The 142,518-nt window shown below is 49.7% G+C and overlaps 3 protein-coding genes and 1 long non-coding RNA gene across 16 annotated transcripts in view; 1 reads left to right on the top strand and 3 right to left on the bottom strand.

Moving 5' to 3' along the window:
* Nucleotides 1-5,507, bottom strand: part of Synpo (synaptopodin) — a 54,746-nt gene extending 49,239 nt beyond the window's left edge. The window contains exon 1 of one of the 3 annotated variants that reach the window (XM_050157815.1): nt 5,426-5,507. The gene's annotated coding sequence lies outside the window, so the exon portion shown is untranslated. Of the gene's footprint in view, nt 1-4,662; nt 4,780-5,335 lie in introns of those variants that run through there. The other 2 variants (XM_050157813.1, XM_050157814.1) reach the window with 2 other exon arrangements.
* A 36,055-nt stretch (nt 5,508-41,562) lies between these two features.
* Ndst1 (N-deacetylase and N-sulfotransferase 1) lies at nt 41,563-101,181 on the bottom strand. Of its 9 annotated transcripts, none has more exons than XM_050157817.1 (15): nt 101,012-101,181; nt 69,145-70,047; nt 63,915-64,409; nt 60,478-60,565; nt 59,091-59,245; nt 57,935-58,120; nt 56,961-57,089; nt 56,184-56,366; nt 54,853-54,949; nt 53,517-53,640; nt 51,569-51,743; nt 48,802-48,972; nt 48,227-48,336; nt 47,046-47,148; nt 41,563-46,435 (listed from the first exon to the last, which is right to left on the bottom strand). In XM_050157817.1, the coding sequence occupies exons 2-15, from the start codon at nt 69,655-69,657 to the stop codon at nt 46,316-46,318; spliced, it is 2,649 nt and encodes an 882-aa protein (XP_050013774.1). In that variant the 5' UTR covers nt 69,658-70,047; nt 101,012-101,181; the 3' UTR covers nt 41,563-46,315. The 9 variants fall into 9 exon arrangements, with proteins under 9 accessions (XP_050013774.1, XP_050013778.1, XP_050013776.1 ...); XM_050157821.1 differs by lacking the exon at nt 101,012-101,181 and adding an exon at nt 100,822-100,981; XM_050157819.1 differs by lacking the exon at nt 101,012-101,181 and adding an exon at nt 82,884-82,992.
* Nucleotides 99,703-131,321, top strand: Rps14 (ribosomal protein S14). Of its 3 annotated transcripts, none has more exons than XM_050157840.1 (5): nt 99,703-99,725; nt 128,602-128,752; nt 128,944-129,105; nt 130,535-130,611; nt 131,204-131,321. In XM_050157840.1, the coding sequence occupies exons 2-5, from the start codon at nt 128,604-128,606 to the stop codon at nt 131,269-131,271; spliced, it is 456 nt and encodes a 151-aa protein (XP_050013797.1). In that variant the 5' UTR covers nt 99,703-99,725; nt 128,602-128,603; the 3' UTR covers nt 131,272-131,321. The 3 variants fall into 3 exon arrangements, with proteins under 3 accessions (XP_050013797.1, XP_050013795.1, XP_050013796.1); XM_050157838.1 differs by lacking the exon at nt 99,703-99,725 and adding an exon at nt 126,470-126,616; XM_050157839.1 differs by lacking the exon at nt 99,703-99,725 and adding an exon at nt 126,620-126,710.
* On the bottom strand, nt 125,540-126,384 carry LOC126511020 (uncharacterized). Its single transcript, XR_007594581.1, has 2 exons — nt 126,262-126,384; nt 125,540-125,715 (listed from the first exon to the last, which is right to left on the bottom strand). It is a non-coding gene; the product is annotated as an uncharacterized lncRNA (long non-coding RNA).
* Nucleotides 131,322-142,518: the final 11,197 nt, after the last annotated feature.

Here is a 142,518-nt window from a genome sequence, read left to right as displayed (position 1 = left end):
GCTGGTCCAGTCTGTCACTGCTTCTGCTCTTCATCAAAGCCTGAGCTAGACACACGCAGAGACCCAGCCTGCTTCTTCCAGTCTGACATGAGCGAGGTTCTCCTTGCCTAGGCCTGAAAAGGGGCCAACTCCTATCGCTGCTGCCCTGGGCCTGACCGTGGTGGAGGTGCAGAGATGAGCCCCCATGTCCGGGTCATGGTAGGACCTTAGTGACTCAGACACACCAGCTAAAGCTCTGCACTCTGGTGGTCTGCTTTGGAATAGCTACTAAACCAACTACAACCTCCAGGGAGCTGCTTGCCTCTCTGGGACTGGATTTCTCCATGTGCAAATCCGGGCTAAGGAGAGTGCCTGTCTCACAGGGTGCTGTGAGGACTGGGCGAGGTCATACGAGGGTTTAGAGCCTGGCTCCATACATGGCAAGAGTTGATAACATTGCAGAGTGAGGCTGAAGAGAGGCAGCAGGTTGAGCCCAGCACCTCCCTCCGGCTTGGAGCTTCACTGCTGTGTGTGTCTGTGTGTCTGTATGCTGATATGTGGCTGTAGGCTTGTTTCCGTGTGTGAGGTGCATGCCCATTGATGTTTGAACCTCAGTATGTTCATTTGCTCGTGCAGCCTGCAGACCCTGGGAGTGATCCAGGAGGCTGCTCGGCCAGACTAAACAACCCCATCTTAGCACTCCAGGCTTCCTCCTGAATATGCATCCCTCTGTGTTCTGGTTCTCTTAACCCTTTTCTGTTTTTAAGGGGAGCTCAAGGGCAGTTTGGTCTAGGTCCCCCCCCCCCGTTCTTTCTTTTTTCCTGTCCTTTCCCTCTCAAGGTCTCCGTTCCCCCAAGTGTGTCCTACTTAATATTCTTCAGGTGTGAAGCCACCCCACTGTCTTTGCCCCACCGCTGGCCGCACCCATCCTATGATCCTGGAGTGAGCCCTTCCAAGACCTAGTCTGGCATTGTTCATGGCAAAGTCTAAGATGAGCCCTGGGGCAAGGCACCTGAAGCTGCTGGCTAGTGAGCCAACTGACTATGTGGACCGTAACCTGAAGCAGCAGGAAAGGACTGTGGGAGGGGCTTCATCTGAGATACAAGCCAGGCCTCCATCATCTGAGTACTTACTGTGTGCCAGGAACTTGAGCTGATGGAGTCCAATAGACACCATGAAGGCTCCTGCATCTGCTTCATATGAGGGAATGAGACCCAGCAGAGTTCAATGGCCTGCTATAAGTCACAGAGACACAGGTCAGGACTAGAGCCCAGTCTGGGGTCTGCTGGTCCTAGACCTCAGGGCCCCTTGTCTTGTCTTCTCTGTCACAGGATGGTGACACCCCTCCCTTAGGTCAGCAGAGTTATGGAACTATTATGGCCTTCATGTCCGCTGAGTGTGTACGTATCAGTCTGTCCTGGTTACTGTGTCAGTTTCTGGTGACCCATCTTACAGATCAGGAAAGTAGAGCCCGGATGCTCACAAGGATCTAGCGACCCCAGCAGGAGCTACAGAAATGACCCACACAGCTGCCTGGCTTGATCCTTTTCTTAGCCCAGTTGTAGCCCTCAGTTTCCCCTTGCCTGAAGTGGACATTGTCACTAACAGCTTAAGTGAAACACGACAGATAAACTGCTTCTAACAATCCCAGAAAAAGGATTCAAGGAAACCGGAGGAGGTGGCGAGCCCAGGCATGGCTGTGACGAGGAGCTCAGTGGAGCGCTAATCCTACGCCTCTGTCACTGATCGCCGTAACAGAAGCAGGTCTGTTCTCTAAATGAGGACATTTCTTTGGAGAAAAGCTGGTCTTGCAGCTCACATCCTGCCCGCTGAGCAGAGCCTCGGTCAAGCTGATCCCCATGACTCTCAGGAGCGGCCCAGGGCAGGTCTGCGTGGCCTTGGCTGTGGATTGCCTGTGACGACTCAGCAGGCTTCACAAGGCCACCGCAGGCCTGTCAGATGTGCTGAGTTCCACAGGCAGAAACTATGCCCCTGCACCTAGCCAGTTGCTTCCTCAGAAGCTACCACCAGCACCAAAGAAACCTGGACAATCAGAAGATGGATGGCTCCAGTCGGCCAACCTGCCTGAGGGAGCCATCCACATTCTGCAGGGGAAGCATCCTTCTAGAGGAACAAGAACATTCCAGGAGTGCTCAGTCCAACCAAAGACAAGGATTCCTTGGGTTAGAGAGGAGAAAGAGAACATAAGGGGCGAGTTCGTGGTCACGCAACATATTAGTGGTAAATGTATAAGGAACCCAGCCTTAAGCTCCTTCCTCCACCTGTCATGTTCGCAAGAAGAGGTCATGAATTCCTCCCTAACCAAGGATGCTCTCCGCCACTGCTAAAGTCCGGTGCCCTCTGCTTGGTATGGGCTGAGACAAGAAAGAATGGTCAGAGAAGATGCTGTACCACAACAACAGAATAAGTCTTTCCCAAGAGCTGATGATAAGTAAGTGCCCAGTGAAGCTCTGTGTATGAGCACTGACCAAGCTACAACAGCAACCACAGTGAACTCATGCAAGAGGGGCATGTCCTCACGGGTGCCATCTTAGACCAGCTCAGCCTGAAGAAGTAACTAAGATGCTGCTAAGGCCCCCCCAAACCCCTGCAAGTCCCCCCAGCACTCCCTACCTGGGATAAGTCCTGGCCCAGCATCTAAATCACAGCCAAGTAGCTGGGAGCTAGTAGTGAATGGCAGGAAAGGCGTGAGCCACAGTGGCCTTAGGACAGCCTCCACCCGGCTCTCTCAGCAATTCAAAGGAGGCTGTGACCAAAGGAAGCACTTGAAATGCCACTCAGGGGACATTCTTTTTCGCAAGACCCTGCCTTTGACCTTGGACACCAAATCCACATTAAGAATAAGCTGATCTTTCCCCTCAGCCCATGCTGGCCCTTGCTTTCTCAAACAGCACCCATCACACACACACACACACACACACACACACACACACACGAGGTAGCAACTGGGCTTTCTCCTCTGAACTCACGGAACTGTAGTACCACTAATTTGCAGGACCAAAGGATGGTCTCCACAGCAGATCACATCTGGCTCTCAACAGCTAGAATTAGATTCTCTTTGTGTGTGTAAGACAGGGTCTCATGTATCCCATACTGGCCTCAAATGCTATATATTGGAGGATGACCTCCACCTCCCGGCCACTGGGATTACAGGCACACACCACCAATCCTGGTTTCTGCGGTAATGAGGCTCAAACCCAGGGTTTTATACACGTAGGCAAGCACTCTATTAACCGAGTTACATACCCAGCCCAAGAAACAACACTCCTGAGAGCAATTTCAATGCTATGAGCGTAAAAGGAGGCACTGCCCAAAAGGACAGGACTTAAAGGATTTTCTACCTAGTCCTAGTTTCTATTCATTGTAGAAGAGCAAATCTCCTCACAGTTTTGAGATGCTGCTTGTTTATTCTTCCCAGTATAAGTAAGACAAACACACACTTCTTGTTAAGATGAAAACCGGCAGTGCACAGGGCACTGTGACATGAGCTGCCAGTGGTAGGCATGCTGGGCTTTGGAAGCACCGCCCTGACCCAACCATGTCAATGTAGGCAAGAATATGAGGCCAGGTGATGGGCAGGACCCTGTGCAGCAAGGCCTGGCAGGGCCACCGCCAGAATAGAAAGCTAGTTCCCTGCAAGGCTCATTCTTCAGGGAGAAATGGCCTTGGCCTCGGGTTACCTGGCCCTCAGAAACGATCCCACTGGCCAAAGAATGGAGAAGGGAGGACCTTTCCTGGAGCCTAAGTCCTCACCCCTGCCAACCAATGCTGCCTGCCTGAGTCTGCGCAGCCAATACCCCAGTCCTCCCAGTGGCCAGGGACAAGCTGCCCCCTGACTCAAGCGTAGTGTCCTTACTTTCCAGGGCTATGGTGACAATGCCAAGCTCCCAAAGGTGAGGGAACACTATGAAGAACAGGAAACAGATGGGAAAGGGGGCTGCTATTTTCCTCCCTGTCTTCTGCTGTTTCCTCTGGGGAATGAGACGAGGTTCCACAAGTAAGAGAAGATGAAATGTAGCTGCAGGAAAGGCATAAAAGACAGCAGTGGGCAGGATGGAGCCTGGTTGAGTCCAGAGTCCACTGGGCCAGGAGGGAGGCTGTGTGGGCCCTGTGAGTCGACACACTTCAGCTTGGAGAAGGGCACGCACCCATTCATGCATGCACATCACACACACACACACACATACACACTCACACACACACACATACACACACACACACACAACCTTACATCTCTAGCACTCTGATAGCCCCAACACACATACATATACACCCATGCGCACACACGCGCGCGCACACATACACACACACACATGCGCACGCACACACACATACGTGCACGTGCACACACACGCACACACACCTTCCTGCCTAGCCCTTCACCTACCCTGGAGCACACTGCAGACCAGCCTACATCTTTTCTCTCCCAGTCCCAAGCCTCAGGCCAGGCAGTGTCCTTGTCCCGCTGCATGGGAGGCACATGTGGTTTCAGTTAGCTGCAGAGCGGGCATTTCCGTCCCAGACAGTGGGACCCTGCCAGGGCCCCAGCTCCATAAGAGCCCACGAGAAGGGCCATCTCAGCTCCCACTCCCCACTGGACATCCCAGGGCCCTTTCTCCTCTGGAAAACTCCACGGTCCCTTGCCCACTATCACCCCCTCACCTGGAGCTGGACTTTGCACACACTGGAGAGGAAGCCGGCTGTGCCCGGCCTCCGTCCACAGCAGCTCGCTGCCCACCGCCTGCCCGCCTGCCTCCCTCTCTGCTGTCTCTAGCAGGCTGAACGGGATGGGAGGAGGGCAGGGTGTCAGGGGGCGGGCGGGAGGGAGGGGAGGGGGCGTGTGGAAATGAAACTTTAATAACAGAGCCCCTTTTGTTTCCGAGCATATGGGATATTTCATACATACTGAAGACATTAGCCGTCTATATTTTTAAGGGCTGAGGCGAAAGGATGAATAAATACAGCCCATGTTCTACTCAACAAACACACATGCAGAGTGCTGACTTCTGGGGCATTTCAAACCCCAAAGAAACAGCCCTGTGACACCAGACACTTCAGAATAAACATGTTTCCAAGCCTTGGGGCTTGCCTGGCCCCCTCTTGGAGCCACCTGAAGCCTTGGGGCACCTTTTCCCCTGCACCATCTACCCTGTGCCTCCATACCTCCTATTCTATAGGGGGAGGCGAGTCTCTGGAATCCAGCCCCATCCTACCTCCTTTCCCAGGACCCCCAGCCCCCAACCAGATCTCAAGTGTCAGAGTTCCAAAAGAACTTGGAAATCTCTGCCTTCCTCACTGTACAAACCGGGACCAAGGCCCAGAAATGGGCAGGGACTTGCCTGGGGCCACACAGCAAAGACATCAGGATCCTGGGCCAAGGGGCAGTGTTGCTTCCTTCAACAGGCGAGATGCCCTATTTCCTTACCTCAGGGATAAAGGTGGGGAGACCCCAGGACCCGGAGGCAGGGCCAGCAGCGTGTGTACTGGGAGTGTGCCCGCCTCTTTTTCCCACTGGAACGCCGCTCTGAGCACTCTGGGCACCCATCCAAGGGCACCGTCAGCAACGCTAGGAACAGGGCCCGCCCCAGGAAATCCCCTTCAGGCCAGCAGATCCCAACAGGCCTGGAGGCTTCAGGTGCGAGAAAGTTTCCCTCCGTGGAAGCTCAGCTCTTACTCCTCACAGACCTTCTTTCTGTCCTCCAGAAAGAGAAACAGGCCCAGAGAGGGGCAGGCCTTGAAGGAGGCAAAACAAGATGGTGGCCAGGAAACAGAAGCTTGACTTCTGGAGCCTGTGTTTGCTGCACAACCGTGTGATTGAATAGGCCTTCAGCCTCCTTCTGGCAAACCCTTGCACGGTGCCACAGGGAGCCCCCAGTGTCAGTTGCCTCTCTCCCTGTTGGAGCCCATTCTCTTCTTGCCGGCCATCTACTCAGTTAGCAGAAGGCACCACACTAAGAGCCCGTAATAAACACACACCACTATGAGGTTGCCTGAATCCTTCAGTGGGCTCCAACCCACTCTGCAGCAGTCATACACACTCAGTACGAGAGGGGTCTCAGCCTCCATTTGCTCAGAGACCCTCCAAGACAAGTTTTGCAGTAGACTCCACTATCCATCTCTGTTGGTATTCAGGCTCAGGGATTGGGCTCCTTCCCTGGGTCACATGGGTGGTCAGTGCAAGCCCGGGTCTTGAACCAGAGTCTCTAGACTCCAGGCGTGACTTCTGTGACCCTGTCACTCGCTCATCACTTATCCCCAGCTCTAGTCCTGGGACTGCAGAACCATCACCACACTAACGAGAACCTCTTTATTTAATAAAGTCTGTTGCGGGCCTGCCTGCCTAACCTGTCGTTAGGGAGCACTCTAAGGTGTCTGTGGAAAAATGGCACTGGAAGAAGACAGGACCTCTTAGCCTCATCCTGCCATCCGTGCCCTGCAAGGGTCCCTCTGAGGACATGTTCCTTTTCTCATGTGCAAAGTAGACGGAGCCACCTCACTGAGTGACAAAGATGATATGACAGAGGGTGAGAAGGACTCTCGCCTACATGGTGGTTTCCCTCTCTGGAATTTCATGCTGAGCCTGGATCCTGGCATTAAGTTCTGTCTGGATTCCAACAGGCCCTAACTGGTCTCTCTGCACCTGGGAGGTCCTACTGTAACCTTCAGCCATCCCAGAGGCAGTCTACTGAAGGAGCAGGTCCACCTCTGCACCCCAGCAGTGAGCAGACAGCAGCTCCCATCACCCAGATGGACGGATGCACAGGGGGAGGCGCACTGAGACTCCACGCGGTTTTCTCCTTCTTTCCCATGCTGACTGCGCCTTTGGTCTCCAGGATGCTAACCGCCCCACTATCCCTTCCACTTCCGTTGACAGCGTTCTGGTGAGAGGCGTACACAACCTCCGGACACAGGCACAGAACTCTGTTGGAGTTCAGGGCCATTTTGAAGGAGGTTTCTTGTGTGTCCTTTGCTGTATTCTGCATTAGGATCTTTGCTAGGTGAGGAGCAGTTGTCTTGATTATAGTCATTTCACCCCATAATAATAATCCTGCCAAGAGCGGAGCACCGACTGCTGCCACTGTGGGAAGCGTTTTGTAAGACTGTCCCTTTCCTGGCAATTGTTTGAAGCAAGCCTCGTGGTCCCCAGCTTGTCCCTTTCAGGGCAAGTGTACAAGCACGGCCACCAGCTTCGGCTCTCTTCACTGTTACACCACTGACTTGAGGGTCAGCTTCCTCTGGCTCCTCTGCCGTGCAAACCCCTGGGGAGGGAGGTGTGGCCTCAGACTTGTCTCTCCCTAGGCAGCAGACACGAGCACAGGACTCTGATCCGAACTGGCATCGTGGGCACATGCCTAGCTCTCCACTCCACTTATGTTGAGTAGCTCCTCAGGGGCAACGCAAAGTTCAGTGAGTGTGGCCCATGTGGAGCTTATGCTTGGGGCCTTGCTCACCCAGAGGGCTGTGACCTTCACAGGCATGATACCGCTACTGATGAGCATGCGTGAGCTTACCTGCTGCTTCTGTCTTTTCAAAAACTTAAAAAAAAAAGAAAGATTTATTTTATGTTTATGAGTACCCTATCTGCATGTACATGTACAACTTTATGTCAGAAGAGGGCATCTGATCCCAACAAAGATGGTTGTTGAGCCACCACGTGGTTGCTGGGAATAGAACTCAGGACCTCTGAAAGAGTAGCCAGTGCTCCTTAACCACTAAGCCATCTCTCCAGACCCACCTGCTGTTTCTTATCCAAGCCTGTTCATCTTTCCTTAGGTCACCTGGTGATCCCTCACTAGGAGGTTACAGGCATGATGACAAACTCAATAGAGCACCCAATTTGCATGGCACACTGTGCCCAGAACTCCTGAGCGCAGATCTTGTTGGATGTGTTGGTAGAAATGGAGAAGGGGGGGGGGCAGGATGGCCAGGAAAGTAGCCTTGAGCCATAGGCTCCTAACAAGGGTCCTCAGCAGAGATTCTGAGCAACAGGAAGCTCCAGAGACCACTGACCCCACTAAACTTGGCAAAAAAAAAAAAAAAGCCACCAGAAGACGGCAGGACTTATCTTGATTTCTCAAAGAAGACATAGTCTAACATCCTTAAATCCTAACTGTCAAAGCTTTGCAAACACCATCTTAACCATCAAGGTCCCCTAGTTAAGAGTAGGGGTCAGGGTGTGAATAGAGACAGGAGAATCCCCTTTGCACTGGTGTGTGGGCATGATCCACGAGCCAATTTCCATTTCCCTCCAGCTTCTACACGCTTACCCGGCTTGGGGATGGGGTAGACCTTACCAGGTCTTTGTTCTTCGCCCAGTGGACACAGCTCTGCACATCTCGTCTCCCCAGAAACCTCCAGAAAGCACGAGAGCCGTGAGAGCAGCCAGGCACCCTCAGCCCCACAGAACAGCCTGCTCCGGGGCCCCTCTGACACACGAGCTGTCCCGATCCCATCACAGCAATGGAGTTGCTTTGGGGGTAAATTCCATCCAGATGTTTGGAGGGTGGGGTGACTTCCTGAGCAGAGTGGGGTGGCGTGTGCTGATATGTGGGGGGCTACACAGCCAGCTCGCCAGTACCCAGGAAGCCCAAGGGAGCGCGCTGCTTTCTGCAAAAGCCAAAGGAGGGATTTCAAGGCCAGGTTCTCTGTGTCTAACCTTGGTGGGCAGAGGAAACTGGGGCCCAGAGAGGCGAGGGACTGATCCAGGTGACTGGTGGATTTGGTGGGTCAGGACCCCAGATCTCTCTGGCAGGAACTCTTATGTCTGGGGAATTTTAGATGGAAGCTGGCTGAGGAGCCTCCTCCTCCTCCCTGCAAAGTCCCCGAGGAGCCTTGGATTAGGAGGGCAGGAGTGGGGGGCAGGAAGTGGAGACTCTGTGGTTAGGGGAGCTCTAATGACCTCCAGCTTGAACCTCCAAACCAGAGAATGCTCTGCATTCCATTTGCAGGGGTTATGAGGATAGCACGAAGGAGCAGGCTGCAGGGGTAAGTAAGGCTGCAAGCGCCATGTCCTCTCTCTTTATCCCCCACCTTGGCTAGTTAAGGGGAGCCTGTGGCCTAGGCCTCTTTCTTCAGGGAGGACTCTCTACGTGTCTCTCCTTGGACTTCCGCTGGGCCACATACCTTCCTGACTCCTTTGGGCTGACTTACTGGAAGACAGGAAGAAGCCAGTCAGCTTGGGGGGGAGCATGAGAACTTGGAGAGAATGAAAGGAAACAAGGGGGAGTGGGTAAGGGGGAATCAAGAAGGGAATTTTTTGCCTCCTGCCTCATGTTTTGGCTGCCTTAGTGTGAACATGTCTAGGTGCCTTATCGTGAAGGCCTGCACAGCCTGCACAAGAAAGAAAATACTGTCTGCAGCGGGGGGAAAAAATACATCTTGATTAAACATCCCGTTGGAATGGCACTGGGGGTCTCTTATCAGCAGGCAGCTGGGCCCCACATACCTCTGTCTGCCTGCCTGTCCCAAGGCTCCCACCCTCACTCTGCCCCACCCCCGGCCCCTACATCATGTCTCCCCAGCAAGCCGCCTGTGTAGAGATTGTCAGCAGAGCCGAGACTCACCTTCTCGTCCTGCCACTGTCCTTGACGCTATATGACCCAGGCCAAATTCTTTCCTCTGTCTGGGTCTCAGTTTTTCTTCATTAAAAGTCAGGAAGGGAGGGCTGGAGCAGCTGGTGTCTAGAGACCTTTCCAGCATTAACACTTTGCAGCTCTGACATTTTTGTAGTTTGTCATTCTGTGTGTTTCTGAAGTTTTCCAGCCTCCACCCTAATCCTGATGGACTAAATGTCTACCACCTAACACTCTCAAGTCCTATCTTTCCCAGGAGACCCTTGTAGCACTTTTTTAAAGCTCCGGTCAAGCCCTGAGCTGGTGAGACTCACCAGAGGGTCCTTCTGGGCTCCTTTGAGAATTCCTGCGGCAGCAAAAGGCCAGCAACACTTTTTAAGCACAAGTATGTTTTTCTCAAGATTATATTTCCCATGAAAATCCATATAGAAAGTAAGCAACTGAAACACAGTGCCTGCTCTGCCTAGCCCCTCCTCAGTACATTCTGTCTTCTGGGCCCCTGTCTCTTCTCTATAGCCTCCAGGGACCCACCGATGTCTCTTGAAGTCTTCGGGCGCAGTGGACAGAGACGAGGCCAGAAGGCATCTACAAACAGGATGGTACCTTTTTCTCTGAGCCATGATGCTGTCACCCGAGGGCTGAGCTTGCCAGGCTCCCCCCGCCCCAAGTTGCTGAGGAATCAGTAGGAAAATCTCCAGGGACATCCTTCGAGGGTAGGGCTGCAATAGCCATGAACTTCAAACTCCACGTAGCTGGAAGGGAGGCTTGGGAAGGTGCCTAATACAACGCAATGATAAACGTTTGAGACATGGATAAGCTAATTACCCTGTCTGATCCTATCCACCCACTGAAATGTTGTCCTTTACCTTATAAATACGTGTAATTATTATGTCAATTAAAGGGGGAAAATAACAAAGTACTCCGCAATCTTACGAGCGCCATGGTGGTGTTTACGGAGAGCTTGGAGACTGTAAACAGGAGACCAGGGAGGGTCTCTACTGGCCATCTGTCAAATTCTTCCTCACACAACTAGGAAAACTCGGGCTGGAGGTGAGGGTGGAGTGCTTGGCCAAGGTCAAAGGCGAAGCAGAGTCAGGGCACGAGCCCTGTCTGTCAGAAAAGCCTATCCACAGATGGAGGAGGGGCTGGCTAACATTTAGGAATTCTACACACACAATTTGGAGGTTCAATACGACCCTCTTGAGATATTTAGAGTCTTGGCTCTCCCTGCCCAGGTTAGGCTCCTAGCCCTGAGACACAGGAATGAGGAGAAAGCCCCCTTTATGTGGCAGCTAGGCCCTGCCCTGAGCCATGATAAACACCTTTCTGTCCTCGTTCCCCCAGCCCTGCCAGCCAACCGTCTGCTACAGGCCACAAGTCTCAGCCTGTGCACAGGACTCCACAGAGCGCCTCTGTCTTCCAGCTATCTGAGTGGCACACGTGTGACAGTGTGCAGGATGGTGGAAGGCCGGGCCAGAAGCAGCAGAGGCAGATTCCGCCTCGCCTCTGACTTGAGAAACAACTCCCCATCCTGCCAACGCTGGAGCTCCCTGCCCTCCTCTCCTGCCACCTATGTAGCCCCAAGTCACCGTTCCCTAGTCACCCTGCCTGCTTTCTCTCTGAACTCAGACACTGCCTAGGACGTTTTCCGATCCCTAAATTCCAAGCAGCACTAACTAGTTAGAAGTGACCCGTTCAGAGAGATCAGCCAGGACACTCGGAGAACAGTAAAAAGATGCAGCAAAGAGAAACCAGGGACTGAACAACAACAGAGCCCAGGATGCCACGGCTCTGCCTGCAAATGCCACAGCCTGAGCATCACAAGAAAGGTGGCTCCCTCCCTGGCAATGGCCTCCTCTAGAAGCACACCCACCTCTTCCTGCTCCCCACATTGCTCACTGTGGTGCTGCTCCAGGCAATGCCCTGACCCCCATCCCAAGACCAAACTATAAGGACAGCTCAAAGAACTGAGTCTCTTCAGACCCCAGCAGGCCTCCAGGCCAGATGGCAGCTAAGGACGGTTGGTACTGGGGTTGAAGGCATACAGTGCTCTACTGTAGACTGACGAGTCTACAGTAAGTGATTTTACATAGTCCAAGAAGACCTTTCAAACAGTAAAGGCACCCCATGCGAACAGAAGCCTCGGGAGATGGTGAGCTCCATTGCTAGAGATAGACCCCAACCCCAAGGGGTACACAGGGGAGGGTGGAGATGTTCAAGGAGACAATCTCAAAGGTCTTTTCTGTCTTGGGAGGCTGTGTGGGGGACAAATGTTTAACACGCATGCTTTCAAACTGGACACTCAGACATAAGCCCTCTGTCCTTCGAAAGCTGGGTCAAGCCATCTTCCCCGAGGCTGTCCTCTGTCCACAGGCCAGCTGACCTCCGGAGCCAGCCCCAGTGTCGCCTTGTCCCCCACATGCCTTTCAGAAATTCCCCAGCTAAAATGCTCTTTCCTGCATTTCCTCACCAGCTGCACACAGTGGGCCAACGCAACCTTGACTCAGAACGAGCTTCCTCAAAATTCTTTTCGATAGCACAGAAACAGCACAAGGAAACATCTAACTTCTCAGCCGTGGGAAAGCTGCTCCTTTGAACGCTATATTAAATCGGGGCTGGAGAGATGGTTCAGTGCTTTAGAGCATGCGCTGCTCTTCCAGAGCACGCTGGTTTGATTCCCACATGGTGGTCCATAACCATCTCTAACTCCAGTTCCAGGAGATCCAACACCCTCTGCTGACTTCTGCAGGCAACAGGCACACACATGGTGCACATACACATATGCAGGCAGAACGCTCATACACGTAAAACAAATAAATCTGAAAAAAAAATAATTTTTAAAAACTGTATTGCGTTCACTGAGGGTAGGGTCGCCAGATTTAGTAAGTAAAAAGGCAGCTGCCCCCCTAACTCTGCACTGAGACAAATCAGTGTATGTATGATTATGCATTATCTGAAATGTACTTATACAATAATTATTTGTTATTGGGCTTGGAGTATTATAGCTCAGTGGTAGAATGACTTGCCTAGAAGGTAAGAGGCCTGGGTGAAGTTTGATCTCCAGCGCCACCAACAATGAAAGTTAATCAGTATCTATTAAGGATGGGGTCTTGTCTCCAGCAATGGTGCTCACCATCTCTGGGGGTTTCTCCTTGCATAGTTAATAAAAAATAATCATGTTCTACTACCTACGTTTAACTACCTATCTTACATTATACCTGCCAGCTGGAATGGAAAGGATTCTTGTTCTTTAACAGTCCTCCTATGTGTTGATCTCCCTGTTTTAAATCGGAGGAATGTCGGCAACTAAAAGTCACAATTAACAACACTGTTCCGTTTTTATTATAACTTACCTATATTGTTGCTAGGTACTGGGAGCCTAGAGCCTTCCATTGACAGCAGCAATGTAACTTTCCTTTTGACATAAGTGTATTCAAGGTGTTTTAAATAACTCAATCTAAAGGGAGATGTTACATAAGGAACCTCACAGGCTAAACAAGGATAAAGCAAAGCAGAACAATGTAGCCCAAGAGACCAAGGCATGGGCTCCTATGTAAAGGTGCTTCTATTGTTTGCTCCTCGGGGAGGCAGAAGCCCTGGTCCTCTGGCTCCAGTGAACACTCAGCCTTCAGGTCTGGGAGGCCTGCAGGAAGTACCAGAGCCTGCACTCTGTGATTGCAGGGGCGAGGTCGCAGCCTACTCTCCATCACCAAGTCCCCGGCGCCCCTGTACACAAAACAGCCCTCCCCTGGCCAGCTTGACTTCAGAGACTGTTTGAGGGGGGAGGCAGCCACCAGGCCCTTCACACACTGTTTCCAAGTCAAATCCAAACCTTTTCAGTTTTGCCAGGAAACCACCCCACCCCACCCCCTTTCTACTCTGGCTGCCTCCAAAAGTCGGGGCTGCAGGCTTCCAGATGCTGCCCCCACCTACCAGGCCCCTTCCGGCCCAGACATAGCCTCCCCCACCCACCCCTGCCTGGCACCTTCTCCTTATCCTCCCCGACCCCCTCTAAGCCTGGGACTCTGAGCAGAGAGCTGTGGAATTAGAGGCAGGAGGTAGGGGTAGGGCCAGAGTAGGGGTTAATTTTCCTTTGCACCAAAGGCCCCTGTGAGTCCTCAGGCCAAGCCAGTGAGGAAGCCCTTAGACGGCTTTTTCTCAGAAACCCCTTCGCCACACCTTGGTCATCCTCCTCAGTCGCCAGCTGTTCTTTTGTGAGTCTCTTACACACCAGACACTTGTGCAGTATACCTCACCATCTCCCTATTTCTCCATGACAGAAATGCTCAAGGTGGCAATTACCATTTTTAAAAAAAAGTTTGGGGCTGATTTACTGTGCTAATTATTTTCCCTATACCATCTAGCTATATACAAGGGACAGAACTGAGGGTTTGGACCTAGGTAGGGTGACCGTCGAGGTCTACAAAGGACCATCACCCTCAGCTACAGGGTATTCATGCTCGGAGTCTCACGAAGTGATAGAAGGGAACTGAGAGGTTGACGGTAACAAAAGCTGCCCGACTCCTATGATACTGGCAGTTTTGTGCTCTTCCCATTCAAACTGGGGCGCGGAACAGCTCCTTGCCATTCCCGGACTCCACTTCCCATTCTAGGCTTTCCAACTCAGCCACAGACCCACAGTTGTAGCTGGGGTGGCTCCTGGAGAAGACATTGGGGGAAAGGCCTGGGGACCATCTCGATCTGCAAACCCCTCTAGATCCTCGGCAAGATGTGTCTCCCCCGGGCGGAGGCAGGCTCGGCCCAGACATCAAAGGGCCTGCGCGGCTGGCTCTTTGAAGGGAGCCTTGAAGAGTAATAGGAAACATGAGGATGACACTGTGACCCAGCCCAAAGCGCAAGACTTGGAAAAATGAAACGAAGGAACTTCTGGCAGCCCTCCGTGTGGGCTTTGGCTGAACTCAGCCCCTCGCAGCTGCTGGCAGTCTGTCCTCTCTCCCTGGTTGTGGGTCCTTGCATAGCCCAGGGGCAGGGACTTCGCCACACAGGAGAGGATCTCTAGCGCCGGACTCCTCTTTTGTTGCTGCGGCAGGCATTACAGAACTCAGGACTTGGAAACGGGTTAATGGGGACGCAGAATAAACCCACCTGAAGATCCTTGAGCCTGTTGAAACTCTATGGCTCATAACTTGCGCTCCCTGCCAAAGGTATCAGGCAGCAATGAACTAGCCCATGCAAGCGACAATCTGCTGATGTCTACTGAAGCCGATGCATGGGGCCCCCTGGTCTGCAATAGCAGTTCGAGGAAGTTATCTGGCACATGGCCTGAACCATATGCTCGGAGATGGTTGCACCAGCAGGTTTCCATTGCAGGACCATTTGTGGAAGGAAAAAGACCAAAAATATTATCCGTTCACTTTCCTTGCTTATGCTAAGGCAAGCACCCTACCACTGAGCTCCGCCCCTTGATTTGACTAGCAGTAGCGCATATTATACACACCACTTTGTCTAATGAGGGCTCTTAGCGATTATTTCCACCCGGCACCTGCAGTCGGTGCCAGCGGGGTTGCCTTCATGCACTCGGTTGGGCCGTTTGGGTTTATTTTCCTCTGACAGCGGTTATGCAATATGAATTTGTTAATGTCAGAAGCACATGAAAGCTTTTTATAGAAACATCATTCTCTCCTTTATAGAGGAGAAAGTCCAGAGGTCAGCCTGGCTTTATAGCCTTGCAAGCACCACCCTACCTCTCCTTCTTTCCCTGCCTGCACCCCAGGTCAGCATAGCTGTCATGTGGCTCCCCAGCATGGTCAGCAGAAAATCCCCTCCTTCGATCCAGACTCTACAGTCCTCTGTTTGTGGGGTTAGAAACATCTTTTTTTTCCCCCCTTTTGGTTTTTCAAGACAGAATTTCTCTGTGTCACAGCCCTAGCTGTCCTGGAACTAGCTCTTGTAGACCAGGCTGGCCTCAAACTCACAGAGATCCTCCTGCCTCTGCCTCCCAAGTGCTGCAATTAAAGACATATGCCACCACAATCCACTTAGAAACATCTTAAGGCCTACTTGTGTTCCACAGCCATGACAGAGATCCCTTCCTTCCTTACACTCAAGCCTTTCCCCCACCCCGACCCAGGAGAGGCATCCCCCAGCCTCAGGAGCTGGAGGGCTGCAGGAGTCGTCTAGGACTCTGAGCATGTCATAAACCTGGCATGAGGAGTCAAAAATCCACTAAGGGGCTTTTCACAGCACAGCATCTATGGTGTCCTAAGATAGTGATAATGGGAGGTAGCCAGGCTGGCTCCAGAGAGAGACTGAGGCTCGTCCTCCTACCCTAAACTTCACCCCAGGGTTTGGAGTCACCTTGTTAGCTCTGGGGGTCTTTGTGGACAGAGTGGGAAAGGGTAGCTGAAACAGGTCTAACACCCCCAACAAGGTAGAACTTCTCAAGAGTCAAAGGAGATGCTAGATTTGGGTCCCGGTGGAGCTCCAACCTTTTCTTTCAAAGGTTGAAAAGCATAATTCCAATATCTTGTCCCAGGTCACCCAGATGCTCAGAAGAGACCCGCTGTCACTAGAACTTTGACCTTGTTGCAGGCGGTGAGGAGACATCAGCATCACGTCATTTGCTGTGTGATCCTGGGCTAATCTACTTCATTTCTCAGAGCATGTGGGAGCTTAGGTCTACAAACATCCTTCCTGATAACGGTGCTGACCCATGCTGTATTTCAGCAAGGCAGGAAAAAAAATCTGATTTTCAAAGTTTAGAACTACATGCTTAGTCTAATGTCCTCGAGGTTCCTCTCTCATAACTGTCTGTTACCTTCCCAGCATCCACTGCATATGTCCATCTCTTTACTTAACCAGCCACCATCTTCCTGCTTACTCAGCTTCCCCGTGTTTGTTCACCCATCTGCCCACATCCATCTATGCCTGAACGGGCCCTTTGCTCACCGAGTATTGCTTGGGTTCTTATCACTCTCCAAGGCCCGAGGATACTCTGGGGAACACAACAGGCACATCTGCCTCCTCAGAACTTTTAACCACAAGGGACATAAATCAATCTAAGCATACCCCAGCTCGGAGTATAGTCTAGTTGAGGCATAGGAAGCCCAACTGTGGAAGGGCTGTTGAGGAGAGGGCCTGTGTCTCTGCAGAAGGAGAATGCATGGCAGAAGGCTGGTCAAAGCAGGCTGTCATGGATTGGACACTTTAAGGTAGAGGTTCAGGATTCTTCTGCCGTAATCATCTACTGGTTCCTGGGGTCGGCCTCTGTGCTTTGGGGGTTTAAGTGAGCACATCACAGTACTGAACTCTCAGGCTCCACCCCACAAAGAAGACACCTGGTAATGATGGGGTTTCCCGCCTCCCATATCATTTTCCAGCCCACAATCCCCTCAGCCCACCATTTCCAAGGGCAGTCTTGCCTAAACTCACCTCAGCAGACCTGCAGCACTGGCCAGCAGCCATCGTACATGCCAGGGGTGGTGATGCTGATGCGCGCAGGGGACCTCTAGGGTGGCATAGCCACTGTGGCGCTCATGGCTCCTCCTTCCACGTGGGCTGGTTTATGATGCCAAAGAGACCTTTGCCCGGCTTAGAGCCTCTGGGGCCACTGACAGAGTCTAATGAGCTCCCAGACCTTGGGACATGGAACCAGAATGACTTGCTGGAACCTCTTTGGAGAAGGAAGGGCTGTGGGGATGCCCTGTCCCTTAGTTGGTACCAGAATTCGCCAGGCATTTTTTTTTGGCCTCGCTACACAAAGACACACACACAGACATGTAGAGAGATAAAGAGAGACAGAAAGAGGCAGACACACAGAGAAACAGAGACAGAGAGACAGAGTGAGAGAGACAAAGAAACCAAAGAACAAAGTTATCACACACGGCTGGGGATATAGCACATCAATAACGTGCCTAGCAGTTTTGAAGACTTAGGTTCAACTTCCAGGAAACCCAACTAAAAGCAAAACTCAGGACTGCGGATGTGGCTTCGTAGATAGAGTGATTGTCTAGAATGTTCAGAATACTCAGCGCTACATAAACCAGATGTAATGCCTCACTTCCGTAACCCCAGCATTTGAGAGACAGAAAAATCAGGTGTTCAAGGTCATCCCTGGCTACCTAGTAAGTGCAAGGTCAACTGAGCTCTAGGAGACTCTTTCTCAAAATAAATCAAATAAACAAACCAACAACCACAAAACCAAAACAGCAATGAAATGACCGTATGGCATCATTTACTGCCAGCAGGCCAGTACAAATTCTTATATTCAGGTTTACACGTGTAAAAAGTTAGGTGTGCGTAAAAAATGGGTTCATCGTTGCTGCCTATCCTTGTAAACTTCCTGCCTACTCCAGAGTATGCTGTGAACGTCTGCTGGTGTAAGAGATGCCAATCTACACCAGCTCAGGGCTTTCCGTGTGTGTGTGTGTGTGTGTGTGTGTGTGTGTGTGTGTGCCTGTGCCTTCAAGCCGTGCCGATCTAGATAGACAACACCATCCCTGAGCATGCGTCTTTGAACATACCTGCATTGCTCCCTTAGGATAGATCCCCTGAAACAAAACTGCCCAACCCAGCCAGCCGAGCTCATGGGTGCAGCCCTCCCTCCTCAGCTCTGTTGCTTCTCATCTCAGTGCCCACCATGTCCCAGCCCCACCTCTGGAGGAAGGTGGCTGGTGGCTGAGGCGGCAAAAACCTACCTGGAGGCCCAGAAATGCATACCTCCCATTGTGTGAAGACACTATGAGTCATTTTGGTTTATACTTTCTTTTTGGGGACCTGGGGAGCCGATGTCGCTGTACCCTTCTGTTCACACAGCCTGAATGACAGGGGTTCCTTGACAAACTGGCCTGATCTTCAGGGACATTTAAGGACTGTGGCGGGCACAAGGCAAAAATGTTCATATCACAAACACTCACCCTAGGCACAGGCTTATGCAGGGACAGGCCAGCTTTCTGCCATAGAGCCAGGAAGATTGGCCAAGGTGAGAGCAACCCAGCTTAGCCTAGGTTAAAGGGACCAAGGAAGACGGGATGTCCCTCTTTGGGGAGATGGATGTAGACAAAACAGCATGAGTTGTGCCACTGAGAGGAAGTTGGAGGTGGGACTTGGACTGGGAGATGATGGTTCGAAACTCTTTGGAACTCAAGAATCCTAAGAGCTGTGCAGAGCCAGTGCCTCCGTGATGGCATTTGCCCGCACACTCTCTCCTTTATCTGCACACAAATCAACCATTGTCAGCAGCTTCTCTGCCCTACGTATGCGCACACGCGCGCGCACACGCATTTCCATTGCCTCACCGCACACGTCACTGCACTCAGACAGCACAATGGGAATAACACTTTGAGTGGCACATTCCTTGATTTATCGTGCACTTGCTGAGTGCCGACCTTTCCTGGGCTTTGTTTACTCCTCCCATTGTTGGCTCCTTCACGCAAAGGGGGTGAACTCACTTGGCTAAGGTCACAGAGGTATGGAACAAGGGCGCCCCACCCTATATACACACAAGGCCTCTCGCCCACTCAGACACACCCAACCCCCTTGGTCTCCTCACTTGGCCCCTTCCTATCCCGTTCAGGCTGAGTACTTACCACACACTGCCCCTCATGCCTCACCCGGCCCTTGGTACACAACTGAACAGACCTGACTTGTCCACATGCAGGCAGTTAGAGACCCAGTAAATCCAGGCTATAAACCTCCTTAGTTTCTTGTGTAGACACAGTTTGTTTGTTTGCTTGTTTGTTTATTATTTTATTTCCCAGCTCGGAACTTAACTGGAATGAGGCAGAGGCCACCACCACAGGCTGCTGAATCCTTTCTCTTCCCGACTCTCTCCCCTGTCCTCCTTTGTCCTCTCAGACAACCTCGAAGACTTGTCTTCTGTGTGCCTGGCACTAGGCTTGGCACTAGGCTGTGGAAAGGATGGGAACCCAGTCTCCTGGTCCCAGGAACTCAATCCAATCGTAGGAGGTGCAGGAGAAAGGGGTTTGCTCAAGCTCATACAAAGACCAAGTGACAGAGCCAGATAAAACAGTGAAAGCACCCTCTGCCCAGGTCAGTGCTGTATCTGGGAGCTCCGCAGGAGAAATAGTGACCCAAGGTGGCATCTGCTGCCCTCTATATCCAGGCAGAGACACGGGAGGCTGCGTTCAAAGCAGCCCTGACATTGGTCAAGGTTCTGAAGCCTCCAGCACTTCCTATGCATCCTCTCACTTATTGCTCCAATAGCCCAACAAGCTGCTGCCATACTATGATTCTCTTCTGCTACTTTGTAGCTACAAAAGGTTCACCGTCAGCCACTGAGACTTGATTGAGTGTGTGCTACCAAACCCAAACTCTTCCTCTAGGCTGTGCTGCCTTGTTTGAGGTGGATTTTGGCAAGTGGCTGGAAGTGAGTAGGACGTGGATAGGATGGGAGGAGAGGGGAACATTCTGGATAGTGGTCACTGTTTGGGGCAGTCAGATTCCCTCTGGTACTGAGAGCTTTTTCCTAGGAAGTGTGCCTTGACCAGGACAGGGCAAGTAAGGACTGCCAGCCCCAGGGTGGCACAGCAACAGACCAACACCAGCCACAGAACCAAAGCTCCCTCAGTCCAGTTGCAGAAAACACAGAGAAGCCCAACATCTGGGCAGCTGCCCTTTGCCTCACTGTTAGCCTGCCCTGCCCCCACCTTAGTTCTCCAAAGGCTGGGAACATCTGGCTGCTGGCCTTACTCCAGGAGGGGTGAGCAAGGGGCTTCCTTCCACCAGGCCCGGAGGCTGCCGTGGTGTAAGGCACATCTATCAAAGGCTGCAGAGCTAGCTGGTGCTGGAAGAGAAGCCGGCTCCTTTCCCACCCCCTCCCTAGACATTCCGATGTAATGGACTCTCCTTTCCTGTTCATTTATTACCAGCCCACAGAGCTCCGTCAAACCCAGTCTGCAGACTCCAGCTCTATCAAGCCTGCCTTCCCCAGGGAGACCAGGAAGAGCATCGGACCCTAGTGTTCACTCACACGTACTGACCATGCTCCCCTGCCCTACCCACAGACCTGCCCCAGGGGCCAGCTCTGTTAAACAGTTTACATAGGCATCTTGCATGTCCCCGCTCATGAACTGAATGTCCTCTTACTGCCTGTGACTACTAACAGATGAGAAACTCCGCTCACAGACACCAGGTCACTGGTCTGGGAAGTACTGTCATTTCAACAACTGGGTAATGTGTCTTCCAGTCCATGGAAAGATGGTATTTTCCACCTAAATATAGATATTTCTTTCCAAAGCTTTATAGCTTTATAAGTATTGTGCCTTTTCTGTTAAGTTATATCTATGTATTTTGTTCTTTCATTTCAATGTGACTATAATTGTTTTCTTAATCTTGGATTGTTCTTTGTGACAATGCAGAAAATGCAACTCATATTCTCTGTTTATCTTGTACCGTATTAAACATATTCTTTTTGTTTGTTTGTTTTTGGCTTCTCAAGTCAGGGTTTTTCTGTGTAGCCCTGGTTGTCCTGGAACTAGCTCTGTAGACCACGCTGGTCTTGAACTTGGAGATTCTCTGCCTCTGCCTGCCAAATGCTGGGACTAAAGGTGTGCCCCTCTACTGTTTATCTTAAACTAATTCCTTTACAGGTTTATTTGTTTATGAGAGGGACAGACAACAGACAGACTATGGGTGCCATATTATGTGTGCAGAGATCAGGGGACAACTTTTGAGGGGTAGGTTCTCGCCTTCCACCTCGTTTATGAGGTGCAGTTTTTTGAAAGCTTCCAGCATTGTACGGTGCATGTGCACTTTGGTCAATTGTCCTGTATCTGTCTCCCGTCCCGCCATAGGAGGGCTGTGGTTCCTATCCCACCATAGAAGGGTCTTGGCTCCCATCCCCCATAGGAGGGTCATGGCTCCCATCCCCCATAGGAAGGCCGTGGCTCCCATCCCACCATAGGAGGGCTGTGATTTTAGACTTAAACCTCAGCATCCTAGTTTTTGTTTGTTTGTTTGTTTTGTTTATTGAGACAGGGTTTCTCTATATAACATCTCTGGCTGTCCTAGAATTTTCTTTGTAGACCAGGCTGGCCTCAAATTTACAGAGCTCCACCTGCTTCTACCTCCTGAGTGCTGGGATTAAAGGCACGTGCCACCATGCCCAGCAAGCATCCAGCTTTTTAATGTATGTTCCAGGGATCCAGCTCAGGTCGTCGGGTTTGCTTGCTCATCACCGCACCTGTGGAGCCACCTTACCACGCTTGTTGAACTTAATAACTGTAGCCATTGTTTAGTGCCTGCCGTAGGACTTTCTATCTATAAGGTCGTGTCAGATATAGGGATGCAGCTCAGTGGCTGAGCACTTGCTTAGCATGTACAAAAATCTTAGCTTCAGCTAGGCAGTGGTGGCACACGCCTTTAATCCCAGCACTTGGGAGGCAGAGGCAGGCAGATCTCTGTGAGTTCGAGGCCAGCATGGTCTACAAGAGCTAGTTCCAGGACAGGATCCAAAGCTACAGAGAAACCCTGTCTTGAAAAACCAAAAACAAACAAAAAAACAAAAATGAAAAACAAAATCTTGGGTTCAATCCTCAACACTCCATGGAAAGGATAAGGCACATACTTTTGTACAAAGGTAGAGGCCCTCCATCTCAATGCTTTTCCCCCTCCTTGCTTAATCACCCTGAGGAGAATGACCTCTAGAACATGATGAGTAGAAGGGTTGAGCATGCACATCTTGGTCTCTGCCCTTCTCTTCCTGCCCTACATCTTCCCCCTCACTTCCTTAAGCTTCGGGTCTTTCTTCCCTGATCCTGCCCACCAGGACGGGTGTGGGAAGTGTTAGAAGAGAGGAGTGTGATCACACAGTGGGTGATAAAGAAAAGAAGAAACACTGAATGATGATGCATGCCTATAATCCAAACACAACAGACAGAGGCAGGAGGACTCCAACAAGCTTCTAGCTAGCCAGATCTCCATAGGAAATTCCAAGCCAACTAGGGCTACATAGAAAGACTTTCAAACAAGCAAACAAGCAAGCAAACAAACAAACAGGACTAGTGAGGTGGTCTGGTCAGTGTTGCCCTTGCAACTATGAAGCCCTGAGTTTGATCCCCAGAACCTATGGAAATGTCAGGTGTAGTGGTACCTGCTTGTAGTCCCAGCAATGGCAATATGGGAGATGGAGACAGAAAGGTCCTCAGAGTCCACCGGTCAGATACTTGCACTGGTTGCTCTTGGAGAGGACCTGCTTCTGTTCCCAGCACCCACGTGGTAGCTCATAACTGTAATTCCAGTTCCCGGTGCCCTCCTCTGCCCCCTGGGAGGACCAAGCATGCATATACTACATGTCTATACATGCAGGCAAACACTTATACATACAAAACAAAAAGGTATTTTTTTTTAAATTAAGAATTAGTTTTAAGACACTCATAAGATAGAAAGCGGAAGCCTAAGAAGAGCATGATGACTGATATCTGCCACTCACCTACTCCCATGTGCTCCCATGAGAACACAAAGATGAACCAGATATAAAGAGTCAAAGCTGTGGGCCGGAGAGATGGCTCGGCGGTTAAAAGTACATGCTGCTCCTGCACAGGACCCAGGTTCAGTTCGGTTCAGTTCCCAGGGCCCACATCAGGTGGCTCACAGCTGTCGGTGACTCCATCTCATTGTTCCTGGTCTTCTTGGCTGTTCACACTAATGTGCGTGTGTCCAAACATAGACAGATCCACATACATACTTACTTACTTACTTAATAAAAATCAAAATCAAATCCCTTAAAAAGAGTCAAAGCTGGAATTCAAACGGAGATCAAAGCTCAGGTAGACCCACAATCTTTCCTTTTTTATTCCCACTATCAGGCTTGAACCTAGGATCCTGCACACGCTGGTTAAGTGTAAGTGCTCTACCACTGAGTTACATCCTTCAGTGGCCCATATTTCATCTTGTAAAGAGGCAAAATCTATACTGAGCCCATCATTGCCATTCAAAATTCTCCAGAGTCTACCAGCAACAGACCCAGAGTTGTGCAACCTGGTTCAGATGGAGTCTGCGGTACTCCAGTTCCTAGTTATGGGCTTAACATTGTCCCTGTAACTTTGTCCTTCCATGAAATGAAGAAACATGGTAGCAACCTCAGAAGGGGAAAATATTGTGAAGACCAAGTTAGCTCATTGGTAAAATACTTAGTAGAAGGCTTGCATGCAATGGAGCTATGTGAGTGCTTTCTCTTCTGCACATGTGGTACCCAGAGAAGCCCACCTGCCTGTAGTGAGTCTGGTTGTGTAGCATCTTGGAGGGGGATGGCTGCTTGGACCCCATGGAGTTGTGGAAAACTTGTCATGACTTACATTCCTTATAAGACAGATCCCTTTGGTGTCCGCCAATGGTGAGCTGTGGCAGACCCAGGGCTGGAAATTCACAAAGATAACAATCTAACTAATGGTTATTCTTGCTGTGGCTTACTATGTGTAGGTCAGAGCTCAGCCAGAGAAACCCAACCAGGAAGAGACATCTTCTAGGATACTTAATGCTAGGACTTGGCCTTCACGGTTGTAGAGATGAGCTGGGTATCTTCCTGTCTCTATTGCTGTGATAAAACGCCATGACCAAAAGCAACTCAGGGAGGAAAGGATTTATTTTGCTTACACTCCCAAATCACAGCTCATCGCCTTAGGAGGTCAGGATGGGAACATGGCGGCCATGGAGGAACGCTATTTCCTAGCTTGCTCAGCATGCTTTCCTATACCACCCAGGACCACCCGCCCAGGGATGGCACCCTCCACAGTGGGTAGGGCTCATCTACATCAGTCATTAGTCAAGAAAATGCCTTCCAAACTTACCTAAGCCAGTTTACAGAGGCACTTTCCCAATTATGATTTCCTCTTCCCAGGTATGTCTAGGTTTATGACAAAACCATCACACTAGGCAAGTCTGATATCCACAAGTGTGATGGTTACTGTCGCAACTGTCAAAAGAATGACGCATGGTGAACAGTGCCTCAGGGAACTGTGAGAGAGGCTCCAGGAAAAAAGGCAGAGGCCTTTTACCTCCGGGCATTCTGTTCCCTGGGTTGCTCCTGAATATGATTTTGTACCTCTGTGTTAAACATTTACACGCCACGTATAAGACGTTTATTCTTGTTGGTTGTCAGAACACGGCTATAGAACCTCATCTGGTCAGTGTACCCTGAACCTGGGCATGGCCTTCTGCCTTGCTTTCAGGCTTTCCCAGATATATATGTGCCAGGCAATTGTGTATTTGGTTTTATTATTATTATTATTTTAACAGAATGGTTTTTTAATTTTATTTATTTATTTATTATGCATACCATATTCTGTCTGTATGCCTGCAGGCCAGAAGAGGGCACCAGACCCCATTACAGATGGTTGTGAGCCACCATGTGGTTGCTGGGAATTGAACTCAGGACCTTTGGAAGAGCAGGCAATGTTCTTAACCTCTGAGCCATCTCTCCAGCCCCCTTTCTATTATTTCTTTTAAAGATTTATTTATTATGTATACGATGGTCTGCCTGCATGTGTCCCTGCAGACCGAAGTTGGCACCAAATCTTATTATCGGTGCTTGTGCACCACCATATGGTTGCTGGGAATTGAACTCAGGACCTCTGGAAGAGCAGTCAATGCTCTTAACCACTGAGCCATCGCTCCAGCCCCCAACTGTGCTTTTAAATTGGTCTGATCTGAGAAAGGGCTGCTCCATTGGTATTTAGTATGTGTTTTTTAATGTTTATTTTTCTGATCATGTTTTTCGGAACTCAAGCAACCTTCCTTTGGTCATTGCTTTCTTTGTTACATTTGTGTATGAAAGTATATTGAGAAAAAAGTAAGGCTGCCTAACAGCATTAGACTGTAGCCTGCCCCGTTCTTTCGGCTCCTCAGATCCCAGGTCTAGCAATCCAGATCTGCACAGATCGGCTGAAAACTGTACAGCTAATTTATGGGTCAACTTGAGTGGGCTAAGGAGTGCCCAGATACTTTGCTAAGCAGTCCTCTTCTACATGAGGATGGGATTTGCATTTGAACCAATGGGATGGCTAAGGCACACGGCCTCACCATTGCGGGGGTGGGAGGCACGGACTCTTCGTCCAACCAGCCAGATAGATACAAAAAGAGGAAAAAGACTCCCTCCCAGGAGTAAGGGAAAGTTTTTTTCTGTCCAACTGCCTTGGAACTAAACTACGTTTTCTGCTTTTTTCATACCTTCAGGTTTGAGCCATAACATTGTCTAGGTTTCCAGCTTGCTGATCTGGGGGAATGTTTAGCCTCCATAAGCACGTGAACCAGGCCCTTGTAACAAATCCTTTCCTATATAAACAAATACACAAGCACACACGGACACACTCACACGTCGGCAGAAACGCTCCTACAAAGCCTGCTGGTTCCGCCTCTGGAGAAGCCTAACAGAGGGACGGGCCTTGAGGAAGGGCAAGCTGGGTACAACGCAGGCCGAAGCTGGCACACACAAGCAAACGTTCTTCTTGAAGGAACCCTCAGCTTTGCACATAGATGAAGACAGGCCTGTGCCTATATATCATCTGGACCCATCTCCCTCACCTCACGCAAACACCTTCCAGATTTGGATTTGAGTCACATCCACGGTGTACCCCGAAAGCATCATCTGCATCACCGTCTGGCCCAACACCTGGGTCTACCACCTAGTCAGACGTGTGTGAGCATGGTGCCAAGCCCATAGCAACCGCTCTGTTTTCCCAACAACCTCACAAGGAAGGCTTATCCGGCTCTTTGTTCTAGAAGAATCTGACTTGTCCATGGTCACACTGCTATTGTGGAAAAGAGCTAAATAAGAACCCGGGTCCTTCGGGGGCACCTATGAAATCACAGCTGGCCCTGGGCCACTGACTCATCATACCACCCTCGGTGCCGGGATGCTTTCGCTGGCTTTATAGAGGGTAGGTGGCCACACCGGTTACTCAGCAGGGAGAAAGAGTCCCGTCCACCCCTCTTCCTGCCTCCCCAGAGCCATCTGCCCTCTACCTCACCTCAGCAGCTCATCACACAGGAAGACACCACCCAAGGTCTCTCTCCCTCGGATGACACAGCACAACCTTCCTCCCAGCCTCAGCCTTGCCCTGTGGAAGGAAGGGCACTCTTTGCTGGCTTTCACACTGAAGGGCCTGGCTTGAGGACACAGGGTAGCATGCAGGATCCCTTGTCCCAGGGATCTCCTAGGGTGGGCTAGTCCCACCACAGGAGGTGCTGATACTTGTTGGTCAGGATCCAAAGTCACTTTGTGAGCCTAGTGTCAGGCTACCAGGCTGTGGGTCCACATAGTAGGATCTGCCTTCCTGGGAAACCAGGGCAGCTTCTGAGGCTAAGCACTCAGCTGGAAGGGTCTCAGTGCAGCCAGGCCTGTCGTCAGGGCAGGCTGTGATCTGACTTAACCACCCACCCCTTCCGGTGGGGGGCCTCAGCACCAGGAGAGGCAGCCCCGTGAACAATGTCTCACTGTGTTCTTGACTAAGTCAGCTACACCTTAGACCACTCCTGACTCACCCCCACAAAGCACAGCTTCTGCCCCCAAACAACCTCCGAGTTCCCTGACACAATGCAGAGGTCAGGACAGGGGTCCGGGATCTGGAGATGAGGGCGGGCATGTCAGCAGAGCTGGCTGCAAGCATCCATCCAACTCATCCATCCATCCATCCATCCATCCATCCATCCATCCATCCTTCCTTCCCCTCAACCCGGATAGGTCCTCCTTTGTCCAGCCACTTTGAACAGGGCCCAGTCATTGTGGTGAACGATGAGAGAGAGCTCTGAGGAGATGAGCAGCTTGCCTCTTGTCAAACAACCTGGGAGCAACCCAAGCAGAAACAAGGCCAGATGCGCATGCACCCAGAGCTCCCGGTGTTAACCGCTGCATCCAAATGCCCCTTGAAAGTTCTGAAGAAATCTTAAGGTCAAGGGCTCCAGGGGTGCTCTGTGGCAATCTCAACAAACACATACACACCCATCCCTGGGAACCAAAGCCTGCCCACAGTCTGCCTTTTCCAGACAGCTTTGGAGAGGCCCCTGCAAGGTCCTGAGGTATTCTAAGCCCGGGTCTCCACCTTCACCTGGAGAGAACCGCTGTCTCCCACAACTCAGCCTGACCCCAAGAGCCCAGTTCAGGGTACCATTGGTATGTGTTAGGGGGTAGGAGTTCCAGTCCCGTCCCCGTTCACTCTCAGCCTGATAGACCTGTGGGTCACCAGCCCCTTCCCTCAGCCCTTATAGCCACAGGCCCCAGGCCAGGCCTGGTTTCCGGAACCGCCGCCAGCAGGGCCAGCCACACCACACATGGTTTTAATCAGTAGCCTGCCTGAATGAATAGTGCCTTGTGCACACGCCACAGGGCTCACCTCCATGGCAGGGCAGGCCAGGTAGGCAGCCTCAAAGAGGGTGGAGTGCAAGGAGACCTCAGCTGAGGAAGGGGGTGGCATTTGAGGCAATGTCACGGTAACAAGAGTTACGAGCCAGGGCCTGTGTTCAGACAGAGGGGTGAAGTTCTGGCCCTGCCACCCACAGTCTGTGTCTAGGCTGCTCAGGAAACCTCTGAACGTCAGCCCCACCCTGGCACACAGGACTGAAGAGAGCTCCTGGCAGAGCCGTGAGAACGCAAGAAATGACACTTGGCACATAGCAAGCACTTTGTGCCCAGAGTCCAGCCCAACCTGCTGGGGAACAGGGCAGGGGACCCACCAACTTGCTTCACTATGGGGAGTGGAGCTTAGAGGTAGAACAGCATCTGTGAGCAGAGGGGCTCCAGTTACTTCTATGGTTCCGTTGGCCCCCACCCCTGAAGCTCCCTGCTCACTTCAGAAGCCTGCCGAGAAGAGACCTCAGTCAGTGACAGGCCAGCTACCTTCCTCCTCTGCTGCAGCCAGTTTAGATGACCGGATCTAATATTTGCGAATACCTTCACCCACGATGCTCTGGTTAAGCCTTTAGTCAGCTTGACACAGCTGGAGTTATCTGAGAAGAGAAGCTTTGATTAAGAAAGCACTTCAGGGCTGGAGAGATGGCTCAGGGGTTAAGAGCACTGGCCAATCTTCTAGAAGTCCTGAGTTCAATTCCCAGCAAACACATGGTGGCTCACAATCATCTGTAATGAGATCTGGCGCCCTCTTCTGGCCTGGAGGCATGCATGCAGGCAGAATATATGCATAATAAATAAATAAATAGAGAGAGAGAGAGAGAGAGAGAGAGAGAGAGAGAGAGAGAGAACGCTTCAATCAGATTGGGTTGTAGGCAGGCCTGTGGGGCATTTTCTTGATTACTGATTGATGTGGAAGGGCCCAGCCCACCGTGGGCAGTGCCACCTCTAGGCAGGTGGTCCTAGGTTATATAAGAAAGCAAACTGAGCAAACCATGGGGATCAAGCCAGTGAGTAATCTTTCCTTTATCTTCCTATGAGGCTTCTGCTTCAGTTCCTGCTTCCAGGTCCCTGCCCTGAGTTCCTGCCTCTTGGCATCCTTCAGTGGCCTGTGACCTGGGATATCTACATATCTACATGAAATGAACCCTTTCTTCCCCGTGTCGCATTTGGGTTGTGACATTTTATCACACTAGAAAGCTAACAAAGACCTGTGCTTTACCCTTGACTCGGATCGTCTTATATCTTTGACCACTGATTCTTCTTTCCTATGACAAAGCAGAAACAGGTAAGCAACTGGAAGATAGCTCCTTAGCACCACCCACCTGCCAGGGAGCATCAAGTCTGCACCCCTCCCCTCACGGGGGAGTGTTCTTGAGAGAGCTGAGGAGGCCTTTTCTATGGCCCTCCAGGGGCAGGCTGTTTACTCACAGAGACCCCTGCCCAACCGTCTTTCTGTGCACAGACTTCTCATGGCCAGGCCAAAGGCCACGAACTTGTACCTTTATTCCCACCTCACCAGAGCACCCCACAGCCTGGTAGAGAAGGGAGTCCTGGGGATGTGAAGGGGGAGTAGGAGAGTGAGGAGGGAAAGTACAGGCTCCATGGTTCTGATACCCCACAGGCTGCACAAGTCCCCAGTTCCTCATTTCCCTCTCTGCCTTCCCATCGTGACCACTGTGCTGCCTAAGCTGTGAGGCCTAGCTCACACCTCCAGCTTGGCTCAGTGAGCCCCACTAACTCCCCCTCCCCCCTGGCTAACTGTCCTTTGAGGCCCAGCCAGGCACCTCATACAATGTGATACCTGACGGTCATTGTTGTGGAATATTAGTTGAAGATGTGTTACATTTGTTTATGCTGTGGAACATTTGTTTTAAGGATGCAAAGATGTGTTGCATTCTTGTATGTTGTGTTTGTTTAACTCTGTGAAGCTGTGTTGCTTTGCCTGTCTAAAACACCCGATTGGTCTAATAAAGAGCTGAATGGCCAATAGCAAGGCAGGAGGAAGGGTAAGTGGGGTTGGCCGGCAAAGAGAGTAAATAGAAGGAGAAAAAGGGGGATGGAGGAACAAGAGCGAGAGAAGGAGAGAGGACATCAGGGCCCAGCTACCCAGCTACACAGGCCAGAGTAAGAAGGAAAAAAAAAAAGATATACATACATAGGTAAAGGCACAGAGGCAAAAGGCAGATGGGATAATTTAAGTTAGGAAAAGCTACCTAGAAACAAGCCAAGCTAAGGCCAGGCATTCATAAGTAAGAATAAGCCTCCATGTGTTATTTGAGAGCTGAGTAGTGCATCCCCTCCCCAAGAGTAAAGAACAAAGAATAGGGCTGGAGAGATGGCTCAGGGGTTAAGAGCCTGGTTGCTCTTCCAGAGGTCCTGAGTTCAATTCCCAGCAGCCACATGGTGGCTCACAGCCATCTGTAATGAGTTCTGGTGTCCTCTTCTGGCCTGCAGGCATACATGCAGGCAGAACACTGTATACATAATAAATAAATGAATAAATAAATATTTAAAAAAAGAACAAAGAGTAAAATAACCAACTACAATGGTCTGACTGGGTGAAGTCCCTCTGTGTTCCAGAGGTTTCTCTTTCTGTTAGCAGAGCCTGAGGATCCTAGGAGTTCCCCAAATCCAGAATTCATTTCTGCAGAAGCAGGAACTATCCTTCTATCCAGCAGTGAGAAGCCGTCTTTATGGACTGGTATCTCCTATCTATTCTATTCTAACCCAGCAGCAGCCAAGCTGTGGGTGACAAGCATCTCCCCTGGGTGTCAACTAGGTCTTAGGCTCTCAGGGGGCTCCAAGCTCAATGAGAAACCATTTAAAGAATAAACTGTACCCAGGCAGTGGTGGTGCCCATGCCTTTAATCAATCCCAGCACTCAGGAGGCAGAGGCAGGCAGATCTCTGTGAATTCGAGGCCAGCCTGGTCTACCGAGTTAGTTCTAGGACTGGTTCTATAGCTACTGAGAAACCCTGTTTCGAAAAACCAAAAAAAAAAAAAAAAATGTATAAAACATGTTAGTCATGTTTATATGGCTTGGATATCCCTCTAGTTGTGGTGTCCCTGTAATAATGGGGCACATACGGATCTTCAGTGGCCCCAGAGTCACCCCCAACTTGCCTGGCTCTTGATGCAATGGGTCAGTGAAAGCCAGGAAAGAAAACATCTCTGGAAATAACTGTGAACACACTCAAGGGCTTGACCACAAGAATGTTCAGCATGCCTTTGTTTACAATCCAGAAAACTCTAAAGTAACCCACACGGTCCAATGGTTAAAGTCTGGTGCCTTCACAAAACCTAATCCCACAAAGTGGGTGTTACATGACACCCAGAGATGGTCCCAATGCATCTCCAAGTGAGGGGGGTAGAACGCAAGAAAGTTCATGGGAAAGCTAACTCCAGGCAATTCTGTAAAGGAAGCAAAGGATGAAGAGAGGGGTTTGGGGGAGTTGGCTGGGGGTACACTACCTCTTGGCCAGGGACTCTGGGAGATCTACTAGACACAGAAGTTAAGGGACCATCTGCAAATGGGAAGGGTACAAATGCCTGTTGGTGCGGGCACACCAGCCACAAGGAGCAGTATGGGAGGCAGGAACGAACTCAATTTGCACACCAATGTGAGCAGCTCTGGTCCCACGTGGTGGGTCCTTTTAATCTCCTTATGTGGGTGTGTGCTTGTACTTCCAGAATTATCTGCAATGAATGCGTATGGCTTCATGTGCACGTGTGTGCCTGCATGGGAACATGTATGTGCAAACTGCAGGTTGACAACAGGTGTCCTCCTCAATCGCTCGCCACTTTTTGCTTTTGTTTGTGGTAATTTTTTGGAAGCCAGTCTCTCACAGGTTCTGGGATTCACCAGTTCAGCTACCCTGGCAGGCCAGCAAGCCCCAGGAATCCCTTGGTCTTCACTGGGATTCCAGGTGCAAACAGTCAGGCCTAGCTTTTCCTTGGGTGCTGGGGATCTGAACAGGCCTTCATGCTGTGTAGCAAGCACTTTACCCACTGAGACATCTCTCCAGCCCTCTGAGGCTTTAGATTTAGAATCGACATCGTTCTTTTACGAGCTTGGAGTACAATGAATTGATGAGGTAGAAAATGTTTAATACTCCGTAAAGATATTGAGACGTATTCTGATTGAAAAGAAGCTTGCAGAACACAGTAGCTGGGGCCAGGGAGAAGGCTCGGCAGGTAAATAAAAGGACTTGCTGCCATGCCTGACAATCCAAGTTCCGTGCCAGGAACCCACGCGACAGAAGGCAGGACCAGTTCTTGCAAGCTGCCCGATAGCCTCCACTTGCACGCTACAGCACACTCATTCACACACGCAACACAAAGAAAGGAACAAATGTGCCATCTTAAAAAGCTTTATTTAGAGGCTGGAGGGATGGCTCAGTGGTTAAGAGCACACACTGCTCTTGCAGAGGACCCAAGTGTGGTTCCCAGCACCCATGTCAGGTGGCTCACAACCACCCGTAACTCCAGCTCCAGGGGATCCAATGCCCTTTTCTGGCCTCCTCGGGCACCAGCACACATGTGAGTACGTGCACACACATAGCAATAAATAATGATAAACAATGTTTTTAAAAAGCTTTATTTAAAAAAAATAGTGTATGTTCTCTTACAGAAACTACTCTGTGCCCATGAACAAGGCAGAGAGTAAGTGGTCACCTCAGGACAGTGGAATCTGGACATTAACGTTGTCTTATTTCTCTGTGTGTTCTACATTTTCTCTTACAGAATCCACTCTGTGCCCATGAACAAAAGGCAGAGAGTAAGTGGTCACCTCAGGGCAGTGGGATCTGGACATTAACGCTGTCTTATTTGTCTGTGTTCTTCATTTTCCACAATGGATATTTATAACTTAGGGGATTAACATGTACATATGCAAGCATGTATATTCTTAAAGGAAAGAGTTGGCTCAAGTTCTCGCCCGTGCTAAAAGTGCCTCAGCTACGGCAGACTGCGTCTCCAGGCTTCTCCTTGCCTCCACGTTCTCCCTCACATACATTCACACCTGCTTCCAATTTGCACCATCTTGCTGTCCTTCCCGAGTCCTTATAAAAGATCTGAAGTCCGTGTTGAAACCAGACAACCAGGGCTTGGGCCCACTCCACCGTTCCTATCCAGTGGGCGCCCACCACCCCCACATGGCCTCCTGGGATACTGTTCCAATTACTGGAGACTCAAAGCAGATCCAAAGACAGAACTATAAACACCACAGGCAGAGGCCCGTAAACATCTGGGTAAGTGACTCCAGCTGTGCAGATGGGCCCTGGCCTTCATTCACACTGGGACCAGAGAGGACTGGCTGGTCATGAGGAATGCCCTCTGCCTCCTCCTTGGACCATGAGCTACCAAGTGTCATACAGACTTGCAGGGAGGGCTAACCTAGGTGAAATCACATCCAAGAGAGAGGAGGTATGGGGGCCAGAGTTTCTCAGTCATTTGAGCCACATTGCCTATGTACTGGGGTCACAATTTATCTGTCTATAAAATGGGGAAGCAAGACGCAATAGACTAGACAGCCGTGAGCTCTAGTATATTGCGAATAATTCATTAAGTCAACGCCCTAGGCAGAAATCTGCTCACAATTCCTTTGTCTGCACTATACTAGGTATATATGAGAATTTGATAGCATAAACATAAGCTATAATAAATTGAAAAAAATTTTGAGACACCATCTCTACCTCCCAAGTGCTGAAATTATAGGCACGCAGCATCGCACCCTGACTTACTCTTATTATTTTTTTTTCTTCTCCAGGTATGTGATAGGAAGGTATATAGAGACAAGTCAGGGGGAGTTCCTGTAAGAACGGAGATATAAGACCTATGAGTCAGAAGCAGATGAAACCTCCAAAAGCTCCTCGTGTCGAGTAACAGAGAGAGCTGAGGGCTAGAGGTTTCCTAGCACTGTTGGTGGGAGGTTCCTCAAGCACCTGGAATTAAAATGACCAAGCTTCACCAGCCCTGCCTGGGAGCTCCTGATGCTGCCTACACCACAGAACCCTTGGGGAGCGAGATCAAACCCAGCTCACTGCATGCAACCTGGAACGCTCGCGCCCAGGCCACCTCGGAGTTTCTGACTGTGGAACGATTGCCTGGTGGCCTCTGAGAAGAGATTTCTGGCACAGTGGGCATTTTAACCTCTGATCTGTGGGTGGCTTGTTGGAATAGAGGGTTACCCATGATTCACGCCCGTGTCAGATTCTCCGCTGGGCACCACCCCATGTTTGCAGCCTGATGTTAGCTGGGAGCCCTCGTGACACTCATTAGGTAGTCAGGGTTCCAGAACAGCCCTACCCCCCCTGCCTTCTGAGTTCAGTGGTGGAGGCTGGAAGCTCCTCAGCAGCGCAGCCCAAGGGTGGGTTCATGGGTGCTCAGAGCAGCGCAGCTAGGGGCCCAGGTAGAGCTCAAAGAGGCAGTGTCTGCCCAGAAGCAGAAAGTCCCGCATTCCCTCCTCAGCAGTAAAATCAACAGCAACAAAAACTCACCCAGGAGGCTTTGCTGAGAAGGTGGTGAACAGGCCAGGAATCGTCCAAGTGGAACCTTTCTCTGGCCCTATGTGTGTCAGGAGCCCTCCCTGCTGCCCACATCACAGACAGCAGCAGAGTCCAGGCCTAAACCTCCCCTGACATGCCTGTGGACATCCCCCTCTCTTGTGACCATGTGACTTCCCAGTTCCATTTGAATCCTACCGGGCAGGTACAGGCAGGAGTGAGTGGCACATTCCAATCTTGCCTCCAAGATCAAAGCCTCCTTTTCCAGGTGGGCCTGAGGCCATGCCATTCTTGACCCGGGTCACACCTCGCCAAGCTAACTCACTTCCAACTGCTATTTCTACGCGTGCTCTTTGTTATGCTCCATGAGATTATCAGAACAGCAAAGCCGGACACTTGCAGCCAAACCCAACAATCTGAGTTCAATCCCAGAGACCCAAAGGGTGGAAGAACTGACGACTCCCAGGAGTTTTCTCTGATCTCACAAGGGCTATGGCATCCTTGAATGAGTACACACATGCACACAAGAATGGAATTTTGAGCACTGATTAGTGGGGAAATGCAAATCCGAACTGCAATGCGAGTCCATTTCATGCCCACTAGGATGGCTGTAGCTCACAAAGGAAAATAATTTTGATAAGATTGCAGCAGAGAGGGAATCCTTACGCTTATGCATGGCACGTGTGGGTTGATACGGAAGGCCTGCAGCAGTTCCTCAGAGCGTAAACACAGAATCACCTATCTCAGCGATCCCTCCAAAGCTGACACTGGACGGGCTTTCAGTTGCAGGCTTGCGCTCAGATCTCCGCAGCACTGTATGCCGCAGCCAACTAGAAAAACAACACAAGCTGGGCAGTGGTGGTGCGTGCTTTTGATCCCAGCACTCGACAGGCAGAGGCAGGTGGATCTCTATGAGTTTGAGGCTAGCCTGGTCTACAAAGAGAGTAGCCAGGACAACCAGGGCTGGTACACAGAAAAATCCTGTCTCAAAAAAACAAACAAAAAAAAAGGGGGGGGGTAAAGAAGACATCTCCCCACTTACTTCCAAGTGCTGGGAATAAAGACATGTGCTACCATGCCTGGCAAAACAAAACAAACATAAAAACAACTTTATTTTAAAAAACTATATTAAGGGGCTGGAGAGATGGCTCAGAGGTTAAGCGCTCTGACCGCTCTTCCAGAGGATCCTGAGTTCAATTCCCAGCACCCACATGATGGCTCATAACTATCTATGATGAGATATAGTGCCCTCTTCTGACATGTAGGTGTACACGCAGGCAGATACTGTATACATAATAAATAAATAAACCTTAAAGATGAAGTTTTGGTAGATGCTACAAAATAAATGAACTTTAAAAACACCATGGGTGTTTAAAAGTCATGCAAGCCTGAAGATTTGAGTCCAATCTCTAGAACCTAAGGAAGGAGAGAACCAACATCACAAAGCTGTGTTGTGATAACCACATACATGTATGTGGTGGCAAGCACGTGCCTGTATCTCAACATACATGTGGTGGTACACATGTGCCTGTATCTCAACATACATGTGGTGGTACACATGTGCCTGTATCTCAACATATATGTGGTGGTACACATGTGCCTGTATCTCCAACATATATGTGGTGGCAAGCACGTGCCTATATTTCAACATACATGATGCATACAGTCACAAAGTTTAAAAAACTAAAAATTACAAAAAAAATGATGCTAAGTGAAGGAAACCAGGCACAAAGGCTACAACATACAGAATTAACATGTGAAATATCCAGCGTCAGCAGCCCACACACGCAGAAAGCGCTAGCCGTGGTGGTGTGCTTCTGTCTCAATTCTCCTGAGACTCAGGCAGAAGAATCCCAAGTTCAAAGTGCACCTGAGTTACACAGACAGACCCCATCTCCAGAAGAAAGATGAAAAGAAAGGAAAGAAGGGGGAGGGAGGGTGGGCGGGAGGAATAGTTTAATGTTGGGAGAACAGAAATGGGATTAAAGATGATGGGGCCCGGCTCTTAGCACATGCGGTACAAGCATCTAATAACCGAGCTCCATCCCAGCCCCACCAGTCTTTGTCTGGCCTTACTACTAAACGGTACTGACCTCAGAGCGCAAGTCCGTGAGTGTTCCTCTCTTCCATCTTTTCCTAAGAGTCTGACAGGGATTGGTGCTGATGCTTCCTTGCGTGTTGGGGAGAACTGGAGGTGGCATGTCACCTTAGCACTCAGCTTCTCTTTACTGGGAGGTTTTAAAATGTTTTGATTCGCTGCGTTTGGTGGTAACTGGGGATGGAACTCAGTTGGTGGTGTGCTCTCCAGCATGAAGCCCTGGGTTCAACCCTCAACATTGCCAAATCCAAGTGTGACGGGGCACACTGCAATCCGGGAATCTGAGAGGAGGGGGGCAGGAAGGCCAGAGGAACACGGTCGTCCTAAGATACACAACTCAAGGACAGCAGGGTTCGTGCGAGTCTGTCTAAAACAATAATGAAACAATTACTTCTCTGCCTTGGCTAAGGCCAAGGAGGGTTTGTCTGATTGGTCCGTCGGTTGGCCAGCTGGTTGGTTGACAGATTAGGGGGGAGGGGAAGAAGGTCTTGCTACCTAGCCCAACAGGGCCTCAAACTCATGGTAATTTTCCTGCCTCTTTCTAGGGTGTATGCCAGCATGCCTGGTTCTGGCTGGGAGTGTTCTGATCTCTGGTTCTCTTCCCTGGCTCCGTCTACTGGATGTGACCATTGCTTCTGGGCATCTCTAGGAATGTGTCCCCTTCACCTAAGCTCTCCAGTGTGGTGGTGCGCAGCGGTCATGTCCCTGCAGTCTTCCAAGCTCTGTCTGTTTCTGTGCTGGTCAGCAGCTGCATCTGTAGTTTAAGGATCCTTCTCAGAGCCCCAGATCACCAAAACCCTTCCACTCCAAGGGTCCTGGGGAAAGCAGCCAAGTGTGGCTCTTCTGTGCAGGGGGGGGGGGGGGCTCTCAGGACAAAAGTGGCAATGTGGCTTCAGGCTCAGTGATGGGGCTGTGTGGACTGGACACCACGGACTAAGACTCCCTGGTGTGCTTCCAACACAACAGGCCTCTACAGTGAGTTCTTCGTGCTCAGATGCCTCAGACCCTTCCAGAAGGCTATTTCAGCTCCTCTTAGCCACGCCACAGTTTACAGATGGGAGCCAAGCCACCTGCCCTAAGCCACACGGCCAACATCTGCCCAGATATGAGATCAGATCAACCCTCCTGGAATGTGCTGATGGCTATGCTAACAGTTATCCCTTCATATGATAAGAGAGAGCATCCCCGAAACGGGGCAGAGGCTGGGGAGGGCACGTGTCAGCTTCTCTGTGCTCCCAAAGGTGGACAGAGCAGGGCCTGCCTGTGTACCGACAGAGCAGGAGCCCCTCCGCCTGCCTCCATGCACGGCTGCAGACTCCTGCGGTGGTGCCCACGGGCTCTGTGAAAAAGAACGGGAAAAGAATACGAAGAGCACACACCAGTGGGAGATGTCTGTTTACTTGGCTGTTCACACATGTAAAACAATTCTGGGAAGATCCACAAAGCCAGGAGTGGTGGCCTGCACTGAAGCAGTGGTCGGGGATGAGTATTAGTACACCCTGCTATGCTTTTGTTAGCTTTACTTGGGCTCCGGAACGTATATATCTTTAAGGCCAGCCTTGGGAGGAACAGAGTCAGCACAGGGAACTGCTCCACTCTGTCCCGAGGACACTGCACATTTCTTCTCTGCAGGCCAGGGCTATTTCCCAGCCTCAGCCCCAGGAGGCACGATCACAGAGGGGACTTGGGGCTGGGGCATCTCAGGGACCAAGGACCGTAGTCATCTAACCTCAGACTTTGGATCTGCAGTAGAACGGTGAGAACATCCACCTCAAGGCCCTGTTACAAGTACTGAGAGGACCATTCCCAGGAGCAGAGTGCCTGACCAGCACGCGGGAAGGACCTTTTAGTATTTTCCTACGAGTTTAATGTCCTGTGGGCCTTAGTGTAATCTGCCTCACATTAACAAGCCCCAGCTGGTGAGGCGGCGAGAAACTTAGCTAAGAGTGCCCCCTGCTGGATACATCCTATACTGCACCCTACACATACCAAAATTCAGCTTGCTTTCTTCCTGTTCCTAAATACTCCTAAATTATTTCGGTGAGTACTTACTATGTAGCCCAGGCTGGCCACGTACTCACAGTAATCCTCTTGCCTCAGCTCCCAGGTGCAGGTGTGAGAGACATGAGTCACCATGCCCAGTTTCAATGTGTACTCTTAGCAAGGACCAACTCCTAAAGACCAGTATCATAGCCAAAATTTGAGCTTAGCTTTGAGAGAACACTATTCCCTAGAATGCATGGTCCAGATTCGAAAACTGTCCTTCACAGCTAATTATTTAATGGCTCTGGTTCGTTTCTAGGGTCGTCTGCGGCATGTGAATACCAGGCCAGTCAGCAGCCTTCAGTCCCAAGCCGTTACTCAGCCTCGCTATTATTTGAATTTCAGATAGTTATTTGGCAAAATGTCTTGCTGAGGACCTATCTCTGGTTTCCTCTTGGAATCTAGAATTTCACAAGTGGAAACCCAGGTCCCCAGGAACTACATAACACCAGTCTTTTCAGTGTTGGTGACTGCAACTCTAATGCCCCAGACAGAGTGGGGCCAACGCCAAGCGGAGCTGGTTTGCCTGGGGGCTGGGTGCTGGGCAGCACTGGTCCCTAACACACCACCCCAGGTCAAGCTGTCCTTGGGCACACTTTCCTGCTTCCGCTGGAGTTTTGATTCTGCAAGTGATGTCTCAGCAGAAGTTAAAGTCCCCATAAAAAACGCTCCTCTCCCTCCTCCGGAAGCAGCCACTGTGGTTGTCTTGGTGGGAGACATATTTCTATTCCCAGGAAAAACACTCTTGATACTCTTGTTACATAAATGGTCACAAAGGAACTTCCCAAGACTTGGAGGCTGAGGTAATTAGTAGACATGTGTGCAAATGTGTATCCAGATGTGTGTGCAAATGTGTATCCAGATGCGTGTGCAAATGTGTATCCAGATGCGTGTGCATGGTGGTCAAAACAACATCCGGTATTGTTCTTCGGCTACTGGCACCCTGTCTTCAGCAGAGTCTCTCCTTAGCCTGATGGCTGCTCTGCAAACACCCTGGGCCCACCTGTCTGCTTCCCCGCCACTGGAACTGCAAGCAAATGCCACCATGACCAGGTCTTTCCGTTGTTTTGTTTGTTTGTTTGAAATCATGGGTTCTGAGAACCAAGCTCAGGTGCCAGTGCTTGACAGTCACATCCTACCGATCCTCCACCAACGACTGTTTCTGGACTCTGCTCTTATGAAACACACGACCTGTGCTGCTAGTTCTTTGTCAGTTTGACACAAGCTAGAGTCATCTGAGGAGAAAGAGAGAGGCTTTGAGTATTTTAAAGAGACTGAACTTTTGAAGACTCTGGGACTTTTAAACGTGGAAATGTTTTTTATATTGTGATATTAACATTAACACGCCATCATAGGGACGAGGAAAGAAAGGTTATAACTCATGAATGATGGGTCTGTGGGCCAAGTTTGCAAGGGCTCGGCTGTATTGGTGAGATAGTTCTCTTGTCAACTTGCCACAAGCTAGGGTTAGCTGAGAAAACCCATCAGACTGGCCTACAGTCAAGCCTGTGGCACGCTTTCTTGACTGACGTTGATGTGGAAGGGCCTAGTCTGCTGTCGGTACTGCCGCTAGGCCAGTGGTCCTGGGCATATCCGTAGACTGAGCAAGCAATGGACTATAAGGTGGGTGCTGACATAAACCCTCCGCCCCGAGTTGCTTTTGGTCATGGTGTTTATCAAAGTGTAAGAGACTAAACTAGAAGACGACCCTCAGACTTCGGCAGGAAGCTGTGTCCTCCGGGAGCTTGGGCCACTTGGTTAACTGGCTTCCTGAGTGGATGCCTCAGTCAAGAGTAGAGGGCCTGATGGACCTGCATCACTGAGCTTTTGGTGTTGTACAACTACAAACATCCAGGCAAGGTTTTTTAGTTTTGGTTATTTTGTTTTTCCTATTTCATGGAATCTTAGAATTCCAGAAGCATCAGGTGAGGCTGAGCAGAGCTGCTCAGCACAGCTGTCCTAGCCCCTTCCTGTTCAGTGACTCGGGTCTGTGTCTTCTGGGCACAGGAGTCGCATCGGCACCGTACCGCCTGGGTCTGCTCCCAGCAGCTAGGACATGGTTCTGGACAGCGGTGTCTCACGATCCATGCTACACTTGCTGCTAACCAACCCGTGAGGTTCCTACAGGATGGAGTTTGGTGCGCCCACCTGGAGCCTGGGCTCCCTTCTCCTCCCAGACAGAACACCTGGCCTCTGTCAAGGTGAGGAGGAGGAGGAGGGTGTTCTCTGGCATACACCTGGGAGCTTGACTCTGCCCCATTCTGAGCAGCAGGGAGTTCTCTGAATACACGCTGCTTGATCCTACTCCCAGTTCTAGGTGAGTGGGTTTGGACAAAGCACCTGGAATGCCCACTTCCCAAGAGGATTCTGGGATTGGGCCTAGCCTCCTGCCTTGCAGATATCAGGACAGAACTTCTGTGCTGGGAAGACTCTGGTCCTCACTAGGATATTTTCAAGGCTGGCAAGGGTGGGGTGGGGTACTTGACAATCATTCATTTTACCTAAGGGTTTTTTTTTTTTTTTTCGATAATGAGGAACCTATGGAACCTTCTGTCTGAGCCTGGGTCCCTAGAAGAGTTTGCTCCGAATGCCTTGTCCATACCTGCTGGAGGTCAGTCTCTGGAGCCAGGGCCTGGGTATCTGCATCCCAGGCCCATTTTCTAGGTGAGGCCACTAAGTCCAACTCATTTCACATCCTAAAAGACAAGGGGACTACCAATCAAAAAGTAAAAGTGGCAAGTCCCCAGTCAGGAAAGAAATGAATGACAGAAACATCTCTAGCCTCTAAGGGTCCTTTGGGGACAGTGGCCACACCTAGCACTCTGGTAACCCTGTGCCCAAAGGCTCTTGGTCATCTGAGACATTTGAGGCATTTGAAAAGGCATTGATTTAGAACGAGGGGACATGGTCTGTCTTAACCAAATCAGGAAGCAAACTGAGCAAATACGGGCCATGATGAAAACCTCCCAGCTCCACGTTCCCCTGCAGGCAAAGGTCAGACACAAAAACAGGACCAATACGTACAAACAGAATCCCATTTTATTAGCAGTTAGTTCAAGATTGGACATTAATGGAGGAAAGTTCCCACATTTAACACAACCCAAAACGGCTGGTTCAAGAGCCCTCTTCAGGTGAGCTGGGTAGCATGCCCTCTGCAACCCCTTCCCACCCCTGCAGGGAAGGAACCCTCTGCCTGCTTCCCAAACATGCCCCCCACCCCACTCAGTTGGCCCTCTTCTCTCCCCAGGAAATAACATGAATTTCATGCATGAATTACAAAAAGAGCCCTCTTGCCCGTAAGAAAAGCTAGCTCAGTCATAGAAAACCCTTTCCTCTGATAGCCTCCTCCGGGCCAGGGAGAGAAGAGGGAGAAATGAACTTCTTAGGCAGAAACACTGTGGGGAGAGTCCCCTGATCTTCCTGTTGGACCTCAGCAGAGTGGACACACATGGTCATTACCCGGCCTGCTCAGAGCTGGCAAGGGCATCAAGCCCAGAGCCAGACAACCTCAACCCAGCACTGCATGGAAGGCTTGGGATGAGGGGTAAGGAGCAAACAGCTAACCTCATGTTATACAGAGTACAGCTGATTCTAGCATGGGCATGTGGAAATCCCTGCTCTAGCCTCCATCTCACTGTATGGAAGGGAAGCTGAGGCCTGGGGAGGAAGACTGTCACATGACCGCCCACTGTACCTGGCGCTCCTCTCACACTGCACCTGGAGGAGGCCTTTCTCCGTCTAGCCCTTCCTGTCACAGCCTGAGGTCTTATTCCTGCTCCAGTGCACATGGACCATCTAGAAATTGAAGATCCCTGAACCACAGAATAGAAGCAGGGACACCAAAACAAAGGCAGAGAAGGAAAGAGATGAAGAAACAAGGATGCTGTGTTTGGCATGGGGCAGCCTAGCTCCTCCAAGCTGTATACACTCATTCTGACAACTCAGTGCCCAGCCTGGCCTCCCTGGGGCAGATCCACAGGCCGCCCCACCCCGCAGTGCCCTCAGACTGCCCCCAATGTGATGCTGCCTCATCAGAGAGCCCTTTCCCCTCCTCCAAGCTGGTCTGGCCCCTCCTGCAGATGGCAGTGGGAGGAGGCACACCTTGGCAGGCGAGAAATGCCACATTAGCACAAACAGCAAAACTACCCTTGAAAACATGTGGGCTAAGGGACGAGGGGGAAACAAGCGGATCTGGAATGTGGGGCTTCTATGTGACAACAGACCCTCTGGCCTTAAAAAAATAATACCTTTTGAAGGTTGGGAGTGGTGGCCCACACCTTTAATCCCAGCAATTGGGAGGCAGAGGCAGGTAGGTGGATCTCTGAGTTCGAAACCAGGCTGGTTCATATAGTAATTTCCAGGACAGCCAGAGCTACATGGTGAGACCCTGTCTCAATAAAGCAAACAAAATACCATTTTGGACTGGGCCTGGTAAGTGCACACATTTAATCTCAGCTCTTGAGAGTCAAGTGGATCTCTACGAGTTCCAGGGCTAGCCTGTTCTACACAGCAAATTCCAGGCTAGCCAAGACTACATAATGAGACCTTGTCTCAAAAAAAACAAAAATCAAACATTAAAAAAAAAAAATCAGATGAGTAGAGAGAAACCTTTTTAGAATTCAAAGAAACTTTTTAATAAAATACAATGTTCTTGCCCTGACTGGATCCAATCTAAAACCAGGTATAATTGCTGGGGGGTGGGGTAGGGGACCTTTGGGTACAGACTAGACAGCAGTTGTTAGTGAGGATGGGACTACTATCTCGGCTGTGGCACTGGCTGATCTGGCAGAAGGCCCTTACCTCTGAGGGCAACAACAGGGATAAACAGTCTCTGCAACTCACTTTGAAAATACATAAATGTACAGAGAAAGAAAACAAACTGGCAAATGCTAACCTCCTTCAGCCCAGATGAAGGGTGGCCGGCACTCAGAACCCAACACTGGGCAAGACGGTTCTGAACTGGCTCTTCCCCTGACATGTCCGTGGGCTCCAGGGTAAGACAGGCCAGTTTTCCTCCACTGAAGTCAGCAGACTCAGAAGCGCCCACTGCTCACACATCAGGGTTTGAAAAGGTCCATTTTAACATCATGCTCTCAGAGGTGCCTGCCCCATAGAAAGCGCTAGAACCTGGAATGACTGAGGCGGTTGTAGGTGATCTGCACCCATAAGGCAAAGGCTGCTGGCAGAGACTGGAGAGGGGGTGGGGGAATGGCCTGAACAACTGAAGTGAATTTCCTCAAACATTTTTTTTTTTTTTTGATTTTCCAAATGCCTCCAGTCATTCTAGTTGAGAGATCCTAGGACAAACTTAGCTACTTTCCAAGACCCAGTATCTGCAAGCTGGGGCGGAGTCTCGGTCCAGTAGCAAGAAGGGACATAGTAGCAGCAATAATCTACAGACTTAGACAGATGGCATCTCCAGGGTCTTAGAAGGGAACAGACCACAGAGAGCATCTCCTCTGTCTGCCAGTCTCCAACCTGCCTGTTTTCACCTGAAGCCAGAGGCGAAGGCTAATAGAGCTGCACGTTATACGAGGGCCACTCCAACCACCCTACCTCAGCTCTCACAGGGTCTCAAACAGAGAGTAACCTTCAGGATACAAGAGCCACCCTCACTGAGGGGTGGAAAAGTCGGGCTAACGGCACACACTTTCACCCAACTCCGAGTCTGGTTCCAGCTTGCTGGCAGGGTATCTGAGCATACCCAATCCTGTCCTCAGGTACTATGTATTGAAGGGACCTACAGGCCCCAAGACCCCAAGGAGAAACATGATGTACCATGCTTTGCATACCAAAACCACGCAAGCAGATCCCCCTGAGCGTGCAACACTCTCCACAGCAGTGGAGAGCTCAAGGACAGACTCGTTCAGAATGCAGACAGCCCTGTCACCAGGATGGATGAACTCTGGAGGCAAGAGAACACAACAGGAAAGCAGTGTGCAGGTCTTGGAAGGGGAAGGCTCAAAGGCACCTGGCTGGGAAAGAGTGGTTTGTCCCCAGGTCCTGGAATGAGCACAGTTGTGACTGAGGGAAATACAGGGCCCTGGAACACAGGTGGGCCTGGAGGCAGTGTGGTACTGGAGGAGCACTGGGCTCAGAATCAGGGGCCTGCATTTAGCTCTTGCTACTGCTCCCAACAGCTCTGTGACACTGACCAAGGCCACCTCCCATTCCTGTACCCACTTTGTGCCCATCTCGGAACCCTTCAAGTCCAGGATGTCAGAATGTCCCAGACGCCTGGTAGACACTGAATTGGCAGTTGGGGGGAAATGAAAAGGAACCCAACCTCAGTGACTTCACATTGTTAAAGGGGGACAGAAGCAGAACCCAAACAGAAAACAGAGACCTTGTGTCTGCAGGGTCTAGAGACAATTCTGTGGGTCTTTGTGGGCACCCCCTCCAAGGCAGCCCCCAACCTAGCACCATGTGAGGGGGGAAAACCGCTCAGGGCCTTAGGTCTCCCACCCCAGCCCAGCTTTTCCCTGTGGCCCAAACACCCCAGAGCCACTAGGCTTGTAAACCCAGATTCCTGGAGAGAGTTGGTCTCCCTTTCCATCTTACCATCTCTACTCCCTCTGTGGGAGAGGGAAGAAGGACCCTGCTGGTCATCTTCCTGAGGCCTAGACTCTTAGAGAAACATCTGCCTTCCCTTCCAACTCATTCTCTAGCATTAAGATATGACACCCTTTGAGACTAGGGCTTGCCACCATTGTGTATGACTTAATTAAAAACAAACCCAACCAAAAAAAAATATAATATATATATATATATATACACATTATATATATATAAAACACAGTGCGACCCCAGCACCCAGGGTATAAACTCTGGCACCAAGAAAAAAAAACACAAAATATTAAAAATACTTTAGCTTCTTAGTATTTGGGAGGTTAGGGGGGGTCTCTGGGGACCCTCGGCCACAGGTTGCTAACTCTGCCATGTCTGCTGGGCCGAGGCAGCAACTGTAAAACGATGTATATACACGGAACACAAACACTGGCAGACTCCTGACTCGCCTCAGCCTTTACCACAGGAAACACCACAGTCACACCCAGGTGAACAGGGCAGGGCTCAGGCCCATGTCGCTAGGCCCAGTGGCATGGCAGTGGCCCAGGGCCTATAAGAGACCAAGAACACTAGGTGGACACTACAGGGACCAGAGTGTCTCTCCCCTAAAGGGAAGAAGAGATGCGGTAATATTAACTCAAATATAGATGTCATATGACGGCCACCCTCACATCCAATCCAATGAGTGCCTCTGGGCGCCCAGCTAAACCCTGGCAGAGACTGGCTCAAAACCCTCAAGGGCATGCCCAGTCTTTCTCTCCAGTTGGGCGGAAGGCCCAGCTGCATTATTCTCCCTTACTGCCTGGAGGACAGGGAAATATGGCAGCTAATACTGGAGCAGGGGGCGGTATGACCAAGGAAAGGGCAGGGATGGCAGAACACAGTGAGGGACAGGAGAGAGTCTCCAGGACACCTCCTTCCAGGAAATGACCTTCCACCAATAGGAAGTGGTCTCTCCAGGCAGGGCAGCTGCAAACGGAATGGACCTCCGGTACCAGAGAGATCCACAGGCCACACATTCAGCAGTAGATGCTCGGAGACGCTGCAGACCTGCCTGGGCTTCTGGCCCCAGTGGGCCTTAGCAGGGTATTGCTCGTTGCTTTTGGCTGGCCGGGCCCAGCGCCCTTCTCGGCAGGTCAGTCTGGCTCAGTGTGAGGCAGGACATCCCTGCTAACACAAGCGTTCTGTTTGGCTGTGGTGGCCGAGGCTACCTGGTATTCTGGAGTTCCTCACGCAGCCAGGTGGGCAATGTCTGGCCCATCTTATACAGCAGCTTAGAGAGCTCGATGTTGTGGTCCCGGTAGTAATCCTTTAGGAAGGCTCGGGACTGCGATGGGAAGGAAGCTCAGGTCAGGAGCAACGGCCAGCACAAGCACAACCCCCTCCGTAACACCACACTCTATCCTATCCCAGTCCTCTTCTAAAAGGAAGCCCCAGGGACAGCGCTCACGTAGGAGGAGCATCAAAACATAGTGCCCAAGGTCAAACCCTTGGAGAGGAGAGCATCCACCAAAACTAAAGGCAAAAAGGAAGAAGAAAAAAAAAAACAAGATGCAATCTGTGACCTTCCCTGAATGTGCTTTCATACAGTCAGTGTTCTCCCTTTCACAGGTCCAAATCCTGGGCCCCCTCCCCCATGACCACATCCCTGTGCAGGCACCCCTGCCTTGAACTCTGCTTCCTACTGTGTGGAGGTCATGCATAGTATCTGCTTTATCCATGGATCCCACAGTGCTACCCTTGCTAAAAGGTAATAAACACTCGACTAAAGCGATGCTGACCTCCAGGGCCCTACACCTACGTCCTTCTCTAGAGCAGACTACTACTGTGCAAGAGGTCCTAAGGTCACTGCCACAGACAAGAGTAAAGGTTTAAAGGCCTCCCCAAGGGGCCCCTCCCACTCAGGCCACTGTCATGGTACTATATCCCCCACTTACATCCAAGTCCATCTCTGGGTATTTCCGTCCCTTGCTTTTGCCCAGACACTTGGTTTTTCCTCCTTCAAGCAGTTGGCACCAAAATCCTTTCTTTGGGTCAAACCTGAAGAGGGTGGAAGCCCATGGGTGAGTGGTCTGGCCTCCCTCCTCAAGGCCATGTCTGTGTCCTAGTGTGCAGGAAGTCGCCTTCACTGGCACAGTGTGACTATGCAGGCTGACACTTGCCATCTATAGCTCAAGTGTTGCCTGGGGCATACTGCCTTTCTCCCAGAAAAGGCACCTCCATGTTTTAAGTCACTCTGGTCCAGGTTAAGCAGCTCCAGTTCCTCCCATAATCCCTCGGGACTCTTTCTAGTCCCAAAGAATTCTGAGAGACATTTTCTGAGCAACCCCTAATAGTGTAGAATAGGGTTTTCTGATTATTTTTGTGTTGAACCCAAGATTTCTTTAACCCCCACATTTCAAGATGGTAGTAGTCACACAGAAAACACATGCTACATTCCAAGCGGGGAGTCCAGAGCACCGCGCATACTTTCTCAATCCCTCAATCTTGGGAGGCAGGAGTTAACCTCCTTATCCTCCCCAGAACAACAAGTGGAGGCTCCAGAACCCAGAGGACTTGTCAAAAGTCACAGAACTCAGAGATGAAAGAAACAAGTCAAGATGGTCCTATTTGGTCCTAACCTCTATCAGTGACGAAGCAGCCTACGCTCAGGAGTGTTGTAGCCTCCAGTACCCTTGACAACAGAGGGAATATTCCCAAGAAAGCAGCCAATTAGGGTAAGTTTATTCCTCCTACTCTTGAGACTGAACATGCCACCTGTATGTGACACAGCACATGTGACCCAAGCCCCTGGAACCCAGGCTGATGCTTACTGTGGGAGCTACCTCATTGAGACAAAAGAGTCAAGACTGCACTGAAGAAATTCCTCCAAGCTGGGCTGAGCAGAGGAGATCCATCACTCCCTTTTCCTAAGGCCACAGTGTCACTGATGTAACTTAAGCCATCTTAACACTTGCTTTTCTGCTAAGAGTCACCATCAGGGAAGGGCTGCATGTTCTCTTACTAACTTAAAGCAACTCTGGGTCTCTCCCAGTCATTCAAGTCTTTATTTCCTTGGCCCAGAGTCTGGGCCAGGGAAACTGCCTCATGGCAACACTTGCCTCAAAGCAACACTTACGCCAAGGTTTTGTGGTAGTCAACGGTGCTGGTCACCCCGAGGAATTTCTGCACCGTGTCCATCACTTTGGCAGGTTCTGTTCTCAGCAGTTTGCCATCCAAGACCAGGATCTGGAGACAAGGAAAGGGGGAAAGGCTATCTGGACTTGCTTTCACCTCAGTAGCAAACTGTCCATGCCATTGCAGCAGAAATGGCCTGGATACAAACACAGGGTCCTGAACATCCCGAGTTTACCCTACTCATGACATCTCTACCAAAGGTATCCCTGCTCAATCCCTGCTCACTGCTAGCTCTCCATCTCGCTCTTTCCCAGAGTTTAAGCTATTAGCACAGCTGTCATCCCTGCTCCTCACATCCCTACAGGATACCTATTGTAGCCTCCTGCAAAGCCTCCAGCCCACACTGTTCTTCTGCTCCAGTCTTCAAGATGTGATCTAACCCTGCCGACCCTCCACTCGGGCTTCCCTTCCACCACCACACCATGGCTCCTCCTCCTTCCTAGTCCCCCATAGGGCTTTCCAGGTCTCCTTAAACTAAGGCCACTCCTTTTCCCAAGAGGCAAGGCAGATAGCTACCTGGTTGGCATGGAAGGCGCTGAGCCAGCGTTCAATATGCGTGGCATACCAGCCAGGGACCAGGCAACGGTTCTGGAGGGCACGCAGCTTTGCAGATGCATCAGGGCCAGCTGTGATTACCTCATGAAAGGTGTACTTTAGGGCCACTGGGTCATCGTGGGCTCGCTGGTGCTGCAGGCAAGGGAAGAAGATGAGTGCACCACAGGCGGAACAGAAGCAAGCTGATGGCCTAGGCTGATGGCCTGCTTCTGCCTCACTGCTTTAGATCAAAGAGTCATCAACCCCAGAGTCCCAGGTTCCACACCTCTGCAAGGTAGGAAATATAATACACCAACTTCCCAAATGCTCTTAATTGGCATAGTCTCTGAGATTCCTGCCACTCCAGAGACCTGCTAACCAACAAGTATCAACATCAATGTGGTTTTCTTGACTCTGACTCCCATTTCTTGAGACACAGTCTCATATAATCCAGGCTGATCTAAAGTTTACTGTGTATAGCATAGGATGGCCTTGTGACCCTGAACTTCTGATTCTCCTACATTCTGCGCACTAAGATCACAGACACGTGTCACCACATCTAGTTTTGTGCAGTGCAGAGCTCAAACCCAGAGCCTTGTACACACTAGGCAAGCATTCTACCAACTGAGCTAAATCTCTGGCCCTCATTTTTCCTTTTTACAACAATTTACTAAAATTCAAACAACAAGAAAACCCTTGACATATCCTTTATAAAATGGAAAACCAGAATCAGTTGCAACATACAGAAAATGGCTGTTAACTGACCCTGATCACCATTGAGGGTCACGCACAGTCCAAGGCAGGAGAAGCAGGGCAGTGACGTATATAAATATACAGGACAACCTCTGCTCCTCCTCACTTTCTGAAGACAGCCCAGTTCTCTTCCTCTCCTCCCAGTACCTTCTGATATCCTAAAATGAAGCAGCCTCCTTCTCCTTAAAGCACTTACTCCCCAGACGATCGACAGGAGAAAGAATAAGGCCTTAGGTGTATAAGACCTGTATTCAAAACGCAACATGTGATGGTGAATCTTAGTTGTCAACATGACATAATCTGAAATCAACTAACAGGCAAGAGGCAAAGAATACCCATGAGGGATTGTCTTGATCAAGTAATCTGAAGAGGAAAGACCCACCCTAATGAAAGCAGCACCTCCCAGTGGCAGCCTTGATAAAAAGAGGAAGAACAAAGTTTGCCTTTTGCATATGTTTTCACTCTCATTGGCAAGTTCATCTACCCTGCTGCTGCTGCTACCATTGTTGCTACATTTCCTCTGGCTTCCAAATGTGAACTGAAGACTAGCAGCTCTCCAGGAATCCAACAGGCCTTCAAGGTCAGACTGGGGATTCTCAGCCACTCCAGTGCGCCAGTCACTATTAGACTACTCAGACTCTATCATGTACCAATCCAATAAACCCTTTGTACACATATTCATTCCATAGGTTCTGTTCCTTTAAAGAACTCCATTACACATGGAAACTGGGTAAAGAAGCCCTGCGCTCGCTCGCGCTCGCTCTCTCTCTCTCTCTCTCTCTCTCTCTCTCTCTCTCTCTCTCTCTCACACACACACACACACACACACACACACACATGCACGCGCATGCACACACACCCTTGTCAGCTTTCTAGAAAACTGTTGTACAGTTGAAGGGAGGCTGCAAAGTTGTTCTGTCATGCCCACCAGACAGGACCGACAGGGTGCATGAGCAGCTGTGCTGAAGCAGATGTACCCACAGAGGAAAGAAATGCTGCCTGCTTCACTCTGGGCTTCCCATAAAGACAAAGGCCCTGGAAATGCCAAGACAAGGTAGGAACCAGCATCCTAAAGAACAAGAGAAGGAGGGCTCCTTTCTCACGACCACAGGCTCAAGATGAGAGTTCTAAGGAACCATGAGAAAAGAAAAGCACTGAGGCCCCAGGAAGCAGTCACTACAGCATGAGGTAAGGAGGTTCAGAAGTCGGCAAAGAGCCACTGAGAGTGGCTAGATGGGAAGAAGCCTCCCCGGCCAGGATAGTGTGCACTTCCCAGGTAACCAGAGGCTGAGGCCCAGCTGCCCCACAGCATGAAGATCAAACCCAGTCTGATGGTTTGATGCAGGTAGCCAGAAACATAACCTCAGGCACCAAGGCCACTCACACATAGTGCTCGCAGTGTGGCATACTCCCAAAAAGGAGCAGGAGGACAGGAGAGGAAACCCCTCCTCGCCCCATGCCAGGGTGAGAAGCATTCCCAGGAGCCAGTGGAATACATGCACAAGTCTAGCCAGGAACAGAAAACTCAGGAAGCCCTGGAGCACACACCTGCAACGGCAACAGGGAGGTCTCTGTCTACAGCTCATACAGCTCATGTTGCCTCACAGGTGGGAGCTACCTTCTTCGACCACCCTAGGAGGGTTTTATCCCACCCGAGTCCCTGCTCCCAACTACCCCTCACAGGTAGGAAACCGTAGCAAGCATAACCAGATGGCTGCTTTGGGGATCTAGGCTGTCTCTAAGTCCACTCAACCTCTGCCTTGTATGGCTATCAGAGCCCGAGTAAAGCCTGGAGTGGGCAGGGAGATGGAAGATGACATTCGAAGATGGAAGGTGCCTGTCACCACCACGAGGCCAGACACATCACACAGGCAGGACTATTCTCACCATCACACACCAGGCTATGTGCCCACCAAGTGGTGCTTGTTCAGTCCTGGTTGAATAAATGTCATTTAGATCCACACCCTTCCTGGGGACACAGCCCCAGCCCACTCACCTGGTACCAGGAGTAAGCTCGGTCAGCTGGATTGATGAGGATGGTGAGGATCTTGGCCTTGGGCAACAGGGTAGCTGCCCGCCGTGGTGCCACTTCTGAATCAAAGTAGTTGGCACTTTTCTCAAAGTAGAAGTCAGAGGTGGTGTTGGAGGGAATAGGGAAGAACTCCATGTACCTGTAGGAAATCCAGAGATAGGGCTTAAGGCCAAATCTCGTAAGCCAGGGACCCCAGGAATGCAGTAACAGGGTGGGGATCCCTGAGGTGGAATTTCCTCAAAAACGAAGCAAAGTGCACTGCTCCAAGCAGCAAGGACTTGCCTCTGACAAGGGTTTTGGGAGGAACTGCCACTTGGCAGTGTCCTATTCCAAATTCATTTCTTTCTGGTGGGCATCTTAGAATCAAAGACCTGGAGATTCTTAAAAGGGTGGTGTGGAAGCAGGGCAGTGGTGGTACATGCCTTTAATCCCAGCAGTCGGGAGGCAGAGGCAGAGGCAGGAGGATCTCTGTGAGTTCGAGGCCAGCCTGGTCTACAAGAGCTAGTTCCAGGACAGACTCCAAAGCTACAGAGAAACCCTGTTTCAGAGAAATCCTGTTTCGGAAAACAAAAAACAAAAAAAAACTGTGGTGTGGATTGTGGGGCCTGGGGAGGGGACCATGTAGCTCCACAGATAACCTGCCGGCCCTGACTTCTTTGGGGACAAACTAGGCTCGGAGTGACTCGCATCCAGGAAGAACAAGTCCAAGGAGATAGATGTTCTCCGTCACCTCTGGGCCTGGGGTAGTGTTCTGCCATTACCTTTTGCTACTCATCCTCCTCTCTCTAAACTGCTGTGGGTGAGCACAGCTTCCCATCTAACACCTTACCTCCCACCCAAACAGAACAGACTCTCTTGGAGATACTGAAAAGGAAATGAAGTACATCCTAATTGAAAGTACACATTTCTTCTTAAACAGAATCCCCTAGGACCTATCAGACCCTCGGCCCCACCTGTAAAACCAGTCTTGGGAATGGGGCCAAGAAGTCAGCCTCTCTTGTTTTAGGCCCGACTTTCTCCACCTGTAAACCTGACCTGAGAATGCTCAGAAAACTTGTTTGCTAAGCTTGTAGTGTCCAGCAATCAACTCCTTAACCTTCCTGGCAGAAGGATCCCCACAGTTGCTCACTGGACTGTGTGCATGCGAGTGTGCAGTGGCTCACCCACATTTCCTTCTAAAACTCCGAACACACTGGCTTGCACTAAGACATCTGGCCACAAGGGGCTTTGGGTAAGAGTTAGGAATATAGACTGAAAGGTGGATAAACATGGACAGATGATGTATGGCAAATGAAAGAAAACACTGTGAAAAAGATATCAAAAGACAAACAGAGTCCCATAGTTTCTGCACCCAGGGAACCCACTAATCAATAACGCATAATGGCAGAACATGCTCACATAGGCTCATAAAAGGCAGGAAAGTTACAAATGGGAAGACTGGAGGGTGACAGCAGCCCATGCTAGCCTCCTATGCGGTGCCCTCTTGGGAAAGTTCCGGTGAGAAGTGTCAATCTACTGCCTCCAGAGAGCTCCTAGAAACCATGGGAACCCCTCTCCCTGCAGATGGTCACAGGCATAGGAAAAGCCAGTCAGAATACCCGACGGTCACTGGCAGACAAGTCACATGGGTGCAACCCTTCCTCCTTGAGGATTCTGTTTCTAGGCAGTCAGGGAGGGGCTGGATGCCCACTCAAGCTAGCTCTGACCCTGGGCAAAGGGCTTCCTCATCCAGTGTCCTGTTTGTCACAACACTGTGGCAACATGACTCAACGGTCACTGAGCCATGTCCCTGTTTACAGGAACTTCAGCTGCGTGTGAGCAAGCACCAGCTGCTTCCTACTGTGGCTACAATGGCCACTCCAGCTGGCTCCATGATGGCCTTCCTGTCCTGCTGGAGACAGAGGCCACTTACCAGTCGATGCCTTTGTGATAGTTGTGGCCATTAAAAAACTGGATCTCCTCAAAGGTCTCGGAGCTGGGGTAGTTGCTGCTGAGGTCCGGGTGCATGCCCAGGAACAGGTAGAGGGCCGTGGTGCCTAGGAGAGGGGACAGCTGAGACCTCAGCCTAGCCCCCAACAAGACAAGAGTACACACTGGGCCTGTCTTCCCCAGTCACCGAGAGGGCTGGGAAAATCCCTTCCCTTCTGGAGTCTTAGTTCCTTCACGAGTACAATAAAAGCTGCACTAAATGCAGACCTTAAGCATAAGGTCTACATATGACTATCGGGTCCTAGAGCCCTCCCGGGTACCATGCATCTATCACAGGATTCCTCACCGCTAAACAAGGACTCGCCCTCAGAGGCTTTCTTGCCACCGCACTCCAGCCTGGTTACTTGCTGTCTCCTCAGAGCCTCAGAACTAGGTGCGTCCTGCTTGTCTTTTCTAGCTCTGGGAACAGCCCAGAGCTAGAAGCGCCAACCCTCCAGGGTTTGGTCACGGGAAGCTCTTGCTCTCCTAACTTCTTTTTATTGCTGGTTTTTGTTACTTGCTTTGCTTTTTGACAGGGTCCTGACATGTAAAGCAGGCAACTTCAAACTCACGATCTTGTGGCCTCCGCTTTCAGAGTGCCAGGATTTACAGGCATGTGGCACGATGCCTAGCTGGTATCGAACTCTCCAGAAACCGGGAGGTCCAAGCGCACTAACTAGCCCCTCTTGCTGGTGTCTATCCACCATGGTCCCTTATTTGAGAGGACCTTTTGTTCATTCTTGGGGTGCTTTCTGTGTAACAGCACACTCAGGGAGAAACTCTGAAGCTTGGCGACTGTGAAGCCTCAGGGCTGCAGATCAGGTCTCAAGACCTGGAACTATCACTTCCCAACCATGCTGCAGAAAGTCAGTGAACTTCCCTTGTCTATAAAAAGAACACTTACCTGTCCTTACAGAACTGAGTGGAAGGCAAATGCTTAGCCTCCGACAGACATGACTAATGGATCACAGTCCTCTATCTATGCTGATCCAGTTTTACCTAGCATTGCTCAAATTTGCAAAGTAGATGAACAAGACATCCTTCCTGCCTTGTCTCAGAGACTCCTAGGGTGTTGGGGTGTTCTCTGAGGCTGTGGTTTGAACTCCCCTGCTCTCTGCTCCCACAAAGACAGACAACTCATATTTGTCCCCATGTTGCTCCCATTTCTGGTAAAAGGAGATAGAATACTTAAGACTGAGACCCGAGCAAGATGGTCCCCAGAATTCTATGGCTGAACTAACAGGCACAGGGGAAGCTGGGTCAAGGGTCAAGAGACCTGCCTGTTTTCTGGGGGCCAATGATGAGAAGCTTTGGAAAGCGGTCACATGTCTTCTCCTTAGACCAGATGTCTTTGTGGCGTTTGTCCTCACAGGGATCCTAAAACAGCAATGGAAAGGATATGAGGGAGGCCTAAGGACCATGAAGGAACTCCCTCCATATGTGGCTATGTCTTTGTTTATTTGTTTGAAACCAGGGTCTCACCATGTAACCCTGGCTGGCCTGAAAGTCACTATGTAAACTAGGCTGGCCTCAAACTCACAGAGATCTTCCTGACTCTGCCCCCCAAGTGCTGAACTAAAGGCGGGTGCCACCACTGTCCAGCAGGTACGTGTCTCCTAACCACCCTGTGCTCTTGCTGCATCCTCACCCCCAACACCACTCTGTGACAGATAGGGACCATTTCTGGTTAGTGCTATAATCCCATCAAGCCTGGTAAATGGCCAGCTATGTGGTCATCACTAACAGGAACTCATAAGCACTTGCTGACTTTAACTGCACAGGCTATGCCTGAATCCAGGGTTCAGCAAACTTGCCCTGCGGGACAGGATAAACCTCTTGGGAAATGTTTAGTAAACACAGTAGGCTTACGGAACTCTCGGGTCTCTGCTGCAGTGACAGGAAAGTGGCACAGACAGACACACAAGAAGCGTGACTGGGCGCCAATGAAGCTTTCTTTACAAAGACACACCACAAGCCAGAGCTGGCCCGCGAGTAAGTGTGTGGATCCCTGGCCTGAGTCTAGCTTCTGCCTCCAATTTTTAGTAGTCCCAGTAAAGATTTTCCCAAGGACAGCCCTAAACCTTCCCTCCGCCCATTTACTAGTAGCTGAGAGCCTGCTGCAATTGAAGGAGATGGCATGAATGGCCACTAGGTAGGGCAGACGCTCTCTATATACTTTGTCTACACTAGTCTTACCCCAAGTTTTTTGTTTTTGTGGTTTTTTTAAATGTGCATTAGTGTTTTGCCAGCATATATATCTGTGTGAGGGTGCCAAGTACCCTGAAACTGGAGTCACAGACAGTTGTGAGCTGCCATGTGGGCACTGGGAATTGAACCTGGGTCCTCTAGAAGAGTAGCCAGTACTCTTAACTGCTGAGCCATCTCTCCAGCCCTTACTCACAGTTCCTAAAGGCTCTTTTCCAAGGCTGTGCATGAGTATGCATGCACAGAGTTTATGGGAAGAGGTAGGAGCATATACAGTGTGTACGCATACTGCACCTATGTGTGCCCAGGAGTGTGCCCACATTGCTGAGGGGAGTGAAGTATGATGGCTGCGCCTTGGGCCTATGCCTGAGAACAGTGCCGCAAGGCACCTGGCCACTCTGCCCACCTGCCATAGTGGGTCCTTCTCCTCAGAGAAGATCTGGAAGTACTTCTGGGCCAGCTGCACGGGAGGCAGCGTCTGCAGCCTCAGGTTGGTCCAAGAGTGCAGAAAGCGCACCAGGTGCTTGAAGGTGTATAGTCCAAGGCGGTCGTTTCCATAGTTGGACAAGTGCGTCATGAAGATGCTGATCTGTTTCGGGGAAGGAAGAGGGCGGTGAGGCTGGGCCAGCTTCTGAGCCACCCAAAGTCCCCCCTGACCTTGAGCTGTGTTCAGCCAAGGAAAACCCAGGTCTAAATGACAGGTCGAGGGAAGGAAGCTAGCCTGGGCAGGAGTTATTTGCAGAGTTTTATAAATCAGGATGGGGAGTTTACACTGAATATGAAGAACATGCAATTCACAAGTCTGGGAATAAAACATTTTATAAAGTTAGAATAGTTGGTTCCACTTACAAATAAGGAAAAAAAAAAAAGGCCCAGAAAGGTCCAACTGAAACAGGTGTGGTGTGCACATGCATGTGTCTGTGCATGTATACGCACACAAAGAATAGAAAGAGAACACAAAGTGCTAACATTTTTATATAGATGTGCAGAATTACAAAAGAGAAAACACCTATGCTTTTGTCTGGGCCACACAACGGAGGAGGCCAGCACCACAACTGGACAGTGGACCTCCCAGTTTCCGGGCCCCATGTATGCACTCTTCCCCAGCTCAGGAAGCCTCCTAGAACACAGAAAGGCTGTCAGCATCCCCCCTCATACCAGCCCTGGGCTGAAGAGCACTCACAGGATTGAGGAGCACAGTGAGGAAGAGTTCACCCCCATTGATGATCTTGTCCAGCTCACTGGAGCCTCCAGGGTATTCGTTGTAGAAGATGGTGTGTGTGAAGAGGCCACAGGTCTGCCGAGGGAGGACCTAAGAGGGTGGTAGATGGGCCATGGTATCTCCAGTCATGGTCCAGAAAATAAGGCTGCTTCCTCAGGACAAGGGCTGGGGCCTCCTTGGAAAGATGCTCCCCTAAGAGGCCACACAGCCCTGACTCCTGGGAGTCCTTTCCAAGGGCTCTGGCCTGCAGTGTTCCCAGGTGAACCATTATCTTTGCCTTCTACGTCACTGCTATTTTCTATAAAATAAGCAGATCCAAAAGTAGCGTGGAAACTTGTGCCATCTGCAGCGAGGGTCTCTGACCTCCAACACAGCACTGCGGGAGCTCAGAGCCTCAGCTAGTCTACTAGTCTACTGATGTAACTACATGTTGTCTGTCTTCCTTCTGGAAACCAGGCCCTGAGAACAGGGAATGAACATGTCTATGTCTCATAACTACCTCATGCCCAGAGTTAACATGAATCCTAGCGATAGCCTGGACTATGAGATCCTGTCTCAAAATAAATAAAGGAAGGAAGGATGGAGGAAGGACCTGCACGTGATTCCCAGCACCCAAGTCAGGTACCTCACAACCACCTCTAATTCCAGAGCCAGGAGGATCTGATACCTCTGCAGGTATCTGCACTCTTGGGCGTACGTGCACAAGCACATACACACACACACACACACAATGAAAATGCACCTTAAAAAAGAACAAGGAAAGCAAGCTTTTCTGATCCTATCACAGAAGCTAAGGACAGCAATCTGCCTTCCCTATGATGGAACCTCTGAGGCAGGACAGCAGCAGAAACCGGCCCCAAACCCCCAAGTCAGCCAATTGCATAGTGTGCAGCCCCATAATGACAACGCCCACCATGACCCTCCCAGCCACTTGCCATGATGCCATTGTGGATGAAGCCACGGCGGTAGCGGGCGGGCTTCAGATGGGGGTACTCCTCTGTGCTGGTCACACGGATGTTCCACACCTGCTTCCAGGCCTCATACAGCTGCACATGCACAGGGTACACACCGGAGTGGTGGGGTGCCACTGCGTACCCCATGTCTGTGGGAATGCCGTGCTCCTGGGGAGAGGATGACCCAGGCAGTATGAGAATGGGGATCTTTCCCTTTGGACCTTGTTTCTCTTTTTTAGAACACAAAACAAAAACCAAAGGCTAAAATGGCAGGGTATGTGGTCTCAGCCCATAGATGCAGATGGGGAAACTGAGGCCTGGAACAGAAAGGAAGGGACTCAGATTCTCAAAGTGAGTAACTAGCAAAAATGAGCCTAGATTAATTTCCAACTGGTTAATAAAAAAAAATGAGCCTAAAACTTGAATGTTCCGAAACTATCTTTTTTTTGGGGGGGGGGGATAAAAACAGGACAGGGTTTTTCTGTCAAATAGTCCTGGTTATCCTAGAACTCATTCTATAAATCAGGCTGGCTTCAAAGTCACTGAGATCAGCCTGCCTCTGTCTCGCAAGTGCTGGAATTCAAGGTGTGCACCACCACCACTCGGCTCCAACTCTCATTCAGTACAAATGCCTGGCACCTAGCTCAGAGCACTCATGTTCTGCTGTCTCCTGTTTGGCTAGTGTATCCAAGCTGATCTTTTGTGTAGATCTCTCTTAAGTAACTCTGCCAGCTCTCCAGAGGTTCCACCCTGGACCCAGGAAATAAACAGGCGCCTCAGCATGTGTCCTTAGGTGACAGCCTGAGCCGCAGTTTCTTTGATTTGGGGTTTTGGTTTTTGCTGTTTTGAGACAGGGTCTCATGTAGCCCAGACTGGCCACAACTGATCCTCCTGCCTCTGCCTTCCAAAGGCTGGAATTCAGACATGTACCACCAGGCCCGGTGAGCTTTGGTTTCCTGTCTATAAAGAGGGCCTGCCCTCTTGAGGAATCCAGGAGACACTGCTATCAGGGCAGCTCACCCCAGGTTCTGGCACAGAAACACACCTATCAAATTGAACTGCGCAGCACTGAGAGGCAAGTGAAGCCCAGCCCAGCCCCTGATCCCCCCAGCTCTGTCCCCTAGGGAATCTTACTCACGACAGCGAACTTCTTGTTCAGGGCCATCTGCTCAGCCAGCACAGACTGGTTGTGGAATAGGTGGGGCTGCATGTGGCTCCACATGTGGGGGAACCACCAGAACTCTTTCACGTAGGACAGCAGAAGATCATCCCCGGCATCCTCGGCGTCGGTACCTAAGGCAGGGGCATAGCATTCAGCACAGCTGGCTGGCCATTCAGCCCTCCAACCCGGCCCCTGACTACAGATGGGACACTCAGTCAGCCAAGGGTCATGTAGGAGCGGTGTGGAAGGTCAACCGAGCTTTGGCAGAGGAGACACAAGTCTAGTCTGGACTGCCCTTGCCACACTATCTCCTCTGTGGGCTCTTGGTGTTTGAAGTCAACAACCCCAAGTATTTCTTCTGCCTTTCACATGCCTGCTCTTGTCCTGTTCCAAGGATCTAAACTGGGTCATATGTCCTTTTGCCTACTAGCCTGCAGAAGTTCTGGGTGGACGCAGGTCGTTTAAACCTCTGTGTCAGAAGCACGACTACAGCCACCACGGTCTGCGAAGGGCGAAGAGCAGATATGCAGACCATCAGTAGTACTCTCAGGAACCTTTGGGCCATCTTGCACACTCTTGACTACAATCTATTACTGACTATGGTGGCCCTGCCTACAACTCCAGAAGCCATCCTCACTGAGGACTGTAGACCTGGTTGCCGTTCATTTGCCCAGCATGTGAAGAACCTGGAAGAACCCGCAACCTCATCCCTGCTACTGCAAACAAAACACGTGATATTGGTGGTCATGCTGGGGAGGGACAGTCATTTGTGCTTTCACTTTCTATGCTAGTATTTCTGGAACATTCTTAAAACTCAATCCATTTCTGGCTACTGTAATAGCTTGGCAGAGCTATTTCAGCAATGAAATGGCCACACTTGACAACCTGAGTTTAGTCCCCAGGATCCACAGAGTGGAAGGAGAAAATCAATCCCCAACTTGTCCTCTGACCTTCATACGTTATGGCATATGAATACAAACGTATGTATACATAGGTATATATACAGTAAATAAAAATGTAATAAAAGCTTTTTTGTTTGTTTTTGTTTGGTTTGGTTTTCAAGGCAGGGTTTCTCTGGCTGTCCTGGAACTTACTTTGTAGATCAGGCTGGCCTCAAGCTCACAGAGATCTGCCTGCCTCTGCCTCCCAAGTGCTGGGATTAAGGCATGAGATGCCACTATCTAGCTAAGCATTTTTTTTTAATTTAACTAATATCTTTTATAAGTGGAAATCATTTTGAAAGGTAAGGGTGATGAAACAGGAGGAAGAAGATACATAGCCCAGGACTGAACAGGCTGTCAGGTGTATGGAAACCTTGTTGCTGCTATTACTGTCCCCAGATGCCCTCTGCTGGGATACATACCTGTGTGGAAGAATTTCCCTGAGTAGCCCAGGTTGAAGGTGAAGTTTGGGATGTGTGTACGAAGTTCATTCTGTGTATCAAACAGGGCCTAGGACAGACAGAGGAGAGGCAGCAGTGAGGGGGGTCGGGTCAGACTCCTCCCACTGAGCATCCGATTGGTATCCTGTTAAAACAGGACCAGCTACAAAACTCACAGGACCCAACACAGGGCTGTCAGTAAAGCTCGGTGATGGAGCCTTTGCCTCACATCAGAGGACTGGGTTCCATCTCCAGCACAGACTCCAAGATGCATGTGCTGGGCCCTTGCTCCAATGCTAGGAACATCAAGCAGTGAACAGCAGGCCTCAGTTACACAGGGACTGCCTCAGCATCATCTCTGTGGAGCAACCCAGGCTGCTCACCTAAGAGGCCGTCCCCCTGCCATCTCCTACACTGGACCCTGGCTTGAAATGCCCTGAGCTCCAGCCTGGATCAGCAATGCAAGCCTGAGAAGCTTTTCAATTTCTTAGGCCTTAACTGCAAAAGGGGAACAGAAGATCTCTGCCCTCATGGGGCTCTTCAGACAAGTGAGAATCGGTCTGTGAAACTGCAGGGCTTGTGGTGAAAAAGTGATGGAGAGAGAGCTACAGTCACAGCTGCAGCCACTGACACCGTGAGCACCAAAATCTCCTCAGGAAGGATTGTTCTCCTCAGGAGAATGCAACACTAGGTCAAAGGATCCTGGCCCTTCCAAGGACGTCCTCTGTGCTCTGTGTGACCACATCTAGCACCTATGGGAGTCCATGGAAGGGCTGACCTCCGGGCCAGGACTGCGCTGCTCACCCAGCTTTCAGTAAACCTCCAGGAGCTCACTTTCAGGTAGGACTGTTACCTCGGGGGTCTAACCAAGTCTAACCACTGCCAGTCATGTGGCCGCAGGCAAGCTGTCCCATCTCTCTAAGTCACTAAAAGGGGACTCATACCTCTTCACCAGCTGCTGTGACATCTAATGAGGATCACACACAGACGGCTGAACACCGAGCCTGGCACTCACCAAACCCCAGCTACGCAAACTCTGCTGGGACTACAGAAACTGCATTGAATTGCCAGAAGGACACAAGCTAATGAGGTGACAGTTGTGGTTCTGAAGGAAAGTCAGTGGGTAGCTATGTTCAGTACTAAAGTGGAAAACTAGCCCTTCAGACTCAGAAAGATGTTAAAGGGGAAAGGAGGCCTGACAAAGAAGCGCTTGCGTCTTCCCTGAGCTGGGAATGTGTAAGATATTTGTTCTCTACAGGCATGGCTCTTTGCTGCTGCACTACCTCTTCCTCAGAAATGGGGAAACTGAGTCAGGCCTGGAAACATGTTTATAAGCCTGGCATTCAGGAAGGATGGAAGATCAAGAGTTCAAGGCCAACCTGGGCTACATAAGACTGAATCCAAAAGAAAAAAATGGGGGAGGGGGTGCTAAAAGCTAGGCAGAGTATTCAGGAGGCTAAAGATAATAAAGTCTAGACTAGCCTGGACTATAGTAATCAACCCTGGATCAATGGCTCACAGGGTACACGGTGAGCCTGGAGCTAGAGGCCTCACCCTGGACCACAGTCTGTCAGACATTCCCTGCTAATGCAGTGAGGACCCAAACTATAACGGATAGACGCCTGGGCCACTGGAAGTGATGTGGGAGTGTCATATATCAATCTGTTGATTTCATTGGTTAAGTAATAAACACACTGCTTGGCCTCATAGGTTAAAGCATTGGTGGGAGGAGTAAACAGAATAGAATTCTGGGCGGAAGAGGAAGAGTGAGGTCAGACTCTGCTCTGCTCCCGGACAGACCAGACAGCTCTGCTCTCTGGAGCAGAGACACCAGGATGGACAGAGGCTAGACTCTTCCCGGTAAGCGCACCTTGGGGTGCTTACACACATTATTAGAAATGGGCTAGTCCAGGTGCGAGAATTAGCCTGTAAGGGCTAGAGTTCATGGGCCAAGCAGTTCTTAAATGAATACAGTTTGTGTGTTGTTATTTCGGGCATGAGCTAGCCAAGCGGCCGGGGTGTTGGGGACGCAGCCCCGCCGCTCATATTTCAACATGGAAGAGTGTGCCAAGCAAGCAACAGGGCCATCTGCTTTGTTGGGGTTGGTTCAGCACTGCACAAAGATGTTGGCAGGACGGCTCAACTGGAGTGAGCTTAAATTCTTCAACAGAACACCTGAGAGAAGTGTCAGGCGCGGCACTGTGCATAAAAGCAGATCAACACTGCCTAGGTCTGCTGTGGCAAGTAAGGGAGGGAGGAGCCTGGCCATGTGGACATACCCCTCCCGGGCCTCAGCCGGGCGCCACTGTGTAAGCCTAGTGTAGCAAACAGCCTGGGCCCCTCCCGGCACTCCCCCTTATTTTAGACCCAGTGATGGGATGAGACTTCCCCAAGTCACCTAGTCAGAGTCACTATCTGCCATGCTCCTGTTTGCAGAGTTCATTTCTGAGCAGGACGAGGCCACAACCCCAGAGGAACCCTCCTTCTAGCCAGCCCTGCCTAAGGCTTCAGGAAGACAATGCCAATGGGTCTGTGCTGCCCACGGAGAGTGCCTGCCACACTGTCTAAAGCCTCCTTCAGCATCAAAGAGGTCTGTGTCTGGTGCTAATGCATCTCAAGCCCTGTTAATCTCCAGAGAGGACGCCCAGTCGGCAGGCAGAAGCTCTGGGCACTTAATCCCGTTGCCTCCGCCTGCTTTACTGCTATGCTGGCCCTCTGTGCAGCAACCACAGCGATGCCCTTCCTCTACATCTGTCTCCTCCACAGGGTCTCCAGGGAGACTGATGGCTAAACGACAACTACAGCTTTTGTAAAAAATAATTTCTTTATTTATTTATATTTTACGTGCATTGGTGTTTTGCCTTCATGTATATCTGTGCGAGGCTGTCAGATCTCGGGAGCCACAGACAGTTGTGAGCTGCCATGTAGGAGCTGGGAATTTAACATGGGTCCTCTGGAAGAGCAGTCAGTGCCCTTAACCACTGAGCCATCGCTCCAGCCTGGACAACTGCATCTCAAAGACTGTCCTCTGGCAGGCTTCTTTCTTGACAGTTCACGTGTATAGCTACCCAATGTTTGTGAGGAGTGCCCACAAACAATTTGCTAAATGGTTTCAGGATTTAACATAAGCCCCCACCATCCACATACAGCTGCTGGAACATGCTGTACATGTGACTTTTTATTCTGAAGAATCTTGTGGAACTGTGATAATGACAAACATTTTAGAAGAGTTAAAATCACATCTGGGCTAAAAGGCAGATAACAACCCTAGCCAGATCTGTTTCTGCCCATGTCCTTTCCTCCTGAACCCCAGCATACACATGCAAAACATCTCCGTACAGTAAGACAGCAAATGGCTGAAGTCGGGCAGTAGTTACAGGTGGGGGCGTGGCCCGATGAGGCCCCAAGAGTCTCCTTACCTTCACATCCTCCACCTTCATGCGTGTGCCCTCCTTGCCCACAAAAATATCATCGATATCCACCAGGATGTATCGGTCCAAAGGCAGTGAGAGGCGCTTCCCTGTGAGGAAGGCCACGGCATCCACAAAGACAAGCTTATGCAGCCAAAAGTTAAGGTTGTTGCCAAACAGCACACGTTGGATGCCATCATGGAGGCCCAGGTCCTGAACCACAGTCGCGTGCAAGGCGGCATGCAAGCCAGCATCTGCGCCCAGGTGTGGGATGGACTCAGAGGAGCGTGTCTTGGCCAGCAGTACTGGTTCATAGGTGGAGTGGTTGGACTGGAACACAGTCCAATCCTCACCGGGCAGCACGCCCTTCTCCACCTCGCTGGGCCGTGTCACATAGAGCAGCGGGGACTTGGGGTTGATGCTGCAGTCCTTTAGGCCCAAGTTCGAATGCAAGAAAAGAGGGAAGCCTTTGAGTTGTGCACTTAGCAGGCTGTTCTCATTGGCCTAGAGCAGGAAAGGGTAGGAGAACAGCTGTCAGGCATAGTAGAGAACAGTAATGTCAACAATATTTACAACTTCACAAGAGCTACCATATCCCTCACTAAATACACACACAGACACAGACACACATGTGTACACACAGACACATAAATACACACAGACACAGACAAACCCATGCTCACAGACATACATACAGATACACATACAGTCAGACAGATACTTAGACAGACAGAAATACAGACAGACACACACATATAGACAGACACAGGTACATGCACACACAAAGACACAGAGATAGACAGATAGACACACACACACACAGGCTCCCTTCCACACAGAAGGGCTGCTCTCTTGCCCTCTAGCCACCACTAAGAGTGATGTGATCTTTACCTCCTCCTCCCGGGACTTGATGCTGCCCCCATTCCCTGTACTCCATCTCCTCTTCCCTGGCCTCACTGGTGACTCCTTCATGCTCTTCCTCACCCTTCCGGACATCTGACTCCAGATATATACAGTACATTTGTCCTTGTTCCTATACTGGTTCTATCATCTCTAGGACTCATAAACTCCTGTTCATCCTTCAAAACCAAACACATATACCTGCTTCCTGCAATGGCCTCCCTAGGACCATGATAAAGTCAGCTGCTGCACTGGGTTCAGAGCATCCCTCCCCCGCTATGCCTATTTGAAAACAAGGCTTTAGTTCTTACTTTGGATCCCTGACACCCAGGTGGGACACACATTCATTTGCTGAGTAACTATTTTTAAGAATGAAAGAGGAACAGAGACCTGGCCGTACCTAGCACCTGATAGCTGTGGGTTCCCGGGTTAATTTATCAGTCTGCAGCTACTTACTGTACCAGACGTTATAATAAGTATTTAATGAGATATAGTGAGAAAAGACAGGAAACTGTGTCAAGTGAGAAAAGCAGATGTGACCCTCCCCCTTGAGTCAAGCAGGGAGGAGAGACAGCCATCAAAGCCATGTAAGAATAAAACACGGTATACCTACAGGGGAACAGTCACAGCTGGGGACCAGCACATGCTGGGCAGTCAGCAGGCTCAGGAGGCTCCTGGAGAAAGGGCCTTTGGAGCTTGTTACAGAACAACTGAGCGACTAGAAGGAGGCAGAAGTCAAGTCCTAAGAATAGCCAGTGGAAAGGCCCTGAGGCAGGAGAAAGAACACCGTGACCACGGAGCCAGAGAAAGGACAAGAGGCAGCAAGGTCCCTGGAGCTGTCAGACTCTACCCAAGGATTCTGAATGCTGGAGAAGGAAGGAGGGTCACCCACAGGCCACCTGTGGGGCTAGCCTAGAGAGTACCCCGCCTGAGCACATGCTGAACAGAGAGTGGACAGGAGGTGATAGTCTGAGCCTTGAGCCAGGTGCAGAGCTGAGCCTGCCCAGAGGAAGCTCTTTACTAATCTTAACAGTCAGGCCTTTCTCATTCCCACAAAGCTCTGCAGGGGCCTGGCTCTGTAAACTGTGATAGGGAACCACTTTAGATCTCTAAATGCAGGAAGTGCCTGCCAAGTCCCCATCCTGAGCCAGCCTCAGTGCTGAAGTGCAAGAGACTGCGACCCATCCTCAAAGACACCCTCCTGAGGCTCCCAGCTCCCCACCACAACGCTAGGCATTGGCCGAGAGTATGACCTATGAAGGGACCAAAGACAGACACATTAGGCCTTGTCTACCACGCTGGGGCCTGGGAACTCACCACAGGCAATGGAGTTCAGGGATCCCATTTCCAAGTCTGACCCCGAGCTTGCTGTGAGGTGCTGGTGGCTTGCTTACACACAACACCACTGAAGAAGAAGTCCGCCATGATAGCTACCACAGGCAGCCATGAACGGATCGAGCCAAGGAAGGGAACAGAGGGTCCTTCCTACTCCTCAGCACTGAGACAGGGGTGACCCTGACATAAGGAGAACCTGAGCGACGCGTGGGATATGGAGACCTAGCACAGACTTCTTCTGAACTGGCAAGACACGCTGAGAAACCCTGTATCCTTCTGGGTCTCTAGTCGGTCTGCTCCTATGCGGTCTTCTGAGGTCATCCACTTAGAAGCAGTAAGCTGGGCTGTCAAATCTTGGCTGGGCGGCATACTAACTATGTCACTCTGGTAAAGCCACTTAATTTTGAGTCACGTTATCTGAGAACAAAGTGCCTACTCCATGGGACAGAGCACACAAAGCAACATGCTGGGCACTGAAAGGTCAGGTGGACTTCACTGGCCCTCAGGGTGCATTCAGATGCAGGCCATCTACTCTGCAAGGCAGATGCGTGACTTTGTAGGAATGGCACAGGTGAGGACCTGACCCCATCTCAAGGACTTCTCCAGGGCACAGTGTCAGAGCCACAGACCAAGGGCAACCACTACATTTGCTGAACTGGAGTGGACTCGCCACCCCAGCAGCCACTGATGGAGTGACTGCTGGCCTAGTCTTCAGGGCTTCCCTCAACTGTCTGACTTCTAGCAGGGTCTAGAGGCAGGAGCTGGAACTCGTCTCACTAGCTGAGCACCCTGGCCATGGTCATAGAATCTGGACTTTTAAGCTCATGATTTCACCCCGCCTTGACAATCTGGCCTGAAAGAGACGGAACTTGAGCCCTGGCACAGGCCCTTGAGTCTGCAGCAAGGAAGCCAGCCTTAGCAGAAGAGTAGTGGTGTGCCTCCACCACCAGGAGGCGTGCGTTCTAACCCCCAGCCACAAGTCTCTGCTCAAAAGCCAGGAGTCTTATGCAGGGAGAGCTGCCTTTGCCACTGACCCCAGTGAGACTGAGCGCATGTCCCTGCTCTTCAATGGGCCTCATGCTTTTACCATACACAAGGAGCTGGGGATTACACAGGGTTTGAGTTCTGTTATTTTAACTGTGCTCAATGTCCACGCCCCAGGCCTAAAGAAGCCCAGTACACAACACAGGGCTTCTGGCACAGACCTCCACTGAGAATATTCAGCGCCGAGACTCATCAAACCTTAGAAAGACCAAGCCTATGGCTTCGGTTATTTGGACTTGAATCCTGGACAATTTCTTTTTGTTGTTGTTTTGTTTGTTTTCTCAAGAAAGGGTTTTTCTGTGTGGCCCTGGCTGTTCTGGAACTTGCTTTGTGAATCAGGCTGACCTTGAACTCAAGAGATTCACCTGTCTCTGCCTCCCAAGTGCTGGCATTAAAGGCGTGGGCCACCACCACCTGGCATTGAATACATTTCTTAACCTCTTTCTGCCTCAGTTTCCCCTCTCTTAAATCACCATACCCTCTGCCTGCCATGGAAAATGGCTTATTAGTGAGAAGTAAGTTAATTTGTGCAAAGCAGGCAGGCAGCACAGGGCACTGAAGGAGCTCTTAATAAACGTCAGCCGTTCTGATGATTCTCAGGCCTGGGGCTCTGAACCAACCTTAATGAAGTTCATGGCGGGAGAGGGGAGAGAGTACAGGAGGAAAGGAAAAAAGCACAGAGACAATGGAGCCAGCCTAACTTTCTGCTTCTGTGAAGCCATAAACCAGGCCAGTGTTCCCCAGAGGGTGCTCTGTGAAAGAGATCAAGCTGGCTGAGAAACATGGCACTGGGCAGCTCCGCTGCAGGATTTCTAAGGCCTTTGGTGTTTTGACTCACTATCCCTTTTCAGTGCAGAGCCTCCTGCTGTATTAGTGCATGAAAGAACATGCTGTGGGAAGCCTGAGCTAAAGCAGGCCCTCCCAGCACTGAACAAAGGAACAATGCGCAGAGAGGGTTGGAACATAGGCACCTTCTGCCCGATTCTATCCATTGCTCTAGGTACAAACACCATGCAATAGCCCTATGCCCTTCCCAGCCCCTTCAGGCCGCTTCAGAGGGGACAACTTTCCTGGCTGAGCACAGAAGCCATTGGCCCCCATAGCCACGCCTGCGCCCCGTTCTCTGCTCCTCCTCATTGCCCATATCACCCCTGCCAGGGCCTCTGTGCTTCAGTCAGCTGCCTACTCCATGGCTTCTGTGCTAAATGTCAGCTCTGGGAGAGCAGGGCCCTGCCCGTTCCCACTACTCTATGTACTAGTCCTCAGCACAGGGCCCAGCACACTGGAAGCATCCAGTAAACAATGTCCCTTCAAAGCCCCCAAGTCCTCTGCTGGTGCCTGCACTCATCTTTCATGACCATACACCATTGTTCCTGCCCCTCCTCAAGGGCAGACCTTCCACGACAAACTTGAAGCAATAACCCGGTCCCAAACCCAGGGGTGGTCCTGGGAACTCCACAAAATCCAGAGCAGCTCCCCTCCTGCAAACTGGGATTTCCTTCTCCTTTCTCCTAGTGCAAAATGGCTCCAGTTTGAGAGAAATACAAACTTCACCCCCCCACACACACACTATCGATCTACAGGAGGAAGGCTGTAGATAGGGAGCCAACCTGCCTCAGGTGGGAGACCACCCTCTTATGTCTGCACCTGCTCATCCTGAGACGACTGCCATGCAGGGTTCAGCATCCCTAGCAGACTATGCCTTTCCTGCCTTGCACCCAGCCCCAAGTCTCCTTCAGGCAAGCACCTAGTGTGCACTGAGTCCCATGTGCAGCAGACAATGCCTCCAAATGTCTATTGAGCATTCATCAGCAGGAAGCAGGAACCCCTTTAACCTTGATGACAAGCCCAGGCGCTTAGTGCTACCACTGCACTCGTTTACAGTGTGAACTGGGAGGTGCTTGGCTAACAAGTATAGAGACAGTGCTGGGCACGGCTCAGAAACCTGCTCCCTGAATACCTTGAAGAAGCCAATGATGCCCACACCATAGGCCACACAGTACTTGTCCAGCAGCTCCCGGTTCCAGGCATCCAGGTTGACATACTTGAGGATGTTCTCATAGATGATGAGGGCAAAGCGGCCACGGCCCTTGTCAGTGAGTGTGGGCATGTCCCCCTTTCCTGGAGCAATCTCTGTTCGGTACTTGAAGCGGCTAGATTCCAGGATTGCCACCACCTCCTGGCCCAGCTGTGAATAGAGGCTCTCCACAAATACCAGCACCAGTGGGTCCGTCCGGGAAGGGGCAACCGCCTGCACAGGCTTGATCGGCAGGAGACGGCTGGGAGCCACAGGTGGTGGGTCCCCAGAGTCGGACTCAGAGGCATCTGCTGAGGGCTCAAGGCCCCGGTTCCAACCATACAAGTAGTAGGCAGAGACAAAGACACTGAACAGGCAGAAGACAAACAGCAGAAAAAGGACAGCCTGTGGGGACATGTGCCGACACAGTCTCCGGAGGCACGCCAGAGCAGGCATCCTGGCCCCCAAGATCTCAACCAGCAGAGGCCCAGCCTGGCCTGGCCCCCTCAAGGCCTCACACAGGAGGCCCAAGAGTTGTCCACTGAGAAATTCGGAGACTTAGGAAGTAAGACGTTCAAAGGGCAGTGGAGAGAAGGATCCGGGCCCCTGGCCCTTTCTCCCAGCCAGGGGCACAGTCAACAGGCTGGTCTTGCTCCTTCCTTCCTCTACACCCCTTTATGTCACCATGGCAAACCCCAACGTGGTCCTGTGCAGAGCAAAAGTGCCCCAGGGCGTCAGGGCCTCCTGGGAGTGGTCAACAGCAGGTCAGAAGACAATGGGCCAGCCAGGGGGTGCTGCATGCCGCTTGCTCTCTTGAGTTGGACCCACAGGGTGAAGGCTGGGGAGCTGGGGAGAGAAGGAGAGAATCAGAGTAGGGCTTTCACAGCTGACCACAGAAACCTGAGTCCTGTCAAGGTGGGCTCATGTTCAGGAACTGCCACCCAACCTGACACTCTTACCTCTGTAAGCCTCAGTCTCCCCATGTGGGAAATGAAGCAAACAACGGTAGCCATATCATAAGGAGTTGGGAAATGAAGGCCAACAATGGAGAGAAACCACTAGGAGTGCACTTACTGAAGCATCCACCCATGGCAGCTGTAAGTGCTCATCATTATTAGCCAAGAAAACTCCACAAGCAGGGCTGGAGCGATGGCTCAGAGTAACCTCAGTACTCAGATTGAAAGTACTGTTCTTGCAGAGGATTAGATTCAGTTCCCACCACCTACATGGAGGCTCACCAAGATCAGCAGCTCCAGTTCCAAGGAACTCAACGTCTTCCATAGGTACCAGGCATGTTCATGGCACACATACATACATGCAGGCAAAACACTCATACACGAAATACAAATGCAGTATCTTAAAGAAAAAACCCAGACGCAAAATGAGACACTGAACAGCTGCCAGGGCCCGGGAGGAGGAGTGTCCCGTCAGGACCAAACAGCACAGCCTTTCCTGGGCGACCCTAACAGAAGCAGCCAGAGCAGGGATCCAAGCCAGCTGTGTACAAAAGCCTACAGGACGTCATTGCTGTTGAAACATCAGGGAACTCACCCTGTGAGGTTCCTCCACGCTGGGCTGCGGTGAGGACTGATGGACAAGAGTACCTAAGGACACACTGTGGCCTGACACAAGGACACTAAGAAACAGAGGTGGTAAGCATTTCCCAGATGCAACCATGTCTTCGGGGACATGTTTGGCAACCTTGGACACCAGGTGACCAAATGCCTGCCTGAGAACCAATGGGACAGGACTTCCTCTACAATGGCCTTATCCACCCAGACAGCCACAACTCTAGACTCTAGCTCTTTCCCAAGCCTGTGCCCCACTAGGGGGCCCAAATCAGAACACCCATCTCTCTCTGTAAAGAGTAAACAGAGACCACACAAGCAGTGCAAAGGCTCCATTCCCATGTTTCCACAGCAACCCTAGACACCACCCTCCAGCTCCTGTTTCAGGAGTGAAAACCACCAAACCTAGAAGCACCTTCCCATAGGGCACCACGCAGACTAGAAAGTGCTCAAATGGGCCAGCAATCACAGAGGTGAGACAGAATGGGCTGAGGCACCAGATGGGGAACTGGGAGTCTGGGGGTTGGCTTAGGGGTTAAAGGTCGCTAATCTCCTAGGCCCAAGACTCTCTGATGTGCTCAGCATGGGGACCATATGATAGACAGCAAGAGCTGTACTTCTAGGAATTCATCCTGAGGAATCACTACAGAAGCACAGACGGGTTGGGCAGTGGGGGAAGGAAAGGGAGGGACAAATATAAATAAAGTAAAAGGCCTGGAGAGCACCGGCTGCTCTACCAGAGGATCGGTGTTCTATTTTCAGCACCCACACGGCAGTTCACAACCACCTGAAACTTCATTTCAGGAATCCAAGGCCCTCTTCTGGCCTCTCTGTGGGTACCAGGTACACATATGGTACAAAGACATACATACAGGCAAAATACTCATACGCAAAATAAATAAATTTAAAAATTAAAAAAAATTCATGTATAACTTTTTAAGGAATAAAATATAATGATACAAATATATGAAAATGCCATAATGAAGTCCATCATTTTGTATGCACACTTAAAAATCCTATGGAGAGGGGCTGGAGAGATGGCCAGAGGTTAGGAGCAATGACTGCTCTTCCAGAGGTCCTGAGTTCAATTCCCAGCAACCACATGGTGGCTCACAACCATCTATATATATATGGTGGCCCCTTCTGGAGTGCATGCAGAACACTGTACACATAATAAATAAATCGTAAAAAAAAAAAATCCTATGGAGTAAGCAGTGTGGCTGGTGGGAAAGGAACATGGTATCTGGAAGAAGTTAGCAGCATTTAATCTCTACAAACAGACCAGGAGGACAGAGGAAGGCTTCTGGGGCTAGAGGTACTTGAGCAGGACAGAGCAAGGACTAGCTAAGAATGGAAGGAAGATGGCTTGTGCAGGAGCCTGGAGATAAGTAAACATGTGACTCCTTCCAGGACTCCCTGCAGTTCCAGAGAGCAAAGCACCAAAGGGCAGGTGTCCTGCAGCCAGGAAGGCCAGAGCGACCAGCATCTCACTCACCAGTGATAGGAGCTGTCTACAGCCACAGCCATGGCTAGGCCTAACCTCACACCATGCCGACAGGAACACAAAGCTGGGGGTGGTCCCTGCCCACACCATCCATTCATCCGGCCCTACAGAAGGGGAGGTGGTGAGCTCAAGTGTGTGTCACTGGCTGCTGTCTGCCCCATTAACAGCCTTTCTCCTTGTTAGTAATGCAGTTCATGGTCTCAGGCATCTGGGGGTCAAGAATCTGACATCATTTTTCAGATATTAAAGGACTGCACACTTTAAACCAGGGCTCTATACAGTGTTACATCAGCTGTAACAATGAACTACTCTAGTGGGGGGTCATCAATAATGGGGAGACTGCGTACAGCAGGGAACATTTCTTTCAGTTTACTGTGAAAGCAAACATGTTCTTCAAATAAAGGAGAGACGGTTCAGTAGTGAAAAGCTCTTCCAGGAGACCTGAATTCAGTTCCCTCCACCCATATTAGGTAGCTCACAACATCCTCTAACTCCAGTTCCTGGGAATCCAACACTCTTCTAGCCCCCATTGACACTCCCACACATGAAATACAAAATAAAAATAATTTTTGACTTTGAAAAATACATACGTGTACATATATTGTAACTGTAATAATTCCAGAACTCAGACCAGGAGCCCAAGTCCAAGCAAGGACCCAGAGTCCTACATTAAGGAACTTTGTGATTACTCACGCAGGCTGTAGCCAGGTGGCATCACGTCAAATCAAGGTCCATCACCTAGGAGCTGTGTAATCTTGGACAATTAATTACTCAGTGCCTCAGTTACATCATCCATAAGCCAAGGCACTTACACACTACTTCTCGAGTTGGGGAAAATGAAGTGAGCTCTGACGTAGCTGGGCTGACTGCACTGAGCTGTCCGCTGCTGCTAGTGCTCGCTCTTGTTGCCTCCTGACCACACTCACAATGATCCCTCACAACATGGACAACAGCTTAGTTCACACAGACTGCAGAGCTCATCTCTCTGGCAGCCCTGGAATCTGGCCGGGGCAAGCCCTGATTTCACAGAGGGAGAACAAGTGTAGAAGTGGGGTGCCTGTTCCATGCAGTAAGAGGCCTGCCTAGCCCAATGCCACCTCCTCATCTTCCTCCTCCTCCTCCTCCAAGAATCTTTAAAGTGTGTGGCTTTTCCCACGAGGCAAGGGATATAGGCCTTGGCAAAGTCCAGGCCAGAGAGCAAATTAACCAGCTCCCTTGTAAACAAAACACTGACGTCCCAGCTTTCTGGTAAAGAGCCTCTGCACAGACCACCCATCACCCACCAGTAGCTACTGAAAGCCCTTCTCATCCCCTGCATTATAGAGCACCAGTGGCCCATGGGACAAAGAACTGGGAACATCTACTCTCTCTCTAGAATCACCAAGGCTTCGGGACAGCTGAGGCAATCCGGGCTCTTTCCCACAAACCACAGTCTTGCCCAACCAGTCACCATATTAGTCAGGTAGCTCATGATGTTCCCATCCCCAGAAATGCCTCCCCCAATCTCTTGAGACACTTAATCATTCTCCACATGCCAATTCCAATGTCACAGTCTCTCTGAAGTCATTTCCAACCACCACATTCTCACCCCAGGCCTATCCCTGAGCATCCCCACCCTTTGCTGGAGGGTGGGAAATACAGCTCTGGAACCAGAGGGTGGATATGTGTTCTCAAAATGTTTTTCTTTCGTTTAGGAAATTTCCTCCAAAGGTTAGAACCTTTGTAACTTCTCTTTCAAAAGGGTACACCCAGGACTGGGGGGACGGCTCAGTGGGTAAAGCACTTGTCACATAAACATGAGGACTAGGGTTTAGATCCTCAGCACGTACACAAATGTCAGGTGAGCATGCCCATCCACCTGTAATCCCGTGCTCAAGAGGCACTGGTGGAGCCCCCAGAAGTCTTTCTAGTTTGACTGCCCAAATTAGAGAGTTGGGTTCAGGTGAGAGACTCTGCCTCAGTATGGAAGGTAGAAAGTTAATTAGGAGAGGGAGAGAGAGAGAGCACGCTCTAGTAACAATCAGGTGCATATCCCTACATCTGACATCCACAAGACCCTGTCCACCTGGCTGGCTTCTCCCCAAACCCTGGGAGTCACACAAAGGTGAGGACCACATATTAGTCATTAGGAAGGCTCCCACGTTTCCTCAGATCCCAATGTCTCCAGATATGATAAATAGCTCCCAGGCAAGGTTCTTTAAACCACTAAATCTTGATTCAAAACTGCTTCTTCCTGACTTTGAGTTAGTCTTTCATTCCTTCAAGAAGCCCAGAGGTCCCTCTAATGAAATTATAGCGACAGTTAACAATCATAACCATCACCATGACTGGTACTGACACTACACGTGAAGCATTTGCTATGAGCCTCACACTGTGGTTTTTGTTTTTAGCTGGGGTGAGGGGGTGGGAAGTGGGGGGGAAATTGGTTGAGGTTTTTTTGTTGTTGCTTTGTTTTTGCTTTTTGGAGACAGGTTTCTCTGTGTAACAGTCCTAACTGTCCTGGAGCTAGCTCTGTAGAACAGACTGGCCTCAAACTCACAGAGATCCACCTGCCTCTGCCTCCCAAGAGCTGGGATTAAAGGCGTGCATCACCACTGCCCAGCTATACCCTGTACTTTTCACATTTTATACCTTATCTCATGTAATCCTTACATTATATGTCAATATCCTCTCATTTACAGTTGAGAAAAATTAGGCTTAGAGACGTCATTTTCCAAAAACCACACAGCTAGTCCATTGCACAGCTGAAATTTTAATCCAGACCCCATGAAAAGGAGTGGTCCGGAGCCACAGGAGACCCTTAGCTGTGCAGCTTGAGAAGGACCACAGTCACAGAACCCTCCAGCCCTTACCCTGACTTCCACTGCACTCTCCCAGTCCCAGTCTTAGCTTTCCCTGCCAAGGTGCTGGAGATAATGAATGAGATGCTCTGGTTGTCATAGAGACACCATGGCAACCCAGCACTTTTGGGAAATACCACAGTAACTGTGGCCACTGCTCTAGAGTCGAAAGTCACTCCCTAACCTACATCCCTACCTCAAAGTGCTGCTCCTCCACAACCCTCGCTGGGACCCATAGGAAATGGAAGATTTCCTATAGAGCAGGCTGTTCAGAGCATGACAACAGGAGAGGGGGTAAGCAACTTGGCTCAGGTGAAAGGGTGGGTTCCAGGATTGAGACGGAGAGACCCCAGAATAGACAAGGATTAAGTGAGCTATAAATTTGAGGGTGAAGTGTGTTACCATGTGCCAGCAGGCCCTGGAAAGCACTGTGTGCTGTTTTCCTTTATCCAAACACCATCAGTAACAGAAGCCAACAAAGTGACTGCTAGCCACAGTCAAAGTTCAGGCTGACAACAGTTTGAAGCTTGGCTTCATTATTTACCAGCCTGTGACCTTTATACAAATCTCCCAACTTCTCTGAACCTCAGTTTCCCTTCCTCTGCTGGGGAAAAGATAGTGTAGTCACATGATATTCCTTTCTATGATGTGCATGGCTGGGTGCAGTGGCTTTGGCTTATACTTGTAATTTCAGCACACAAGAGGCTGAGGCAGGATTGCTGAGAGTTTGAGGCTAGATTTTGTTTTGTTTTTTCAGGGTTTCTCTGTGTAGTCCTGGCTGTCCTGGAATTCATTATGTAAGCCAGGCTGGCCTCAAACTCAGAAATCTGCCTGCCTTTGTCTCTCAAGTGTACCATCAATGTGTGTGTGTGTGTGTACAGGTGTGTGCTGTGCAGTTTATGAGAATGTGAAGATGTCAATACTCACAATCAAGGTGTGGAATGGACAGAAGACACTGGTTAACCTCCTCTATGATTACTATGTCTTCTCCACTTACTCCCTTGAGACAGTCACTCATTGAACCTGAAATTTGCCATTTTTTAGCTGGGCTGACAGCCAGTAGGCCCCAGCAATCCTGTTTCCACCCCCACTCTCCAACACATGTAGCTATGCCTGGCTACTGGCCATGCTACCTTCCGGCATGGATGCTGGGGCTCCAAATTCAGCACTCTCACCCACTGAGCCCTCTCTCCAGCCCCAGACCCCATCTTAAAGATAAAGAGGGGAAAAAAAGAAAAAAAAATCCTCACAAGCAAGATTATGAACCATATTCACAGTTAACAAAACATATGCTTTAACTTTCCTGTGAACTTTGCAAAGGATTTTTTGATCTTTTTACCTATGTTTTTAAACTTAGCCTGTAAACCTATACATTTCAAAATGCATCTTACAGGCTGGAGAAATGGCTCAACAATTAGGAGTGCTGGCTACTCTTCTAGAGGACGGGGGTTCAGTTCCCAGCACCCATCTGGCAGCTCACACCTGTCTGTAACTTCAGTTCCAGAGCCTCTGTTGCTCTCACTGGACTCCACAGACACCAGGCACATACTCAGTTCACCAACATTCGTACAGACAGAACACCCATTCACATAAATTTAAAAACTAGTAATAGAAATATCAAAAAATTATTTTTAAAAATAACTCCAATTAGCTTTTTTTTTAAAAAAAAAAAAAAAAAAAAGCCAGACACAATGGCATACACATTTAATCCTAGCTAGCACTCAGGAGGCAGAAGCAGGTGGATCTCTGTAAATTCTAGGCTAGACTGATCTATTAAAAATATTAAGCTAGCAAGGGCAACACACTGATACTTCATCTCAAAACAAAACAGGATCTAGAAGACGGGACAAGAGGATGAAGTCAGAAAGAAAAAGCAGGGAAAGAGGCTTCAGGAAAGAGTAGCAGTTCAACATCACCCTGGGAGCTGAAGCATGCAGGTGACATGTCGGTTCCCCCAGTCTGTCTGTCACACAGGACGAGGTGCCAGGCACAGCACCAGGCACTGATGAAGCAGTGATGACCCAGAGCTTCAGGGAAGGTCTCTGAGAGCTTCAGAAATCACAGTTTTGCCGGGCGGTGGTGGCGCACGCCTTTAATCCCAGCACTTGGATCTCTGTGAGTTCCAGACCAGCCTGGTCTTCAAGAGCTAGTTCCAGGACAGGCTCCAAAACCACAGAGAAACCCTGTCTCGAAAAACTAAAAAAAAAAAAAAAAAAAAAAAAAAGAAATCACGGTTTTAAGTTTCTGGTGTGATGTCACTTCTGGGTGAGTGAGAGAAGGTCCACACAGTCCAGTACATACTGTATTTTCAATCAGAGCCATTCGAAAACTGGGGTACCCACCTTGTAATACACACACCGAGCTCCTGTGTGCCAGCACATAGGCACACTCACACACAGAGGCATGTTGAAAGGCACCATGTGGGAATCCAGGCCACACAAACACTGAGGGCTGAGAAAGAACCCTGCAGGCAGTTCCAAAGGATCTCCAAGGTATGACTTGGCCAAGAACTTGGTAGGACAGCGTGGTGGCAGCTGCAGGCCCAGACACTAGTCCCACACGTGTCTAGAACCCTGCCACACAGCTGGCCCAGCTCCTCCCAGCCATTACCATACACCCTCAACCCAGTCACACAACCACCCACCACCCAGACACACCCTACAGCTGAGCCACACCCCACAGCCACCCAGCCTGGCCTGCCCCACCCTCCAGAACCAAAGCAGTAAAGAAAATCCCACATTTGCTTCCCAGCTGTGGGGAGAGTTGTTCCATTCGAAGTTCTCCCCAAGAGGCCAAGACTAGGAGCAATCCCTTCCTGGTGGAATTTGTGGCACTCCCATCCCCCACGACCCCACAGTGTTGACTGGCCTTTGGCCAAGCTGCTGCCTATCAGTCACCCCGCCAATACCACAGTCACCACTAGCCAAAGACTGAAAGTGGTTTAGATTGGACTCGGCCACAGGGCATAGTCCACCTGCAGTCAGTACACAGAGCAGAGGACAAGAAAGAGGAAAAGGAATTCTTTGAATTGTACCAACCAGGAATGGGCTGTTCCCACTGCCTTGACCCCTTTTCTTATCCATTAAAGCCATGCCCACCCTCCTACAAAGTCAGACTCTGCCTGCTGCGGGTTTTGCAAGCACTTGGATGAGTGCTCCTCTACTTCTCCACGGCCTCCCAAGGCACAGGCAGAGGCTTCCTATCTCCCGTGGGAGCTCACAGCGAGGAATCCTTGCCTTCTTCTGTCTGTGGCAGGAGTCTCAAACCAGCTACAACAGTCACAGCCACTTCCCTTTGCTGGACACCACATGGTGAGATCAGCCCCAGTCCAACAGCACCGTCCAGATGAGGAGCTGGAGCCCAGAGGCTCTCTTAGCCCATGGAGTTGGCTGGGAATCTCAACACAAGCCTGGGCTCTTCCTCTGTAACCTGGGACAGCTGGTGCTAGCCCAGGGCCCAATACAGAGTGCACCTCTGCTCTTTCTGCTGCATTATCCACTGAGCTTCACATGCAGGGATCCCCTCTAGAAGGAGCTCCACAAACCCTCCCCCCATCAGCAAGCAAACCAAACACTGCTCACCCTGCTTCTTAGCTTGGGAACTTGTTCTTGGTTCCCTCCTGGCAGGCAAAGGCAGGCACAAGACTGTGGGTGGCTAATGCCTTACTTCCAGCGGGGCCTGAGTTGAAAATTTATCTCTGTACCAGCTCTGAAAAAAAAGGTTTACCAAGCAAACAAACAGAAGGTGGAGGATGGGCACTGTACAAGCCAAGGCAGAATCAGCTATGCAGGACCAGGGACTGTCTTCCCAAAAACAGGGCTTTCTACTCACCCCAACATTCCTAAGACCATCAAATCCACTGGAGCTGTTTTCCTCGGGTTCTGATCACAGACACTTAAAGGAAAGGGACATTTCCTTAAGACTAACAGCCTCTCAGAGAGTCCAAATGGATCAAAGACCTGAACATAAAGCCAGCCACACTGAACCTTATTGAAGAGAAAGTAGGAAATACACTTGAGCGTATTGGCACAGGGAACCACTTCCTAAATATAACTCCTGCAGCACAGACACTGAGAGAAACAATTAATAAATGGGACTCCTGAAACTGAAAAGCTTCTGTACAGCAAAGGACACGTCAACAAGACAAAATGACAGCCTATAGAATGGGAAAAGATCTTCACTAACCCCACATCAGACAGAGGTCTGATCTCCAAAATATACAAAGAACTCAAAAAATTAGTCATCAATAGAACAAATAATCCAATAAAAAATGGAGTACAGACCTAAGCAGAGAACTCTCAACAGAAGAATCTAAAATGGCTGATAGACACTTAAGGAAATGTTCAACATCCTTAGTCATCAGAGAAATACAAATCAAAACAACTCTGAGATTCTATCTTACACCTGAAAGAATGGCCAAAATCAAAAACACTGATGACAACTTATGCTGGAGAGGTTGTGGGGAAAAGGGAACACTTCTACATTGCTGGTGGGAATGCAAGCTGGTACAGCCCCTTTGGATGTCAGTGTGGCGATTTCTCAGAAAATTAGGAAACAACCTTCCGCAAGACCCAGTAATACCACTTTTGGGTATATATCCAAAGGATGCTCAATCATGTCACAAGGACACATGCTCAACTATGTTCATAGCAGCTTTGTTTGTCATAGCCAGAACCTGGAAACAACCTAAATGCTCCTCTACCGAAAAATGGAAAATGTGGTACATTTACACAATGGAGTACTACAGCAGAAAAAAATAGCGACAACTTGAATTTTACAGGAAAATGGATGGAACTAGAAAACATTATTTTGAGTGAGGTAACCCAATTATCACATGTACTCACTCATAGGTGGCTTTTTAACATAAAGCAAAGAAAGCCAACCTACAAACCACAATCCCAGAGAATTTAGACAACAATGAGGACACTAAGAGAGACTTACATAGATGTAATCTAAATGGGAAGTAGAAAGTAGAAAAAGACAAGATCTCCTGAGTAAATTGGGAGCATGGGGACCTTGGGGGAAGGTTGAAGGGGAGAGAGGAGAGCCAGGGAGGGGAGCAGAGAAAAATGTAGAACTCAGTAAAAGACTAACAGCCTCCCCTGCTGAGGTCCACTAACTCAGAAGGACCTGAAAGCTCCCTGGAGCTGTGCTGGGAATCCCTGCTGTGCCCACCACATAGGGAGGAAGGCTTCATAGAAGGTGTGTGCAGGTCACAGAAAGGAAGAGCAGCCTCAGGAGGCAAGGATTGTCTTAGAGGTCACACAGCTGAGTGGATTTGAAGCTAGAATGACCCTTCCCAGCATACTCTGGAGTGCATTCAAGCTCTTTACAGTTCCCTGCTAAGCATTCCACAGCGTTCCTCAGCCAGGCCCACAGCTGGAGGAGCCCTACTAAAAAACAAGGTATGCGCTCAACAGGCGCATACCTTCAATCCCAGAGGAAGGAGAGGCAGGCAGATCTCTGAGTTCAAGGCCAGCCTGGTCTACAAATCAAGTTTTAGGACAGCCAGGGCCATACAGAGAAACCCTGTCTCAAAAAGCCAAAAGAAAGTGGGGGTAGGGGGAGTGCACACATACTCTAGTCAGAGGTCTCCTGCTAAAGAACAGAGAGGGAGCCGGGCAGTGGTGGCGCATGCCTTTAATCCCAGCACTCGGGAGGCAGAGGCAGGCGGATCTCTGGGATCTCTATGAGTTTGAAGCCAGCCTGGTCTACAAGAGCTAGTACCAGGACAGGCTCCAAAGCTACAGAGAAACCCTGTCTCGAAAAACCAAAAAAAAAAAAAAAAAAAAAAAAAAAAGCCATCTTGTTATTTGTTCCCGGTGGAAATCAACCTATGCCTTGAACTTCTCTGGTCTGCCTTCCTTTCGGGAAATAAGGAAGTGCCACCCCCTTCTATATTTTCCCCTATGGTTGTGAGTCACATCAGAACCCAGCACCCCCCCCCCAGGTGTTAAGTTTAAGGGCTACGAAGGCAGGGTCCCCTCCACTAGCTAGAAAATCAGAGAGAAGAACAGCAACAAAGCAGGAAGACATCTGGGCAGCCCCTCTGCGGAGCCTGCTCCCCCCCCCCCCCCCCCCCCCCCCCCCCCCCCCCCCCCCCGCACAGTGTGACATGGTGTGTACACCAGAGCAGAAGCAGCTTAGGACCTTTTCAGAAGCTAATGACAATAGCTGGCAGACTCTCCCCAAATCCACAAATTCAGGGTGGTCATGACAAACCAATCCCCACCAAAAGCCAGGTTAAGAACTTGGATTTCCAGGGGTCTATGCCCTGCCCTAGTGTAGCAGATGGATAAGAATGTCCCCCATGGGCTCACAGACTGAATTACACTCTTAGTTACCAGGGCGTGGAACTATTGGGATTAGAAGGGTTATGAGGTATGTCCTTGCTGGAGGAGGTGTGGCCTTGGAGAAAGTGGTGTCACTAGGAATAGGCTTTGAGATTTCAAAAGCCCATGACAGGTGTGTTCTCGTTCTCTCTCTCTCTCTCTCTCTCTCTCTCTCTCTCTCTCTCTCTGTGTGTGTGTGTGTGTGTGTGTGTGTGTGTGTGTCTGCTGTCCATGGATCAGGACATAAAGCTCTCCCTACTTCAGAGCCCTGTGTACCACCATGCTCCCCCCATAATAATAATGGACTAAGCTCTGTAAACCAACCAATTAAATGATTTCTTTTATAAGAGCAGCTTTGATAATGGTGTCTCTTTTCAGCAATAGAATGATGACTAAGACACCCAGCTCTTTCGGTTTGGCAAAACTGAAGTCACATATGTGACTTCAACTGAGTACCCTCAGAGATCACCATTCCAGGATCCCCACTGCCTTGAAGGAAACCTTCAGTTCCTGAGTCTACCTGCCTCAGGTATTGCTGTCGACTCTCTAGCTATTCCAGGATGCTGCAGAAGAACTGAACACATCCCTCACCCACCATCTCCTCCCACTCCTCTTTCTCCTCCACCTCAGCAATCCACCAGGACAGCCCCTGCTACTTACCTATGGCAGCCATGTTATCAGGACACCCATGGAACCTGCTTCTCCTCCTGACTATTGACAGACAGAATCCATGCCAGGCTCAGAAGCCTGCTGTACACCCTGGCCCCCCCACAGGCACACACATTGTACATTAACACACACTCGGATTGGACAAGGCAGGGGACTGACGACAACAGTCAAAAGGGCCAAGAAGGTCAACACAGACGGGAACCAGAGCAGGAAGGACCGGACACACCAGAGCTTCGGGATTTCAGGCAGTGGCTGCTCCGAGGCTCTGCATCTGGCTGTGCCTCTCCAGGCCTCCACACTCACTTCACACAGCTGCACCGAATCCCAGAGCCAGGACAAATGGTACTGCTGTCTGCCTAGTTCCCTTCTGGAAAGGAGGGAGGAGGGGGGGGGAGGGAGGGAGGGAGGGAAGGAGGGAGGGAGGGAGGGAGGGAGGGAGGGAGGGAGGGAAATGACCCTAGGGAACCCTGCTCTAGGAAACCTCCGGTTCTCTCACCTCCTCCCTTACAGGGCAGCCAGCCTGGACTCCTGGACCTCCCAGGTCCAGTAAGGCCCACAGGCACTCACAGCAAGTAGAAGCTACCTGGAGGTTCCCTCCACACAAGAAGAAAAGCATGTCCCCAACTCTAGGAGAGTCTGGCTTCTCTGGTTCCTCTCAGGAAAGGTGGCAGTGAAAACTGGATAGAACTCTTAAGCAACAAATGTAAACTAGGTTCCAAAGGACCTTGAGTTCCCATATGACCTCCCCTGCCAGCCTCAGTTTCCCTACCTGTCTCGAGAAAAGGAGGAAAGCTTGATACTCCCTCTTGGTACCATCTGGAAGTCAAAGTATCCATGACGTTGGTTTTTGGCTCCTGACCCAGCCCTAGCTGAGCTGACAGGCCCTTCCCACTGTCCCGCCCCACACAGGAGGAAGAAAGGTGACTGGCAGAAGCACGGAGGGTGTCAGAGTCCCTGTGACTGTCCACATGCCAGAGTTGCAAAGCTTGCACATAGACATGGCCCAGAGAGAAGCAGCAACTTGGCTCTGGTCACACCGTAAGCTGTGAAAGGTCAGGCCAGCTGGGGATAGCTTCATGAAAGCAAACACTCAGAAGTGTCCACCTGGACTTGACTTCTGAAAGGACACCAAAAAAAGTACAAAGCACTTTATTAATGGCAGAGGTTCAGGCTCAAGAGCAACAATGGAAACAAAAAGATGGTGTGCTCATACTTGTGGGGCCCAGGACGACACTGGGCTAACTTTTCAACTTCTCAGTCATAGCACAAAGACAACAGGGGTCCTGTGAACCCCTACAAGGGATGAACAGCCTTAGCCACCTCTTAAGTCACCTGGGGTTTTGGCACTTGGGAGACAGAGGGAAGAGGACGTAGAGATGGATATCAGCCTAGGTCACAAAAACAAACATACGGGCAGCAATTAGAGAACTGTCAGGAGTGCCCTAAAAGCAGCCAGCCCAAAAGATGTCAAAGCCCTGGGGATGCTAAAAGCCTACAGGCCCTAAAGCCAGTACAGAGGAAAGCCAGTGGCTAGAACGACTCCCTCCAGAAAAGAGGGAGGCTGGAGCCATAGAAGCCCCTAATCTCCTAAAGGCCTGGTGAGCACAACACAGTCCTGCTGAGACAAAGGACGGCTCCTGAAGGCCCACATGAAAGCAGTCTGTCCCTTCAGACTTGCTGGAGCTTGTCACCATGACAAGGGCCTGCTGCCAATACACCTGGGGCATGAGGGGGCTCACTGCAGTCACTAGGAGGCACAGCTAGCAGAGGGTGAGGAGGGCCTGGCAAAGGAGGACCCAGCTTCTCTAGAGAGCAGAGACCAGAACAAAGGGTGCACCCAAACCTACTTCAGTCAGAATCCACTTGAAGGGGACTGAGGGCACTTTAGACAGGGTCACCAGGTATCCCAAAAGGCTCCTGATAAATACATCATGCACTAGTCCCAAGGCTCTGCTCAGTGAAACAAGCAAGGTGTGGGGACAGCTGGCAGATGGCACAGGCGAGGGTTAAGGCAGCTCCTCTGTACCTCACTGGAGGCCCAGCTTTTAATAACCGGCCTGGGACCTCAGGCAAGCACCTCCTCCTTTTAGGCTTTCTCTTTCATCTGTAAAATAAACTGTACTAGATGGTTTGTACTCATGGATGCTCTTGACCCACGACTGTGAGATTCAAGGGCAGGCACAACCGACATCCACCCTAAAGGTACACCCCCTAAAGGTACAATGACCCAGCATACCACAGCCCACACCTATGCCAACTGCTGAGCTTCTGCATCTTCAGGACTTGGCTTCACAAATGAGGAGACTTTGGTTCTAACTGCTCAAACTCCCAGTGGGGAAAATACTTAGCTGACATTCAGACCACGGCCTGTCTTGGCTCTTAATTCCTGACTCTGTGGCACTGGCCACAGTTAATGGCAAGCCCACCAAGTCCTGGGAAATGCCGCGGGATCTTTGCACCTCCCGCGTTCCCTGGTACATAACACTGAAACTAATGTGCGAGGTGGTTGGGAACAGGCAGCTGGAGAGGGCAATCCCTGGGAACTCTGCAAGCTGGCCACTCAGCCAGCTGTCCACCACTATGGTTAATGTCCTCATTGCCACCAGCCAACACCTGCCATTTTTGAAGCGCACACACACACACACACAGAGGCAACACTTCCTCACACCATTGCTTTGGTATCACAAGACAGCTTTGGGAAAATATAGTAAGGTTTCTTCCCCCACCCTCAGAAGAGGGAAACTGGACTCTTAAGGACATCCAACTTCCCCTAAAGATACACAGGAGATAGCAAACTCAAAGCCCACTCCTCTGCCTCCTTATGCAGAGCTGAGTCCACCACACACTCAACTTGCCAAGCCCACCAGCCAATTGGCCTTCGTGACAGCCATGAGCACATGTGAGAGCTTATGTCTTGCCAGCACACCACCTGTCATCTGGGCTGCCCATCCCCCAGCAACCCTGCAAGCTAATGCCCGCGCTGATCTCACTGTGCAGACGGGATGCTGAGGCTTGGAAGGATCATTATGGCCACCGCAATGCTACATACAGAGAAAAGAGCCAAATGGCTCAAACCCAGGCTGTATGGCTCCAGAGCCTGTGGCCTAGGCCTCTGTACTGCATAGCTCTGTCTAGGAGGCTCCATCACAAGCAGACACTAGAACGGGACAAGAGGTCAGACATATCAAGTAGTGCGTGTGCCTGGCAGGGCATGGCAAAATTATGATAAGAGGAGGACAAACAAAGCTCGTGGGGAGCCACAAGAGGGAGGCTGATATAAATGTCTGTCTGGGCATTAGGCCAAGAGTCTGAGCAAGGGACACATGAACAGAAGGAGGTGACAGACATGGCAGGGGGGCATGTGAGATCATGGTCAAGTGTCTTGCTTTCTCTACCTCAGTTTACCCAGATGCTAAGGAAAGTTGCTGGACTACCTCCAGATCCTTTCCCACAGACCTAAAGACCCTTGGACCCTGAGAAAAAACAAACACTGCCCAGTGTTGCCCCAGGGACTTTGAAATGTCCTTGGCTGTCCTGGCACAACTCAACTGCTGGAAAAGGCTTACAAAGCAAAGGGTTCAACTAGCATGCCTGGGCCAGTGAAGTGTGTGGGGGTTCTTAGGGGGCCACATTCCATTCATTGTCAACCTCTCCATGGCTCCACTGAAGCAGGCAGCACCCTGCTTAGACCCAGACCAGGAGCCAAGGCCACATCCAAGTGCACAGAGGAATGTCACTCCAGTCCAGCCTGCCCCACCGCACCACCAGCCCTGTTTACAGTTGGTTGTTTTAGTCAAGGTCTTACTATATAGCCCAGGTGGACCTCAAATGCTGTGATGCCCACACTGGGACTCCCAGGAACAAGTGATCCTCCTGCCTCAACCCCTAGAGCACTTAGCACTGTAAATATGTACCGCCACACCTAACTCAATGTCTGGAATGTCCCTTAAGTCCCCTCAATGTCACCTACCCCTCAAGCCTCTCACTCACGTTTCCCCAAGGCTGTCCACTGAACAGCAGAGACAAGAAGTCCCCAGGAAAATTCCCACCGTCCTCCCGGACACCTGTGCTGCCATGCCAACACAACAAAGACCCTCAGCTAGGGAGGGCACAGAGGTACAGGGGAAGGAACAGAGCCAAGGACCTTTCACCTGGGCCAGCCCTGTGCTTATCTGAGGCAGAAGTTAACAGGGACTTGCTAAGATTCTGAGCAAGACACGTGGGAACAAAAGGAGGTGACAGCGTAAGGTGGCCTTCTGAGACTTTGCTTAAACGTCTTGCCTCCTCATATCTCAATTTACTTAATGACAAAGGGAAATCCCTGGAACGAGTCAGATCTCCACCATCCCAAATCTCAGCAACTACAGCTGCCCCCACCAAACCACAAGTAAATGTGTTCTTGTTTGAAAAACTGCACGGTTCCCATAACCTACTAGGCAAAACCTCTTATCCTGATGGACCACACAGGTCATCGCTAATGCTTCTAATCAAGTGTGGTATCAGATCTTTGCCAAGTGTCTTCTGCACGTCTCTCGTTAACTTCATCAGAGTAACCCCATGAAGCAGGTTAGATCGGCCCATTTACACAGATGACAAAGCAGAGGGTCAGAGATGTCATTTGCCCAGAGTCTCACAGTCAAGCAGCAGAGCAAGGACTCACTGCCCACCTGCCTGACTCTAAGACCAAATTCTTAATCACTGTACTATGCTACCTCCTCAAATGCTCCTGGCTACCCTTGGAACTCCAGGCCAGGACAACACTGCAGTGCAGGGGGGTGAGGGGTGGCTGGCTAGCAGAGCCTGAGCCTGAGCCTCCTTCAGACTAGGCCCACCCCACCAAAACCAAAACTCCTTCACATGAGGCGTGCCATGCAAAGGATTCTCTACCAAGACCTAGCATCCTCTTTGTCAGGGGGAAAGGGAAGGCAGGTCTGCAGATAGAACTGAGGGAGCGAAAGTGTTTGTCTCAGGACAGACTCTTGGAACAGGGGAGGACAGGGCACACCTCACATCCCAACAACACTCAGAGTCCCCAGGTACCCTCCATCAGTGTATGCCACACCCCAACACAACTGACCAGAAATCACCATTTCTCTTTCCAAGTCTGCTTGTCCTCAGCCTTCCTGGTCCTCCTTCCGGTTCCTCCAGCCAGCAACACTTTCCTCTCCCACCCACAGCTAATCCCTCAGCAAATCTGTCGGGTCATCCACAAGATAAATCCAGAGGCCACTCCCGATGCCCCTACCCTCCCTGCCACTGAGCTGGGGGCTACGAGCTCCTCCTGGCATCACCCTGTATACCCCCTGACCTTCCTGGCTCCTCTCTGGGAGGTAGCCACGTGACTGCTCTGCATGAAGGGTTAAATAGGTCAGTCCTCCACCCCAAGCCCTTCAGCAGCTTCCCCTTTACTCAGATCTAAACAGCAAAGTCCTCCCTCTTAAGGGACAAGAAAGCCCTTCCTCACCCACCCTCCCACCTTCTGCCTGACCAGGTGCCTTGCTGCCCCTCGTATGTGCCCATACCAACCCCCAGACTTGGTTTGGTGCTCCCTCTGCCAGGCATGCTCCTCCCCAACCTTGCAGCAGCGTCCTGCCTCCCTCCTGAGACACCCAACTGCTGGGGCATAGCCTGGCCCCTTCAGGCAACCTGCTATCCTCAGGCCAACTTTACTCCTCCTAGGGATTTCTTGTCACTCGGCACGATGTGTTTGTATTGGTTTGCCGATTCCGCCCTACTGGTGGCATGACATGAAAACAGAGTCCTGGGCTATTCTGCACACTGTTGGGTCGGTTCCTAGAAAAAGGCCCAAATGAAGCAGATGCTTCATAAGAATGTGATACTACATCCCTGAGCCAGACACATCTAGTCTCTGGGTCCTGAAGGGTAGTACCACACCTAGGCCTGAACAAACCTCCAGGGTTTCATGTGACCCCTGATAACAATATTCCATTTCCCTCTGTCCACAGACTTTTGGCCCCTGGGGAAGAAGAGCTCTAGGTCCTGACAGCTGGGCTGCCAGAAGGAGCCTTGCCAGGGCTGCTGCCTTCTCCACAGCCCACAGGTGCTCACAGCAGGTGGAGGGGAGCCAGGGCCTTGTCTGCCCGTCTTTGTCAGCAGAAAGACTCAGAAATTAGCTCTGTTCTCAGAAGAAAGAGCACAAGGCCAGTGCCAGGCAGAAGTGGGCACACAGACAGCTGGCCCATCGAGACAGTGCAAGGGAAAACCAAGAAACAGGATGCAGGATGTTTGAGGGGTCACTCACATGCCTAGCCTATTTCATGCCTCCAGGGTACTGGTGCTCTGCTCAGTCTTCCAGGCCCTAACCTTCTCCTCAGACAATCAGCTGATTGTCCCCACTGAATGATCTGCCACTAACTGTCCAGAAGGCGATGAGGACAGAGAAGCAAAGCCTAGCTTGGAGAGAGAAGAGTGGAGGTTACAGCCTAACTTTTCATACACTCATGACTAATATTCGGAGGGACCCTCCCTATAGAACCTCAGTTCACTCAGTTGTAAATGGCTTGTTTGGTCTTGTACTTAATGGCTCAGCCTGTGTGGCACAGGCCCTCAGCAGACCAGTCATTTCTTACAAGGCCTGAGAGCAGAGTCCCAGCACCTACCTGCTAAGAGCCAGACTTCAGCTTCTTCTCGTTCTGGGTCAGACAGAGCACACCTCTCAGTGTGCCCTTCTCCTGAGCTGCCAGCCCATGTGAAGTGAAGTCCTCTGGGCCAACCCCACCCCACAAACCTGCCTAATGTGCTATCCTTGAAGAATTGCTCAAGATGTATTCAGAACCACAGCGATAGGGAGGAGCCCTGCATGCTGGCCTAGAGGGTGGAAGAGAAGTCAGGGGTAGGGTAGAAGAGATGTCCCTGTTAACGTCATCCTGGGGTCCTCTACCAGCCCTAGACCCCTATGCCTTAAGACATAATACTCAAAGTGTGCCTGAAGCTCTCTGTGTCTGAGTATTTTCGGAAGAAAAGCCTAAACAGATGCAGGGGACAGAAATCTATAGGCAATTTTTGTAATTTCCCCCAGAGTTTTCTTGTCTACAGGATAATTGTGATCTATCAGCAAAGACCACTTTGAAGGGGCATCTTCATTGGCAAGGAAGCCTACGTCTTTAATCCCAGCTCTTGGGAGCAGAGACAAGTGGATCTCTGTGAGTTTGAGGCCAACCTGATCTACATAGAAAATTCCTGGCCATCCAGGGCTAAACAATAAAATTTTTTCTCAAAAGAAACAAAATCAGAAAACAAATTCAATAAACCTTGTATGCACAGTCCTGAGCATAAGCACATTCCCAGACACAGATATGAACAGTCTACACCCTCCCTGCCCACAAAGAGCCACAGGACACAGGCAGGCAGCACCCTGCCAAGTGGGAAAGAAAGCAGACCCTGTCTGAAGGACGGGGTGGCAAACTCAGATGTCTCTGGGGTCTAAGCACATGAAATGGCAGGCAGGGCCAGTAACGAGCACAGGCCAATCCCTAGCATGAGCCACTGGAGAACGCAGGCTTGAGGTTTGCAGTCTCCTAATGGGGAGCACAGGAAGTTGGAAGATAGAGTCTCATATAGCCAAGACTGGCTCAACTCCTGGTCCTCCCACCTCTACCTCCCAAATGCTGGGATTAATAGCATATACCATTACGTCCAGCTTGATGTTCCAGTTCTTGCAGTAAAGCAAGAAGTACTTTTTTTTTTTTTAATGCAGAATGTCCTATTGACTACCAGCTCAATATCTGGCATGGACCAAATAGAATCTGCCCATAGGGCACATGTGGCCTGCCAGCTTTTACCTCTGTTCTCTTAAGAAGAGCAGAAAACACAGTATTGAGTTCACCGTAGAGTTCAGCACAGGAGTTGTGACTGGCACTGTGGAGGCCTGTCAGAAATACGGATTCTCAAGGTGAGGTGGGCATGTTTAGAAAGGGAATGAATCCAGAACTGGAACCTCTCGGCCTTAGGGGCTGGCAGGTCACATGAGGGACCCATGCCGCTTAGGAGCCAACAAACACAAAAATCCAAGGTGCCTGCCAGTCTCCGAAGCAAGCACAGTCCCTGGACAGTGAAAGGAGGGGCTGGCTGCCCGTCCCACAAACCTGCAGACGAAATCAATCAGACTAAATCAATTGGTGGAAGAATAGCAGGGGTCCGATTTCAGACCTGCAGCTTGAGGAAACCAGCTAACAACAGCTCTGTGGGGGAAGGGAGAAGAAGAGACAATGGAGGGACAAAATGAGGTTGAGAATCATGTCCTGCCTGGCCAGGCCAGGTTGTTACATAAGCCTGCCTCAGGACACAGTGTGGGAGGGCCTGGGCTGGGAGGCCCAGAATGCAGAGAAGGCTACCCTTACTGCCTACCCACTGCAGCTCTGACAGCCTTGCCCAGGCACCAGGTGAGCCCAGGGATAGGGAAAAGACCCAGAGCCGGGGCAGGCATTTAGAAGGCCAAACCAGAAACCGGCAGCAAGGACAGCCACGTACCAAACTCCTCTCAAACGACAGTTCTGCACCAGGCACATCCTGACTGAACAGATAAGCATCCTTGCTATTGCCAGCTTATACACAAGGAACGTGAGACACAGTCATCATACAGATCCTAACTGGAGGAGCTGGCGTCACACCTGTCAGTGACTTCTGTGACCACACTTGAAACATCAGTATGACATGGCCCCTTCTCCCCAGCCTATAGCGCATGTGGTCCTTGCTCATCACAAGAACACCTTATCCTCTCTCAGTCTGCCAAAACTGACAGGTCTCTAACTTGAACACAGTACAGAGGCCTGGAGAGATGGCTCTTTCAGAGGTCAATTCAATTCCCAGCATCCACATGGTGGCTCAAAACCATCGTAACTATAGTGTCATGAGATGTACAGACAGACAGACAGACATGCAGGCAAAACATCCATATACATAAAGTAAATAAATCTTAAAAAAAAAATAGAAGCCAGGAGGTGGTTGAGTACACCTTTAATCCCAGCACTTGGGAGGCAGAGACAGGCAGATCTCTGAGAGTTCGAGGCCAGCCTAGTCTACAGAGCTAGTTCCAGGACAGGCTCCAAAGCTACAAAAAAATCCTGTCTCGAAAAACCAAAAAAAAAACAAAAACAAAACAAAACAAAAACAAAAAAAAAAAAAAACAGTATGGGGGCTAGAGAGATGCTTAGAGGACCCAGATTTGGTTCCCAGAATCCACATGGCGGCTTACAAGCATCCCTAACTTCAGTTCTAGGGTCTGCATTCCACAAATACCAGGCATGCATGTGATGCATAGACATACAAGCAAGCAAAACATGCAAGCAAACACCCATACAATAAAATTGGTAGTAATAATAATAATAATAATAATTTTTTAAAAAGAGAGAAAAGCAGTATACAGAAATACCTTCAAATTCCACATCTGATTTCAGGGGCTCAAAACCCCTGTCCTGGGGAGAACAGGTGGACCATGACCACAGAGCACCTAAAGACAGGAGATCAGGAGTAGCGGGATATCTGTAGGCACTGAGCCCTTCACTCACAATTATGGGCACAATTGGGGCCAGGGCCTAGTCATTCCTGCAGAACTGGGAGAACAGAATGAATCAGGACACACAATGGCCCGTGACTCTGTGCCCCACTGAGTGTGACTCAGAGTTCCTCGCTGCTGGGTAGGCGGTGTATGGCTAGGTCCAGCATCTGGACAGGGTGGTCTCAGCCAGCTCCTGCATCCAGCATAGCCTTCCCCAACCCCAGCAACAGTGAGTTTCCAAAGCCCACCCCCACCTTGACCCTTGCCCATCTCCAACAAATCAGACATCTGAGGGGTGGCAGGACCAAGAAGACCCCATTCTAGCCCAAGTTCTGGGCTGCCTGCTGGGCGACTTCTGACAGCTGATCCTACCTCTCAATCTGCTCGTCAGATGGGGAGGCTTCCTAAGAGAAGTCTTGCCCAGCTCCAAAGCCCTGAATCTATAAACAACAGGCCTGACAACTTCACAGAGCTCTGGATCTTGCTTCGGGAAATTACATAAACGTCCTTCAGAGAAACAAAAGTCAAACCTACAGACTCAACTTTTTTTTTTTTTAAGGGTATCAAGAAACCTTTTTCCAGTCCAGCTCCCCCATCCTACCGCCATTGTTCCAAATATCCTCTCAGGACCTAGAAAATACATTTGGTTTCCGTCTGGAGTTTGGGCTTCTTGGTGATCTTCCTCATGGAAACTGCCCCACCCCTTCTTGGCAGCTGTCTCCCAGGACACCCCCATCTCTCTTCCCAGAATTGCCCTAGGCCACCCTGAGGATATGGTGATACAACCTGCCAAAGACTAGATGGATAGGACAGTTTAAAGGAGAAAAGCCAATCTCTGGTTAGGAAGGTCAGCAACAATTCTGAGCTCTGGTCCTAACAGTGACTCTGACGTCCCAAACAGCCTGAGTGAGCACCTGCTCCTGTTTAAGCCTTAGTCCTTCAACTTAAGATGAATGGTTCCTATGCCACCAGGGAAATCCTGGGGTTCCTAGCAAGTAACACTGCGGACACAGGCAGGAAAGAGCAAGGTAGATGATAGAAAACTTTTTTTTTTTTTTGGATTTTTCGAGACAGGGTTTCTCTGTAGTTTTTGGTTCCTGACCTGGAACTAGCTCTTGTAGACCAGGCTGGATAGGAAACTTTTAAATTTTATTTTTATTTATGTGTGCGTGCGTGTGTGTGTGTGTGTGTGTGTGTGTGTTCCCTTACACAGAGACCAGAAGCAGACTTCAGATCCCTTGGAGCTGAAGTTACAGGTGTTTGCAAGGGTGTTGAGATCCGGTCCTCTAATAGAACAGCAAGTGCTTAATAATGACTTAGTCACCTTCCAGCCCCTAGGAGACTGACTTACCTCTCCCACTTCTCCAACCAAAACCAAAGGAAACCCACTTTTTTCTCTCAGACTTAACCTCTCACCCTGCTCCGGGGCCTTGAACTCAGGCAGTTCATGGACAGAACAGAGAATAACAATGTCTGTAGTAAAGGGCCCCGATTGGGAGCTGAGGAAGGAAGATCTCTGTGAGTTCCATGCCAGTCAGACATACACAGTGAGACTCTGTCTCAATGAATAAACAAACAAACATTTCTAAATCTAGTCCTTCTGGCTATGCATGGCCTAGGTACTTCCATCTATAAAACACAAGTGACTACAGTGCCTCCTTAATCTAGAGGGTTATTCCGAAGATTGCTTCTGAGATGACACGTAAATGTCTAGCAAGCATTGATAAACTGTCAACAGATACGAGTAGCCATTACAATCATCATTAGAGTTATTGAGATGCTTAAAACCACTGACTGGTGACAGCTAAGGCTTCTCAGACCCACATGTGGACACTGATTCATACAGATGCATGCCCTTACATCCCTAACACACAGCATTCTCTAATGCAGGACCCACATTCTCTGACCCCAGGCCTGGCCCAGGCACAGAACACAGCTGGCTTGCTCCTAACACCCACATTTTTGTTTTGTTTTGTTTTTTGAGACAGTGTTCCTCTGTGTCATTCTAGTGGTCCTGGAACTCGCTATGTAGACCAAGCTGGTCTCAAACTCACACAGATCCTCCTGCCTCTGCCTCCCAAGTACTAGGATTAAAGGCATGCCCCTCTGCCCAGCCTCTTGGCGCCCATTCTAACCAAGACAATCTCTCCCTCACTCTTCTTATTCCCACCTCTGTCCTCTTCAAATTGTCTCAATATTCTTTCTTATACTCACAGGGTTCAGCTATACCCCAGTGCTCTTATAAGACTGTTTCTTGGAGTAAAGGGCATTCATCCAAAATGGTAGCTCCTTCGAAACATGGTAGAACAAGGGTATAGTAGTACATGCCTTTAATCACAGCACGCAGGAGGCAAAAGGGGTGGATCTTTGTAAATTCAAGATCAGCCTGGCCTACATAGTATCAGACTAGCCAGGGTACACAGTCAGGATAGTGAGACACCCCCGCTCCCCTCTTGAAAGAAAGAAAAGAGAAAGAGAAAGTAGGCTTTCCATGGCCCCTACAGTCGTTCCACTTGAACAACTGAATATGCTGAAAACAGGAGCCCAAGAAAAGACACATTTGTTTTCTTAAATGACCTAGCCCAGTGGTCACTAAAAGGATAAGATAGAAAGGAACTGGGCTTTCCTGGATTCCTCCGGATGCTGTGAGTCTGAGTAAACTGAAAACAGAAAGAGGCACTGACCTTGTAATGACCTAATCCAGTGGTTCTCCTGCATCAGAACCATTTGGAGAGCAACTGAACACAGACTACTGGGCTGCAGCGCCCCAGCGTCTGACTTAGTGGGTCTGGATAGGGAGGCAGCACCTGCACATTTCCTAAGTTCCCAGGTGATACAGATGCAGGAGAAGCAGGGAGAACGCCTGCTGCTTCCATTCCCATAACACCATGGGGCAGGGTGCCACAAGTGTCAAGAGGAAGGACATGCAGGCAGAGGGACCTGAGTGAAAGACCTGCTATGGCAACATTCTCTTCTCACTGGCCTCTGCCCGGGCAGGCAGCTATGTGCAAGCAAAGCAGAGGGTACAAACCAGAGGTGAGACTACAACAAGCCTCCACCCTCCACCACCTGGAGACCTGTCCAGGCAAGTTAGTCCTTGGCCAGCCTGGGGGTGCTGAGAATCCAAGCTTTGCCTCATGGAACCAAATCTCAGGCCTGAAAGACCAGAATCCCCACCCACCATATTAATTACATGCACTCTGGGAATTTTTTTTTTACTTATTTTTATTTTATGTGCATGAGAGCTTGCCTGAATGTATATCTGTGTACTACTTGTTTACAATGCCCATGAAGGCTAGAAAATGGAGTCAAATCCCCTGGCACTGAAATTATAATTGCGAGCCACCCTGCGAATGCTGGAGATTGAACCTGGGTCCTCTGGAAGAGCAGCCAGAGCTCTTTACCTGCTGAGCCTCTCCACCTCTCCAGCCCTGAGCTGCATTCCCAGAAATATGGAGCTTTCTCCCTCCAGAAACAATACTGCCATCTTGGCCTGCTGTGATATGTTGTTTTCTTATTACATAGTTGAGTCAGTCCCCTCTGGTATATCTATTCTTCAATCTGTCTATCAGTGCTTCACAGAACAAGGCCAGAGCAGCCGTGAGAATCAGCAAACACTGGCTGTTATTCTGAGTTTAAGCTCCAGGTGGAGCCACTGGTCCCTCTAAACCTTGGTTGCCATATCTGCTTAAAGAAGGTGATTACTAATTCCATTTCCCACTGCTGTTATAAGAAGGAAGTGAGCACCTCAGTCAAGAAAAACTATCAAGCTGGCTTGGTGGTACACATCTTTAATCTAGCACGTGGAAGGCAGAGCTGGAAGCCAGCATGGTCTATATAAAGAGTTATAGGCCAGCCAGGCAACACAGTAAGACCCGGTTCTCCAAAATCAATAACTATCGCCAGGCAGTGGTGGTGTGTTTGCCTTTAATCCCAGCATGCAGAAGCAGGTGAATCTATGCCAGCATGGTCTACAGAGTTAGTTCCAAGACAACCAGGACTATTACACAGAGAAACCGTCTTTAAAAACTCAAAAAATAAATGAATTGTAGTGATATTTCATTCGTATTTTAATAAATAAAGCTTGTCTGAAGATCAGTGAGTAAAACAGCCCCACTGGTCAGCCTTACAGACCAGGCAGAGGTGACACACACCTTTAATCCCAGCAGCCACACTGGTTTGTCACAGAAAGCGGGCAGTAGTGGTGTACAATTTTAAACCCAACACTAGAAAGGAATGTAAGACAGGAGGAGACAGCTCAGACACAGTCTCATTCTGAGACTCCTGGAGGCAGGATCATCATTTCAGACTGGGGTAGAGCTAAGAGCCAGTGGCTGACTGTTTTTGCTTTTCTTACCTTCAGGTTGAACCCTAATATCTGTCTCTGGGTTTTTATTAATCGTGCTACAATCAATCAATCATTCAATCAATCAATAACAATGCCAGTCTCAATAATCAAAAGTAACCCAAAACTTGCACTGTCTGAATTAAAATGCTTCAAGGCAAGGACAACTGCAGTCCCCTTGCCCAGGCTCCATACAGCGGGGACCAGCCCCAGCCTCTCTGGTACTCAGTCTTGCTTGTAGCCTTGACTTGACCTGGTTCTCACTACTCCCTTAAGGTGAAGTCCCCGCCTTCTTGTTCCCATGGCCTCTCCCTGCCACCACCCATTCCCCTTACCCTTCTGGAGGTCCCAAGCCCACAGCCTAGCTCATGAGACGGGTCATGACAGCAGCCATAGGGCCACCTGAACAAGCTTTAGACAATATCCAGTGTGGTCGTCCAGGAGGAGACTGGGCCAGTGGGACTTAGGTCCTTTAACTTGGATGACAGGCAGGAAGTCAGAAAGCAGAGGCATCAACAAAGAGAGGAAATCCTGTCGGCTTCCAAGATATAACCACAGCTACCGCAGGCCATGAGGCTGTCCTACCGCTGGGACTCAGTTTCCCCACCTGAACTTCCCAACCTGCTGCTTCAAACAGCTCCTGTCTGCTGGTGCTGCACATCAACCATCCTTTCCAAAATAGGAGTCTGGGGGTTGGTTGGTTGGTTTTTACATGTAGACTGTGTGAGAGTGTGGAAATGGGTGTGTTTATGGCATGTGTGGAGGTCAGGACTTAGTTTTGGAACACTGCCCGTGAAGACCAGGTTGACCTTGAACTCACAGAGTTACCCAGCCTGGAGAGAACCAATTCTTGCATTCCTGAGGGCCAGGTTCTGGTTTGCTCCAGAAGTAACTGCCTGCAACTCCCATCCCCTAAGATCCAACAAATACATGGTATATAGACGCATATGCAGGCAGAACACTCACACACATAAAATAAAAACAAAGGTTAGAAAACATTTTTTAAAAAAGAAAGAAAAGGAAAGGAAATGAAGGAGGGAAAGGAGAAAAGGTGGAAGGGTCAAAAAGAGAGAGGGAAGGAGAGAGGGAGGGTGTGAGGGAGGCAGGGAGGAAGGGAAAAGAAAATCAGTATTATTAGAAGCAGGCAAGGCCGAGTGGGTGTGTCCTCAAAGCACAGGGGCTCAAGGAGCTGTGCAGACCACTGGGTGTTACAACTTCCTGAGGTGCACAGGAAAGACCACTTCAAGAGCTCTGAGGACAGTGGGGCTAGAGTGAGCTCAGCACTACCCAACTTCTGTGTTCTCAGGCAAAGAGGGAACTGAAAGTGGTCACTCGAACCTGACCCTGGGGTGCGTTCTCCCACACCCTCTAAAGACTCTCCACTCCTCCTGCAGGCACTTAGCAGTGAGGTCTTCCCCCTTGTCCTCAGGCAGTCTCTTCTCAGGTTAGACGCCCTGGGTGTGACCTTACTGCTGTCTTTGGCCAGGATCAGCCTATGGCATCTGCCCCTAGGGAGCTTTCCAAGGATTCAAAAGCAGAGATTTTACTGAAGTCCTTCCCTAAACCTAGGCCAACTCCCGAGGCAGCTACAAGATCCTGTAGCCCCTTTCCCTCCTGAGTCTGCCTGAGGCGACCAGGTGGGCCCCACAGGGTGACAGTCAATGAGTTTTCCAGTCTTGGTCACTCTTGCCACCGTCCATGGCCAAAACGACCCTGAGAACAGCATCTCGGTGCCACATAAACAGATCAGTACGGGTTCAAACTCCAGCACTGCTAGTGCCTCTACCCCTCTGAGCCTCCATTTCCCCCACCTAGAAACAGGACAGGATGGGGTGACCAGCTACTCTGCAGGGCATTGTGAGAAGTCAATGGGTGTCTGTAAAGAGCCTGGCACCATGCCCGGCAGAGTACAGTAGCAGGCACCATCTCAACAAGCTGCTCACAACCTTCTGTCTTCTCAGCTACCACATAAAACCCTAAGTCAGGAGCAGGACGCTGGTAAGCCCTCACAGTGTAGCCTGGTGCCCACCGTCCTGTCTGACGGCCTGACCCCTCAGATGCTTCCTCCTCTGGGAACCCCTGCCGACTTTACCAACCAGGAAGCTCTTCCTTCCTGTCCTTCAGGCACCATCTTCTGCTGATCACCCTATCACACCCCGCTCCACAACCATCCCACCTCTGATCCTCGTCTGCCCTCCCTGGTCAAAACCCAGCAGGTACTCTGCCACCCTGGCCACAGAAATTTTCCATATGAATTTGAAAAATTACCCAATTTCCCATTTCAAGCAAAGAATGTCCTCCAAATAGCCCTGTTATTTCAAGCCATACTCAAAACAAATTCCAACCTAGAAGTCTGTACAAGCCCTAGAGATTTCTAAGTCTGGCTCTGGTTCTAAAGTACAGACACATGGGCCCAGAGCACAGGCAAAGCGAGTCCCTGAGGCCAGGAAAGAGAGCTATGGGCTGCTGAGACCATCTCTCACATTCTCTGTTGGCTCCTGTGCTGCTACTTTCGGTCCACGTCTCTCAGCCTGAAGACTCCCCCTTGCACACCCCATGTGACGGAAGGCTCTCCCTCTTCTTCCAGACCACGTCTCTCAGTCTGAAGACTCCCCCTGCACACCCCTTGCACACACCCCTGGGACAGAAGCCTCTCCCTCTCTATCTTTCTCCCTGACTTTCTTCCTTTACCTGTTGACTTTCCCAGAGGCCTCTCTGCTCCGAGCGACTCTGACCACACAAGGGACAGCCTCCAGTACCCAGGACCCTTTCCAGGTCTTTCAGCCATCTACTTAATCTCCCGCCTTTCAGAGCTAAGTGGTGGAATTTCCACTCTTGTTCCTACAAGTTGATAGTGATGTCAGCTGGGGAGAGCTGTCTATTCCCAGGGCCCAGGGAAAGCCTACAAATCCTTGGGAATCCCACACTCTGAGCTGGAGGGCCTTGGAGCGGCTGGAGCTCTGTGCACAAACCTCCCTCCCTCCAGGAACCCACCACACCCACCACACCAGCCCTCGGTCCAATGTTTTAAGATGTCATTAATTAGCAATTTGTATTCCATCTCTTAATTGCTCAAAACCTCCAATCAGAGCTTGATTGGTAATCATGTCCCTCCCCACCCTACCCCCACACACCGACAAAGACTGGGCCCATCTAGCACATGAAAACCCAGTGAGGATCTGATGCACTCTTCACAGTTGCTACCGGGGCCTTTCCTCAGGGACTACGAGGTACCAGTACTAGGCTAGCTGGACTCTAGAACAAAGACCAGCATCTCTGTGAGGATTCTGCAATCTTGCTGGCTTCAAGTTCACCCTCCAAACTAGCTCCAAGGACCTTTAAGGCTAAGGTATCAAAGCCTCCCTTAGTTTGGCCATGAAGACTAAAACATTTGGGACATAAATCCTTAGCCTTAGATCCCTGATCTGCCCAAGGGTCACTCTTGAGCCCAACCTCCTACCCCCTGTTGATCTCAAAGTGACAGGTCTAAAGGGAGATAAAAGCCTCTGCAGGTCTCCTGGGTGCTGGGGAAGTCTGTTGACAAAGCCACCAGCTGTCCCCAGTTGGAGCCAGGGAGTCAGACTCCTCCCTGAACCACCACCCACACTGGGAGAGCGTTCCTCCCAGGACCCAGCCAGCAACGGAACTTGGACCATCATGAAGCTCTCTCTGATCACAGGCTCCAACCGACCTCCCCTCCAGCTCCAGCTGCCACACTAACAAGAGCAAGGGCACAAGACCTCACCCAGGCAAGTGCCAGGTAGAAGGGCGCCTCACCTAGGGAAGGGCGATGGGGTAGGGAGGCAGTTCTCATGATTCCACTGAAAATGAAACCATAAACCCAGTCATACCAACAGGCTTAGTAGGGATCTGTAGTTCATATGTAGGACTGAGAGAAGGGGCAAATCCCCACTCCCACTTCCTACTCTCCCGCCGTTTTCCATTCGATGCCTCAGTTTCCCCTCTATAACATCTGCCTAACAGTCACGTAGGAGAATTTTGTCAACGACACCGTGTAAAGGAGTGAACTAGCCTAGTGCCTGGCACACAGCAATATGCACCGAACACTTGTTGAATACAAGCATGCCAACATTTTCCGAGGTTCCCACACCCTGGCTTCATCCCCCACTCTGACAGATATACCCATTTTACGGGTGAGGAAACAGAGGCTTAAAAAGGTAAAGAATCTGCTCAAGGTCACACAGCTGGGAAGTGACGAACACCCAGATCTGTCTAACCCTCAGTTCAGAGGGTAATATTGCCCCAGAATGTCCCCCAAGCTCTTCTAGGGGCGGGAGGGAGGACCAGTAGAGGGATGTAGGGTGTGTGGGGATCCTGGCACATAAAAGCCAGGTGATGGATGAGTCCTCAGATTCCTGGCAGCTCCCAGACCCCCGCGTCCTACAGGCGTCCCCTCTTCATGCTGGTCAAATGCTAGAGTCCCAGCTCCGGGGGAACCTGAGGGAGGCGGGGAGTTAGGGACCAGGCCGCTCAGGGCCAGGAGAAAACCGGTCCGGCCGCCTCCCCACCCCCCCACCCCCGGCCTCTAGCCCCCTCCCATGCCAGACAAAAGTTTCCCCTGTTCGGGAGCCGCGGAGGGGGAGGGGGCATTCCTCGTGGGTGACATTATCCGTGACCTACAGCTGCCGCGCTGCCCGGTCCGCACCCCGGCCCGCCCGGCCCCGCGAGGCCCCCACCCCTTTGTCCTCCCCACCGCCCGCCCGGCGCCCGCGCGCACCAAACTTGCACCGGGGCCGCTAGGGCCCCTATGCGGCCTGCACGCCGTGCCCGGCTGGCGAGCGCTCGGCCCGGGAAGTCGGGCCGCCCGGCCCTCCGGCCCCTTACCTGCCTCGGCCGGGGCGCCACGGGGAAGCGGCGCGGGTGGCCGCGCGGCCGCCGGTCCCGGGCGTGCGCGAGGCGGGCTGCGGGCCGGCTTAACCCCTTGCTGGCCGCGCTGCGCCCGCGCCCGCACCCCCGCCCGTGGGGAGCGCGCACAGGGCCGCCGGGCCGCCCGCCTCCCTCGGCCCGCGCCTACCTCACCCGCCGTGGCCGTGCGCGGGGCTCGATCGGGCGGCGCGGGGCGCGCACGCTGCGGGGGCCCGGCAGGCGCCGGGGCGGGACCGGGCGCCGCGAGTCGCGAGCCGGGCTGGATTTCTCGCTTCCACCCGGATTCTCCCTCGGCTCTCCCGGCCGATTCGGTGCTGCTCGGCGACCACGTGACGCGGGCTGCCTTTGACCCCGGTCTCGGAGCGGGTAGGGGGCGGGGGCCCGGGCCCGAGGGGTGTCAGACGCGGGACCCGTGAGGGCGGTGCGCCCCGGCCAGTGTCCCGGAGGCGATGACCCCGAGCAAACAAAGCCCTGGGGAAACCAACAAGTTATTTGGGGTCAGAGAGGGACTGGCGCTGGGGGTCGGAGAAGCGGCTGAGGGAAGGAGGGGGGCACAAAGACGTGCTCTCGCCGGGACTTACAGGCCTGGAATCGCTGGCTGGGCCCCGGGGCTGCGAGTTCTGCCCCGCTGGCCTGTGACAACCCTCCAGGGTTCCTCAGACAACAGGTACCTGTCAATGTGACCCCTCCAGGGCAGGACTTCACACCCACACCCACACTCCCCGCGCTCTGCTCCTGAACCATACTTGTATTCCCTTTACCGTGGAGGATCTGATTCACTTACTGATTTCATTGTTTACTAGGATGTCATCTCCCTCAACAAGTTGTTCCCAGCTTAATCAGTGCTCTCTGTGGCACATAGCAGGCAGACAAAGAGGTATACCGTCTTGTGCAAAAGTTTCTCCCACCTGGCCTGTTCTCCACCCTCAGCAATCCCACCCGTCTCAAAAACCGTGCAAACTGGACGAGGTTCCTCCCATTAAGCAGACGGAAACATTGAGTCTCCTGTAGGGTGCTGAGAGTCCTTAACAGTTGGTGCTAGAATTTATTCTCAGCCCAGGGAGATCTGCCATCCCTCAGCCAACCAGTAAACCTGCAAGGGAGAGGGAGGTGGGGTCCAGTGGAAGAATAGGTATTGACAGCCTTTGAAAGGTCCAGACAGGGAGCTGGGTGGTGGGTCTCTGTGAGTTTGAGACCAGCCTGGTGTACAGAACGAGTTCCAGAACAGGCTCCAAAGCTACACAGAGAAACCCAGTCTCGATAAACAAAAAGGAACAAAACAAAACAAAACAAAAAAAAAAGGTCCTTACAGATTACCAGGCAGACAGACTGAGGCCACTGCAAACACTGGAAACATCCTGGACTCTCAAGCACCATCAGAGGCTCAGGATTAACTGTAGGAACAGAATTGGGAAAAGAAAAAAAAAAAAAACAAAAAAGCATGCGAGCAATCAGAGCAGAGAGGAGAGTTCACAGAAGGCAGCTGGCACTGGGAGGCAGAACAGGCCCACAGGATCTCCCCAGTGGGATCAGGTGTCCTTGTTGGTCAGCCTGCTGTGTCTCCCAGGAGAGCGGGGATACTGAGGCCTAAACACAGATGCTGGTGTGGGAGCTGAGAAGCTCCCAGGCTTCTGCTTCCTATATGTGCCCATGCTACACCTCTGGAAGGAGCGGAGCCACAGGCCACAACTGCAGGCCACATGTGGACAGGATGTGACTTCCAAACACATACTGCAGCCACCGCCAGTTTGGCCGGGGAAAACAGCATAGACCAGCAAATTCTTAACAATCTGAGTTTCCACACCGGGCAGTGTAAAGTCCTTGAAAAATGGGCTGAGGCTTGAGCAGGTCAAGCCCCTGGAAGGCAGTTCAGAAGATCCATTCCATCAGGATGCAGCCCCGTGAACCTGATCTGTATTCTAGACACCTTGTAGGAGGGGCAGAGCTGGGAGTTCATGCTCAAGCTATGAGCTGAGAATGTAGCTCAATTGGTAGAGTGCTTGCCTGGCAGGCAGGATGCCCTGGGTTCAATCCCAGCACTGCATACATGGTACATGCCTATAATTCCATGCAGGAGGTTGAGGCAGTAGGAGCAAGGTGTTCAAAGAGTTCAAATGGGCATGAGCCTTCCCCCCCCCAACTCCGCCCCTTTGTTCTGGCCAAAGTGAGCCTGGAGGGAGGTAAGGTCCAAGTGCTCTGGCTCTCATGATGGAAGGAGCAAGGGAGGGAGGGGCTCCAGGGAGTCAGCCTCTCTGAAAGCTGGATCAGAGGAACAGCTAGGGTGGGTTTGGGAAAGGAAGATGGACTTTTCTGGTACAAGAAACAATCCACCAGGACCACGTGGAAGTGGTTCTGGAAAAGCTGCGTGGAGCATGGCAGAGGAAGCAGGAAGGGAAGGCTGAGTCAGAAGAGACTGAAGGGTGTCAGGCGCTGAGTGCAGCCTCGGGAGCAGCTGGCTCCAGCCTGGACTGAACCTAAAATTCTGAGGGCCTGCTGGAGAGAGAAACGTCTTCTCGTGGGAGAAGAGATGACAGTGAGCCAGCCAGGTCAACAGCATGTTGAAAGCAGGCTTGGAGGGTTAGCCAGTGAGTTAGGTAACCCCATGTCTCTGACGGCATTTCCTACCTCTGAGTCTTCAAAACTTCATAAGCTTCATAAGCTGGGCCTTCCAGCTTGCTGGATGTCCTGTGAGGATGTGTGTGGTGGGGAGGCCCAGCCAGGATGGAGATGGGCTGAAAGACCTACATTCCTCTACTCCTCCCTCCCCTCCTGACCCAGGCCCCTTCCTGAGACCCAGTGACCCTCATCTGGGGCTTGAAACTTCCTTACTGTCCCATCACCTCATCTGCTCCATCTTAGCAAGGCAGAGGCCGAACTCATCACTCCTCATCAGACCCACATCCAATCTCTCTGCCCGCCCCACATGTCATCCCATTGCTCCTGCTTCCAAGCTGGTTTTTCTCTCTCTCTCTCTCCCAACTCCTTTTCTCCTTCATGGGTGCAACCTGATGCATAGCCTTCTTAGCTTGTTCTATCCTTCCTTCAGCTTGCTTTTTGGGGGGAGCAGGGGAGAGGCTGGTTTCGAGACAGGGTTTCCCTGTGTAACAGCACTGGCTGCCCTGGAACTCACCAGGCTGGCTTCGAACTCACAGAGATCCACATGCATCTGCTTCCCAGGTGCTGGGATTACCGCCATCACCACCACACAGCCCCTCTCTTCTTTGTTTGTTTGTTTGTTTTCAGAGACAAGGTTTCTCTATGTAACAGCCCTGGCTATCCTATAGATTAGGCTGGCCTCAAACTCACTGAGATCTGCCTGCCTCTGCCTCCTGAGTGCTGGAATCAAAGGTATGCGCCACCACCATCCAGCCCCTGTCAGCTTTTAATGAAACTTCATCAAGCCCATTTCCTATTGAAAGCCTCCAGCAGCTTGTTTCCCACCCTCCTAGGATCTTTCCCGATGTCTGTCCGTTACCTGGTTGTCCTTAGTGGGCAGAACTTCACCTTCCACTTTGCCTGTCCATTTATTAATTTTGACACTCAATCTCACTGCTGAAGCCCTGGCTGGCCTGGAATGTGCTCTCTAGGTCATGCTGTTCTGTGCCTCCGGAATGTTAGGATCAAAGGCAGGAGCCGGAAACCTAGCCTCAGGCTGCTGGTTTTTTGCTAAAAGAATGTACCAAAGTCATTCTTTCTGGGCTCTGGCCACATCTAAACTATGTGACCATGGTCATCATTTTCTCAACCTGTCTGTGCTATTATCTCTGCAGTGTGGGCAATAATTGTGTGTGCTGCTGAGAGCTCCATGGGAATTAGACATGTGGAGCCCTTCATGCAGTATCTGCCGTATGATAAGCACTATATACGGGTTAACTAAATGATGGCGATCCTTGTTTTTTCTCTGTAGCCCTGTCTGTCCTGGAACTCACTCTGTAGACCAGGCTGACCTTGAGCTCAGACACCCTCCTGCCTCTGCCTCCACAGTGTTGGGATTAAAGGCATACACCACCACTGCCCAGCTATGACAGCATCCTTTAGGCCTCAAGGTTAAAGTGTATTTTCTCTTGGGTTTTTCCTGACCTTCTGACACAGCCTGAACCTTCTGGTATATACTTCCCATTCCCTTCCCCACTATCCTCCTGGTGCCTGCCAGCTGCCCAGCTCTCTTCTGTAGTCCAAGGTCATTGGAGGTCTTTGCCTCGAACCCTGTGCCCTGCATATCACTGGGCACATAGTAGGTACCTTGTCTCCTGACAAAGTGCCTACCGCCTGACACTCCATTCCTTCATTCATCCATGGGTGCTGCCTCTAGAGTTTTCCTAACACAGTCCTGGCAGGGGAGGAAGGATGAGCAAGAGAGGTAAGGCCTCTGGGCAGTAGACAGTGTTAGCTTCTGCAGAGAGAGGCATGGAAGCACACAGGAAGATACAATACACTGTCTGCATGTTTTAGTAGTCTGTGGCGAGGATGGGTCCTTGAGATGATGTAAATGAAACAAACTTGCATAAACAAGCAAAGACCTTGGCCTTTTCAGCCAGCTTCCCAGTTCCTAAGCTGGACTTCTTTAAAGCAGAAGAGTGGGTCCTATCCAGAGTAGACTGACCACTCTTCTTGCTGTCTGCAAACCTCCTATCCAGCAGTCAAAACCTACTGTCCACAGCACCCCATCCAGGAAACTTCGCTCTGCCTACAGGTCTGTGCAGGCCCTGATCACAGTTTTAATAATTTCCTATGAAGATAGTGGGATTTGCCAAGGATAATCCAAATTTGATGTCATTTGCTTTTTAAAAAGAAACTTAAGGTGATTTGATGAATGTATCACTACATGTGATTTCATGTCTGCACAGCAGTGGAGGCAGAAAATAGCCTGTGTTGGACCATGTGACCTGATCTGTGGTTTGGAGAACATGTGGTCACCATAATTACAGCATTGACCACATGGTGTAACAGTTTCCCCTACCCCCACCCGACGGGTGGTGGAGAAGGGAGGCAGGTTGTTCAGTGACGAGGACTAGAAAACTTGGTACCTGCTAAGCAAATGGAAAACAGATATAAAGCAAACGTTTTGGAAACTGAAGTTTGTTTTGAGCTGGAAGATGAGTGGGAGGGAGGGGACGAAAACAAGAGCAGCATCCTGCAAGCAAGAAAACGTGGCTTCTGCAAATCCGCTAATTCCCCCTTTAACGGTGCCATTGTTATGCTCCAATTACAATCTGACAAAGACAAAGAAAAACATTCTCAGGGGCCAGAGGTTTCTAAGTGAATGTTATCAGCAAGTGGTTTAAGGTTCCCTGAGGACAGTGCCGGGTGGAGGAGCCCCAACAGGCTGTGGACCCTGGGGCCACCAGAACTGACAACTTTTTTTCAATATTTTTTTTTAAAGGCAGGGCCTCATGAAGTTAAGGCTGTCTTCGAACTAGCTTTGCAGCCTAGAGTAACTTTGAACTTTTGATTCTCCTTCTTCTACCTCTTAAGTAGTAACATATAGGCCTATGACACCACATCCATTTTCATGTAGTGCTGGGGAACCAAATGCCCTAGAAGCCAGGACTCTACACACTCTAGGCACGCACGCTACCAGCTGAGTTAGCCTCCCAGCCCTCAGGGCTCATTGCATGTGTCGTACAGTAGTTGTGAGCCATGGAACACCAGGCCCCACATGTACTCAACAAGCTCGCCATCCCTAAGCCACACCCCCATTCCACACTTGTCATTTATTTGCATTATTGCCCTTGACTTTATTGGCATCTGAGTTTCTGACTTCTGAACCACTCCAATTCTCCTTAAAGAAATGGAGAGGCCTGGAGAGATGGCTCTACTGTTAAGAGCACTTGCTGCTCTTCACAGAGATGTAGAGTTCAGTGCCCAGCACCCATGGATCGTACATCCACCCTCTTGTGGTTTCCATGGGCACCAGGCATGCACACTGTGCACATGGATGCATACAGAAAAAGCATTCATAATATTCATAATGCAAAATAAACATTTTTTTTTTGTGACAGGTGTCACTGTGCAGCCCTGGTTGTCCTGAACTCGCTCTGCCTCCTGAGTGCTAGGATTAAAGGTGTGTGCCACCACTGCTGGACAACAATTTTTTTAAGCCAAAGAAATAGAGAAACTAAGACCCAGGGAGGATAGGAATCTGTCAGAGCACCAATGGCATAAAGCAGAATAGACCAGAGGAGGGCCTTGGTTGCCAGGTTTTCTGATTACCTGTTGTATGTGAGTGGGATGCGGGCACACAGGGGTGCAGGGGTTTGAGACCTACTTTACATAGATCCCCCAGGATCAAGCCTAGACACTATTCCTGGGTGCCTGGAGAGGTACCATATGGAAAGAGGAGCACTGTAAACCCTGATGGGAAGTTGGTTCTGGAACCAGCAATGTGTTTAGCCCTTTGTTTTAGCCTACTGCTTCAAGGTGAGCGTTTTTTCTCCTGTCTGTGTTGGATGTGACCTGGAGTAAGAGCTGGGGACCAGGTAGGGGAAAGTGAAGGACATGACAGGAACATCCACGCAGAGCATTCAAGCACATGCCATCACACTCAAACTGCCCTCCAGCTAATGCTCAGCTTTGAAGACCAAATGGTCCTCTTTTGGAATCCAGGATCCACCGTCACCTACAGTCATTTGCCTTGGTTCCAATTGTTTATTGAAAGGACAGCATTGGTGGTTTCCTTCTTAGCCTCACTGTGGGGAAAAAGACTTTAAAAACAAACATGGCAGGGCGATGGTGGCGCACGCCTTTAATCCCAGCACTCAGGAGGCAGAGGCAGGTGGATCTCTGTGAGTTCCAGGCCAGCCTGGTCTACAAGAGCTAGTTCCAGGACAGGCTCCAAAGCTACAGAGAAACCCTATCTCGAAAAACCAAAAAAAAAACAAAAACAAAAAACAAAAACAAAAAAAACAAACAAAAAAAAAACAAAGTGGGGAAAAAGACTTTAAAAACAAACATGGCAGGGCGATGGTGGCGCACGCCTTTAATCCCAGCACTCGGGAGGCAGAGGCAGGTGGATCTCTGTGAGTTCGAGACCAGCCTGGTCTANGCATTGACTGATCTTCCAGAGGTCCTGAGTTCAATTCCCAGCAACCACATAATGGTTCACAACTATCTGATCTGTAATGGGATCTGATGTCCTCTTCTGGCATATATACATCCATGCAGACAGAAAACTCACACCTAAAAAAATACATACATACATATATACATAGATAAATAAATAATTTTGAAAAAGAATAAATATAATGCAGGGAGACCACATATAAACTTTTTAAATGATTTTTTATGTCACATGATTTGGTGTTTTGTCTGCATGTATGTCTGTGTAAGGGTGTTGAATTCCTGGAGGTTATAGGCACTTGTGAGTTGCCATGTGGGTGCTGGGAATTGAACCCAAGTCCTCTGGAAGACCAGCCAGTGCTCTTAACTGCTGAGCCATCTCTCCAGCCCTCACATAAATTTCTCTGGTAACCAGTTTGTTAGTTTTTGAGACAAGGTCTCTAGATTTGGGCTGTCCTTGAACTCAGAGAGATCTGTCTGTCTATACCTCCAGTGTCTTAGGATTAAAGACGTGCACCACCACCACCCAGTAACCACATTTTTAAGCATAAAGAGAAATGGGCAAAACTGATGTTGTAAACATGTTGTATTTTACCCAATAGACCAAAATAACATCATCTTGAAATATAGTTAATATAAAGAAATTATAAACTGACTGTGATGGTACAGCCCTGTGATCCTGTATGCCAGAGGTGGGAATCTCAGGAGCATCCTAAGTCCAAAGTCATCATTGGCTAATAGTTTAAGGCCTACATAGATACTTCTTCTTTTTGTTGTTGATGTTTGTTTGTTTTCGAGACAGGGTTTCTCTGTGTAGCCCTGGCTGTCCTGAAACTCTCTGTAGACTAGTTGGCCTCAGACTCAGAAACTTGCCTGCCTCTGCTTCCCTAGTGTTGAGATTAAAGGCATGTGTCACTACCACCACCAGACAAGATACGTTTTCAAAAACAGAGAGCAGGAAGAGAGGGAAGAAGGGAGGAAGGGAGGGAGGGAGGGAGGGAGGGAGGGAGGGAGGGAGGGAGGGAGAGAACCAAAGAGCTGTTTCAAAGTCTTTCCTTTATATAAAGTCTTCAGAACCCTATGTGTTCTACCCTTTCTAACACATGAGCTAGTCACATTCCAGACGCTCTGAAGCCACATGTGCCCAGTGGCTACAATGCTGGAGAGCATGATATCAAAACCGAAAATTCTGTGACTCACTTCTCTAACATTCCAAGATGCTGGGCCTCTGAGATTCTAGACTCTTGCAGCCTGCTCAGGGCTCGCTAATGTTATGGCTGTGGTTCTATTGGACTAAAACATTTCCTGAGCCCCAGGACTGCTTGTGAGAAAGGCTTTCCTCCACACATTTCTCCTGTGGAAATAAATCCCCGTTCCCTACAGAGCCAATAGGGAAGGTGGGAGCAAAGAGCCTCCCCTCAGCTGCCTGTACCATCTGGCCCAGCCTGTGGGAGAGGGGGGAAGCGTGCCTCTCCACGTGGGGGACCTTGTTCCTCTGCCAATCCTGGAGTTCTTCATCTCTATCCTTGTGCATCAGTCTGCAAGGGAGACCTGGCCTTGAGTCTTTGTGGAAGCAGGCCTTCCCCAGCTCCCTCCTTTGGTTTCAGGAGTCAGGACAGCATCTGGGCTCTGTTAAGCCCAGATGGAGTTCCCCAACAGTGAGATAGACTTCCATTTGCCCAAGGCTGGAGTCTGGGGAGGACAGAAGTCAGGGGTCCATGCCTTGGTGCTTGGAGAGTCAGAAGTCTCTGAGGGTCACAGGATCTGTGTCTTTTACTGTGCAGATGGGGAAACATACTCAAGAGCTGAAGGCACAAGGTGAGTGTTGCACTGTGCCCAAAGGAACATCTGCTTAGCAGCAAGTCTCTTCTGCTCCCCAGCTCTGGTCCCAATCACCACCTTCCTGTGGGGGAGGACAGGACAAGGAGCAAGATGGGCAAGGTTGAATATCAAGGACACTAGAGGAGACCACACACATTGCTGCCTGGTAGTGCCTTGGTGGCTTTGGGGTGTTTCTTAGTCTGAGCTGCCAGAACAAATCTCATGGATGGACGAGCTTGTAAACTACAGAAATCTGTCTCCCAATTTTAGAGGCTGGGAAGCCTAAGAGCAAGGCTCTGGCGGATTCTGTGTCTCAGCAAGCTACTTCCAGCTCATAGATGACTCTCTGTCATGCCCTTGAATAGCGGAAGAAACAGATGAGTTCTTGGGCCTATTTTATAAGGGTATTAACTCCCATCGTGAGGATTCAGCCTTCAAGACCTACCCATCTCCCACAGGTATTTAGGAGTCACCCAGACATTCAATCACAGTAGGATGCTCAGGCCAGGTCCAGAAATGTCCGGATGAGAACTGGTTCCACAGGAGGAGGGGAAGTTCAAGGCCGACCTGAACCACATCAAAGTCAAATTGAATAAGTTAGGAAAGTTCTGCCTCAAAAATAAAGTTGTTGGGTTTGGTTTTTTTTTTTTTTTTCCCTTAAGATTGTTTTAAGTCAGGCAATGGTGAGCACTCCTTTAATCCCAGTAGTTGGCAGGCAGAGGCAGATGGATCTTTGAGTTTGAAGCCAGCCTGGTCTATTGAGTAAGTTCCAGGCTAGTCAGGGCTACACAGAGAAACCCTGTCACAAAAAAACAAAACTAAAAAACAACAACAAAAGGATTCTTTTACTTTTCTGTGTATGATTGTTTTGTTTTATGTGTATGTCTGTGTGTGACTTGTGTGCCTGGTGCCCATGGAAGCCTTGAATCAGAGTTACAGATGGTTGTGAGCAGCGGTGTGGGTGCTGGGAATCAAACCTGCTTCCCCTGGAAGAGTAACCAGTGCTCTTAACCACTGAGCCATCTCTCCAACCCCTCCAAGTTTATAAGGGGTTGAGAATGTAGCTCGGTTTGGCAGAGTGTTGGCCAAGTATGTATGATGACCTGGGCTCCATTTTCAACATAGCAAACATTGGGCGTGGTGGCAAGTAACTGTAAACAGGGCTCTAGAGAAGTAGAGCTGAGGGGGAAGGTCACGAATTCAAGGTCATGTGTGTCTACACACCCAGTTTAAGGCCAGCCTGGGTTACAAGGGACTGTTAAAAAGGAGGAGGAGGAAAGAAAGTCCTTACCTAATGTTTTGAGGCCCTACACCAAAAAAAGAAGGGATGAGGCGTGACAATTTAGTACCTAAAGGTACATAAACTGCAAGCCCAAAGTCTTGAGTTCTATTCCCAACACCCACATAATAAGAGAGAGCTGACTCCAAGAGTTATCTGTCCTTGGACCTACATGCACATGTATGTGCATACACATACACTAAATAAATACATGTTTGTTTGTTTGTTTGTTTTTGGTTTTTCGAGACAGGGTTTCTCTGTGGCTTTGGAGCCTGTCCTGGAACTAGCTCTGTAGACCAGGCTGGTCTCGAACTCACAGAGATCCACCTGCCTCTGCCTCCCGAGTGCTGGGATTAAAGGCGTGCGCCACCATCGCCCTGCCATGTTTGTTTTTAAAGTCTTTTTCCCCACTTTGTTTTTTTTTTGTTTGTTTTTTTTGTTTTTGTTTTTTGTTTTTGTTTTTTTTTTTTTTTTTTTTTTTTTTTTTTTTTTTTTTTTTTTTTTTTTTTTTTTTTTTTTTTTTTGTTTTTTTTTTTTGTTTTTGTTTTTTTTTTTTTTTTTGAGACAGGGTTTCTCTGTGTAACAGCTTGGCTGTCCTGGAACTAGCTCTGTAGACCAATCTGGCCTCAAACTCACAGAGATCTGCCTGCCTCTGTCTTCTGAGTGCTGACAAAAAAAGGCCACCACTGCCCTGTTTTTAAAGTCTTAACTCATTCCTGTTGAGTTCAGAGCCCAGTTTCCACATGGCTTGGGCACCAGCCTGGAGGAGGCACAAAACTAGAGCTGACTAGTAAAAATAGGAGTGGCCAGCTTCTTCATCTGCTCCCTTATCCAGCTCTGTGGCCCAAGTCCTTTCCAGGCTACTGTCCCATTATATCCATCGATGAGCCCAAGAGGAAAGGCAGGCAGGCCAACTTGTCATCTACAGATAACCTCTCAACCTAAGGACCTGCTCTAGAGTTTTTGTTACTGCCCCATTCCAGCAGGCAGGGAATCTGAGCCCCACAAAGGGTTTGTCTCAGCACACAAAACCAGAGGGAGACAGTCTAGACACCTAGAAGACCTAGGCTTGGCACCCATCACAAGCGATTGCCACTCTACCCCCAGGTACCCTGTGCTCTGCTGCTAAAGAGACAAACGCTCTGAGTGGCCCATAGCTGCATTCTCCATGGGTTACTTCCAGGCTGGGCCTCTCCATGCAAGGAAAACCCCAGGATGGTTCTTTGTGGTCAGGAGAATCCGGGAGGAAATGACAAAGATCCTGTGGAGGGTAACAGAAAACAGCTCAGCCTGGGGCTTCAGAGGACCTGCTTCTGACCAAGTGGAGGCAAGACAGAGCTGGGGTCCAGCAGGAAGGAATTCTCTAAGTCTAGATTTGGAGCACAAACCTGCAGGAAGGGAGCCTATTATCAAGGACTCAGACTTGTGTGGTACATGCTCACCTGGCTCCTCCCCTAACTGCAGTGTTTGTGTCCTGGTAGCAAGATTCAGAGCACTCAGAACTAGACCTACAGATAGCAGGTAAATGTGAGTGACTTATTCATGATTATATACACAGTTAGGGGCAGATGCTATGACTGGCCTATGGCTCCAGAAACTGGAAGCTAACAAAAGCTATTGTTTTTTTTTTTTTTTTTTGTTTTTCGAGACAGGGTTTCTCTGTGGCTTTGGAGCCTGTCCTGGAACTAGCTCTTGTAGACCAGGCTGGTCTCGAACTCACAGAGATCCACCTGCCTCTGCCTCCCGAGTGCTGGGATTAAAGGCGTGCGCCACCATCGCCTGGCTTTTTTGTTTTTGTTTTGAGATGAGGTCTTATATAGCCCAAGCTGGCTTTAAACTCAGTTTGCAATGAAGAACGACCCTGCGCTTCTGATGCCCTTCCAGGAACCTTTCAGGGACCATCTGCCACGCTATGCTACCATATACTGCCTATGTGCATGTTAAATAAACAAATGTATACATGGATGCATGGGTGCTGCAAGACAGGACTGTAGGATGGGGGTGAGGAAGAAAAGGTCTTGACCTGTTACGTAAGATGTGACAGACTCCATCCCAACTTGCTAGACAGCATCAGTTTTGCAAGAACATGATACAAAGCCACCTTCCCACAGCACTCATTCTGCATCAGGCTTTGCTGAGCCCCAGGAACACCCAGTTCTTCCTACAGTACTGTGAGAAGGCATGACTATCATCCCCATGCTTCAGACGGGAAAACAGAGGCAGAGAGTAACCTTGAGGTCTTGGACAAGCCTGACCCCAAATGTTTCCCACATTGGGCTGACTCTGAAGAGCCTGTGAGCTCTGCCCAACCAAGTTCATGGTTGGCACTCCTCAGAATTCAAGAGTTTTCCAGGCTGCTGCAGATCCACCTCTGGGGAGCAGATGTGGGAGACTAAGTGGGTCCTTTGTCAGACTAATTCTCTGCAGCTTTCCACCGCTTCCTGCCCCCAAAGCAAAGCAGGAAGAAAGCCATGGGATTTTTGGCTTCAGCTCCTTTGTCCCCTCTCTTTCATCCTCCCACTGCCCCAGCTTTGGGACCTTCCCCTGTCTTGCCCAGCTATGAACTTGGAGCTTGAGGCCCACTCCCAGGCACAGTTTTCAGAGTGAGGGAGTGAGTTTTAGATACTGACAGGAAATGGAAGACACTTTTCTTGGAGGTTGGATCATATGTGAAACTCATATATGTTAACCATCTGTAGACTTTTCATTGTGAGGTTGTTGGATCATCCAGCCACCCAGATTAGACATGGGTTAGATTGTGATAACCCTGACTTAATAGAAGAGGAAAGCAAGGCTCTTGCTTTAGTTCTTGATTAAAGAACTTGTTCATAATTATGCAGATGGTTAACAGTAAATGTTAATTTCGCCCAGGTCTCCAGAAACTGGAGGCTAACAATAACTGGGATTTTGTTGTTGTTGTTTCTTTGTTTTGTTTGAGGCTTTTGTTTTATTTGTGTTGTTTTATTTTGACCCTGAACTCCTGATCCTCCTGCTGCCTCCTTCCAAGTGCTGGGATTACGGACCTGTGCCACCACATGCGGGTGTGGGCTTTTTTTTTGGGGGGGGGGGTGTCCTCTAGCCCAGGGCTATTGCATGCTAGGGAAGCTCTCTGTCAACTGAGCCACATTCTGGCAGAATCTTGTTACTCTCAAATCTTTGCCAGGCTCTCTCACTGCAAGCCCTTTCTCTTCATTACTTCCCCATTTCACAGATGAGAAACCAAGGCTTAGAGAAGCGATTCACCTATATATAGTGTCTACCTAAGCATCTAATCATCCACTCAGTGTCAAAGTCGGATTTAAACTCCAGATTGTTTAAGCTCCAAAGTCTCAGACCTCTTAGGCAAGATATGACCACCACCATCATGGTGAGGGATTACCCTGTTTCTCAGACAAGAACTAGGGCAAACCTGACCCCTAACTAGTTACCCACTGCACTTCAGGCCGGGTCCACATGGTCCTGGGAGCCCACAGCAGGCCCTGAGAAATGTAACAAGCGGTGCAGACTGTGGGAGCCACTGAGCAGGGGTACTGTCTGCAGGTGAAGGGTCTTGATGGAGCAGCATCCTCTGGTCCACGTGGCCTCTGACGGCCTCCACAGATCAGCTTCCCATGTATATTCCTAGATTCATACGCCCACTGTTCACTCACTCATTCATCCAACACCAATCAGCTGGCCCACACACGTCTATGCATGGACACCCACTTCTTTTGCCAGCTTTTTTTACTATGGCCAACTACATAATCTGCAGAGCCCAGTTCAAGCCAGGAACTATGATCAGGTCTATAATCCCAAGCATGACAAGGCAGGAGGATCACCTTAAGTTCAAGGCTAACCTGGCCTACCTTGAGAGACCCCGACTCAAAATCATCGGTCCTGAAAAATAAATTAAAAAGGCCTTTTCTTAGTTAAAAAAAAATTAAGATATTTAAAACCAACACAACTGCCTATAACTCCATCTCCAGGGTGATCCAATTGTGTGTAACTTCCACAAATGTGATCTTTAAAAAAAAACCTTAAAAACATAAAAAGAAAGAATCTATTTTATTTGTGTGTGTGTGTGTGTGTGTGTGTGTGTGTTTAGATATGTTCCGGTACCTAATGAACTGGAAGAGGGCATTACATCCTTGGAGCCGAAGTCCAGGTGATCGTGAAATGCCTGGTGTGGTTCTTGGGAACCAGACTTTGGTCCTCTGCTAGAACAGCATTGTTCTTCCACACCAGTAGTTCCCAATCTATGGGTCACAACCCCTTTGTGCTTGAATGACCCTTTTACAGAGGTCACCTGAAACCATCAGAAAACACAGATATTTACATTATGATTCATAACAGCGGCTAAATTACAGTTATGACGTAGCAACGAAAATGACCTCATGGGTGGGGTCGACACAACACGAAGAAATAACTGCGTTAAGGGTCGCAGTGTTGGGGAGGTTGAGAGCCACTGTTTTACACCTCCTGCTGAGCCCTTGCCAACCTCAGGACTATTGCAAGGGCTCTTCTTCCTGCCTGGAATATTCTTCCCAATTTTCCCCCATAACTGATCTTTCTTATCATTCAAGGCTCTGTCTAAATGTCACCGACATGGCTCCCTAATTTAAAGTAGCCGCCCACATAGCTCTCCTCAGAATTTCTATTTAGAGCCTAGAGTTTGGCTCAGTATTAGAGCATTTACCTTACATTCCCTTCAGACCTTGAGTTCAAGTCCCAGCACTGGAAACACACACACACACAACCTAAATCAAACCAAACTACAAAAGCCCACTCTTTGTTCCTTTCACAGAGTGCATCATGACCTATGACATCATTTGTGTCTGCCAGTTACTGTCTCTTGACCCTCCTCCCCATTGCAATGTAGACTTGTGACAACAGAGCCTCTGTCTGTCCTGCTCAGACTGAGTCCCCAGGTGTCCGTCCTAGGACTTGGCATACTACGTGGTTAATGACTTTGTTGCTGAGTCTATTGGCACACACCTGTAATCCTGACACTGAGGAGGCAGAGGCAGGAGGATTGGGCAAGTTCAAGGCACAGTGAGTTGCAGCCAGGCTCACACAGCAAGACTCTGTCTCTCATTCACTCTGTATAACAGCGAGAGAAAGAATGCAGCTACTCAGAAACATGCTCCCTTCCGCCCCACGCCTCCTTCCACCTCTTTGTTCTCTCTACCACCCAGACTAGCATGGCGATGCTCTCCATATGTCCTAGCACACCTCAATACTGATGAGATGGAGAGCCGGGGCCCCATGCCTTGAAATAGAAACCGAACAGAGTGACAAGTGTCGAGAAAAACAAAAGAGGAGGGAGGGAGGGAGGAAAGAAGGGAGGGAGGGAGGGGCAACAGGAAGGAGAGAAAAGGCAAAGAGAGAAGGAATTGAACTTGGTGATAATCCCGCTTCTACGCTTTATTAGTGAAACTAATAATTATTATTAATGCCTGGCCTCTGCTTGGCCCTTTCATCTGGCCTGGTGGGGAGGTTTTGAAGATGAAAGACACTGTGTGGGGACTTTCAGATGCAGGTTCCAACACCTCACAACCACTAATTAAACTTGGCAGCCCCCTTCATTATCCCCTGGTCCCTAGGGATGCTGTACCACCTGACTTGATGCCTTTCCAGGTGGGAGTCAGCAGGTGGCACCCGCTGGGCCTGGCCCTCCTTGGAGAGAGGATGAGAAGCTTCTGAGGGGTGGGGGAGTCTCATAGCCTAGATAGTCACACGAGAGATGCTGTTGAGAACACGAAGCAGAAGGCTGAAATGCAGGAGCCTTGCCTCCAGCTGAAATTACAGCCCCATCCCGGAGGCTGCCCTGTCTCCATCTCTCCCCAGAAACTGTGAGCAGCTGGGCCCTGCCATATGGCAATGGGGGAAGGGTACCACCGAGAAAGGAGGATCTAACTAGACAAAGAGATGGAGTTAAGTATGGCCAACCCCTCCACATTGTTCAAGAGTCATGGGGTTACTGGCATCCTTCGGGTGACTTCCTTCTACTTCCAGTCCAGGAACCCTCTTCTCTCCAGCAGCCTTGACCAACATCAGCCAGCTCCTCCTACTTACGGTAATGGCCTTCACTGTCTCCTACCCCTTGGCTATCTAGATTATACGGTGTTTGAAGAGGTCTCCTACACATTCACACACACACACACACACACACACACACACACACACACAAGTGTAAAGTGGAGGCTGCCGATAGGATTTTGACTTTTCGATACCCTCCACCGGCTTGGCCCTTGTCTTTCTACTAGAGTGTCACATAGATGACTCCAGGCATGGGCCATCCTAGCTTAGTGCACACCTTCACCCGAGAAGTACCTCCCCCAGGCCTCCTTGCCTTGGCACATGGTCTCAGCTTCACCCATCCCTTAAGCCTGAATCATTCTCAGTCCTGGGCCCAGCTAATCTTAAAAGGTTAGAGTCTGCTTCCAAAATGAATCTCAAATATGGATATTGCCCTGGGGGTGTAGCTTGATGATAGAACACTTGCTTGTGAGGCTCTGGGTTTGCTCCAAGCACTGCATCGCCTCTAACTCCCCCAAAAATCTGTGTGATGTTTCTCTCTCTTCATAGCTGTCATCATGGTCTGAACCACTGTGATCTCTCATCACACAACCGTCTTCTCTTCTTGTTCCCATTCCTGTCCCCTTCAACTGACACTGATTCTCCAAACAAAACCAGGGCTTACTTTATTTTCTTTCTTTCTTCCTTCCTTTCTTTCTTCCTTCCTTCCTTTCTTTCTTTCTTTCTTTCTTTCTTTCTTTCTTTCTTTCTTTCTTTCTTTCTGTTTTTGAGACAGGGCTTCATGTAGCCCATGCTACTCTCAAATTTACAATGGATGTGAGTAGCTAAGGATGTCCCTAAGGATGACCTTGAGCTTTAGCCCCTCCTTCCCAATGCTGAGAGGCAGCTCTACACCAACGTGGCTGGATTCTGTGCCACTTCAGACTGATCTCAGGGTTTGTATATTCTAGATAGGCACTCTACCGACTGAACTACACATCCAGGCTCCAGAGCAGACTTATAAAGACACCAATTGGGGCTGGAGAGATGCTCAGTGGTTAAGAGCACTTGTTTCTCACGCAGAGGACCTGGGTTTGGTTCCCAGAATTCTCACTACCATCCGTCACACATTCCTGCTCCCCTGATTTACTCTTGCTTCTTGTAGGCTTTAGACAAGGCTTTCCTGGCCGTCTTTAGACAGTCCTGTCCCACTTCTAGCAGAGTGGCCTTCTCCTGTAAGTCATCTTTCTTCCCGGCACTTACCACAATCTGTACGGACATGATAATGGCTAGTCTTCTTACACAATGCCCTGTTACCACTCACATTAGATAGCTCTTTCCATGGGGAGAGAGACTTCGGACTTCCTTATCCACTGCTTTGTTACTCATCCCACATAGAGGGTTCCCTGAATGCACGGATTAAATACGTGGCCTAGGTAGGCTATATACTCTAGTACAGACAACCCAGTGGGTGTGGTTCTTCCCGTTGAGAGAGCACAGAAGGGTGGGTCCTTGCAAGTTAGCCTGTGACTTGGCAGAGTACACAGAAGCATGGGTGCAGAATTTCTCTACTCGCTCAGGTCTGAAGCAGGCAAACAGCATTGGGTACTGCCCTGATGTTCTCCTGCTTCAGCTTCACTATAGCCCTGGTCGCGCCGAAGCGATGTCGTGAGACATCCTGGCTGAAGTGTATACCATTCTCTGATGGATAAACAAACGCCAGAGCTCATACCAGCACTGGGTCCTTCAGGCAGCATCATGGAGCTAGGCGCCATCTAGCGGGTGCATGGGCAAGGACAGGCATTTCCTACCTCAGTTTCCAAACCGGCACAAGCTACTGCCCTCAGTTCCCACGCTCAGAACTCAAGAGTTGCAGCTAAGTGCCCTGTAAGAAGCACTGCTCCTGTGTCTTCCAGGCCCAGCCTCCAGTCTTTGGTCTCACATCTTCAGACACTGAAAGATCTGATTTTGGTGCCCACGTTGCAGTTATTTGTATTTTGGTTTGCTTTGTTTTATTATTTATTTATTTATTGGTTTTTTGAGACTGGGTTTCTCTGTAGCTTTAGAGCCTGTCCTGGAACTCGCTCTTGTAGACAAGGCTGGCCTTGAACTCACAGAGATCCACCTGCCTCTACCTCCCAAGTGCTGAGATTAAGGCTTGTGCCACCACCCGGCTTGCTTTGTTTTTAATGGTGGATTTTTTTTAATATTTATTTATTATGTATACAATATTCTGTCTGTATGCCCGCAGGCCAGAAGAGGGCACCAGACCCCATTACAGATGGTTGTGAGCCACCATGTGGTTGCTGGGAATTGAACTCAGGACCTTTGGAAGAGGAGGCAATGCTCTTAACCACTGAGCCATCTCTCCAGCCCCAATGGTGGATATTTTTAATCATCAACTTGACACGACCTAAAGTCACCTGGATGAAGGGCCTCTGAGAGTGTCTGTGGAGGAATATCTTAATTATACTAAATAATATAGGAAGACTCATCTACTATGGGCAGCACAACTCCTTGGACTTGGGGATTCCGGGTTGTGTAGGCACTAAGAAGGGGCTGAACATGAGCACGTGCAGATTTATCGTTCTCTGCTTCCTGCTGTAGATGGGATCAACTACTTCAAGCTCCTGCTTCCCTGGTGGTCCCGCCACAAGGGACTATGCCCTGAAATGTGGGAAGAAACTAAACCGTCCCTCCCTTAAGGTGCTTTTGCCAGAGCAATAATTACAGCAACAAGGAAATAAACTAGGACAGAAATCGGTACTGGGAGTTTGGGGAAGGAACGAGAAGCAGTTTGGAACGTTGGACTACCAGAGCAATTAATGAGCCACCCTTTAAGCCCAGCACTCGGGAGGCAGAGGCAGGCGGATCTCTGTAAGTTCGTCGAGGCCAGCCTGGTCTACAAGAGCTTCAGGACAAGTTCCAAAGCTAGAGAAACCCTGTCTTGAAAAACAAAAAACAAAAAACAAAAAACAAAAAAAACAAAAGATAATGAACTACCGGGTGGTAGTGGCACATTTTTTAAATCCCAGCTGGTAGGCAGATCTCTGAGTTCAAGGCCAGCCTGGTCTATAGCTTGAGCTCCAGGACAGCCAGGGCTATGCAGAGAAACCCTGTCTCAAAAAACAAAATTAGTAAATATAATGAACTAATTTGTTCAACAAGAGAAGGGTGTAGGCAAGTTCAAAGTTTCAGCCAGGGAAAATGTAGGCAACAAAACAGCTGTAACTGGTAAGTAAGAAATTAGTCCGGCATGGCAGTGCACGCCTTTAATCCCAGGACTCGAGAGGCAGAGACAGGTGGATCTCTGTGAGCTAGAGACTGTCCTGATCTACATAGCAAGTTCCAGTACAGCCCAGGGAGGGATACATAGTGATACAGAGAGGAGAGAGAAGGAGATTAGCACCGTTAAAGAGAAACTAGAGCTGGTAGGAAAGCTCAGGGGGGTAAAGCCAAAGCCAGATGATCTTAATTCACTTCCTGGAACCCACACGGTGAAAAGAGAGAACTAACCCAGCACCCACAAGCTGTCCCCTGGTCACCACATACACAGAACAGTGTATGCGTACACACATACATGCGCACAAGTACACACACTTATATCAATGTAATTTGTTTTGTTTTTTTGAGACAAGATTTTTCTGTAGCCCTGGAGCATGTCCTGGAACTAGTTCTAGTAGATCTGCCTGCCTCTGCCTCTTGAGTGCTGAGATTAAAGGGGTGCGCTGCCACCACCACCCAGTCCACAATGTAATTTTTTTAGATAGGGTCTCTCTGAGTAGCATTGGCTGTCCTTGAGCCTGTTATCAAGACCAGGCTGGCCTCAAACTTACAGAGATCCTTCTGCCTCTTCCTCCCAAGAGCAGGGATTAAAGGTGTGTGCCACCATGCCCAGCCTCTATGCAATTTTTTTTTTTTTTTAAAGAGAACCCTGGTGTTCTGTACTGGGACAAGAAAGCGTTTCCTTGGGGTCAGCACACATAAGATGATGCAGCTGTGGTCCAAGGGAACAACATCTGTTGTCCAGGTTTTGAAGACATGAAAACTGCAAGATTTGGGGGTGGGTGTGGAAACTCTGGTGAGAGGCCCTGAGAAGTTATTGTGCAAAGCCGTCAAGGTGAAGCCTAGAGCTGCAGTGGCAACCCCAGAATATTGGAGATGCCAGGACCACCGATTGGCACGTGCACTGAGGAGCGCTGCATGTGACGGCCCTAACCTAGCAGGGAACCCATGGGTAAAGGCCATGGAGGGGCGGGGCGAGGCAATGGAAGCCTTTTTGGAGACCAGATGATTATATTAGAGCCTCAGATCCAGAAGGCAGAGCTTCAGGACTTGGCATCTGTCTTACAGGCTCTGGGTTTGCTCTCATGTGATTGCTCCTTCCTACATCCTAGTTCTTCCGCTGTGGAGCAGGAATCTGTATTCTGTGCCATCGCAAGCTCGAAGGCTGTAGCTTGTGTTTTATTTTATAGGAACTCAAAAGACTTTGGACTTTTAAAGTGTAGATACTTTCCATGACTGTGGTATTGAACTTTAAAAGTTTGCCCAGTGTACTTAGTGTTACAAGGTGACCATGAGCGTATTGGGGACAAGAGGCTATAGTTTAAAGTGATATGTGTGTGTCAGGTTTATAAGGGGTGGAGTTAAGGTGGTTAGTTTTAATCATCAGTTTGATGCCACCTAGAATAGCCTGAGAAGGGCCTCTGAGAGTGTCTGTTAAGAATTTCTTCCTTTTAGCTGGGCAGTGGTGGTGCACACCTTTAATCTCAGCACTGGGGAGGCAGAGGCAGGCAGATCTCTGTGAATTTGAGGCCAGCCTGGTCTACAAAAGCTAGTTCCAGGACAAGCTCCAAAGCTACAGAGAAACCCCGTCCCGAAAAACCAAAATAAACAAACAAACAAAAAGAATGAAAGAATGAAAAAGAAATCTGGTCACATAGGCCTTTAATTTCAGCAGAGAGACCTCTGACAGTTCAAGGCCTGCCTGGTCTACTTAATGAGTTTCAGGCCAGCTAGAAGTACTTAGTGAGATCCTATCTTTAAAAGGAAATCAGCCAGGCAGCGGTAGCACAGGCCTTTAATCCCAGCACTCAGGAGGCAGAGACAGGCAGATTTGAACTCTGTGAGTTCAAGGCCATCCTGGTCTACAGAGTGAGCTCCAGGACAGCCAGGATAGACACCAAAGCTATAGAGAAACCTTGTCTTGAAAAAAAAAAAAAAAAGACAGGGTTTTCTCTGTAGCCTGTCCTGGAACTAGCTCTTACAGACCAGGCTGGTCTTGAACTCACAGAGATCCACCTGCCTCTGCCGCCCAAGTGCTCAGATTAAAGGCATGCACCACCATTGCCCAGCATGAAAGATTTCTTAATCACACTAATTGGGAAGATCCTCTCGGGCTGGAGAGATAGCTCAGCCTTTAAAGGCTAGGCTCACAACCAAAATAAGATCTTCTCACTGGGTGGCACTGTTCTCTGTGCTTGGGGACCTTGGGCTGGAGAAGTGCAGAGGGCAGCTGAGCAGTAAATGCTACTGGTTGTGATGAGGGTTCGACAGCCCCCACTGAACACACTCACTAGTCTCATGGTACCTTTACCTTCCCACATACTCCGTCTGGCGGGTCGCTGGAGGCCCCTCTGCAGTCTAACCTCCCCCCTCGGCAATGGCACAGATGTTAGTCGCTGTGATTTTTTTCTCCAGAGGCAACCAGGGAACAGAAGGTGAGGGTGAAGGAATAGTGATAGTGACTGAGCATGTCCCCGAAGCGGGAAAGCTGGAGGAACATCCAGGGCACCCAGGACAGCATGGAGATGGTGGAGCAATGGATTAAGTGTTCAGATGGAACACTTTAACCAAGGGACGGTTAAAGTCCACACACTGCCTGTTGGTTTGGATGAGGGCTTAAGGGCTGAGGACGGAGATGGTGTGTGTGTGGGGGGGGGGGGGGAGACAACTTATAAGTAGTGGTAACAACATGTAAGCAAGTAGCCTCAGTAGGGAAGATGGTAAGACAGTCAGGTAAGAAAGGTTAAGGGCCAGGTGGTGGCGGCGCACGCCTTTAATCCCAGCACTCAGGAGGCAGAGGCAGGTGGATTTCAGCGAGTTCAAGTCCAGCCTGGTCTACAAAGCGAGTTCCAGGATAGCCAGGACTATTACACAGAGAAACCCTGTCTCCAAAACCAAAACAAAACAAAAACACAAAACAACAACAACAACAAAATAGGATAAGGGGGCTGGAGAGATGGCTCAGAGGTTAAGAGCACTGACTGTTCTTCCAGAGGTCCTAAATTCAATTCCCAGCAACCACATGGTGGCTCACAGCCATTTATAATGAGATCTGGTGCCCTCTTCTGGCCTGCAGGCAGACATGCAGACAGAACATTGCATACATAATAAATAAATAAATCTTAAAAAAAAAAAAAAAAAGAGGTTAAGGAGCAAGGGTAGTGGTGCATGCATGTAATCCCAGTGGTCAGGAAGCTGAGGCATCTGGACGGAGAGGAGGAGGTCAGCTTGGGTGACGGCGTAGTTGCCTTTGGCCCTGCTCCCTCCATGGAGAATTCCGTCCCTGAGGTTTACAGCCTTGTTTCACACAGTTTGGACTCAAAGCAGGGAACTCACTTCACAGCTTCATCTCTGCTAATAACTCCCTCTATTGAGCAACACACTACCCGAGATCAAGAGCCGTAATCTTTAAAGAACATAAACAGTTCACAGAAGAGATGCAGACAGACACAGCAACCCTTAAAGAGAGGTCTTGGCTACACAAGGTGGCACGTACCTGTAATTACAACTTGGAGCCAGATGAAGGATGGGGAGTTCAGGGCCAGCTTCCCCTACGTAAGACCTGGTCTCAAACAAACACACATAGGCCAAACAAATGACTGACTCTGGAGAAGCCCCACCCATCCTTGCTGTGTTCCATTTTCCTGAGCCCTTGTTTTCTATTAACTTCATTTACGTCGATGTTCACCACGAGAGATGCTCAGTGGTGAAGTGCACTTACTGCGGTTGCTCTTGCTCCAGCTCTAGCAAAGGAGGCGGATCCGTTCTCGACGCTCAGATGTTGACTCACAGCCATTCATAACTCCAGTTCCACGGGCTCTGCCGCCCTCGCCTGACTTTCACAGGCACACCACTAAGCTTTTAGTCCTTCTTATACTATAATACATAGGCACACACATTTTTAAATTCTTCTTTAGATTTTACTTATTTTTATTTTGTCTACAAGTGTACTTGTGCACCAATGCATGCAGTACCTGTGGAGGCCTAAAGAGGGCGTCAGATCTCCTGGGAATGCTGTTATAGATAGTTGTGAGCTGCCATGTGGGTGCTGGGAATCAAACCTACATCCTCTGGAAGAGAAGTCGGTACCTTTAACCACTGAGCCCTCTCTCCACCCCCCTTTTATATTTTTTTTATTTTATTGATATTTATTGAGTTCTACATTTTTCTCTGCTTCCCTCCCTGCCTCTACCCTTCCCCCTTCAACCCTTCCCCAAAGTCCCCATGCTCCCAGTTTACTCAGAAGATCTTGTCTTTTTCTACTTTCTACTTCCCATGTAGATTATATCTACGTAAGTCTCTCTTAGTGTCTGCATTGTTGTCTAAGTTCTATTTTTTTTTTTAAGGCAGGATCTCATTCTATATCTCTATCTGGCCTGGAATTCAGGAACTTGCTGTGCAAACCAGGTTGATTTTAAATTCACAAACCTGCCTTAGTCTCCAAATGTTGGGATAAAAGGTGTGCATTACCACTCCCAGCTTCTCTACCTAATTTTTGTTTCGTGTGAACTGTCTACAATAAACATGGCTTTTTAAAAGTACCCTGCTGGGTGTGGTAACATACACTTGTAACGCCAGAATTTGAAATTACTGGCAGGAAGGATCAGGAGTTCAAGGGCAGTCTGAGCTAGGTACCAAGTTCCACACCAGTCTAGACTAGTTGAGGTCCTGTCTCAAAAACAAACAAAAGAGAGGCCGGGCGGTGGTGGCGCACACCTTTAATCCCAGCAAGGCGGATCTCTTGAGTTTGAGGCCAGACAGCTCTACAAGAGCTAGCTCCAAAGCCATAGAGAAACCCTGTCTCGAAAAACAAAAAACCAAAAACAAGAAAGGAGAAAAAGGCCTCGCATGACCGTGTGTATCCACAATCTCAGCACTCAAAAGGCAGAGGCAAGAGTCAGGAGTTCAAGGTAATCCTCAGGTATTTGCCAGTTCAAGGTTAGCCTGGGCTACAAGTGATCTTGTCCTTTCCCCCATAGTTCTTTCCCATATGTAAGTCCCTAAGTAATACTGGGAAAGACAACGTGCTAAATATAAGTTAACAGTAGTGGGTAAGCCTATTTCAAGGTCGGCCCTGAATTCACAGAGATCTGCCTGCCTCTGCCTCTCAAATGCTAGAATTAAAGACATCATACCTGGCTTCTTCTTCTCTTTTTCCTTTCTTGTTCCCTTATATTAGTCTATTATAGGTTTTCTGCAGCTGTTTTTATAAATCGGGAAGAAAAAAAAATAAGGTTTTTGTGTGTTTTTTTTTTTTTTTTTTTTTAAAGAAAAATTTCCTCCAGGCATAGTGACACACACACCTTTAATCCTAGTGGTCTGGGGGCAGAGGCAGGTGGGAACTTGTGAGCTCCAGGTCAGCCCGATCTACATAGAAAGTTCCAGGCCAATCACGGTGACACGGTGAGACCCTGTTTGAAAAGAATAAAAATTTTCCTAATTGGAGCTGAAGTCTTTCAGAGTGGTATCAATTCTAGTACACAAAGAACTATATGCAATATATACATTTTATTATATAGTTATATGTATATGTGTCTGCGTATATTTGTTCTATTGCTTGCCGCGCTCTGTAATGCGCATGCCAGTATATGTGTGTGCATTGTGCCCATGCTTTTCAGGTTCTACAGGGTACACTTCTCTGTCTTTCTCCTCGTTTCTCTACAACCCTCCCATTTCGTCAAGGTCCTGCAATATGGTTAACATAGGGATATATGAAAATGACTACATGAGGCTTTGATGTCATAACCCCAGATCAGTCACACACAGGTCGTCTCAGTTCATAGACCTATCTGTACAATGAAAATCAAAACTAATCTCGTTCATGTCGACAGAACTAGTTGAATATAAGATGCTTAGTGCAGCGTAGCATGTAAGTGTTGAGCGTCTTATTCTCGTACTGTGCAAAATGGGCAAAAGTTGCATTACAAGGTTGTTGTTGCTGTTATTTCCCTCCGTACCACGAGATGCGCTGTCGCTTCCAGGCCTCCTGGCCTGAGGTCCTGATGGCGGAAGCTCGTCTAGCTGCGGCCACCGCGCTCAGGATCATAGCCCATTTCGCCTCCCGAGCGCGTCCGCCCCTTGCGGTCTCATAGGTCGATCTTGTCCCAGCGACACGCAGCACCCGGCGTCCTTAATAAGCCACCTTCCTCGCCGGCAGCTTTAGTTTCCCTGACAACAGTGATAGAGGCTTCTTCCGGGAGCCGGCATCCCTCCGTGACCTCAGCGGTACACTTCCGGGACGCGGAAGTGACCCGTCTGCCCTCCCCTTCCGTCTCTCTCTTTCCGGTGGAGGAGTCTGGAGACGACGTTCAGGTAGGAGCCCCGGCCGCCGAGAATCGTGCGACATCCACTGGTCAGGGACATCTGCGGGGTCGGGGCTGGGGTCTGTGCGCGGTATCCGAGGCAGGTGCGTGGTAGAGGCGGCCGGCCATGCGCTCGGCCTCCCGCCGGCCTCACCGGGGCCCAGGGCTGCGCCGTGTCCCGGAGGCGGCCTTCTGGCCTGAGACCGGGAGGTCGGGAGTGGGTGCGGGTCCTGCCGTGGGCCTCGCCGTCCAGCCACAGCCGTCGCGCAGGGCGCTCGGGGAGCGCGTCCCCAGCCGCGGGTGGGCCGGCACCGGCACCCCTTTAGATTGTTACGTGCGGTCGCAGGCCTGCGCCTAACCTCGTTTTTCATGTGAAAAACGCGAGTAGGCTTCGTACTTTGTAAATCGAAGAGTAAAAGGGAGTGTCAGAACCGGGTCCCTGTGCGGAGTGCTTCCAATCCGTGGTGGTTCCCTCCCCCGAGTCGGACACACTGCCTGTTGGGGTGCTCCCTCGGAGAGTCGGACTGATGGCCATGTGTTTACATTTCTCGGCATAATCGTTCTCTCATCTTCACTGAGGACAAAGCTATATCGAGTAGACGTCATGCCCCAACGATGTGTACCCCACCGAATCGTGTTGGTTAGCCTAATGTGCGGGGAAGAGCAGGTGACTGTACATCCCTAACCCTGCCCAGGCCCCAAATAATGTATAAGGAAGACGTTAGAGAGGTCCCAGGTTTGGTTGAAACCTACCTAAGGTCTGGGGTGGTTTTTGTGGAGTAGGGGCATCCTATTTGCTTGGATACAGCCTAATTTTTGTGAATGCTACTCAGCACTAGTTTCTTTCGAAGATGTTGGTAGTTTGTTCTGGAACTTAGCCTCGGGTTGGTCAAAGGCCTGCCTGTGACTTTTGGCAAAAACAAAACAAAATCTTTTTTGTGTCTTTCCCCAGGTCTTACGTTAAATTACATCATAGGCTAGGGCAGTGCATGATGACCCTTTCACAGGTCTTGCACAAGAGATACATTTACAGTTCCTAACAATACAAGATCAGAGTCACAAAGTAACAACAAAGTGATTAAAGGGTCACAGCTTTGGGCTGAGAACCACAAGGCTAGAGTTACTTGATCCCCTGAGCACTGGATTTTACACATGGAGATCTTTCCCATTAGACTTCCTGGAAGGCATACCCTGACTGTCCTGGAACTTGTTCTGTTGACTAGGCTGACCTGCATAGCAGCAGCTGGAGAAATCCTCCTGCCTCTGACTCCCGAGTGCTGGGCTTAAAGTTATACACCAGCACACTTTGGTATTGCTGTCTCTTTTACTGCTTGCTACTAGTAAAAGTTGGAAGGTTGGTTCTAAAGGGTGAGAGGCTGTCGTGGGGTGAACTGCTCATGGGTGGGGCCATCTGGTGGGATACTAAGTGTAGAAGACTTTGAAGGCTGTGTTGGCATGGATGAACTGAAAGGGATCTTCCTGCCATTTACCAGTGATCTTGGCCTTGACTTTTTTGTCTTTTAGGCTTCTTTGGACTCTAAACTGTGGTCTCGGGTCGCAGGAGACTTAGATTAAGTATTGTGTGTGGGCAGAGAATCCCCTAACCTGGTTGTGGTCTTTGCTGTTCACTGCCTTGTAGTTTACTTCATTTGTATCACACTGGACAAACTTCCAGGCTCAAGGAAGGGGGAGTTATGAGTGGAACTTGGGCCAGGACCTGAGCTCTGTTTATTTTGGATAGCTGCTTATGAAAGAGATGCATGTGGTAGTTGCTGGAACAGTGGGCTCATCCAAAAAATGCTTTGAGCTTTAGTTGAGAAATTGTCTCTTCTCTTGGCACTTCCCTTTAAGTTACAGCTCAGTAACTTCCCCGAGTACAAAGAGGTAGGATATTAGGGAGCCAGAGGAGCAAAACCTGGGTTTTCCTTTAGTACGTAGAGAAAGAATGTTCTGAACCCTTTCGTCTGTTAACATTGAGGTTCTCCTTCCACTTAGAGATGGCACCTCGCAAGGGGAAGGAAAAGAAGGAAGAACAAGTCATCAGCCTTGGGCCTCAAGTGGCTGAAGGAGAGAATGTATTTGGTGTCTGCCACATTTTTGCGTCCTTCAATGACACCTTTGTCCATGTTACCGATCTTTCTGGCAAGTGAGTACTTTGGTGAAGCCTCAAAAGGACTGAGGTGGGAGGAATTGTATTAATAAGGAGTTTGCCTATAAAGGGTCTTTGGACACCTGTAAATACAAGCAGCTCCTGTTTTGTTCAGAACCGGGATATATGTTCAAAGTAACGAGCCTGTCATACCTCAGCTGTTAACAGTAAGTGTTCTGTGTTTCTAGGGAAACCATCTGCCGGGTGACTGGTGGAATGAAGGTCAAGGCTGACAGAGACGAGTCCTCTCCCTATGCAGCCATGTTGGCTGCCCAGGATGTGGCCCAGAGGTGCAAGGAGCTGGGCATCACTGCCCTGCATATCAAACTCCGCGCCACAGGAGGAAACAGGTGTGGAAGACGGGCTGGGAAATCCACTGGTGGTGGGGGGTGGGTTTGAAATTTGATATGTTATGTCCAAGAGCAAACTGTTTGGGCATGTATGTTCCTAGTTAGGCATGGTAGCAGATACCTGTAAGCCCAGCACTCAGGAACCCATGTGAGAGGATCTAGAGTTTGGGGTTAGCTTCGGTTACACAATGAGCCTCTGCCTTAAAAAAAAGATAATTTGTTCCTTTGTTTGTCCTTACTGTAGAGTGCTTTTGTAGTATATATGAGCCCAGCCCTTTGTTCCCCAGCACCGTGTAGACTGGGTATGATAGTACACACTTGTCTTACAGTGGAGGGGGGGTTAAGGGTTTCAGGTTGGTTATTGGTTGCATAATGAGTTTGAGGCCACCTTGAGCGAAACACTGCTGCTTAAGTGATGAACTGGGGTACATAGTCCAGATAGAGACAACTGCAAGAGGAGCTTCTTCAGGTGAGAAAGAAGTTGGGCATTAAAGGAATGAATGATTAGCGTGAAGCAAGGGATGGAGCCTCGTGTCTTTTTTGTTTGTTTTTCGAGACCGTGTGGTTTTTCAAGACAGGGTTATTCTGTATAGCTTTGGAGCCTGACCTGGAACTAGCTCGTGTAGACCATGCTGGTCTCAAACTCCTTCCTCTGCCTCCTGAGTGTTGGGATTAAAGGTGTGTGCCACCACCACCTAGCAGGGTTTTTATATCTTGCGGAGCAGAGCAGAAGATGCAGGAGCCAGAAAGTAGTGGGGAGGACAGAGCAGGACAGGCGACTATGTTGCATGAGGGCATTTTCTACCACACCCCCCTTTTTTCCCTTAAGGATTTGTAGGCATTTTGGTACATATCTTTAATCCCAGAATATCTCTGGCCTGCCACCCACGAAGACACAAAAAAAGGTGGAAAATGTCTGGTGGTGGTGGAGCACACCTTTAATCCCAGCACTCAGGAGGCAGGGTGGGTCTCTGAGTTTGGAGGCCAGCCTGGTCTACAGAACAAGTTCCAGGATAGCTAGGACTGTTACACAGAAGCCCTGTCTTGAAAAAACCAAAAAGAAAAAGTGGAAGAAATTACACAAGCGTGTTGTCTGTGTGTATGTGTGCCCTGTGGAGGCCGGAAGAGAGCCGTGAATCTCTTGGAACTAGCATTGTAGGTGTCGTAAGCTACCTTGTAGGTAGCGGCGACAGAACCAAGAACCAAGCTCTCTGCCATCTCCAGCCCTCATTTAGCAATTTTGAAAATTGGGGGGGGGTCATATAACATGAAAATAGTGACCACAAAGTCTAAAATTTTATGTGACCCTCTCAGAGTATACATATCTTTAACTATAGGCTCTTCCCCACCCCCATTCAGAAATAAATCAAAACCATATGAGTTTTAGGAACATTGCCACTTATTTGGCCAACAATCCTTCATTTTCTAGGACCAAGACCCCTGGACCTGGAGCCCAGTCAGCCCTCAGAGCTCTTGCTCGCTCAGGCATGAAGATTGGGCGGATTGGTAAGTGCCCCGTCTAGCTAAGGTTTGGGTTTGTTCTGAAGCATTGACCCCTTCCAAACCATGTGATGTGCATACATGGTTCGGGCTTGTCTGGTGGTGGTTACTTTTGTTAGAGGAACCTGTAGAGACATTGTAAGAATTGATCTCTAAATGCCGCTCTGTTACATCATGTTTTCCCCATCTGTGGTGGGAAAGCCTAAACCCTTCTGAATCTGATTTCAGCAGCCTTTGTCCCTAATTACTAAATATTAGAGCATGCTCCTTGGGCCAGTCCAAATAAAAGAGCTAGCTGCACACACCTGGTCTCAAGAGCAGACAGCCACAGTTGCTCAGTGTAGGTAGGGGCACTTTCTGTTTGTTAGTCAGTAGGCTCTGAGTTAGGAACCTGAAGGTGTCCTCAGATGTTTATGTGCCTTCTTATAGCCCATGTCCCTTTCTAATGTGAGTTGGGATGAGGAAATGGGCAGGTGAGGGGCCTTGTTTGCTGACCACTGGGGATACATTTGGGCAAGAATGAATTCTGCTAGTTAGTCTCATTGGCTGGGGAGGCCTGTGTCTTCAGGAAATGACATTTTTTTCTTCCTTCTCACAGAGGATGTCACCCCCATTCCCTCTGACAGCACCCGAAGGAAGGGGGGTCGTCGTGGTCGCCGTCTGTGAACAGGACTTCTCAAATTATTTTCTGTTAATAAATTGCTTTGTATAAGCTATTTTGGTCCTTTTGTTTTTTAATTTGTTTTGAGGCAGGGTCTCCATAGCCCTGGCTTCCTGGTACTCACTATGTAGATGAATATGGACCCAAACTCAAGAGCTCCACCTGTCTCTGCCTCCCAAATGCTCTAATTAAAGGTGTAGACTACCAGTCCTGGTATTTGTTGTTACTCTCAATTTGAAACCTGCCTCAAAAACCAAGGCAGTGCATTTGGGGAGATGTGAAGACAGTGTGCAGAGCACAAGCAGGCCTTTGCAGCTTCTCGTGTCTGTTGGGCAGGTCTGGGTTTGCAGACTGGTTTTCTGAGCACGGGAACCCGAGGAGGTGCTGAGGCTACAGCTTTGGCATTTGCCAGCCAGCACTGTTTGAAAGTGGGACTGCTGATAGCCCAGGCATGGGCAACTGGCCTCAGCCGGCAGGGCGAGAGACTCACAAATTGAACGCATAACCTACATAGGGAGTTCCAGGCCAGCCAAGGAGGGCTTCATAGCAAGACTGAAGCCGCCACAGAAGTGAAGCTGTTTAGATTGTCTAAACATGGACAGGTTTCGCTGTAGCTCAGGCTGGCCTCAAACTTGTGTCAATTCTCTCGCCTTGGCTTCCTTTAGTTCTGGATTGCAAGTGTGAAATAACAGTTTGGGTCTTTGTGTTTGTTTGATTTTCAAGACAGGACTCACTATCCTGGAGCTAGACCAGGCTGACCTCCAACTCACAAAGATCTGCCTGCCTCTGCCTCCTAGTGCTGGGGTTAAAGGCCCATTTTAATCTAACACCACCTGGCTTCCATTTTGGGTCTTAAAGGGCCAGAGCAGCGGGCAACTGTTGATCCAAGTGTAGCCTGAGCAGAAGAGGAGCCTTCCAGGCCTGAGCCATATATAGACCTGTGTGGGTGTGTTTCTCCCCTACCCCCCTCACACCGGCTGTGCAAGATGGGTAACTTGCACTTCTGTTGCTTGCCTTGCTTTCCTTAGCACTTCTTGGAGGTTGTTCCACATTGGTACATAAAGTACCTAAGAACCAGTCACCCCACAAATATACACCAAATCCTATTTTCATCAGCAACAAAAAAGATAACGGGTTTTGCTTTCCGGAAGTTTGCATCTAGTTCCAAGGATGGTGTTCAGATGGTACTGAGTGTTCTGGAAGGATTTTTTTATTCCTTTGAGACAAGGTCTCTGCCTGGCTGGACTGGTATTCAGCAGAGATTCCCAACTGCCTCTGCCTTCTAAATTCTGGGATTATTAAAGGCATGTACCACCATTCATGGCCACACCCTGAATCTTAGAGATGATTAGTGTTAAGACTTTTAGGTGCTGCTATTCCTGGAACAGCTGAGAAAGTCAGTATGGCGAGTGATTGATTGAAGGAGCTGCCTTTGGCAGCACACTTGTAGTCCTAGCAAAGTTAGGGTTACTATGCAATTGGGGCTATCCTGGGTTACAATTTAAAACCTGCCTTAAAAAAAGGTATGGGAGCATGTTTTAACCCCAACACTCGGAGACAGGCAGAGCTATATATGTTCAGGCACACATAGTGAGACCTTATTTCAAATAAAAGCCCTTAGAACATTGGCAAAAATGTTTTGTTTACTTGTTCTTAGTTTTAAATTCTTGCGTATATGTGTCTATGAACATCTGCTGTGTGTTGGGATGGGGGAGGTTGCTAGAATCATGGAGCTAGAGCTATAGGTGGTTATGAGCTAGCTGACCTGGATGCTGGGGACTGAATTCTGGTCCTCTGGAAGACAATAAGCACTTAACTGCTGAGTTCTCTCAAGCCCATTGCCTGAGTTGTACTGTTTTGTTTTGATTTGGGGGGACAGGACTCCCTATGTAGCCCAAGCTAGCCTTGATTCTCCTGCTTGGCCCCCTGAGTGCTAGATGGATAAACTCCTACCTAAATAGAGGCTGAAGAGATGACCCAACAGTTAAGAGCACCGACTGCTCTTCCAGAGGTCCCAGATTCAAATCCAACATCCCTATGGTGGCTCACAACTGTAATTTCCAGTTCAAGGGAATCTAATGCTTCTGGCCTCAAAGGGCACTGCACACATGGTGCGCAAACAAATTCAGGCAAAACAACTGAGTTTTTACCTACACATAGCTTCTAAAAATAAAGATTGAGGTGCATGATGTGAGATTCCCAAAGAAACAATAAAGAATTATCTTTAAAAAATAGGTAAGCTCAAGAAAAACAATCAAATGGGGTAGAGAAGTGGTTCAGGTTAATGGGCTGTTCCTGCAGAGGCCATAGGGCGTTGGGGACTCAGCTGCCTTTCTGCCTCTAACTCCAGCGCTTTCCTGCACATGTGCATGCAGACACACAAAATAAAGGCTTTGAAGTGTGTGTGTGTGGGGGGGGAATGTTGGGGTGTTGGGCACTTGCTCTTGCAAAGGGCCCAGGTTCCATTCCCAGCACCCACATGGCAGCTCCCCATGTCTGTAGTTCCAGTTCCAGGGACTCTTGACAGCAGCTTCTGGTCTCCATGGACGGTGTACTCATGTGGTACACATACCTAGATAAGCAGCACACACATGGAAGTAAAAATAAGTGAACTAAAAGCTTAAAAAAGTGTGTGTTGGCAAGATGGCTCAGCAAGTAAAGGCGCTTGCGTCCAAGCCTGAAGACTTGAATTCAGTCCCTGGGACTCACAAGGTGGAAAGGGTTATCCTCCGACCTCCAGAAAAGTACTGTGTTACACATACACCCCCACAATACATAAATAATGAACTAGCACAGTTAAAAATAACTAATGTGTGGCTAAACCCAGGTCATAAATCCATGCTGAACTTAGTTTTCAAAAGTGGGGGTGGGTGGCCACAAATCTTCCTTAATTAAAGAATTATAAGTCATTTAAGATCAGCTTATTGGGTCGCCCTCCCTCCCCCTAATAGTAGGTTGTGCTGGGTGACTCATTTCCCAGTGAATAGAATATGGCAGAGGGAAAATAAAAGTAACCAAGAAAGAGCTGGGTGATGGTGGCGCACGCCTTTAATCCCAGCACTTGGGAGGCAGAGGCAGGCGGATCTCTGAGTTTGAGGCCAGCCTGGTCTACAAGAACTAGTTTCAGGACAGCTAGGGCTGTTACACAGAGGAAGCCTGTCTCAAAAAAAAATCAAAAAGAAAAAAAGTAGCCAAGAAAGCCAATAGTACGTGTGAAATTCATGTCATACCTGTGTCATACATGGGCACCTCACCACAGAATTCCTCCAGAAGACTCATAGCCTCAACCTAGACAAGAGAAACCTGTAGTGGAATTAGATCTACAAATACTCCTTACACTGTCATATTCATGCACGTCAAAGACAGACCGGAGGAGACTGAGGATATGCACCAGTGCCATTCCTTCTGACAAATATATCGCAGCAGAGGCAGATGGCAATGGTCGCTGGGGATGTAGTATGAGAACACGCACGTTATCCTTAACTTACTCCCAAACGAAATTACTGAAGGGATGCGAGTTCATCCCGTAGGGCTGGTTTCTAGGTGTATGTGGCACACAGTCAAGAGGTGGCCGTTCCACAGCTTCCGTCTGCAGTGTTGGGACTAAGTACTTCAGCTCAGCCTTTTCATGAAAACCGCTGCGGTGCTGTGCTTCAGAGGGGATCGCAGGATGAAGTGTTTAGCCAGGCAAGCTGCTGCTATTCTTAAGCCCGTTCAGTTCTTGTGCCAAGCATATAAAAGACAGCTGGCTGGGGTCCTGGTGGAAACATGCTGGCTGTTGCTGGAGCATTCTCCTCGTTTCCTGTGATGGAACATTGCAACTTGTCCTGTTCCCTGGTAACTGGGGAAGCAGTCAGCTGGGTCACTCAGCGTCCTTTCAGGGTTGATTGGTTTTGGATCGGTATTGGTGGTTTTTGTTGCTGCTGTTGTTGTGGTTTTTTTTTTTATTTTTATTTTGTTTTTTGACAGCTAAGTTGTGGTCAGCTTGGACTCCAGCAGTCTATGGGACTCTGAGGCAGAGATATAAGCTGTTACCTACCTGACCCCTCCAGAGCTTGGGAACCCAGCCTCAGCAGGTGACAGAGCCTGAAGTTGACAGCCCTATCATCCCTCTGGCGATGGGAGCCACCCAACATGGTGGCTACCTGCTCACTGGACTTCATGGGATGACTCTTCTCCTAATTAGTAGACGCATTCTCCCTATAGCCTGTGGAAACGAGATTGAGGGACCGGGATGCTCAGAGGGATGCTTTGATATCATAGGCCCAGCTCTTCACAATAAACTGTTTTGCCCCATTTAGTTATACCCTTCTTCCTTTTCTCCAGGGCAGAATCTAGTCTCCTCAGGGAATTTCCTCAGCCTTTGGGCTAGCATGGTCACACCCTGTGCCCTCTCCTTCTGCCCAAACCAAGCCTAACACCTTTAGTTTTTAATTTTCCACTCCAGCCTTTCACCCATGCTCCCCACTATTCCCCTCTGGGCCGCAAACTACCGTCTGTTAGAGTGTGGTTTTCCTCACAAAGCTAGCGTCTCGAGAGTTGGTTCTCAACCTGTGGGTCACAGCCCTTTGGGGAGGTTCAAATGACCCTTTCACTGTGGTCTCAAATCAGATATCCTGCATATCAGATGTTTGCACGATGATCCGTAACAGTAGCAAAATTACAGTTAGGAAGTAGCAACAAAAATAATTTTATGTTTGGGGTCAGCACAACATGAGGAACTGTATTAAAGGGCTGTGGTGTTAGGAAGGCTGAGAACCATTGTTCTAGGTGCTCCCCATGGTATTTCTCCCCTGAGTTTCCATTGCCACCTTTTTGTTCCTGAGTGGTACCGCTGGCCACCTATTTATTGCAATAGCCCACTTCTCCGCCACTGTGTTGTCTCTGACAGGAAATAGGCCCTGCTGCGCAGCCACCTCCCATGCTTCCAGCGCAGCCACCACTGCTTCCGGCCCAGTCTGTAAAAGCAGGGACTCAACAGAGATTGATAACCAGGGAAAGAAAAGATGAAGGGACTCCTGTGCTCATCCAAGATCCCGAGTAAAGTAAAAAACAAACCAAAACAACAACCAAACGAAAAACAGGCATTCCACAACTCCAGAGAAGTAAAGGAAGTCTTCAAGCACTTTGAAGAAATCTAAGAAAAACAGTATCCAAATAAGTAGGTCTTGGAGGTCCACACTTTTAATTCCAGCACTCAGGAGGTAGAGGCAGATGAATCACTAAGTTGGAGGCCAGCCTGGTCTACAGAGTGAGTTCCTAAACAGCTAGGTAAGCTGTTTTAAGACACGGTAAGACCCTGTCTTTAAAATACCAGGGAGAGGGAGAGACCCAGAGAGAGAGAGACCCAGACCAAATGGATTAAGGAAGAGAAAGTGCCAGTCAATAACTGTCTGACAGCAAACTGGGGAGCTAATGGTTAGGGGAGTAAGGCAGGCCATGTATTCATGTCTTTCCCCAACTCCAAGGTGAGGGAGGTAAACCTGACATTTACATCAAGTCAGAAATAGATTTCTTAGCTAATGTGGCCCAGTTCCCAGCAGAAGAAAAAGCGAACTTTCACCGCTGAAGGCTTTCCGCAACTGGGGCCCTCAGTTTGCCACAGACAGCATAAAACCAAATATAGGTTTCTACAAAAATCAGTGTACCTGGAAGTAAGTCACCAGAAGAGCTAGCACAAAGAGGAAACAGATGTAGATACCCCTAAAGACTTCAGATATACTAGAATCGGAAATGACTATACACAAAGCGCTTAAGGAAATACACCATGAAGCGGAGCATGGTGGTGCATGCCTTTAAACCTAATACTTGTGAGGCAGAGGCATGTGGGTCTCTGGGAGACCCAGGACAGCCAGAGCTACACAGTGAGACCCTGTCTCAAAGAAAAATAAAAGGAAAGAAAGAAGAAAAGAGGGGCTGGAGAGATGGCTCAGTGGTTAAGAGCACTGTCTGCTCTTCCAGAGGTCCTGAGTTCAATTCCCAGCAACCACATGGTGACTCCAAACCATCTGTAAAGAGATCTGGAGCCCTCCTCTGGCGTGTGGGTATAAATGGAGGCAGAAAGTTGTATACATAATAAATAAATCTTTAAAAAAAAAAGAAAGAAGAAAAGAAAAAAAATAAATGCATAATGGAATAATAATAAAAAGGGAGGCCGGGCGGTGGTGGCGCACGCCTTTAATCCCAGCACTCGGGAGGCAGAGGCAGGCGGATCTCTGTGAGTTCGAGACCAGCCTGGTCTACAAGAGCTAGTTTCAGGACAGGCTCCAAAACCACAGAGAAACCCTGTCTCGAAAAACCAAATAATAATAATAATAATAATAAAAGGGACAGGCAAAAGGCATGAATAACATTGGGGTATATTTGAAAAACACCAAAGGAAATTCTCAGAAAAATATACGATTGAAATTAAATACTCAGTGGATGGGTTGAATGGTAGATTAGAGCTGGCTGAAAGAGGAATGGCTTAACTGAAGATAGGTAGCAGAAGTTTGCAGCAGAATTAGAATAGGCTGCCTTTCTTCGTGGCTTGCTGACTGCGTCTGGCTTCCAGGCAGCCTTCCTTCCCAAGGTGCCCGACGTGGAGGCTCCCTGTAATCCAGAAAGTACCATCAGAGCTGCCTGTCTTCCTACATGAGGATGCATGTGGGACTTAAGTGAGTAATGCCTTGAAGAAGGAGGTGGCAGCCTTGCAGGATGTGGTCCTAAGGTGGTAGCAGTCTGCCAGTAGATAGGAGCTTATAGAGAAACAGACTTGAACACCAAATGCTCTTGGAATCAGATCTCTTCAGGAGATAGTGGTGTTTCCATCATTGGAGTGATACAAGGAAAGACCAGGCCACCAAAGGCTAGTGACATCCGAAGCGGTGTGGCAGAGACAATCTCTTTAATCTTCTATTGTAAATAGGACTATCTCTTTTTCCTTTCCTCCTCCCTCCCTCCCTCCTTCCCTCCCTCTCTCCACTTCTCCCTTCCTTCTTTCCCCATTTAGTTTTTTGAGACAGGGTCTCATTATGTAGTCCTATCTGGCCTGGAACTCACTATGTAGACCAGACTGGCTTCAACTCAGAGAGATCCATCTACCTCTGTCTCTGTCTCTTGCACTAAGGGAAGAAGCACCATGCCTTGTTGTAATGAGGCCCCTTGTTTACGTTTCCCAGCTGCTTGGCAGCTTAGACCCAAAATAGTCACACAGAAACTATGTTATTTAAAACAGAGCTTGGCCCATTAGCTCTAGCTTCTTATTTGCTAATTCTTACATCTTAATTTAATCCATTTCTAGTAATCTGCCTATCACCATGTAGCTGTGGCTTAGCAGCTACAGTTCTGTCTGGCTCCAGCAGGGCTACATGGCTACTCTCTGACTCTGTCTTCCTTTCTCCCAGCATTCAGTTTAATTTTCCCCACCTAGCTCTGTTCCCCTATAGCTCTGCTATAGCCCCCAAACAGTTTCTTTATTAACCAATGATATTCACAGCATACAGAGGGGGATCCCACATCAATGCCTGACAGAAATCTCGATTTTAAACCAATCTACGACTAATCCAAAGAGACTGCAGGTTGGGGTGGACCTCAGTGACAATGACACTGGGTTTGATCCCCAACTTCCCTCCTCTGAAAACCACAGTTCTCAATCTCTCCAAGCAGCTAGGTATAGCTCGTATGATTTAAGCCATTGTTGGACAAGGGAGCTGGAAAACGTGCTTAGTGCACAAGTTTGGAGACTGAAGTTCAATCCCCAGCACCCATGTAAAAAGCTGGGCATGGCCATGAACACCTGTGATCCTAGCATGAGCTGGGCAGAGAGAGAAGCACTGAGATTCCTCTGGGTTGGTGATCCAGAGACCTCACTTCGAGACCCACTGGCCGTGGTGACTCTGGGACTCCTGTGTTTAGGTCACTGCTATATCCTAGCATGTAGACTACCAAATACCTGGTGTGCTATAAACGATCATCTGCTCAGTGTCTCATTCAACCACCGTGGGAAAAGTAGTGTTACTCCCCACGTGTTACATGAAGGTAAATGGTTTCAGAGAGATTAAACAGCTTCTCCGTGTACACAGCTATTGAAAGTAATATGGTCAATAGATGTGGGCTGAACCGGGGCTAGAGAGATGGCTCAGCGGTTAAGAGTATTGGCTGCTCTTTTCAGAGGTCATGAGTTCAGTTCCCAGCAACCACCTGGTGCTCATAACCATCGGTAAAGGGGTGTGATGCCCTCTTCTGTAATGCAGGTATATATGCAGACAGAAACTCATACATAACAACAAACTAACAAATAAATTAACAAATATTGCCGGGCAGTGGTGGTGCACGCCTTTAATCCCAGCACTCAGGAGGCAGAGGCAGGTGGATCTCTGTGAGTTTGAGGCCAGCCTGGTCTACAAGAGCTAGTTCCAGGACAGGCACCAAAGCTACAGAGAAACCTTTTCTTGAAAAAAAAAACCAAATTAACAAATATTTAAAAAGGAAAGAAGGAAGGAAGGGAGGGATGGAGGGAGGGAGGGAGGGAGGGAGGGAAGGAGGGAGGGAGGGAAGAAGGGAGGGAGGAAGGGATGAAAGAAGGAAGGAAGGAAGAAAGGAAGGAAGGAAGGAAGGAAGGAAGGAAGGAAGGAAGGAAGGAAGAAAGAAAGAAAGAAGGGGCAGAACCAGAGCTCAACCCTCTATGTCCATAGACATATACCCTTCATCACATCACACCAGATCATCTCTATCAGGCTGGAGTTCAGTCAGTGAAGGCAGCCTGCCATGGAATTCATGGGAGAGGAAGACTTTTGGTGACCCGGCATCTGCAGAGGGGTTGAGAAGTCGATGGTAATGAACGGGTTTGAAGGCACCTCAGTTGCTATGAGCGTGTAGCCGGCTTCTATGCACGACCACTAGGTGGCAGCATTGTCATGACAGGAAGCAGCCTGCCGTGCCGGCTCCGGAGTTGATTCTGTGGCTCACGGCCATTTCTCTGGACAGGAATTTTTCCTCTTTTCAGAGAGGAGATTGGAGCTGTGTAATATCCAAAGAGCTTCAGTTCAGCTCTAAAATCAGTAAGAAAGGTTTGGAGAGATGCTTCCGTGGTTTGACGCACTTGCTGCTCTTACACAGGACCGCAGTTCCTCTCCTAACACCCACGTGGCAATTCACAGCTGTCCACACTCTAGTTTCAGGGAATCCAACGTCCTCTTCTGACTTCCACAGTCACCAGGGAGCATGTGGCGCACCTACAGACAAGCAGGCAAAACACTCATACACATAATATAAAAATAAAATATTGCCTGGCACATGTCTTTAATGCCAGCACTCCGGAAGCAGATGCAAGCAGATCTCTGTGAATTTGAGGCCAGCCTGGTCTACAGAGGGAGTTCTGGGGCTGGCTCCAAAGCTACAGAGAAACTCTGTCTCGAAATACAAAACAAAACAAAAACAAAAACAAAAAAAAGAGAAGAAAAAAGAAAAGCGAAAAAACAATATTGCATATATTTACAATATATGCAATGCATCTTTTATTTATTTTAAGGAGGTGCTGGAGAGATGGCGCAGTGATCAAGAGCACACTTGTTCTTGCAGTGCTTAGTTTGGCTCCTAGCACCCACGTGGTGTCTCACAGTCATTTGGGATTCCAATCCCATCTCCTGACCTCTGAGGGCACCATGCACAGGTGTGTACAGACATACACGCAGACAAGACATTTATACACATAAAATAAAATAAATAAGTCTTAAAAAAATTTAAGAGAAAGCTGCAAGGAACAGATGAAGCCAGTGGAATTCAAATCTTCCTTCTCTTGGGCTGAAAAACAGCAAACCCCAGTAGAATTAGCACCAAAAGAAACATAGTGCAGGGGTAATAAGATGGCTTAGTGGATTAAAAACTCTCGTGTCACACCTGACAACCTGGGTTTGGTTTCCAGAACTCACAGAAAAAAACTGACTCCTCAGCACTTACCGTCTGACCCCTTTCTAAACATGCATACAGCACATGTGTACCCTTTTCTACACATGCATACAGCACATGTGTACCCCTTTCTACAATGCATACAGCACCTGTGTACCCCTTTTTACACATACACACGGCAATGTGTACCCCATTCTACACATGCACACAGCACATGTGTACCCCTTTCTACACATGCACACACAGTACATATGTACCTTGCACTCGTACACATGTAATAAAATAAAATTTTAAAAAAAACACTCAAAACTGCAAATACAAAAGCAAAAAAGCGTGTGCCTGCAATCCCAGTTCAGTAAGCAGAGGCAGGAGGACAGAAGTCGAGGCTAATCCCAACTACACAGAATACCCAAGGATAGACCCTGCCTTACAAAGGCCTAAGTAAGGGCTTCAGGGACAGCTTAGTGGGCGAGGGTGTGACCCACGATGTCCACAACCCACAGCCTGAGTTCAATCCCAGGGAAGCACATGCTGGAAAGAAACAAACAATTCCCGCAAGCTGTCCTCTGACTTCCATAAGTGCACTGTAGCATCCACACATACACACACACACACACAATAAATAAATAAACAAATGTCATGAAATAATTTTAAATCCTAAACAAAGTACAAAAGTGCCATTAATTTTAAAGATATATTGCCACTATATAATCAATATAATTCATTATTGTGAATTTAAACTGCGTGTTTTTGAGATGGAGGCTCTCTATGAAGTCCTAGCTGCCCTGGAACTCTCTGTGTAGAACTGGCTGGCCTCAAACTCACAGCTATCTTCCTGCCTCCGTCTTCCAAGTGCTGGGATTCAGTGCGTGCGCTACCATGTGAGGCTGAGTTTTGGATTTTTTTTCTTTGTCTTCTTTATTGTCATTCTAGCCCTGACAGTAAGTGCTCAAGATATGCAGTCAGGGGGGCCCTGCTGGCAGGGATTCCAAGCAGGGACTGCAGGAGCTGGGGACAGGCAGGCTTGTGGGGGCAGGAAGGAGGCCTTGAAGCTGCCCTTCTCCTCCTCACATAGCTGACAAAGCTTGCCTGGCAGAGAACCAGAGACTCAGTAAGGACGAAATCATGATTTTAGGGAAATCATGTTTGGGCAATAACAGCTTGAGGGGAGGGAGAAGAGCTCTCGGTGTGTAAAGTGTTTGCCTTGCAAGCCTGAAGCCGATTTTCATCAGAACAGAGATAAGCTATGCCTTTCACCTGGGCAGCCTCTGTCTCCACTGTGTTCCTCAGAAGCTGGGTGTCCTCTGCTGTGGGGAGTCTGTCTCCGTGGAGTGTGCAGTGGTACAGGAGCTGGGAACGTAGAG

This window comes from Alexandromys fortis, unplaced genomic scaffold (genome assembly GCF_014885135.2).
Source record: "Alexandromys fortis isolate MF-2015 unplaced genomic scaffold, M_Fortis_MF-2015_v1.1 scaffold_94, whole genome shotgun sequence".
Classification (NCBI taxonomy): domain Eukaryota; kingdom Metazoa; phylum Chordata; class Mammalia; order Rodentia; family Cricetidae; genus Alexandromys; species Alexandromys fortis.
The sequence above is the reverse complement of the archived record's forward strand: the minus strand, read 5'-3'. Positions and strand labels throughout refer to the sequence as shown.

Coding starts and splice junctions, on each gene's coding strand:
- Rps14 (XM_050157840.1), top strand. CDS start 128,604: ATGGCACCTCGCAAGGGGAAGGAAAAGAAGGAAGAACAAGTCATCAGC. Junction 128,753..128,943: donor GTTACCGATCTTTCTGGCAA/GTGAGTACTTTG, acceptor CTGTGTTTCTAG/GGAAACCATCTGCCGGGTGA. Junction 130,612..131,203: donor CATGAAGATTGGGCGGATTG/GTAAGTGCCCCG, acceptor TCCTTCTCACAG/AGGATGTCACCCCCATTCCC.
- Ndst1 (XM_050157817.1), bottom strand. CDS start 69,657: ATGCCTGCTCTGGCGTGCCTCCGGAGACTGTGTCGGCACATGTCCCCA. Junction 51,744..53,516: donor TATCACAAAGGCATCGACTG/GTAAGTGGCCTC, acceptor GATTTCCTACAG/GTACATGGAGTTCTTCCCTA. Junction 48,337..48,801: donor GCGCCTTCCATGCCAACCAG/GTAGCTATCTGC, acceptor CCTTGTCTCCAG/ATCCTGGTCTTGGATGGCAA.